Source organism: Salvelinus fontinalis, chromosome 31 (assembly GCF_029448725.1).
Source record: "Salvelinus fontinalis isolate EN_2023a chromosome 31, ASM2944872v1, whole genome shotgun sequence".
NCBI classification, from domain to species: domain Eukaryota; kingdom Metazoa; phylum Chordata; class Actinopteri; order Salmoniformes; family Salmonidae; genus Salvelinus; species Salvelinus fontinalis.
The window spans coordinates 340,545-484,723 of NC_074695.1; the positions used below are offsets into that span (position 1 = coordinate 340,545).

The window sequence follows — 144,179 nt, forward strand, 5'->3', positions numbered from 1 at the left end:
TATAACTAAATCATCATCCTTTGATGATTTGAATGAGCTGTGGTGTAGTGCTAGGGCAAAAACCAAAATGTGCCCCCCTTTGGGGTTCCCAGGACCGAGTGTCACGCCCTGACCGTAGATTACTTTGTACGTTTCTATTTTGTGTTTGGTCAGGGTGTGATGTGGGTGGGCATTCTATGTTTGTATGTCTAGGTTTTCTATTTCTATGTGTTTTGCCTGGTATGGTTCCCAATCAGAGGCAGCTGTCTATCGTTGTCTCTGATTGAGAACCATACTTAGGTAGCCTGTTTTCCCACTGTTAGTTGTGGGTGGTTATTTTCTGTTTAGTGTTTTGTTGCACCTTGCAGAACGACATTTGTCGTTTTGTTGTTTTTTGTTTGAGTGTTCATATTTATTATGAATACTTACCACGCTGCACCTTGGTCCTCCTCACCTTCTTCTTCTGAATGCCGTTACACCGAGTTACACCGAAAATTGGCCCCCCAAGCCTAGCTAACGTTAGCCACAACAAATTGGAATTGGTAACATATCATACGAAATGGATGATGGACAGCCACAAATTAATACATACCATACGAAACGTAACATATCATATGAAATGGAGGGTCTCGGATTTACGTTTAGAATAATTCAAAATGTAAGTAAGCATTTCACTGTGAAAAATAAAAGGGTCAAGATGGAGCAGAGAAACATCTTGATTCAAAGCACCAATGTCAGTGTCTTGGTCTCAGTGGGAAAGAAGAAGACTCCTGTTGTATTCAACGCGTGTGACTAATACTGTAACGGCTGGTCTCCTCTTCTTCATCCGAAGAGGAGCAGGGATTGAACCAAGGCGCAGCGAAGTTTGAACACATAATGAATTTAATGACAAGACGAAAAACGAACACGAACTACACTTGAAATGATACAAAAATAACAAACGACGTAGACTGACCTAAACATGAGAACTTACATAAACACGAAGAACGCACGAATAGGAAACAGACTACATAAACCGAACAAACCGTATACAGTTCCGTATGGTGCAGACATAACACAAACACGGAAGACAATCACCCACAACGAACACTGTGACAACGCCTACCTAAATATGACTCTTAATTAGAGGAACGCCAAACACCTGCCTCTAATTAAGAGCCATACCAGGCAACCCAAAACCAACACAGAAACAGAAAACATAGAATGCCCACCCAACCTCACGTCCTGACCAACTAACACACATAACAACTAACATAAACAGGTCAGGAACGTGACAAATACGATTTGATTTGATTCTAAAATGCTCTGAGACCAGGTTGCGCACATGGTTGGTCAAATGCAGAACTCTTCATTGTGAAGAATTTTTTAATTTTTAATTTAACCTTTATTTAACCAGGTAAGCTAGTTGAGAACAAGTTCTCATTTACAACTGCGGCCTGGGACAGGTTAAAGCATAGCAGTTCGACACATACAACAACACAGAGTTACACATGGAATAAACAAAACATACAGTCAATAGTACAGTAGAAAAAAAGAAAACAAAAAGTCTATATACAGTGAGTGCAAATGAGGTAGGATAAGAGAGGTAAGGCAATAAATAGGCCATGGTGGCGAAGTAATTACAATATAGCAATTAAACACTGGAATTGTATAATGTGCAGAAGATGAATGTGCAAGTAGAGATACTAGGGTGCAAAGGAGCAAGATAAATAAATAAATACAGTATGGGGATGAGGTAGTTGGATGGGCTGTTTACAGATGGGCTATGTACAGGTGCAGCGATCTGTGAGCTGCTCTGACAGCTGGTGGTTAAACTCTAGTGAGGGAGATATGAGTCTCCAGCTTCAGTGATTTTTGCAGTTCGTTCCAGTCATTGGCAGCAGAGAACTGAAAGGAAAGGCGACCAAAGGAGGAATTGGCTTTGGGGGTGACCAGTGAGATATACCTGCTGGAGCGCGTGCTACGAGTGGGTGCTGCTATGGTGACCAGTGAGCTGAGATAAGGCGGGGGTTTACCTAGCAGAGACTTGTAGATGACCTGTAGCCAGTGGGTTTGGCAGCATGAGTGAAGGATGCTTTGTTGCGATATAGGAAGCCGATTCTAGATTTAATTTTGGACTGGAGATGCCTAATGTGAGTCTGGAAGGTCAGTTTACAGTCTAACCAGACACCTAGGTATTTGTAGTTATCCACATATTCTAAGTCATAGCCGTCCAGAGTAGTGATGCTGGACGGGCGGGCAGTGATCGGTTGCAGAGCATGCATTTAGTTTTACTTGTGTTTAAGAGCAGTTGGAGGCCACGGAAGGAGAGTTGTATGGCGTTGAAGCTTGTCTGGAGGTTAGTTAATAGTTATCCAAAGACGGGCCAGTATAGAGAATGGTGTCGTCTGCGTAGAGGTGGATCAGAGAATCACCAGCAGTGTAATAGTATACATCAACAACTGACACCCACGAAGCATCGTTACCCATCGCGCCACAAAAGCCACGGCCCTTGCAGAGCAAGGGGAACAACTACTTCAAGGTCTCAGAGCAAGTGACGTCACCGATTGAAACACTGTTAGCGCGCACCACCGCTAACTAGCTAGCCATTTCACATCGTTTACAGCAGCAAGAGCGACATCATTGATGTATACAGAAAAGAGAGTTGAGAATTGAACCCTGTGGCACCCCCATAGAGACTGCCAGAGGTCCGGACAACAGGCCCTCCGATTTGACAAACTCTATCAGAGAAGTAGTTGGTGAACCAGGCGAGGCAGTCATATGAGAAACCAAGGCTGTTGAGTCTGCCAATAAGAATGTGGTGATTGACAGAGTCGAAAGCCTTGGCCAGGTCGATGAATACGGCTGCACAGTAATGTCTCTTATCAGAATACTGTAACATCAATCCACGGGTGGTTATCTTTTAAATTCAGCAGGCTATAGTGTGAAATAGTATTTTAGAAGTGGCGTCTTTATTTGATTACGTTAATGCCGTCTTTGTTGTGCTTATCAATGCACAACCATACATACAAAAGTGTTACATTGCAAGAAGTTTAAAATGCATTTTGTCATTACTAAATGTGTAATGTGATATATTTTAACATGATAATTTTTTACACAAAAAAACCAAAATATTTAAGTCAGTCCTCTTCCTCTAATGAAGGGGATGATGATGCAATCATTGCAAGAGGGAGGAAATCTGATTTCATTGGTCCTCAACTCACAGCTGTCATTTCATTGGTCTTCAACTCACAGCTGTCATTTCATTGGTCTTCAACTCACAGCTGTCATTTCATTGGTCCTCAACTCACAGCTGTCATTTCATTGGTCCTCAACTCACAGCTGTCATTTCATTGGTCCTCAACTCACGGATTCGTTGCCATAGAAATGTACCTGGCTAAAAGGCGAGCCACTTTTGTACGACAGGCTATCTTGATTTGAACTCAGAGTTGACCAAAGTTAACTCGCTAATTGCTCGACCCTACTTCTTAGCCCTCAGCTTTATACCTAAAACAATTTATGAATTAGTGATTTGTTTTGTGTCTTTGGGATCAATTCAAACAAGACTATAAGCTCCATTTGGTAGTATTTTGCATACTTGATGAGTGAACATTGGTACAATGTCTCCCCTGCCTACTGTCCGGTTGTATTGTTACAATGTTTCCACTACAATGCTCTCCACACTACTGTTACAGGGGTCTTGTCCCAATACCCATACTTGTGTCCTAATAGTAGGCCGTTGGAGTATGCAAAACAAAAAATAATTTAATAGTATGGGACATTTTGAAAATCGAGTAGGCCTATACTTAGCTCCTGAGTGGCGTAGCTGTCTAAGGCACTGCATCACAGTGCTAGAGGCGTGCGTCACTTCATCACAGTGCTAGAGGCGTCACTGCATCACAGTGCTAGAGGCGTCACTGCATCACAGTGCTAGAGGCGTCACTGCATCACAGTGCTAGAGGCGTCACTACAGACCCTGATTCAATCCCGGGCTGTATCGGGAGTCCCATAGGACAGTGCACAATTGGCCCAGCGCTGTCCTGGTCAGGGTTTAACTGGTGTAAATAAGAATTTGTTCTTAACTGACTTGCCTAGTTAAATTTAAAAAATTTAAAAAACTTTAAAATTCCCTGTTGTCATAGTAATTTTGGTTTTGACAACAGCTGATCAATTAGATATGGGGATGTGCTGCCGAAATTAACCAATGGAGTGAAACAAAGAAATCACACATGATTCGTTCTCACTATGCGAAAATAGAATGTTTAATTGTATAAAACATTTTCGAAAAATCGAGTATGACTTGAATACCAAGCTGTTGTACAAATTTCACCTCTTCATTTAGTAGAATTCGATGCACATTTTCCCACAATGCATTGGAAGAGGTGGGCTGCAAGTGATAAGCCCTAGTTCTCTTCAAGTAGCCTTCAAGTAGCCAAACAACAAAACTAGGTTACTTGCAGTAATTTGGAAGATGCCCGTAGCTTCTGCGGTGGTGTTCAAATGTAGGCTAAGTAGATAGCCGCTGAAAAATCTGATTTTATTTGATTAATAATTTAAAAAACAATTTTTTTACAAAAGTAGTGCACCGGGCCTCTACTGTATTAGTGGACCAATATAGCCATCTGCAAAACCAGCACTGGCAAAAAGATTATCGGACCGATATAGCCGTCTGCAAAGCCAGCACCGGCAAAAAAAGATTATCGGACCGATATAGCCGTCTGCAAAGCCAGCACCGGCAAAAAAGGATTATCGGACCGATATAGCCGTCTGCAAAGCCAGCACCGGCAAAAAAAGATTATCGGACCGATATAGCCGTCTGCAGAGCCAGCACCGGCAAAAAAAGATTATCAGACGATATAGCCGTCTGCAGAGCCAGCACCGGCAAAAAAAATATTATCGGACCGATATAGCCGTCTGCAAAGCCAGCACCGGCAAAAAAAGATTATCGGACCGATATAGCCATCTGCAAAGCCAGCACTGGCAAAAAGATTATCGGACTGATATAGTCGTCTGCAGAGCCAGCACCGGCAAAAAAAGATTATCGGACCGATATAGCCGTCTGCAGAGCCAGCACCGGCAAAAAAAGATTATCGGACCGATATAGCCGTCTGCAAAGCTAGCACCGGCAAAAAGAGAGATCAAGACTTGGATGAGCGGTTGGTCGGGGGGCGTTGTTGTGCCGACCCCCCCCCCCCCCACACTCGCGTGAACGCGCACGCACTCAATTCTTCGCTGCTGCGAATTGCTTACTCGTTGAGATTTCTGCTCTTCACTCCGTTGTCAGTTTAGCCTACATTTCACCGATCTTAGTAGTAGAAAGCATTTTTTATTTGTGTCCTTTAATCGCTGGGGGTGGGGGCACTAGTAATGTCTGCACGTTTCGGTTTGGCTATTTGTTTCAAGTGTATTAAGTCTATAAATAAATCTCTTTGCCAAAATTCGTCATCTCTCCCATGTCTTATTCGACCAGTAGTTGTTCTGAAATGTTTATTGCTTTCCTACATTTTACTCCCTCCTCTATATTTAATATAACACACATACATTAATTATTCATTTCGGTTGCCTATCCTGACGTGAAGTTTGTTCAGTAGAAAGTATTTGACTCTGATGTGTGCCACAGAAAGTATTTGACTCTAGTCACAGAATTAAGGACAGGGGGAGGGGGGGGGGGATTTCGGCAGGCAATAAAATGGCCTGTCGGCTAAACTGACCACGGAGCGAAGAGCAGAAATCTCAACTAGCAAGCAAGTGATTGCTAGTATGAAGAATTGAGTGCGTGCACGCTCACGCGAATGGAGGGGAATAATTCTGGCAGGGGGGGGGGGGATTTTGGGCACAACACCGGAACATAATTACAAATGATTTGTAGACAACAAATTGACCGCAAGAAGTCAAAACAGATATGTTTGATTAAAACATAATACATTAAAACCTTGCTTATATTTGTTTGTGATCACGTCTCTCCACTATGTGTGTAAATATTTGGGAACAGATTTACCAAATTAAATTCACTTGGAGCTGTTTTTCCTGGTGTTTTTAAATGTTTTATTTATGCCCTACAATGAAAATGCAACAAGTAAATAAATGCGAGCCGCCAGTACAACACTTTTAAACCGTGTTAAAAACCACCCTTTGATTGCTGAATGTGTCTGCACCAGGGACTCGGGATGTGGCTGCGTTATCGATGTTATGTTAATCAGGCCTATTGATTTGAACCTATGGATTGTTTTCGTTTTGTAGGGTAGACGACTAAAATTATTTCATTTGTCGATCAAGCCATAGCAGTCATTCTGACCTCGTACCCAATGATCGCTGCTTTAGTTTATTATGTTGCTGTCCCGCGGTTCTGACTTTGCGATGCACCCGACCGACTGTGCAATAGCCGTTTGAAAAGTTTTTGTGTGTATTTGATGTAATTCATATATGTTACAACACTTTGATTTTCACTAATAAATATGTTGAAATTTAACCAAATGATCTGTTTGTCTTAAATCATTTTTAAATAGGATAGATGGGCTATATGGTCTACTACGGTATAGGTTGAACGTTGATAGTCTGCCTATAACCAGCCTGAGTAGGCCTATACCTCCATTTCCTGTTCTGTTCAGTCTAGAGGAATGAATCACAATGGAAATGAGCTATTGTCAGGCTGGTTGTCAGGTTGGTTGTCAGGTTGGTTGTCAGGCTGGTTGTCAGGCTGGTTGTCAGGTTGGTTGTCAGGCTGGTTGTCAGGTTCGTTGTCAGGCTATCGTCAGGCTGGTTGTCAGGCTATCGTCAGGCTGGTTGTCAGGCTATCGTCAGGCTGGTTGTCAGGTTGGTTGTCAGGCTATTGTCAGGCTGGTTGTCAGGTTGGTTGTCAGGCTATTGTCAGGCTGGTTGTCAGGTTGGTTGTCAGGCTATTGTCAGGCTGGTTGTCAGGTTGGTTGTCAGGCTATTGTCAGGCTGGTTGTCAGGCTATCGTCAGGCTGGTTGTCAGGTTGGTTGTCAGGCTATTGTCAGGCTGGTTAATGTGACGCGTGTCTGTTGAATTCGGAAAAATCCTCCCGCACTCTGACCCGCCCCACCTACTCAGCCAATCAGGAGCCGCTACAGCGTTGAGGCGGTGGCATACTGCATATGTTTAAACCGTACGTGCTAAATAGTATGCGGCGATTAGTAAATAGTATGCAGTTTAAGTATGTAGAACGCTAGAATGGATATTCGGACATTTGCAATGTTACAAAGTTTCATTTGACAGAAAGACGTGTGACTACTCCCTCGTGTGGCGGTATTAATGGCTTTAGTTTACAAGCGTCCTATTTTTTTGTAACTTCGGATACCTCTCTCTCTCCGGGCTGTAGCCTACGCAGCTAAAACGATTTAACAAGGTCTCTAGTGTGTGACGGGCATTTCTTTGATTTCGTTTGTAATTGTCGTTTGATCGCTGACACTATACATTTTTTTTAAACGGGAAATAGTTGAATGTTGATGACCTGCCATTTATTTTTCTCGGTTGAACCGGTGAGCGGTGGCAGTAGCCTCCTCTTTTGAGATGTCAACCTGGCTTCCTGTTCTACAACATTATAAAACGAGGACATTATTGTTTCTGATTAAGTAATTGTTGTTCGTCATATTGATTTCTGCCTAAACTGAAACGTTTTTTTGATCGAATTCTGAGAGTATTGGCCTATTTTCCCACCAAGGACCGGTATGGATTTCCATCGCTCGGTTCCAGGCTAACACGGGCTATCAGTTGTCTTTCTCCTAAAAGCAAAGCTATTCTTTTATTTATTTATTGGTGAGTAGGACATTATTGTTTTTATATCATAACGGCTATAAAGACTGTGAGCTGGTGTTTGGTTTTTGTCGTTGCGTTTCATTCGTCTGGTAATTGTAGAAGCATGGCATGTTGGCGGGGCTTCACTGTTTACATTCTGTAGCTGTCTGGCGTGCTTGATCCCGGGTGAGCGATCCATCTACTTTCTATTACTAGCCTCGGCTACCGACGGACCACCTGCTGCATTAATATGTATTAGCCACGGTAGTTCTATTCCATTAGTAACCATGCAAATTGGTACATGTTACAATACTGTCTTCAGAATACACTATATTGTATTATCAAGTGAGGCATGTTGTAAAAGTAACATCTACTACTAGCCCATTTAACAGCTAAATGTGTCCTTCTCACGAAACTTCCTCTTGAGTAACCGAGAATAGTATCTGTACTTATCTATTTCATAGTTATTATTATGCTTTTCATCAGATATTATGTATTTTACCAACATTTACCAACATTCTCATTGCCATAACAGTTTTCAAAGTCCCCCCAAAAGTTATAAACAAATCAATATTTCTAATATTCTTTTAACATTGCTCCCCCGAATGAAAAGGCCTGAGTTAAACACAAGACAAAAAATAAAAATATTTCAAATGAAATTATGCAATTATTATCAAATTAAATCGGTCTTTTTCCCCAATTTGAGCTCTTTAGCCGTTTCTGTAAGGAGAAAGCCAAGTGGGTTAAAGGGGGTGTTGGAGAATAAACACCTAATTCTCAAGGCATATAAATTAATTAACTTAACTTGTGCTCATCTAAGTACTACTCCTCTAGACTCCTCCTGGGTGAATAAAACTTTATTTAAAAAACAGATTATTTCTATTTAAAAACTGAGTTTTTACAAGGAACTTGCAAACTGTGTTACATAATGAAACATGTATCCATTTGTATGTAATGAATATTATAGTTTAGTGTAAACTTCAACTAGTATACCATTTTTATGATTTATGGACCAATTATAGCAACATTTAATCCGGACACATTTCAGTAATGAGAATTTGAGGTGAAAATGTACAAAATTCAGGGGGAAATGTACAACGTCTTTCAAATGAGACACAATCCGGAAAAACTATACCTCTTAGTCCTCAGAAACATGGTTGATTTTTGCAGATGCATCATGGTTTTGTAACTTACTTTGCTTCAGACATTTTAAAACTGGTTTCATGAGATTCACTCAAATAGAGCTATCAGCTGGTCAGTGAACGGCCATTCTGTAACCTGTCTAGTCAAGATACTGTCCATTACCTTTTAACACATCTATTATACAGGGGTAATCTACTATAATCTATTATACAGGGGTAATCTACTACCATCTCTTATACAGGAGTAATCTGCTATAATCTATTATACAGGAGTAATCTACTATCATCTATTATACAGGGGTACTCTACTATAATCTATAATCTACTATCATCTATTATACAGGGGTAATCTACTATCATATATTATACAGGGGTAATCTACTATCATCTATTATACAGGGGTACTCTACTATCATCTATTATACAGGGGTACTCTACTATCATCTATTATACAGGGGTAATCTACTATCATCTATTATACAGGGGTAATCTACTATAATCTACTATAATCTATTATACAGGGGTAATCTACTATCATCTATTATACAGGGGTAATCTACTATAATCTATAATCTACTATCATCTATTATACAGGGGTACTCTATTATCATCTATTATACAAGGGTACTCTACTATCATCTATTATACAGGGGTAATCTACTATAATCTATAATCTACTATCATCTATTATACAGGGGTAATCTACTATCATCTATTATACAGGGGTAATCTACTACCATCTATTATACAGGGGTAATCTACTATCATCTATTATACAGGGGTAATCTACTATCATCTATTATACAGGGGTAATCTACTACCATCTATTATACAGGGGTAATCTACTATCATCTATTATACAGGGGTAATCTACTATCATCTATTATACAGGGGTAATCTACTATAATCTACTATCATCTATTATACAGGGGTACTCTATTATCATCTATTATACAGGGGTAATCTACTATAATCTATAATCTACTATCATCTATTATACAGGGGTAATCTACTATAATCTACTATCATCTATTATACAGGGGTACTCTACTATCATCTATTATACAGGGGTAATCTACTATAATCTACTATCATCTATTATACAGGGGTAATCTACTATCATCTATTATACAGGGGTACTCCAGTATCATCTATTATACAGGGGTAATCTACTATAATCTACTATCATCTATTATACAGGAGTAATCTACTATAATCTACTATCATCTATTATACAGGGGTAATCTACTAGCATCTATTATACAGGGGTAATCTACTATAATCTACTATCATCTATTATACAGGGGTAATCTACTATCATCTATTATACAGGGGTAATCTACTATAATCTACTATAATCTATTATACAGGGGTAATCTACTATAATCTACTATCATCTATTATACAGGGGTAATCTACTATCATCTATTATACAGGGGTAATCTACTATAATCTACTATCATCTATTATACAGGGGTAATCTACTATAATCTACTATCCTCTATTATACAGGGGTAATCTACTATAATCTACTATCATCTATTATACAGGGGTAATCTACTATCATCTGGTATACAGGGGTAATCTACTATCATCTATTATACAGGGGTAATCTACTATCACCTATTATACAGGGGTACTCTACTATCATCTATTATACAGGGGTAATCTACTATAATCTATTATACAGGGGTAATCTACTATAATCTACTATCATCTATTATACAGGGGTAATCTACTATCATCTATTATACAGGGGTAATCTACTATAATCTACTATCATCTATTATACAGGGGTAATCTACTATCATCTATTATACAGGGGTACTCTACTATCATCTATTATACAGGGGTAATCTACTATAATCTATAATCTACTATCATCTATTATACAGGGGTACTCTACTATCATCTATTATACAGGGGTAATCTACTATAATCTACTATCATCTATTATACAGGGGTAATCTACTATAATCTATAATCTACTATCATCTATTATACAGGGGTACTCTACTATCATCTATTATACAGGGGTAATCTACTATTATCTATTATACAGGGGTAATCTACTATAATCTACTATCATCTATTATACAGGGGTAATCTACTATAATCTATAATCTACTATCATCTATTATACAGGGGTAATCTACTATAATCTATAATCTACTATTATCTATTATACAGGGGTAATCTACTATCATCTATTATACAGGGGTAATCTACTACCATCTATTATACAGGGGTAATCTACTATCATCTATTATACAGGGGTAATCTACTACCATCTATTATACAGGGGTACTCTACTATCATCTATTATACAGGGGTAATCTACTATAATCTATAATCTACTATCATCTATTATACAGGGGTACTCTACTATCATCTACTATCATCTATTATACAGGGGTAATCTACTATCATCTACTATCATCTATTTTACAGGGGTAATCTACTATCATCTATTATACAGGGGTACTCTACTATCATCTATTATACAGGGGTACTCTACTATCATCTATTATACAGGGGTAATCTACTATCATCTATTATACAGGGGTAATCTACTATAATCTACTATAATCTATTATACAGGGGTAATCTACTATCATCTATTATACAGGGGTAATCTACTATAATCTATAATCTACTATCATCTATTATACAGGGGTACTCTATTATCATCTTTTATACAAGGGTACTCTACTATCATCTATTATACAGGGGTAATCTACTATAATCTATAATCTACTATCATCTATTATACAGGGGTACTCTATTATCATCTATTATACAGGGGTAATCTACTATAATCTATAATCTACTATCAACTATTATACAGGGGTACTCTACTATCATCTATTATACAGGGGTAATCTACTATAATCTACTATCATCTATTATACAGGGGTAATCTACTATCATCTATTATACAGGGGTACTCCAGTATCATCTATTATACAGGGGTAATCTACTATAATCTACTATCATCTATTATACAGGGGTAATCTACTATAATCTACTATCATCTATTATACAGGGGTAATCTACTAGCATCTATTATACAGGGGTAATCTACTACAATCTACTATCATCTATTATACAGGGGTAATCTACTATCATCTATTATACAGGGGTAATCTACTATAATCTACTATCATCTATTATACAGGGGTAATCTACTATAATCTACTATCATCTATTATACAGGGGTAATCTACTATCATCTATTATACAGGGGTAATCTACTATAATCTACTATCATCTATTATACAGGGGTAATCTACTATAATCTACTATCATCTATTATACAGGGGTAATCTACTATAATCTACTATCATCTATTATACAGGGGTAATCTACTATCATCTGGTATACAGGGGTAATCTACTATCATCTATTATACAGGGGTAATCTACTATCATCTATTATACAGGGGTACTCTACTATCATCTATTATACAGGGGCAATCTACTATAATCTATTATACAGGGGTAATCTACTATAATCTACTATCATCTATTATACAGGGGTACTCTACTATCATCTATTATACAGGGGTAATCTACTATCATCTATTATACAGGGGTAATCTACTATCATCTACTATCATCTATTATACAGGGGTAATCTACTATCATCTATTATACAGGGGTAATCTACTATAATCTACTATCATCTATTATACAGGGGTAATCTACTATCATCTATTATACAGGGGTACTCTACTATCATCTATTATACAGGGGTAATCTACTATAATCTATAATCTACTATCATCTATTATACAGGGGTACTCTACTATAATCTATTATACAGGGGTAATCTACTATAATCTACTATCATCTATTATACAGGGGTAATCTACTATAATCTATAATCTACTATCATCTATTATACAGGGGTACTCTACTATCATCTATTATACAGGGGTAATCTACTACCATCTATTATACAGGGGTAATCTACTATAATCTATAATCTACTATCATCTATTATACAGGGGTAATCTACTATAATCTATAATCTACTATCATCTATTATACAGGGGTAATCTACTATCATCTATTATACAGGGGTAATCTACTACCATCTATTATACAGGGGTAATCTACTATCATCTATTATACAGGGGTAATCTACTATCATCTATTATACAGGGGTACTCTACTATCATCTATTATACAGGGGTAATCTACTATAATCTATAATCTACTATCATCTATTATACAGGGGTACTCTACTATCATCTACTATCATCTATTATACAGGGGTAATCTACTATCATCTACTATCATCTATTATACAGGGGTAATCTACTATCATCTATTATACAGGGGTACTCTACTATCATCTATTATACAGGGGTAATCTACTATCATCTATTATACAGGGGTAATCTACTATAATCTACTATAATCTATTATACAGGGGTAATCTACTATCATCTATTATACAGGGGTAATCTACTATAATCTATAATCTACTATCATCTATTATACAGGGGTACTCTATTATCATCTATTATACAGGGGTAATCTACTATAATCTATAATCTACTATCATCTATTATACAGGGGTACTCTATTATCATCTATTATACAGGGGTAATCTACTATAATCTATAATCTACTATCAACTATTATACAGGGGTAATCTACTATCATCTATTATACAGGGGTAATCTACTATCATATATTATACAGGGGTACCCTACTAACATCTATTATAAAGGGGTACTCTACTATCATCTATTATACAGGGGTACCCTACTACCATCTATTATACAGGGGTAATCTACTATAATCTATAATCTACTATCATATATTATACATGGGTACTCTACTATCATATATTATACAGGGGTAATCTACTATCATCTATTATACAGGGGTAATCTACTATAATCTATTATACAGGGGTAATCTACTATAATCTATTATACAGGGGTAATCTACTATCATCTATTATACAGGGGTAATCTACTATAATCTATTATACAGGGGTAATCTACTATCATCTATTATACAGGGGTAATCTACTATCATCTATTATACAGGGGTAATCTACTATCATCTATTATACAGGGGTAATATACTACCATCTCTTATACAGGGGTACTCTACTATCATCTATTATACAGGGGTAATCTACTATTATCTATTATACAGGGGTAATCTACTATAATCTATAATCTACTATCATATATTATACATGGGTACTCTACTATCATATATTATACAGGGGTAATCTACTCTAGTCTATTATACAGGGGTAATCTACTATCATCTGTTATACAGGGGTAATCTACTATCCTCTATAATCTACTATCATCTATTATACAGGGGTAATCTACTATCATCTATTATACAGGGGTAATCTACCATCTATTATACAGGGGTAATCTACTATCATCTATTATACAGGGGTACCCTACTACCATCTATTATACAGGGGTAATCTACTATCATCTATTATACAGGGGTAATCTACTATAATCTATAATCTACTATCATCTATTATACAGGGGTACTCTATTATCATCTATTATACAAGGGTACTCTACTATCATCTATTATACAGGGGTAATCTACTATAATCTATAATCTACTATCATCTATTATACAGGGGTAATCTACTATCATCTATTATACAGGGGTAATCTACTACCATCTATTATACAGGGGTAATCTACTATCATCTATTATACAGGGGTAATCTACTACCATCTCTTATACAGGGGTAATCTACTATTATCTATTATACAGGGGTAATCTACTATCATCTATTATACAGGGGTAATCTACTATAATCTACTATCATCTATTATACAGGGGTACTCTATTATCATCTATTATACAGGGGTAATCTACTATCATCTATTATACAGGAGTAATCTACTATCATCTATTATACAGGGGTAATCTACTATAATCTACTATCATCTATTATACAGGGGTACTCTACTATCATCTATTATACAGGGGTAATCTACTATAATCTACTATCATCTATTATACAGGGGTAATCTACTATCATCTATTATACAGGGGTACTCCAGTATCATCTATTATACAGGGGTAATCTACTATAATCTACTATCATCTATTATACAGGAGTAATCTACTATAATCTACTATCATCTATTATACAGGGGTAATCTACTAGCATCTATTATACAGGGGTAATCTACTATAATCTACTATCATCTATTATACAGGGGTAATCTACTATCATCTATTATACAGGGGTAATCTACTATAATCTACTATAATCTATTATACAGGGGTAATCTACTATCATCTACTATCATCTATTATACAGGGGTAATCTACTATCATCTATTATACAGGGGTAATCTACTATAATCTACTATCATCTATTATACAGGGGTAATCTACTATGATCTACTATCCTCTATTATACAGGGGTAATCTACTATAATCTACTATCATCTATTATACAGGGGTAATCTACTATCATCTGGTATACAGGGGTAATCTACTATCATCTATTATACAGGGGTAATCTACTATCACCTATTATACAGGGGTACTCTACTATCATCTATTATACAGGGGTAATCTACTATAATCTATTATACAGGGGTAATCTACTATAATCTACTATCATCTATTATACAGGGGTAATCTACTATCATCTATTATACAGGGGTAATCTACTATTATCTACTATCATCTATTATACAGGGGTAATCTACTATCATCTATTATACAGGGGTACTCTACTATCATCTATTATACAGGGGTAATCTACTATAATCTATAATCTACTATCATATATTATACAGGGGTACTCTACTATCATCTATTATACAGGGGTAATCTACTATAATCTACTATCATCTATTATACAGGGGTAATCTACTATAATCTATAATCTACTATCATCTATTATACAGTGGTACTCTACTATCATCTATTATACAGGGGTAATCTACTATCATCTATTATACAGGGGTAATCTACTACCATCTATTATACAGGGGTAATCTACTATAATCTATAATCTACTATCATCTATTATACAGGGGTAATCTACTATAATCTATAATCTACTATTATCTATTATACAGGGGTAATCTACTATCATCTATTATACAGGGGTAATCTACTACCATCTATTATACAGGGGTAATCTACTATCATCTATTATACAGGGGTAATCTACTACCATCTATTATACAGGGGTACTCTACTATCATCTATTATACAGGGGTAATCTACTATAATCTATAATCTACTATCATCTATTATACAGGGGTACTCTACTATCATCTTCTATCATCTATTATACAGGGGTAATCTACTATCATCTACTATCATCTATTTTACAGGGGTAATCTACTATCATCTATTATACAGGGGTACTCTACTATCATCTATTATACAGGGGTACTCTACTATCATCTATTATACAGGGGTAATCTACTATCATCTATTATACAGGGGTAATCTACTATAATCTACTATAATCTATTATACAGGGGTAATCTACTATCATCTATTATACAGGGGTAATCTACTATAATCTATAATCTACTATCATCTATTATACAGGGGTACTCTATTATCATCTATTATACAAGGGTACTCTACTATCATCTATTATACAGGGGTAATCTACTATAATCTATAATCCACTATCATCTATTATACAGGGGTACTCTATTATCATCTATTATACAGGGATAATCTACTATAATCTATAAGCTACTATCAACTATTATACAGGGGTACTCTACTATCATCTATTATACAGGGGTAATCTACTATAATCTACTATCATCTATTATACAGGGGTAATCTACTATCATCTATTATACAGGGGTACTCCAGTATCATCTATTATACAGGGGTAATCTACTATAATCTACTATCATCTATTATACAGGGGTAATCTACTATAATCTACTATCATCTATTATACAGGGGTAATCTACTAGCATCTATTATACAGGGGTAATCTACTACAATCTACTATCATCTATTATACAGGGGTAATCTACTATCATCTATTATACAGGGGTAATCTACTATAATCTACTATCATCTATTATACAGGGGTAATCTACTATAATCTACTATCATCTATTATACAGGGGTAATCTACTATAATCTACTATCATCTATTATACAGGGGTAATCTACTATAATCTACTATCATCTATTATACAGGGGTAATCTACTATCATCTATTGTACAGGGGTAATCTACTATCATCTATAATCTACTATCATCTATTATACAGGGGTAATCTACTATCATATATTATACAGGGGTAATCTACTATCATCTATTATACAGGGGTAATCTACTATAATCTATAAGCTACTATCAACTATTATACAGGGGTACTCTACTATCATCTATTATACAGGGGTAATCTACTATAATCTACTATCATCTATTATACAGGGGTAATCTACTATCATCTATTATACAGGGGTACTCCAGTATCATCTATTATACAGGGGTAATCTACTATAATCTACTATCATCTATTATACAGGGGTAATCTACTATAATCTACTATCATCTATTATACAGGGGTAATCTACTAGCATCTATTATACAGGGGTAATCTACTACAATCTACTATCATCTATTATACAGGGGTAATCTACTATCATCTATTATACAGGGGTAATCTACTATAATCTACTATCATCTATTATACAGGGGTAATCTACTATAATCTACTATCATCTATTATACAGGGGTAATCTACTATAATCTACTATCATCTATTATACAGGGGTAATCTACTATAATCTACTATCATCTATTATACAGGGGTAATCTACTATCATCTATTGTACAGGGGTAATCTACTATCATCTATAATCTACTATCATCTATTATACAGGGGTAATCTACTATCATATATTATACAGGGGTAATCTACTATCATCTATTATACAGGGGTACTCTACTATCATCTATTATACAGGGGTACTCTACTATCATCTATTATACAGGGGTAATCTACTATCATCTATTATACAGGGGTAATCTACTATAATCTACTATAATCTATTATACAGGGGTAATCTACTATCATCTATTATACAGGGGTAATCTACTATAATCTATAATCTACTATCATCTATTATACAGGGGTACTCTATTATCATCTATTATACAAGGGTACTCTACTATCATCTATTATACAGGGGTAATCTACTATAATCTATAATCTACTATCATCTATTATACAGGGGTAATCTACTATCATCTATTATACAGGGGTAATCTACTACCATCTATTATACAGGGGTAATCTACTATCATCTATTATACAGGGGTAATCTACTATCATCTATTATACAGGGGTAATCTACTACCATCTATTATACAGGGGTAATCTACTATCATCTATTATACAGGGGTAATCTACTATCATCTATTATACAGGGGTAATCTACTATAATCTACTATCATCTATTATACAGGGGTACTCTATTATCATCTATTATACAGGGGTAATCTACTATAATCTATAATCTACTATCATCTATTATACAGGGGTAATCTACTATAATCTACTATCATCTATTATACAGGGGTACTCTACTATCATCTATTATACAGGGGTAATCTACTATAATCTACTATCATCTATTATACAGGGGTAATCTACTATCATCTATTATACAGGGGTACTCCAGTATCATCTATTATACAGGGGTAATCTACTATAATCTACTATCATCTATTATACAGGAGTAATCTACTATAATCTACTATCATCTATTATACAGGGGTAATCTACTAGCATCTATTATACAGGGGTAATCTACTATAATCTACTATCATCTATTATACAGGGGTAATCTACTATCATCTATTATACAGGGGTAATCTACTATAATCTACTATAATCTATTATACAGGGGTAATCTACTATAATCTACTATCATCTATTATACAGGGGTAATCTACTATCATCTATTATACAGGGGTAATCTACTATAATCTACTATCATCTATTATACAGGGGTAATCTACTATAATCTACTATCCTCTATTATACAGGGGTAATCTACTATAATCTACTATCATCTATTATACAGGGGTAATCTACTATCATCTGGTATACAGGGGTAATCTACTATCATCTATTATACAGGGGTAATCTACTATCACCTATTATACAGGGGTACTCTACTATCATCTATTATACAGGGGTAATCTACTATAATCTATTATACAGGGGTAATCTACTATAATCTACTATCATCTATTATACAGGGGTAATCTACTATCATCTATTATACAGGGGTAATCTACTATAATCTACTATCATCTATTATACAGGGGTAATCTACTATCATCTATTATACAGGGGTACTCTACTATCATCTATTATACAGGGGTAATCTACTATAATCTATAATCTACTATCATCTATTATACAGGGGTACTCTACTATCATCTATTATACAGGGGTAATCTACTATAATCTATTATCATCTATTATACAGGGGTAATCTACTATAATCTATAATCTACTATCATCTATTATACAGGGGTACTCTACTATCATCTATTATACAGGGGTAATCTACTATTATCTATTATACAGGGGTAATCTACTATAATCTACTATCATCTATTATACAGGGGTAATCTACTATAATCTATAATCTACTATCATCTATTATACAGGGGTAATCTACTATAATCTATAATCTACTATTATCTATTATACAGGGGTAATCTACTATCATCTATTATACAGGGGTAATCTACTACCATCTATTATACAGGGGTAATCTACTATCATCTATTATACAGGGGTAATCTACTACCATCTATTATACAGGGGTACTCTACTATCATCTATTATACAGGGGTAATCTACTATAATCTATAATCTACTATCATCTATTATACAGGGGTACTCTACTATCATCTACTATCATCTATTATACAGGGGTAATCTACTATCATCTACTATCATCTATTTTACAGGGGTAATCTACTATCATCTATTATACAGGGGTACTCTACTATCATCTATTATACAGGGGTACTCTACTATCATCTATTATACAGGGGTAATCTACTATCATCTATTATACAGGGGTAATCTACTATAATCTACTATAATCTATTATACAGGGGTAATCTACTATCATCTATTATACAGGGGTAATCTACTATAATCTATAATCTACTATCATCTATTATACAGGGGTACTCTATTATCATCTTTTATACAAGGGTACTCTACTATCATCTATTATACAGGGGTAATCTACTATAATCTATAATCTACTATCATCTATTATACAGGGGTACTCTATTATCATCTATTATACAGGGGTAATCTACTATAATCTATAATCTACTATCAACTATTATACAGGGGTACTCTACTATCATCTATTATACAGGGGTAATCTACTATAATCTACTATCATCTATTATACAGGGGTAATCTACTATCATCTATTATACAGGGGTACTCCAGTATCATCTATTATACAGGGGTAATCTACTATAATCTACTATCATCTATTATACAGGGGTAATCTACTATAATCTACTATCATCTATTATACAGGGGTAATCTACTAGCATCTATTATACAGGGGTAATCTACTACAATCTACTATCATCTATTATACAGGGGTAATCTACTATCATCTATTATACAGGGGTAATCTACTATAATCTACTATCATCTATTATACAGGGGTAATCTACTATAATCTACTATCATCTATTATACAGGGGTAATCTACTATCATCTATTATACAGGGGTAATCTACTATAATCTACTATCATCTATTATACAGGGGTAATCTACTATAATCTACTATCATCTATTATACAGGGGTAATCTACTATAATCTACTATCATCTATTATACAGGGGTAATCTACTATCATCTGGTATACAGGGGTAATCTACTATCATCTATTATACAGGGGTAATCTACTATCATCTATTATACAGGGGTACTCTACTATCATCTATTATACAGGGGCAATCTACTATAATCTATTATACAGGGGTAATCTACTATAATCTACTATCATCTATTATACAGGGGTACTCTACTATCATCTATTATACAGGGGTAATCTACTATCATCTATTATACAGGGGTAATCTACTATCATCTACTATCATCTATTATACAGGGGTAATCTACTATCATCTATTATACAGGGGTAATCTACTATAACCTACTATCATCTATTATACAGGGGTAATCTACTATCATCTATTATACAGGGGTACTCTACTATCATCTATTATACAGGGGTAATCTACTATAATCTATAATCTACTATCATCTATTATACAGGGGTACTCTACTATAATCTATTATACAGGGGTAATCTACTATAATCTACTATCATCTATTATACAGGGGTAATCTACTATAATCTATAATCTACTATCATCTATTATACAGGGGTACTCTACTATCATCTATTATACAGGGGTAATCTACTACCATCTATTATACAGGGGTAATCTACTATAATCTATAATCTACTATCATCTATTATACAGGGGTAATCTACTATAATCTATAATCTACTATCATCTATTATACAGGGGTAATCTACTATCATCTATTATACAGGGGTAATCTACTACCATCTATTATACAGGGGTAATCTACTATCATCTATTATACAGGGGTAATCTACTATCATCTATTATACAGGGGTACTCTACTATCATCTATTATACAGGGGTAATCTACTATAATCTATAATCTACTATCATCTATTATACAGGGGTACTCTACTATCATCTACTATCATCTATTATACAGGGGTAATCTACTATCATCTACTATCATCTATTATACAGGGGTAATCTACTATCATCTATTATACAGGGGTACTCTACTATCATCTATTATACAGGGGTAATCTACTATCATCTATTATACAGGGGTAATCTACTATAATCTACTATAATCTATTATACAGGGGTAATCTACTATCATCTATTATACAGGGGTAATCTACTATAATCTATAATCTACTATCATCTATTATACAGGGGTACTCTATTATCATCTATTATACAGGGGTAATCTACTATAATCTATAATCTACTATCATCTATTATACAGGGGTACTCTATTATCATCTATTATACAGGGGTAATCTACTATAATCTATAATCTACTATCAACTATTATACAGGGGTAATCTACTATCATCTATTATACAGGGGTAATCTACTATCATATATTATACAGGGGTACCCTACTAACATCTATTATACAGGGGTACTCTACTATCATCTATTATACAGGGGTACCCTACTACCATCTATTATACAGGGGTAATCTACTATAATCTATAATCTACTATCATATATTATACATGGGTACTCTACTATCATATATTATACAGGGGTAATCTACTATCATCTATTATACAGGGGTAATCTACTATAATCTATTATACAGGGGTAATCTACTATAATCTATTATACAGGGGTAATCTACTATCATCTATTATACAGGGGTAATCTACTATAATCTATTATACAGGGGTAATCTACTATCATCTATTATACAGGGGTAATCTACTATCATCTATTATACAGGGGTAATCTACTATCATCTATTATACAGGGGTAATATACTACCATCTCTTATACAGGGGTACTCTACTATCATCTATTATACAGGGGTAATCTACTATTATCTATTATACAGGGGTAATCTACTATAATCTATAATCTACTATCATATATTATACATGGGTACTCTACTATCATATATTATACAGGGGTAATCTACTCTAGTCTATTATACAGGGGTAATCTACTATCATCTGTTATACAGGGGTAATCTACTATCATCTATAATCTACTATCATCTATTATACAGGGGTAATCTACTATCATCTATTATACAGGGGTAATCTACCATCTATTATACAGGGGTAATCTACTATCATCTATTATACAGGGGTACCCTACTACCATCTATTATACAGGGGTAATCTACTATCATCTATTATACAGGGGTAATCTACTATAATCTATAATCTACTATCATCTATTATACAGGGGTACTCTATTATCATCTATTATACAAGGGTACTCTACTATCATCTATTATACAGGGGTAATCTACTATAATCTATAATCTACTATCATCTATTATACAGGGGTAATCTACTATCATCTATTATACAGGGGTAATCTACTACCATCTATTATACAGGGGTAATCTACTATCATCTATTATACAGGGGTAATCTACTACCATCTCTTATACAGGGGTAATCTACTATTATCTATTATACAGGGGTAATCTACTATCATCTATTATACAGGGGTAATCTACTATAATCTACTATCATCTATTATACAGGGGTACTCTATTATCATCTATTATACAGGGGTAATCTACTATAATCTATAATCTACTATCATCTATTATACAGGAGTAATCTACTATCATCTATTATACAGGGGTAATCTACTATAATCTACTATCATCTATTATACAGGGGTACTCTACTATCATCTATTATACAGGGGTAATCTACTATAATCTACTATCATCTATTATACAGGGGTAATCTACTATCATCTATTATACAGGGGTACTCCAGTATCATCTATTATACAGGGGTAATCTACTATAATCTACTATCATCTATTATACAGGAGTAATCTACTATAATCTACTATCATCTATTATACAGGGGTAATCTACTAGCATCTATTATACAGGGGTAATCTACTATAATCTACTATCATCTATTATACAGGGGTAATCTACTATCATCTATTATACAGGGGTAATCTACTATAATCTACTATAATCTATTATACAGGGGTAATCTACTATCATCTACTATCATCTATTATACAGGGGTAATCTACTATCATCTATTATACAGGGGTAATCTACTATAATCTACTATCATCTATTATACAGGGGTAATCTACTATAATCTACTATCCTCTATTATACAGGGGTAATCTACTATAATCTACTATCATCTATTATACAGGGGTAATCTACTATCATCTGGTATACAGGGGTAATCTACTATCATCTATTATACAGGGGTAATCTACTATCACCTATTATACAGGGGTACTCTACTATCATCTATTATACAGGGGTAATCTACTATAATCTATTATACAGGGGTAATCTACTATAATCTACTATCATCTATTATACAGGGGTAATCTACTATCATCTATTATACAGGGGTAATCTACTATTATCTACTATCATCTATTATACAGGGGTAATCTACTATCATCTATTATACAGGGGTACTCTACTATCATCTATTATACAGGGGTAATCTACTATAATCTATAATCTACTATCATATATTATACAGGGGTACTCTACTATCATCTATTATACAGGGGTAATCTACTATAATCTACTATCATCTATTATACAGGGGTAATCTACTATAATCTATAATCTACTATCATCTATTATACAGTGGTACTCTACTATCATCTATTATACAGGGGTAATCTACTATCATCTATTATACAGGGGTAATCTACTACCATCTATTATACAGGGGTAATCTACTATAATCTATAATCTACTATCATCTATTATACAGGGGTAATCTACTATAATCTATAATCTACTATTATCTATTATACAGGGGTAATCTACTATCATCTATTATACAGGGGTAATCTACTACCATCTATTATACAGGGGTAATCTACTATCATCTATTATACAGGGGTAATCTACTACCATCTATTATACAGGGGTACTCTACTATCATCTATTATACAGGGGTAATCTACTATAATCTATAATCTACTATCATCTATTATACAGGGGTACTCTACTATCATCTACTATCATCTATTATACAGGGGTAATCTACTATCATCTACTATCATCTATTTTACAGGGGTAATCTACTATCATCTATTATACAGGGGTACTCTACTATCATCTATTATACAGGGGTACTCTACTATCATCTATTATACAGGGGTAATCTACTATCATCTATTATACAGGGGTAATCTACTATAATCTACTATAATCTATTATACAGGGGTAATCTACTATCATCTATTATACAGGGGTAATCTACTATAATCTATAATCTACTATCATCTATTATACAGGGGTACTCTATTATCATCTATTATACAAGGGTACTCTACTATCATCTATTATACAGGGGTAATCTACTATAATCTATAATCCACTATCATCTATTATACAGGGGTACTCTATTATCATCTATTATACAGGGGTAATCTACTATAATCTATAAGCTACTATCAACTATTATACAGGGGTACTCTACTATCATCTATTATACAGGGGTAATCTACTATAATCTACTATCATCTATTATACAGGGGTAATCTACTATCATCTATTATACAGGGGTACTCCAGTATCATCTATTATACAGGGGTAATCTACTATAATCTACTATCATCTATTATACAGGGGTAATCTACTATAATCTACTATCATCTATTATACAGGGGTAATCTACTAGCATCTATTATACAGGGGTAATCTACTACAATCTACTATCATCTATTATACAGGGGTAATCTACTATCATCTATTATACAGGGGTAATCTACTATAATCTACTATCATCTATTATACAGGGGTAATCTACTATAATCTACTATCATCTATTATACAGGGGTAATCTACTATCATCTATTATACAGGGGTAATCTACTATAATCTACTATCATCTATTATACAGGGGTAATCTACTATAATCTACTATCATCTATTATACAGGGGTAATCTACTATAATCTACTATCATCTATTATACAGGGGTAATCTACTATCATCTGGTATACAGGGGTAATCTACTATCATCTATTATACAGGGGTAATCTACTATCATCTATTATACAGGGGTACTCTACTATCATCTATTATACAGGGGCAATCTACTATAATCTATAATCTACTATCATCTATTATACAGGGGTACTCTACTATCATCTACTATCATCTATTATACAGGGGTAATCTACTATCATCTACTATCATCTATTTTACAGGGGTAATCTACTATCATCTATTATACAGGGGTACTCTACTATCATCTATTATACAGGGGTACTCTACTATCATCTATTATACAGGGGTAATCTACTATCATCTATTATACAGGGGTAATCTACTATAATCTACTATAATCTATTATACAGGGGTAATCTACTATCATCTATTATACAGGGGTAATCTACTATAATCTATAATCTACTATCATCTATTATACAGGGGTACTCTATTATCATCTATTATACAAGGGTACTCTACTATCATCTATTATACAGGGGTAATCTACTATAATCTATAATCCACTATCATCTATTATACAGGGGTACTCTATTATCATCTATTATACAGGGGTAATCTACTATAATCTATAAGCTACTATCAACTATTATACAGGGGTACTCTACTATCATCTATTATACAGGGGTAATCTACTATAATCTACTATCATCTATTATACAGGGGTAATCTACTATCATCTATTATACAGGGGTACTCCAGTATCATCTATTATACAGGGGTAATCTACTATAATCTACTATCATCTATTATACAGGGGTAATCTACTATAATCTACTATCATCTATTATACAGGGGTAATCTACTAGCATCTATTATACAGGGGTAATCTACTACAATCTACTATCATCTATTATACAGGGGTAATCTACTATCATCTATTATACAGGGGTAATCTACTATAATCTACTATCATCTATTATACAGGGGTAATCTACTATAATCTACTATCATCTATTATACAGGGGTAATCTACTATCATCTATTATACAGGGGTAATCTACTATAATCTACTATCATCTATTATACAGGGGTAATCTACTATAATCTACTATCATCTATTATACAGGGGTAATCTACTATAATCTACTATCATCTATTATACAGGGGTAATCTACTATCATCTGGTATACAGGGGTAATCTACTATCATCTATTATACAGGGGTAATCTACTCTCATCTATTATACAGGGGTACTCTACTATCATCTATTATACAGGGGCAATCTACTATAATCTATTATACAGGGGTAATCTACTATAATCTACTATCATCTATTATACAGGGGTACTCTACTATCATCTATTATACAGGGGTAATCTACTATCATCTATTATACAGGGGTAATCTACTATCATCTGGTATACAGGGGTAATCTACTATCATCTACTATCATCTATTATACAGGGGTAATCTACTATCATCTATTATACAGGGGTAATCTACTATAATCTACTATCATCTATTATACAGGGGTAATCTACTATCATCTATTATACAGGGGTACTCTACTATCATCTATTATACAGGGGTAATCTACTATAATCTATAATATACTATCATCTATTATACAGGGGTACTCTACTATAATCTATTATACAGGGGTAATCTACTATAATCTACTATCATCTATTATACAGGGGTAATCTACTATAATCTATAATCTACTATCATCTATTATACAGGGGTACTCTACTATCATCTATTATACAGGGGTAATCTACTACCATCTATTATACAGGGGTAATCTACTATAATCTATAATCTACTATCATCTATTATACAGGGGTAATCTACTATAATCTATAATCTACTATCATCTATTATACAGGGGTAATCTACTATCATCTATTATACAGGGGTAATCTACTACCATCTATTATACAGGGGTAATCTACTATCATCTATTATACAGGGGTAATCTACTATCATCTATTATACAGGGGTACTCTACTATCATCTATTATACAGGGGTAATCTACTATAATCTATAATCTACTATCATCTATTATACAGGGGTACTCTACTATCATCTACTATCATCTATTATACAGGGGTAATCTACTATCATCTACTATCATCTATTATACAGGGGTAATCTACTATCATCTATTATACAGGGGTACTCTACTATCATCTATTATACAGGGGTAATCTACTATCATCTATTATACAGGGGTAATCTACTATAATCTACTATAATCTATTATACAGGGGTAATCTACTATCATCTATTATACAGGGGTAATCTACTATAATCTATAATCTACTATCATCTCTTATACAGGGGTACTCTATTATCATCTATTATACAGGGGTAATCTACTATAATCTATAATCTACTATCATCTATTATACAGGGGTACTCTATTATCATCTATTATACAGGGGTAATCTACTATAATCTATAATCTACTATCAACTATTATACAGGGGTAATCTACTATCATCTATTATACAGGGGTAATCTACTATCATATATTATACAGGGGTACCCTACTAACATCTATTATACAGGGGTACTCTACTATCATCTATTATACAGGGGTACCCTACTACCATCTATTATACAGGGGTAATCTACTATAATCTATAATCTACTATCATATATTATACATGGGTACTCTACTATCATATATTATACAGGGGTAATCTACTATCATCTATTATACAGGGGTAATCTACTATAATCTATTATACAGGGGTAATCTACTATAATCTATTATACAGGGGTAATCTACTATCATCTATTATACAGGGGTAATCTACTATAATCTATTATACAGGGGTAATCTACTATCATCTATTATACAGGGGTAATCTACTATCATCTATTATACAGGGGTAATAGACTACCATCTCTTATACAGGGGTACTCTACTATCATCTATTATACAGGGGTAATCTACTATTATCTATTATACAGGGGTAATCTACTATAATCTATAATCTACTATCATATATTATACATGGGTACTCTACTATCATATATTATACAGGGGTAATCTACTCTAGTCTATTATACAGGGGTAATCTACTATCATCTGTTATACAGGGGTAATCTACTATCATCTATAATCTACTATCATCTATTATACAGGGGTAATCTACTATCATCTATTATACAGGGGTAATCTACCATCTATTATACAGGGGTAATCTACTATCATCTATTATACAGGGGTACCCTACTACCATCTATTATACAGGGGTAATCTACTATCATCTATTATACAGGGGTAATCTACTATCATCTATTATACAGGGGTACCCTACTACCATCTATTATACAGGGGTAATCTACTATAATCTATAATCTACTATCATATATTATACATGGGTACTCTACTATCATATATTATACAGGGGTAATCTACTATCATCTATAATCTACTATCATATATTATACTTGGGTACTCTACTATCATATATTATACAGGGGTAATCTACTACCATCTCTTATACAGGGGTAATCTACTATAATCTATAATCTACTATCATCTATTAAACAGGGGTAATCTACTCTCATCTATTATACAGGGGTACTCTACTATCATCTATTATACAGGGGTAATCTACTCTCATCTATTATACAGGGGTAATCTACTCTCATCTATTATACAGGGGTACTCTACTACCATCTATTATACAGGGGTAATCTACTATCATCTATTGTACAGGGGTAATCTACTATCATCTATAATCTACTATCATCTATTATACAGGGGTACTCTACTATCATCTATTATACAGGGGTACTCTACTATCATCTATTATACAGGGGTAATCTACTATCATCTATTATACAGGGGTAATCTACTATCATCTATTATACAGGGGTAATCTACTATCATCTATTATACAGGGGTACCCTACTACCATCTCTTATACAGGGGTAATCTACTATAATCTATAATCTACTATCATCTATTATACAGGGGTACTCTACTATCATCTATTGTACAGGGGTAATCTACTATAATCTATAATCTACTATCATCTATTATACAGGGGTACTCTACTATCATCTATTGTACAGGGGTAATCTACTATAATCTATAATCTACTATCATCTATTATACAGGGGTACTCTATTATCATCTATTATACAGGGGTAATCTACTATAATCTATAATCTACTATCATTTTTATACAGGGGTACTCTACTATCATCTATTATACAGGGGTAATCTACTATCATCTATTATACAGGGGTAATCTACTATAATCTACTATAATCTACTATAATCTATTATACAGGGGTAATCTACTATCATCTATTATACAGGGGTAATCTACTATAATCTACTATCATCTATTATACAGGGGTACTCTATTATCATCTATTATACAGGGGTAATCTACTATAATCTATAATCTACTATCATCTATTATACAGGGGTACTCTATTATCATCTATTATACAGGGGTAATCTACTATAATCTATAATCTACTATCAACTATTATACAGGGGTAATCTACTATCATCTATTATACAGGGGTAATCTACTATCATATATTATACAGGGGTACCCTACTACCATCTATTATACAGGGGTACTCTACTATCATCTATTATACAGTTGTACCCTACTACCATCTATTATACAGGGGTAATCTACTATAATCTATAATCTACTATCATATATTATACATGGGTACTCTACTATCATATATTATACAGGGGTAATCTACTATCATCTATTATACAGGGGTAATCTACTATAATCTATTATACAGGGGTAATCTACTATAATCTATTATACAGGGGTAATCTACTATCATCTATTATACAGGGGTAATCTACTATAATCTATTATACAGGGGTAATCTACTATCATCTATTATACAGGGGTAATCTACTATCATCTATTATACAGGGGTAATCTACTATCATCTATTATACAGGGGTAATATACTACCATCTCTTATACAGGGGTACTCTACTATCATCTATTATACAGGGGTAATCTACTATTATCTATTATACAGGGGTAATCTACTATAATCTATAATCTACTATCATATATTATACATGGGTACTCTACTATCATATATTATACAGGGGTAATCTACTCTAGTCTATTATACAGGGGTAATCTACTATCATCTGTTATACAGGGGTAATCTACTATCATCTATAATCTACTGTCATCTATTATACAGGGGTAATCTACTATAATCTATTATACAGGGGTAATCTACCATCTATTATACAGGGGTAATCTACTATCATCTATTATACAGGGGTACCCTACTACCATCTATTATACAGGGGTAATCTACTATCATCTATTATACAGGGGTAATCTACTATCATCTATTATACAGGGGTACCCTACTACCATCTATTATACAGGGGTAATCTACTATCATCTATTATACAGGGGTAATCTACTATAATCTACTATCATCTATTATACAGGGGTAATCTACTATAATCTACTATCATCTATTATACAGGGGTAATCTACTATAATCTACTATCATCTATTATACAGGGGTAATCTACTATCATCTGGTATACAGGGGTAATCTACTATCATCTATTATACAGGGGTAATCTACTATCATCTATTATACAGGGGTACTCTACTATCATCTATTATACAGGGGCAATCTACTATAATCTATTATACAGGGGTAATCTACTATAATCTACTATCATCTATTATACAGGGGTACTCTACTATCATCTATTATACAGGGGTAATCTACTATCATCTATTATACAGGGGTAATCTACTATCATCTGGTATACAGGGGTAATCTACTATCATCTACTATCATCTATTATACAGGGGTAATCTACTATCATCTATTATACAGGGGTAATCTACTATAATCTACTATCATCTATTATACAGGGGTAATCTACTATCATCTATTATACAGGGGTAATCTACTATCATCTATTATACAGGGGTACTCTACTATCATCTATTATACAGGGGTAATCTACTATAATCTATAATCTACTATCATCTATTATACAGGGGTACTCTACTATCATCTACTATCATCTATTATACAGGGGTAATCTACTATCATCTACTATCATCTATTATACAGGGGTAATCTACTATCATCTATTATACAGGGGTACTCTACTATCATCTATTATACAGGGGTAATCTACTATCATCTATTATACAGGGGTAATCTACTATAATCTACTATAATCTATTATACAGGGGTAATCTACTATCATCTATTATACAGGGGTAATCTACTATAATCTATAATCTACTATCATCTCTTATACAGGGGTACTCTATTATCATCTATTATACAGGGGTAATCTACTATAATCTATAATCTACTATCATCTATTATACAGGGGTACTCTATTATCATCTATTATACAGGGGTAATCTACTATAATCTATAATCTACTATCAACTATTATACAGGGGTAATCTACTATCATCTATTATACAGGGGTAATCTACTATCATATATTATACAGGGGTACCCTACTAACATCTATTATACAGGGGTACTCTACTATCATCTATTATACAGGGGTACCCTACTACCATCTATTATACAGGGGTAATCTACTATAATCTATAATCTACTATCATATATTATACATGGGTACTCTACTATCATATATTATACAGGGGTAATCTACTATCATCTATTATACAGGGGTAATCTACTATAATCTATTATACAGGGGTAATCTACTATAATCTATTATACAGGGGTAATCTACTATCATCTATTATACAGGGGTAATCTACTATAATCTATTATACAGGGGTAATCTACTATCATCTATTATACAGGGGTAATCTACTATCATCTATTATACAGGGGTAATAGACTACCATCTCTTATACAGGGGTACTCTACTATCATCTATTATACAGGGGTAATCTACTATTATCTATTATACAGGGGTAATCTACTATAATCTATAATCTACTATCATATATTATACATGGGTACTCTACTATCATATATTATACAGGGGTAATCTACTCTAGTCTATTATACAGGGGTAATCTACTATCATCTGTTATACAGGGGTAATCTACTATCATCTATAATCTACTATCATCTATTATACAGGGGTAATCTACTATCATCTATTATACAGGGGTAATCTACCATCTATTATACAGGGGTAATCTACTATCATCTATTATACAGGGGTACCCTACTACCATCTATTATACAGGGGTAATCTACTATCATCTATTATACAGGGGTAATCTACTATCATCTATTATACAGGGGTACCCTACTACCATCTATTATACAGGGGTAATCTACTATAATCTATAATCTACTATCATATATTATACATGGGTACTCTACTATCATATATTATACAGGGGTAATCTACTATCATCTATAATCTACTATCATATATTATACATGGGTACTCTACTATCATATATTATACAGGGGTAATCTACTACCATCTCTTATACAGGGGTAATCTACTATAATCTATAATCTACTATCATCTATTAAACAGGGGTAATCTACTCTCATCTATTATACAGGGGTACTCTACTATCATCTATTATACAGGGGTAATCTACTCTCATCTATTATACAGGGGTAATCTACTCTCATCTATTATACAGGGGTACTCTACTACCATCTATTATACAGGGGTAATCTACTATCATCTATTGTACAGGGGTAATCTACTATCATCTATAATCTACTATCATCTATTATACAGGGGTACTCTACTATCATCTATTATACAGGGGTACTCTACTATCATCTATTATACAGGGGTAATCTACTATCATCTATTATACAGGGGTAATCTACTATCATCTATTATACAGGGGTAATCTACTATCATCTATTATACAGGGGTACCCTACTACCATCTCTTATACAGGGGTAATCTACTATAATCTATAATCTACTATCATCTATTATACAGGGGTACTCTACTATCATCTATTGTACAGGGGTAATCTACTATAATCTATAATCTACTATCATCTATTATACAGGGGTACTCTACTATCATCTATTGTACAGGGGTAATCTACTATAATCTATAATCTACTATCATCTATTATACAGGGGTACTCTATTATCATCTATTATACAGGGGTAATCTACTATAATCTATAATCTACTATCATTTTTATACAGGGGTACTCTACTATCATCTATTATACAGGGGTAATCTACTATCATCTATTATACAGGGGTAATCTACTATAATCTACTATAATCTACTATAATCTATTATACAGGGGTAATCTACTATCATCTATTATACAGGGGTAATCTACTATAATCTACTATCATCTATTATACAGGGGTACTCTATTATCATCTATTATACAGGGGTAATCTACTATAATCTATAATCTACTATCATCTATTATACAGGGGTACTCTATTATCATCTATTATACAGGGGTAATCTACTATAATCTATAATCTACTATCAACTATTATACAGGGGTAATCTACTATCATCTATTATACAGGGGTAATCTACTATCATATATTATACAGGGGTACCCTACTACCATCTATTATACAGGGGTACTCTACTATCATCTATTATACAGTTGTACCCTACTACCATCTATTATACAGGGGTAATCTACTATAATCTATAATCTACTATCATATATTATACATGGGTACTCTACTATCATATATTATACAGGGGTAATCTACTATCATCTATTATACAGGGGTAATCTACTATAATCTATTATACAGGGGTAATCTACTATAATCTATTATACAGGGGTAATCTACTATCATCTATTATACAGGGGTAATCTACTATAATCTATTATACAGGGGTAATCTACTATCATCTATTATACAGGGGTAATCTACTATCATCTATTATACAGGGGTAATCTACTATCATCTATTATACAGGGGTAATATACTACCATCTCTTATACAGGGGTACTCTACTATCATCTATTATACAGGGGTAATCTACTATTATCTATTATACAGGGGTAATCTACTATAATCTATAATCTACTATCATATATTATACATGGGTACTCTACTATCATATATTATACAGGGGTAATCTACTCTAGTCTATTATACAGGGGTAATCTACTATCATCTGTTATACAGGGGTAATCTACTATCATCTATAATCTACTGTCATCTATTATACAGGGGTAATCTACTATAATCTATTATACAGGGGTAATCTACCATCTATTATACAGGGGTAATCTACTATCATCTATTATACAGGGGTACCCTACTACCATCTATTATACAGGGGTAATCTACTATCATCTATTATACAGGGGTAATCTACTATCATCTATTATACAGGGGTACCCTACTACCATCTATTATACAGGGGTAATCTACTATAATCTATAATCTACTATCATATATTATACATGGGTACTCTACTATCATATATTATACAGGGGTAATCTACTATCATCTATAATCTACTATCATATATTATACATCGGTACTCTACTATCATATATTATACAGGGGTAATCTACTACCATCTCTTATACAGGGGTAATCTACTATAATCTATAATCTACTATCATCTATTATACAGGGGTAATCTACTCTCATCTATTATACAGGGGTACTCTACTATCATCTATTATACAGGGGTAATCTACTCTCATCTATTATACAGGGGTAATCTACTCTCATCTATTATACAGGGGTACTCTACTACCATCTATTATACAGGGGTAATCTACTATCATCTATTGTACAGGGGTAATCTACTATCATCTATAATCTACTATCATCTATTATACAGGGGTACTCTACTATCATCTATTATACAGGGGTACTCTACTATCATCTATTATACAGGGGTAATCTACTATCATCTATTATACAGGGGTAATCTACTATCATCTATTATACAGGGGTAATCTACTATCATCTATTATACAGGGGTACCCTATTACCACCTCTTATACAGGGGTAATCTACTATAATCTATAATCTACTATCATCTATTATACAGGGGTACTCTACTATCATCTATTGTACAGGGGTAATCTACTATAATCTATAATCTACTATCATCTATTATACAGGGGTACTCTACTATCATCTATTGTACATGGGTAATCTACTATAATCTATAATCTACTATCATCTATTATACAGGGGTACTCTATTATCATCTATTATACAGGGGTAATCTACTATAATCTATAATCTACTATCATCTATTATACAGGGGTACTCTATTATCATCTATTATACAGGGGTAATCTACTATAATCTATAATCTACTATCATCTATTATACAGGGGTACTCTACTATCATCTATTATACAGGGGTAATCTACTATAATCTATAATCTACTATCATCTATTATACAGGGGTACTCTATTATCATCTATTATACAGGGGTAATCTACTATAATCTATAATCTACTATCATCTATTATACAGGGGTACTCTATTATCATCTATTATACAGGGGTAATCTACTATAATCTATACTCTACTATCATCTATTATACAGGGGTAATCTACTATCATCTATTATACAGGGGTAATCTACTATCATCTATTATACAGGGGTAATCTACTACCATCTATTATACAGGGGTAATCTACTATCATCTATTATACAGGGGTAATCTACTATTATCTATTATACAGGGGTAATCTACTATCATCTATAATCTACTATCATCTATTATACAGGGGTACTCTACTATCATCTATTATACAGGGGTAATATACTATAATCTACTATCATCTATTATACAGGGGTACTCTATTATCATCTATTATACAGGGGTAATCTACTATAATCTATAATCTACTATCATCTATTATACAGGGGTACTCTATTATCATCTATTATACAGGGGTAATCTACTATAATCTATAATCTACTATCATCTATTATACAGGGGTATTATACTATCATCTATTATACAGGGGTAATCTACTATAATCTATAATCTACTATCATCTATTATACAGGGGTACTCTACTATCATCTATTATACAGGGGTATTCTACTATAATCTATTATACAGGGGTAATCTACTATCATCTATTATACAGGGGTAATCTACTATAATCTATAATCTACTTTCATCTATTATACAGGGGTGGATGGGTGGAGGCCCCTGGGGGGTGGAGGCCCCTGGGCATGTAATCTGACCATGGTAACTGAACTGTAGAAAGCTGGTGAACCTAATTTACCTATCTAGCTAATATGTCCAGTTGTTAATCAACTGGACATTCCTGACTGGTTATAAATAGCTCTCTAAGGTCTGTCAGTGAATGACATAAGAGGGAAAATGGCCGTTCGATACCAAATTAATTGCACCTTGTACAGCCATTCTACTATTACAACTCTTGACACAAATAAGTTGAAATCTGAGCTGAGTTTAGGGATGGGTGATTTACCATATTTTATGATATACCGGTATTGATGCAGGGACCGGTTTGGGGTTTTACTTTACCTTCTATAGCGCTTTCTCTCGGTGCCACTTTCCACACAGACCTAACCACTCCACCTGTCAATCAAGGAGCTCATTAGATGTTCCTCAACCAGGAGACACTTGCGTTCAGTCTGCATGGTCAATGCAGCACATGCAACAATGCTGTTTTCACTTTGCTTCTTAATATAAATCCACTAGCGTTCTATAATGACACTATTAGTTTGTGTTTCATACATTAGCAAACAGCTAGTTTGCCTTTTGTAACGTCCTGACCAGAGTTCATATGTGTTTTGCTTGTTTAGTGTTGGTCAGGACGTGAGCTGGGTGGGAATTCTATGTTGTGTGTCTAGTTTGTCTGTTTCTATGTTGGGTTAAATGTGTTGCCTGATATGGTTCTCAATTAGAGGCAGGTGTTTGACGTTTCCTCTGATTGAGAACCATATTAAGGTAGGCTGTTCTCACTGTTTGTTTGTGGGTGATTGTTCCTGTGTCAGTGCTACACGGGACTGTGACGGTTAGTGTGTTTTGTCAGTTTGTATAGTGTCTTGTTTTTGTTTGATTAAATTCATTATGTCTAATTACCACGCTGCACATTGGTCCTCTGATCCTTCTCGCCTCTCCTCGTCCGAGGAGGAGGAAGAGCTAGACTGCCGTTACACCTTTTCTTAGCAAGTTGCCCTAAATCTTGTGAGATGCTAATTGTTAGCCGCTAATGCTAATCGCTAGCTAATAAATGTACTAAGAGCAAACGTAGCTAGCTAATACAGCCTGATAATACCAGTGAAGGTGTAGACCTAAATCAGCATGTTGTTTGTGCAACAGAATCTTCTAAATCAAACAGTAATATGCAAAGGAAGAATATGTTAGCTACATGAAGTAGCTAAGAGAAAACATGCAATGTAGCCAAAGCTTATAGGGTCCCCTAGGAAACACTTATCAACACTTTAGTTCCTACCCTGTCACAATAACTCCTCCCTGGCATTTTAGTTCGTTGTCATCTCAAACAACACTGTATTCAAAGTGCCCACTATTATATTCTAACTATAGAATTTGAATAGTCATTCTATTTCCATGATTCCAAAAGTTTTGCTCTACTTGGCAAGTCAAATCGCAATTGCAACAATTTGCAATTTGCGCATATCGTGCAGCCCTATGTGGCAGTGTGGAAATTCTCTCAATTGAGCAGTGGTGTAAAGTACCTAAGTAAAAATACTTTCAAGTACTACTTAAGTAAAAAATACTTTCAAGTACTAAAGTTGTTTTTTTGGGGTGTCTGTACTTTACTTTCCTATTTTTATTTTTGACTACTTTTACTTCACTACATTCCTAAATAAAATCATGTACTTTTTACTCCATGAATTTTCCCTGACACCCAAAAATACTTTTTACATTTTGAATGCTTAGCAGGGCAGGAAAAGGGTCCAATTCACACACTTGTCAAGAGAACATCCCTGGTCATCACTACTGCCTCTGATCTGGAGGACTCACTAAACAGAGAACATCCCTGGTCATCCCTACTGCCTCTGATCTGGAGGACTCACTTAACAGAGAACATCCCTGGTCATCCCTACTGCCTCTGATCTAGAGGACTCACTAAACAGAGAACATCCCTGGTCATCCCTACTGCCTCTGATCTGGAGGACTCACTAAACAGAGAACATCCCTGGTCATCCCTACTGTCTCTGATCTGGAGGACTCACTAAACTGAGAACATCCCTGGTCATCCCTACTGCCTCTGATCTGGAGGACTCACTAAACAGAGAACATCCCTGGTCATCCCTACTGCCTCTGATCTGGAGGACTCACTAAACAGAGAACATCCCTGGTCATCCCTACTGCCTCTGATCTGGAGGACTCACTAAACAGAGAACACCCCTGGTCATCTACTGCCTCTGATCTGGAGGACTCATTAAACAGAGAACATCCCTGGTCATCCCTACTGCCTCTGATCTGGAGGACTCACTAAACAGAGAACACCCCTGGTCATCTACTGCCTCTGATCTGGAGGACTCACTAAACACAAATGCTTTGTTTGTAAATGATGTCTGAGTGTTGGGGTGTTCCCCTGGCTATCTGTAATGATGTCTGAGTGTTGGAGTGTTCCCCTGGCTATCTGTAATGATGTCTGAGTGTTGGAGTGTTCCCCTGGCTATCTGTAAATGATGTCTGAGTGTTGGAGTGTTCCCCTGGCTATCTGTTAATGATGTCTGAGTGTTGGAGTGTTCCCCTGGCTATCTGTAATGATGTCTGAGTGTTGGAGTGTTCCCCTGGCTATCTGTTAATGATGTCTGAGTGTTGGAGTGTTCCCCTGGCTATCTGTAATGATGTCTGAGTGTTGGAGTGTTCCCCTGGCTATCTGTAAATGATGTCTGAGTGTTGGAGTGTTCCCCTGGCTATCTGTAAATGATGTCTGAGTGTTGGAGTGTGTCCCTGGCTATCTGTAAATTAAACAAAACAAGAAAATGCTGGCATCTGGCTTGCTTAATATAAGGAATTTGAAATGATTTATACTTTTACTTTTGATACTTAAGTATATTTAAAACCAAATACTTTTAGACTTTTACTCAAGTCGTATTTTGCTGGGTGACTTTCACTTTTACTTGAGTAATTTTCTATTATCATATCTTTACTTTTACTCAAGTATGACAATTGGGTACTATTTCCACCACTGCAATTGAGTGCAGGAAATGCAGAAATTATAAAAGTGCTGAAATTTGTTTTGGTTGAAGTTGAATTGAACAGTATAAACCAATCAGAATGGAGAAAGACACATTGAAATCACTTAGAATGTATGTGTTACCACCCCTAGGATCACTCACTACTCATAAAGCAAATGTACAACTTTTAATATAAAAAAAAAAAAATACCGTCATACCGTCCAATTTTTTTTTTAAATACCGTGATATAATATTTAGGCCATATCGCCCAGCCCAAGCTGAGTTCCTAAAAAATATATACACTACCATTCAAAGGTTTGGGGTCACGTAGATATTTGTGTTCCAATGGCACGTTGTGTTAGCTAATGACCAACATCCCTCTGTGAGGCACATGGATCCCCCGCCAGCAGTTTAGAACAGGTTCAAGCCTGGGCCTGGTCCTTGTTGATGGGAACATCCTGGGCCTAGTCCTTGTTGATGGGAACATCCTGGGCCTAGTCCTTGTTGTCAGTTGATGGGAACATCCTGGGCCTAGTCATTGTTGATGGGAACATCCTGGGCCTAGTCATTGTTGATGGGAACATCCTGGGCCTAGTCCTTGTTGATGGGAACATCCTGGGCCTAGTCATTGTTGATGGGAACATCCTGGGCCTAGTCCTTGTTGATGGGAACATCCTGGGCCTAGTCCTTGTTGATGGGAACATACTGGGCCTAGTCCTTGTTGATGGGAACATCCTGGGCCTAGTCCTTGTTGATGGGAACATCCTGGGCCTAGTCCTTGTTGATGGGAACATCCTGGGCCTAGTCCTTGTTGATGGGAACATCCTGGGCCTAGTCCTTGTTGATGGGAACATCCTGGGCCTAGTCCTTGTTGATGGGAACATCCTAGGCCTAGTAGTTGTTGATGGGAACATCCTGGGCCTAGTCCTTGTTGATGGGAACATACTGGGCCTAGTCCTTGTTGATGGGAACATACTGGGCCTAGTCCTTGTTGATGGGAACATCCTGGGCCTAGTCCTTGTTGATGGGAACATCCTGGGCCTAGTCCTTGTTGATGGGAACATCCTGGGCTTAGTCCTTGTTGATGGGAACATCCTGGGCCTAGTCCTTGTTGATGGGAACATCCTGGGCCTAGTCCTTGTTGATGGGAACATCCTGGGCCTAGTCATTGTTGATGGGAACATCCTGGGCCTAGTCCTTGTTGATGGGAACATCCTGGGCCTAGTCCTTGTTGATGGGAACATACTGGGCCTAGTCCTTGTTGATGGGAACATCCTGGGCCTAGTCCTTGTTGATGGGAACATCCTGGGCCTAGTCCTTGTTGATGGGAACATCCTGGGCCTAGTCCTTGTTGATGGGAACATCTTGGGCCTAGTCCTTGTTGATGGGAACATCCTGGGCCTAGTCCTTGTTGATGGGAACATCCTGGGCCTAATCCTTGTTGATGGGAACATCCTGGGCCTAATCCTTGTTGATGGGAACATCCTGGGCCTAGTCCTTGTTGATGGGAACATCCTGGGCCTAGTCCTTGTTGATGGGAACATCTTGGGCCTAGTCCTTGTTGATGGGAACATCCTGGGCCTAGTAGTTGTTGATGGGAACATCCTGGGCCTAGTCCTTGTTGATGGGAACATCCTGGGCCTAGTCCTTGTTGATGGGAACATCCTGGGCCTAGTCCTTGTTGATGGGAACATCCTGGGCCTAGTCCTTGTTGATGAGAACATCCTGGGCCTAGTCCTTGTTGATGGGAACATCCTGGGCCTAGTCCTTGTTGATGGGAACATCCTGGGCCTAGTCCTTGTTGATGGGAACATCCTGGGCCTAGTCCTTGTTGTCAATTGATGGGAACATCCTGGGCCTAGACCTTGTTGATGGGAACATCCTGGACCTAGTCCTTGTTGATGGGAACATCCTGGGCCTAGTCCTTGTTGATGGGAACATCCTGGGCCTAATCCTTGTTGATGGGAACATCCTGGGCCTAGTCCTTGTTGTCAGTTGACGGGAACATCCTGGGCCTAGTCCTTGTTGATGGGAACATCCTGGACCTAGTCCTTGTTGATGGGAACATCCTGGGCCTAGTCCTTGTTGATGGGAACATCCTGGGCCTAGTCCTTGTTGATGGGAACATCCTGGGCCTAGTCCTTGTTGATGGGAACATCCTGGGCCTAGTCCTTGTCGATGGGAACATCCTGGGCCTAGTCCTTGTTTTCAGTTAATGGAAACATTCTAGAATGTAATGAGCAATGATGTGGAAGTAACATGACCAGACATTTAACTAGCTACCACCCACCTATCAGTTAGGGTGTGGTGTGTTTGGCTATTGTCGTTGTTGTTCTTTAGATTCTAATATTATACAACCAGGTAAGTTAACTGAGAACACATACTCTTTTAAGGCCATGACCTGAGGAAGAGTTGCAAGTGAGAGGTGATTTACCTAAAACATAGCATTTACATTTGCATTTACATTTAAGTCATTTAGCAGACGCTCTTATCCAGAGCGACTTACAAATTGGTGCATTCACCTTATGACATCCAGTGGAACAGCCACTTTACAATAGTGCATCTAAATCTTTTAAGGGTGGGGGGGGGGGTCAGAAGGATTACTTTATCCTATCCTAGGTATTCCTTAAAGAGGTGGGGTTTCAGGTGTCTCCGGAAGGTGGTGATTGACTCCGCTGTCCTGGCGTCGTGAGGGAGTTTGTTCCACCATTGGGGTGCCAGAGCAGCGAACAGTTTTGACTGGGCTGAGCGGGAACTGTACTTCCTCAGTGGTAGGGAGGCGAGCAGGCCAGAGGTGGATGAACGCAGTGCCCTTGTTTGGGTGTAGGGCCTGATCAGAGCCTGAAGGTACTGAGGTGCCGTTCCCCTCACAGCTCCGTAGGCAAGCACCATGGTCTTGTAGCGGATGCGAGCTTCAACTGGAAGCCAGTGGAGAGAGCGGAGGAGCGGGGTGACGTGGGAGAACTTGGGAAGGTTGAACACCAGACGGGCTGCGGCGTTCTGGATGAGTTGTAGGGGTTTAATGGCACAGGCAGGGAGCCCAGCCAACAGCGAGTTGCAGTAATCCAGACGGGAGATGACAAGTGCCTGGATTAGGACCTGCGCCGCTTCCTGTGTGAGGCAGGGTCGTACTCTGCGGATGTTGTAGAGCATGAACCTACAGGAACGGGCCACCGCCTTGATGTTAGTTGAGAACGACACGGTGTTGTCCAGGATCACGCCAAGGTTCTTAGCGCTCTGGGAGGAGGACACAATGGAGTTGTCAACCGTGATGGCGAGATCATGGAACGGGCAGTCCTTCCCCGGGAGGAAGAGCAGCTCCGTCTTGCCGAGGTTCAGCTTGAGGTGGTGATCCGTCATCCACACTGATATGTCTGCCAGACATGCAGAGATGCGATTCGCCACCTGGTCATCACTCGCAGTCTGTGTATTCCTATGTATCTGGATGATAATATAGTAATACTACCTAGCACCCATTTTTAGTATGTTATGTGATCCCTGCAAGAATTGAACCCTCAATCTTGGCGATGCTAGCGATGCTAGCGATACACTAGCGCCGACAGAATGGTTGTCTCGCTTCGAGTCCTTAGGAAACTATGCAGTATTTTTTATTTGATGTATTATTTCTTACAGAAGAGGCAGACGGAGCGGCCTCCTGGTCAGGCTCCTTAGACATCGCCCACCACTCCCAAGTATACTACTCGCCAATGTCCAGTCTCTTGACAACAAGGTAGATGAAATTAGAGCAAGGGTAGCCTTCCAGAGAGACATCAGAAATTGTAACATTCTCTGCTTCACGGAAACATGGCTCTCTCGGGATATGTTGTTGGAGTCGGTTCAGCCACCGGGCTTCTGCGTCGTGCCGACAGAGATAAACACCTCTCTGGGAAGAAGAAGAAGGGCGGGGGTGTATGCTCCATGATTAACGGCTCGTTGTTGTCATAACAACATACAGGAACTCAAGTCCTGCTGCTCACCCAACATAGAATTCCTTACAATCAAATGCCGGCCATATTACCTCCCAAGAGAATTCTCATCAGTTGTCGTCACAGCTGTGTGCATTCCCCCTCAAGCAGACACCAAGACGGCCCTCAAGGAACTTCACTGGACTCTATGTAAACTGGAAACCATATATCCTGAGGCTGCATTTATTGTAGCTGGGGATTTTAACAAGGCTAATTTGAAAACAAGGCTACCTAAATTCTATCAGCATATTGATTGCAGCACTCGCGCGGGCAATACACTTGATCACTGCTACTCTAACTTCAGGCGATGCATACAAGGCCCTCCCTCGCCCTCCCTTCGGCCAATCCGACCACTACTCCATCTTGCTCCTACCGTCTTATAGGCAGAAACTCAAACGGGATGTACCCGTGACTAGAACCATTCAACGCTGGTCCGACCAATCGGAATCCACGCTTCAAGATTGTTTTGATCACGAGGACCGACAAATGTTCCCGAGCAGCCTCAGAGAATTTCATCGATCTATACGCTGACTCTGTGAGGGAGTTTATCAGGAAGTGTATAGGAGATGTTGTACCCACTGTGACTATTCAAACCTACCCCTAACCAGAAACCGTCGATGGATGGCGGCATTTGTGCAAAACTGAACTAACTCAGAGAGGCTGCTGTGCCTACATAGAGACTCATATCACTGGCCACTTTAAACAATGGATCACTCGTCACTTTAAACAATGGCACTTTAATAATGTTAACATATCTTACATTACTCATCTAATATGTATATACTCAACCTTATACCATCTATTGCACCATGCCGGTCATCCATATATTTATATGTAGATATTGTTATTCCTCCCTTTAGATTTGTGTGTATTTGGTAGTTGTTGGGGAATTGTTAGATTACTTGTTAAATATTACTGCACTGTTTGGAACTAGAAGCACAAGCATTTTGATACACTCGCATTAACATCTGCTAACCATGTGTATGTGAACAATAAGATTTTATTTTATTTGACTCTTACCAACTGAGCCACACGGGACCTCTGTATGTCTCTGTGTTTTAATGTATATTCCTGACCTGTAGTTGTATGTTCCTGACCTGTAGTTGTATCTTCCTGACCTGTAGTTGTATGTTACTGACCTGTAGTTGTATATTACTGACCTGTAGGTGTTTGATACTGACCTGTAGTTGTATGTTACTGACCTGTAGTTGTATGTTACCGACCTGTAGTTGTATGTTACTGTCCTGTAGTTGTATGTTACTGACCTGTAGTTGTATGTTCCTGACCTGTAGTTGTATGTTCCTGACCTGTAGTTGTATATTACTGACCTGTAGTTGTATGTATGTTACTGACCTGTAGTTGTATGTGTTTCCAGTGTGGAGCCTCTCCTACCTGAGTCTGGGATAGAGGCAGACATAGAGGTCGAGAGCATCCTCTCTTCAGACTGATACCTTCTACCAGCTGTAAAGCCAGCCCATCACTCTGAGGTGAACACACACACACACACACACACACACACACACACACACACACACACACACACACACACACACACACACACACACACACTGTTCTAGGTGAGACCAGACACCACATTCATCTCTGTCCTTCCTCTCATTGCTTTCCCCTCTGTCCATTTTGTAGTACTGTTTAACATAGCGTGTCTGTGCATGCCTTGCTGGGCGAGTGGCTGAACCCCCCCTCTCTCTCTCTGTCTGTCTGTCTGTCTCTCACTGTCTCTCCCCTCTCTCTCTCTGTCTGTCATGCTGTCTGTCTCTCACTGTCTCTCCCTCTCTCTGGCTGTCTCTCTCACTCCCCCTCTTTCTATCTGTCTGTCTCTCGCTGTATGTCTCTCACTGTCTCCCCCCCCCTCTCTCTCTCTCTCTCTCTGTCTGTCTGTCTCTCGCTGTCTGTCACGCTGTCTGTCTCTCACTGTCTCTCCCTCTCTCTGTCTGTCTGTCTGTCTCTCGCTGTCTGTCTCTCACTCCCCCTCTCTCTATTTGTCTGTCTCTCGCTGTATGTCTCTCACTGTCTCCCCCCTCTCTCTCTCTCACTCTCTGTTTGTCTGTCTCTCGCTGGCTGTCTCTCACTCCCCCCCTCTCTCTATCTGTCTGTCTCTCACTCTCTCCCCTCTCCCCCCCTCTCTCTCTCTCTCTCTCTGTCTGTCTGTCTGTCTGTCTGTCTGTCTGTCTGTCTGTCTCTCGCTGTCTGTCTGTCTGTCTGTCTGTCTGTCTGTCTCTTGCTGTCTGTCTCTCTCTCTTTCTCTCTGTGTTTGTGTACATGTATGTGTGCGAAGCTGGGCATCAGGTTACTGCTGTGATTCCTGTCAGTCAGTACCCTGGGAGTTTCCAGACTGTACTCACCAGTGACTCAGCATGAATGTGTGTATAGTATTAGTATCACGAACAGTATATAACCAAAATATGAGATATCTTCACTTCCACTGTGGAGAGGTTGTGTTCGTTTGTTGAAGGTTACAGTAGTAACTTACTTTCACAACTTTAGATAGTAATATTGATCTTAGACTCACACAAAACCTTAGATAGTCATGTTAGTTCAAGCGTGATCATGTTGTGGGAAATTCTGACTGGGAAAGCCCTCCCCGGTGTGGAGGTAGGGTGTTGGGTAACGTGAATGTGTAATTCTGATCCCCTTTGTCTCCTCTATCCAGGGGCTTCCCAGTGAGTGACTGGGCAGTATTTGGTTCCGCCCTTAGGAACATGATGTTTACAGCGGGGGGGGGGGGGTTAGGATGTAGGGCAACATATCCCCTTGTTGTTGGGTTGAGATTAGAGCCGTCCCAGTGCTTACACACTCACACAACCTTACATAGTAAATGTTTCTGCAAGGCCAAATTCTTGTGGGAATTTCTGGCTGTTTAGTGAAGGAATGGGCAACCCCCTTTTGTAGTATTCAGACCCCTTGACTTTTTCCACATTTTGTTATGTTACAGCCTTATACTAAAATGGATTAAATTATTTTATTTCATCATCAATCTACACACAAAACCCCATAATGACATCACAATACCCCATAATGGCATCACAATTTTATTTATTTTACCGTTATTTTACCAGGTAAGTTGACTGAGAACATTAACTCATTTGCAGCAACGACCTGGGGAATAGTTACAGGGAAGAGGAGGGGGATGAATGAGCCAATTGTAAACTGGGGATTATTAGGTGACCATGATGGTTTGAGGGCCAGATTGGGGATTTAGCCAGGACACCGGGGTTAACACCCCTACTCTTACGATAAGTGCCATGGGATCTTTAATGACCTCAGAGAGTCAGGACACCCGTTTAATGTCCCATCCGAAAGACGGCACCCTACACAGGGCAGTGTCCCCAATCACTGCCCTGGGGCATTGGGATATTTTTTAGACCAGAGGAAAGAGTGCCTCCTACTGGCCCTCCAACACCACTTCCAGCAGCATCTGGTCTCCCATCCAGGGACTGACCAGGACCAACCCTGCTTAGCTTCAGAAGCAATGGCATCACAATACCCCATAATGACATCACAATACCCCATAATGACATCACAATACCCCATAATGACATCACAATACAACATAATGACAAAGCAAAAACAGGTTTTCAAGAAATTTTTGCAAATGTATTTAAATTAAATTCAGACCCTTTGCTATGAGACTCGAAATTGAGCTCAGGTGCATCCTGTTTCCATTGATCATCCTTGAGATGTTTCTACAACTTAATTGGAGTCCACCTGTGGTAAATTCAATTGATTGGACATGATTTGGAAAGGCACACACCTGTCTATATAAGGTCCCACAGTTGACAGTGCATTTCAGAACAAAAACCAAGCCATGAGGTTGAAGGAATTGTCAGTAGAGCTCCGAGATAGGATTGTGTCGAGGCAAAATTCTGCATCATTGAAGATCCCCATGAACACATTGGCCTCCATCATTCTTAAATGGAAGAAGTTTGGAACCATCAAGACTCTTCCTAGAGCTGGACGCCTGGCCAAACTGAGCCATCAGGGGAGAAGGGCCTTGGTCAGGGAGGTGACTAGTTTGATTAGCTTGCTAATCGATTATCATTCACACCACAGTTGCTATTTTCGGTAGCTAGTTAAACATGACAAACTGACAAAGATTAGTATCGTATCGTGCATGGTTTAGCACATTCACAATTAATATTAAACAGCAGAATGAAACTGGCTAGCTAGCTGGCTATAACATTAACTGTATGCTACTGGCTAGCTAGCTAGCTGTTTATAATGTTACCTGAATGCAACTGGCTAGCTAGCTGTTTATAACGTTACCTGTATGCAACTGGCTAGCTAGCTGTTTATAATGTTACCTGAATGCAACTGGCTAGCTAGCTGTTTATAACGTTACCTGTATGCAACTGGCTAGCTAGCTGTTTATAACGTTACCTGTATGCAACTGGCTAGCTAGCTGTTTATAACGTTACCTGTATGCAACTGGCTAGCTAGCTGTTTATAACGTTACCTGTATGCTACTGGCTAACTAGCTAGCTGTCTAGCGAACAATAGCTAACAATGAAAACAACTTTTTCGTTTGAGCCAATAATATAAGCTCATTCTTGGCATTTTAACTGTAGACTCTTACCGGTGTATGAATTATGATGATTCACAGCAAACTGAGACACTTAAATAATAATTTCCACTCGGCTTCAACCAGACTGCTTTTAGCCACAGAAGACAGAACTGTGTCGATACCAGCAGCTCTATTCAGGACAACACTGTTATTGCGGCAGATAGCCTAGTGGTTAGAGCGTTGGGCCAGTAACCAGCAGGTAGCCTAGTGGTTAGAGCGTTGGGTCAGTAACCAGCAGGTAGCCTAGTGGTTAGAGCGTTGGACTAGTAAGCAGCAGGTAGCCTAGTGGTTAGAGCGTTGGACTAGTAACCAGCAGGTAGCCTAGTGGTTAGAGCGTTGGACTAGTAACCAGCAGGTAGCCTAGTGGTTAGAGCGTTGGGCCAGTAACCAGCAGGTAGCCTAGTGGTTAGAGCATTGGACTAGTAACCAGCAGGTAGCCTAGTGGTTAGAGTGTTGGACTAGTAACCAGCAGGTAGCCTAGTGGTTAGAGCGTTGGGTCAGTAACCAGCAGGTAGCCTAGTGGTTAGAGCGTTGGACTAGTAAGCAGCAGGTAGCCTAGTGGTTAGAGCGTTGGACTAGTAACCAGCAGGTAGCCTAGTGGTTAGAGCGTTGGGTCAGTAACCAGCAGGTAGCCTAGTGGTTAGAGCGTTGGACTAGTAAGCAGCAGGTAGCCTAGTGGTTAGAGCGTTGGACTAGTAACCAGCAGGTAGCCTAGTGGTTTGAGCGTTGGACTAGTAACCAGCAGGTAGCCTAGTGGTTAGAGCGTTGGACTAGTAACCAGCAGGTAGCCTAGTGGTTAGAGCGTTGGCCTAGTAACCAGCAGGTAGCCTAGTGGTTAGAGCGTTGGGCCAGTAACCAGCAGGTAGCCTAGTGGTTAGAGCGTTGGGTCAGTAACCAGCAGGTAGCCTAGTGGTTAGAGCGTTGGACTAGTAAGCAGCAGGTAGCCTAGTGGTTAGAGCGTTGGACTAGTAACCAGCAGGTAGCCTAGTGGTTAGAGCGTTGGGTCAGTAACCAGCAGGTAGCCTAGTGGTTAGAGCGTTGGACTAGTCAGCAGCAGGTAGCCTAGTGGTTAGAGCGTTGGACTAGTAACCAGCAGGTAGCCTAGTGGTTAGAGCGTTGGACTAGTAACCAGCAGGTAGCCTAGTGGTTAGAGCGTTGGGCCAGTAACCAGCAGGTAGCCTAGTGGTTAGAGCGTTGGACTAGTAACCAGCAGGTAGCCTAGTGGTTAGAGCGTTGGGCCAGTAACCAGCAGATAGCCTAGTGGTTAGAGCGTTGGGCCAGTAACCAGCAGGTAGCCTAGTGGTTAGAGAGTTGCACTAGTAACCAGCAGGTAGCCTAGTGGTTAGAGTGTTGGGCCAGTAACCAGCAGGTAGCCTAGTGGTTAGAGTTGGACTAGTAACCAGCAGGTAGCCCAGTGGTTAGAGCGTTGGGCCAGTAACCAGCAGATAGCCTAGTGGTTAGAGCGTTGGGTCAGTAACCAGCAGATAGCCTAGTGGTTAGAGCGTTGGGCCAGTAACCGGCAGGTAGCCTAGTGGTTAGAGCGTTGGGCCAGTAACCGGCAGGTAGCCTAGTGGTTAGAGCGTTGGGCCAGTAACCAGCAGGTAGCCTAGTGGTTAGAGCGTTGGACTAGTAACTGAAATGGTTGCAAGATCGAATCCCCAAGCCGACAAGGTTAAAAATCTGTCGTTCTGCCCCTGAACAAGGCAGTTAACACACCGTTCCTAGGCCGTCATTGAAAATAACAATTTGTTCTTAACTGACTTGCCTAGTTACAAAAAGTTTTTTTTTTTAAATTCAAAGAAAATTGAAAGCTTTAGCTACACTTTGCATGTTGTCCATGATGAAAATATGAGTACATGATATATGGATCTTTCAAATGTCCGCGTTAGTAGAGAACAGGATGTGCTATTTGACAGAGAAGCCTTGAGTGACAGAATGGACTCAATTCAATTCAAGGGGCTTTATTGGCATGGGAAACATGTGTTAACATTGCCAAAGCAAGTGAGGTAGATCATATACAAACTCTGTTTCTCCTGAATGTCCCAGCCCCCCTTATTATCTCAACCAATCATGGCTAGGCGAGATTCTGTATTTTCTCTGTGTCTAAACAGCTTTGTGATTTTCACATTTGATGTATATTTACAGATTACATACAGGTTTGTTATTAAGGCACATGAAAGTCCACATGCTCAAAAAGGCATTTCTGCAAAGAAATACATTTAGATGATGAAAAGAAAGTTGGAAAATTAGTCTTAGGCCCAACCAGCTTCAAGAATCGGAGCACAAATGTGTAGAATTGACGCAAACGTGCTTTAAAACTCCAACACGTTATCTATGCCCCATGGCAAAATGTGTAGAATTGAAGGAAATTAACTCTAAAAATGTAAACAAAAATTCTCTCTGCTATCAAGAGGGTGGGACCGCTTAAAATGTTTTGCTGGCGAGGTGGCTAGTTCCGGTTCTGACTGCATTTGTGGGTATGGATGTGGTTACACAGAACCACGGGCTACTGATGAGATCAGAACCACAGATGAGTTCAGAACCACGGGCCACTGATGAGATCAGAACCACGGGCTACTGATGAGTTCAGGGCTACTGATGAGTTCAGAACCACGGGCTACTGATGGGTTCAGGGCTACTGATGAGTTCAGAACCACGGGCTACTGATGAGTTCAGAACCACTGATGAGATCAGAACCACGGGCTACTGATGAGTTCAGAACCACTGATGAGATCAGAACCACGGGCTACTGATGAGTTCAGAACCACTGATGAGATCAGAACCACGGGCTACTGATGAGTTCAGAACCACGGGCTACTGATGAGTTCAGAACCACAGGCTACTGATGAGTTCAGAACCACGGGCTACTGATGAGTTCAGAACCACTGATGAGATCAGAACCACGGGCTACTGATGAGTTCAGAACCACGGGCTACTGATGAGTTCAGAACCACAGGCTACTGATGAGTTCAGAACCACAGGCTACTGATGAGTTCAGATTTTTTGTGGCTCCCATCAAAGTTGCCCGTCACTGGTTTTTCTTTATATTCCCGCATCTCCTCGTCTCGGGTCCTGGGGCTTCCCAGTGACTGAATCAACCAGAATACACTTTGAGAAAGATGATGTTTACAGAAGAGGGTTAGGGTCCTCTGTGTAAGGGGACAAGGGTGTTTAATGTGTTGTTTGTTTTTTAGTTCAGATCCAGGTGCTTCCCAGTGAGTGAGTCATGAGCTGTTATTTCGCTGAATGGAAATGTATCCATCTACATGTGACCACAGAGTCTTGTGAAATAGTCTTCTGTACTTTCAGTTGTCTCTGTCTTGTGTAAACGGACTTCTTCTATAATGTAACTGTTCTAATGTAACAAGCCATCTGAACTCTGACCTCAACTTTGCTACGTATTGTTGTAACTACATAATATCGTCACTTCTATTTCTCGCTGAGGTCTGCCTCTTTATCAGGGAGACTGACTCGTCTTGTTTTTTTATTAACTTTTTATTTATTCAGGGGAACCCCCCCCTTTGAGACAAATGCCTAATTTACAATGGTGCCCTGAGAACAGAACAAATTACATCAATACAGTACAAACTACAAGACAGCTATAAATACAGTACAAACTACAAGACAGCTATAAATACAGTACAAACTACAAGACAGCTATAAATACATTACAAACTACACGACAGCTATAAATACATTACAAACTACAAGACAGCTATAAATACATTTCATCAGGTTATCCTCTCCCCCCTACAGCCTGTTTTAATGTGTTCAGTGCTGTCGGAAATGATTCAGACCCTTTGACTTCTTTCCACATTTTGTTACGTTCCAGCCTTATTCTAAAACGTTTTAAATTGTTTTTCCCCCTTGTTTATCTACACACAACACCCCACAATGACTTTCACTCATTCATTCAAAATAAAAAACTGAAAATCACAAGTATTCAGACCCTTTACTCAGTACTTTGTTGAAGCACGTTTGGCAGCGATTACAGCCTTGAGTCTTCTTGGGTATGACGCTAAAAGCTTGGCACACCTGTGCCTCGACACAATCCTGTCTCGGAGCTCTACTGACAATTCCTTCAACCTCATGGCTTGGTTTTTGCTCTGAAATGCACTGTCAACTGTGGGACCTTATATAGAGAGGTGTGTGCCTTTCCAAATCATGTCCAATCAATTGAATTTATCACAGGTGGACTCCAATCAAGTTGTAGAAACATCTCAAGGATGATCAATGGAAACAGGATGCACCTGAGCTCAATTTCGAGTCTCATAGCAAAGGGTGGGAATACTTAAATAAGCTATTTCTGTTTTTATTATTAATAAATTAGCAAACAGTTCTTAAAAACCTGTTTTTGCTTTGTCATTATGGGGTATTGTGTGTAGATTGATGAGGAAAATATTTAATTTAATCGATTTTAGAATACGGCTGTAACTTAACCAAATGTGGAGGAAGGGGTCTGAATACTTTCCGGATGCACTTTATGTGTTTTTTAAACTGACCTGACTCTGTCCCCCTTCCCTCCGCCTGCAGCCTGTCTTCACCCCCCTCTGATACGGCGTGTCTCTCCTCCAGCTCAGTGATGACGTCTCGGGTGTTGATGAGGCAGGAGCTGATGCGCCAGCAGGCCAGGGACCAGGAGAGGAGAGAGGCCCAGCAGCAGGTCTCCTCGGCCCAGCTACGCACCACCGACTCCTCCCCAGCCATCTCCATGGCCCCAGAGCATACCGGAGCCCGACCACCCCCTGCCCAGGTTCCTGTGGAGGTCCTCAAGGTAAGATCATATGACCACCCCCTGCCCAGGTCCCTGTTGAGGTCCTCAAGGTAAGGTCTTATGACCACCCCCTGCCCATGTTCCTGTGGAGGTCCTCAAGGTAAGGTCATATGACCACCCCCTGCCCAGGTTCCTGTGGAGGTCCTCAAGGTAGGTCATATGACCACCCCCTGCCGAGGTTCCTGTGGAGGTCCTCAAGGTAAGGTCATATGACCACCTCCTGCCCAGGTTCCTGTGGAGGTCCTCAAGGTAGGTCATATGACCACCCCCTGCCCAGGTCCCTGTGGAGGTCCTCAAGGTAAGGTCATATGACCACCCCCTGCCCAGGTTCCTGTGGAGGTCCTCAAGGTAAGGTCTTATGACCACCCCCTGTTCAGGTCCCTGTGGAGGTCCTCCAGGTAAGGTCATATGACCACCCCCTGCCCAGGTTCCTGTGGAGGTCCTCAAGGTAAGGTCTTATGACCACCCCCTGTTCAGGTCCCTGTGGAGGTCCTCCAGGTAAGGTCATATGACCACCCCCTGCCCAGGTCCCTGTGGAGGTCCTCAAGGCAAGGTCATGACTTTCCTGAAGCTCTCGGGGGGCTGTTGGGTTTGCAATTCACTATAAACGCCTGGTCTGTTTGTGTGTCAAAGAAATGACAATTGAAGGGTTCCAGAATTGCAGACATGATAATAAGATACTATAGTGCAGGAGTCCTGCAGTCCCCCAAACACATGGACCATCAGCAACATGGGTATGAATCACATCACTTTCAGCCTGTCCTACCTGTTTCCCTACATCTACTGTCAATACATCATGCCCTGGAGGGGGAGGGCTGGTCTTGAGGAGGGCTGGTCTTGAGGAGGGCTGGTCTTGAGGGCTGGTCGTGAGGAGGGCTGGTCTTGAGGAAGGCTGGTCTTGGGGAGGGCTGGTCTTGAGGAGGGCTGGTCTTGAGGAGGGCTGGTCTTGAGGAGGGCTGGTCTTGAGGAGGGCTGGTCTTGAGGAGGGCTGGTCTTGAGGAGGGCTGGTCTTGAGGAGGGCTGGTCTTGGGGAGGGCTGGTCTTGGGGAGGGCTGGTCTTGGGGAGGGCTGGTCTTGGGGAGGGCTGGTCTTGAGGAGGGCTGGTCTTGAGGAGGGCTGGTCTTGAGGAGGGCTGGTCTTGAGGAGGGCTGGTCTTGAGGAGGGCTGGTCTTGAGGAGGGCTGGTCTTGAGGAGGGCTGGTCTTGAGGAGGGCTGGTCTTGAGGAGGGCTGGTCTTGAGGAGGGCTGGTCTTGAGGAGGGCTGGTCTTGGGGAGGGCTGGTCTTGGGGAGGGCTGGTCTTGGGGAGGGCTGGTCTTGGGGAGGGCTGGTCTTGGGGAGGGCTGGGCTTGAGGAGGGCTGGGCTTGAGGAGGGCTGGTCTTGGGGAGGGCTGGTCTTGGGGAGGGCTGGTCTTGGGGAGGGCTGGTCTTGGGGAGGGCTGGTCTTGGGGAGGGCTGGTCTTGAGGAGGGCTGGTCTTGAGGAGGGCTGGTCTTGAGGAGGGCTGGTCTTGAGGAGGGCTGGTCTTGAGGAGGGCTGGTCTTGAGGAGGGCTGGTCTTGAGGAGGGCTGGGCTTGAGGAGGGCTGGTCTTGGGGAGGGCTGGTCTTGAGGAGGGCTGGTCTTGGGGAGGGCTGGTCTTGAGGAGGGCTGGTCTTGAGGAGGGCTGGTCTTGAGGAGGGCTGGTCTTGAGGAGGGCTGGTCTTGAGGAGGGCTGGTCTTGAGGAGGGCTGGTCTTGAGGAGGGCTGGTCTTGAGGAGGGCTGGTCTTGAGGAGGGCTGGTCTTGAGGAGGGCTGGTCTTGAGGAGGGCTGGTCTTGAGGAGGGCTGGTCTTGAGGAGGGCTGGTCTTGAGGAGGGCTGGTCTTGAGGAGGGCTGGTCTTGAGGAGGGCTGGTCTTGAGGAGGGCTGGTCTTGAGGAGGGCTGGTCTTGAGGAGGGCTGGTCTTGAGGAGGGCTGGTCTTGAGGAGGGCTGGTCTTGAGGAGGGCTGGTCTTGGGGAGGGCTGGTCTTGGGGAGGGCTGGTCTTGAGGAGGGCTGGTCTTGAGGAGGGCTGGTCTTGAGGAGGGCTGGTCTTGGGGAGGGCTGGTCTTGGGGAGGGCTGGTCTTGGGGAGGGCTGGTCTTGGGGAGGGCTGGTCTTGGGGAGGGCTGGTCTTGGGGAGGGCTGGTCTTGGGGAGGGCTGGTCTTGGGGAGGGCTGGTCTTGGGGAGGGCTGGTCTTGGGGAGGGCTGGTCTTGGGGAGGGCTGGTCTTGGGGAGGGCTGGTCTTGGGGAGGGCTGGTCTTGGGGAGGGCTGGTCTTGAGGAGGGCTTGTCGAGGGCTGTTCTTGGTAAGGGCTTTGGAAGGACTGGGTTTTGGGGGGGGGGTGGATTTTGGGGGGGCTTGGGGAGGATTGCGCTTGGGGATGGGAGGGTTTGGGGAGGACTGGGTTTAGGGAGGACTGGGTTTAGGGAGGACTGGGTTTGAGGAGGACTGGGTTTGAGGAAGACTTTGTTGGGTTTGGGGAGGACTGGGTTTAGGGAGGACTGGGTTTGGGGAGGACTGGGTTTGGGGAGGACTGGGTTTGAGGAGGACTGGGTTTAGGGAGGACTGTGTTAGTTTTGGGGAGGACTGGGTTTTTGGGAGGACTGGGTTTGGGGAGGACTGGGTTTGGGGAGGACTGGGTTTGGGGAGGACTGTGTTAGTTTTAGGGAGGCTGGGTTTGGGGAGGACTGGGTTTGGGGAGGACTGGGTTTGGGGAGGACTGGGTTTGGGGAGGACTGGGTTTGAGGAGGACTGGGTTTGAGGAGGACTGGGTTTGAGGAGGACTGGGTTTGAGGAGGACTGGGTTTGAGGAGGACTGGGTTTGAGGAGGACTGTGTTTGGGAAGGACTGTGTTGGGTTAGGGGAGGACTGGGTTTGGGGAGGACTGGGTTTAGGGAGGACTGGGTTTAGGGAGTACTGGGTTTGGGAAGGACTGTGTTGGGTTTGGGGAGGACTTGGTTTAGGGAGGACTGGGTTTGGGGAGGACTTGGTTTAGGGAGGACTGGGTTTGAGGAGGACTGGGTTTAGGGAGGACTGGGTTTGAGGAGGACTGTGTTGGGTTTGGGGAGGACTGGGTTTGGGGAGGACTGGGTTTGGGGAGGACTGGGTTTGGGGAGGACTGTGTTGGGTTTAGGGAGGACTGGGTTTGGGGAGGACTAAGTTTGAGGAGGACTGGGTTTGAGGAGGACTGGGTTTGAGGAGGACTGGGTTTGGGGAGGACTGGGTTTGAGGAGGACTAAGTTTGAGGAGGACTAAGTTTGGGAAGGACTGGGTTTGGGGAGGACTGGGTTTGGGGAGGACTGGGTTTGAGGAGGACTGGGTTTGGGGAGGACTGGGTTTGGGGAGGACTGGGTTTGGGGAGGACTGTGTTGGGTTTGGGAAGGACTGTGTTGGGTTATGGGAGGACTGGGTTATGGGAGGACTGGGTTATGGGAGGACTGGGTTATGGGAGGACTGGGTTATGGGAGGACTGGGTTTGGGGAGGACTGGGTTTGGGGAGGACTGGGTTTGGGGAAGACTGGGTTTGGGGAAGACTGGGTTTGGGGAAGACTGGGTTTGGGGAAGACTGGGTTTGGGGAAGACTGGGTTTGGGGAAGACTGGGTTTGGGGAAGACTGGGTTTGGGGAAGACTGGGTTTGGGGAAGACTGGGTTTGGGGAAGACTGGGTTTGGGGAAGACTGGGTTTGGGGAAGACTGGGTTTGGGGAAGACTGGGTTTGGGGAGGACTGGGTTTGGGAAGGACTGTGTTGGGTTTGGGAAGGACTGTGTTGGGTTTGGGAAGGACTGTGTTGGGTTTAGGGAGGACTGGGTTTGGGGAGGACTGGGTTTGGGGAGGACTGGGTTTGGGGAGGACTGGGTTTAGGGAGGACTGGGTTTGAGGAGGACTGTGTTAGTTTTGGGGAGGACTGGGTTTAGGGAGGACTGGGTTTAGGGAGGACTGGGTTTAGGGAGGACTGGGTTTAGGGAGGACTGGGTTTAGGGAGGACTGGGTTTAGGGAGGACTGGGTTTGGGAAGGACTGTGTTGGGTTTGGGGAGGACTGGGTTTGAGGAGGACTTGGTTTAGGGAGGACTGGTTTAGGGAGGACTGGTTTTGGGGAGGACTTGGTTTGGGGAGGACTGGGTTTAGGGAGGACTGGGTTTAGGGAGGACTGGGTTTGGGGAGGACTTGGTTTAGGGAGGACTGGGTTTAGGGAGGACTGGGTTTGAGGAGGACTGTGTTGGGTTTGGGGAGGACTGGGTTTGAGGAGGACTGTGTTAGTTTTGGGGAGGACTGTGTTAGTTTTGGGGAGGACTGGGTTTGAGGAGGACTGGGTTTGGGGAGGACTGGGTTTAGGGAGGACTGGGTTTAGGGAGGACTGGGTTTGGGGAGGACTGGGTTTAGGGAGGACTGGGTTTAGGGAGGACTGGGTTTGGGGAGGACTGGGTTTAGGGAGGACTGGGTTTGCTTTTGACCACACACGTTTTAAATCGAAGTGGGAGCTGTTGCAGATAGTATGTTACATTTCTAAGGAGGCCGTACATGTTGATGACAGGTCTTACAGTGCACTATAACAACATGATATCTGCCTTTCCTCAATGACTTCCCATCTCTCCCTCTTTCTCTCTCCACTCTCCCCTCTCTCTGTCTCTCACTCTCCCCCCCCTCTCTCTCTCCACTCTCCCCTCTCTCTGTCTCTCACTCTCCCCCCTCTCTGTCTCTCACTATCCCCCCCTCTCTGTCTCTCACTCTCCCCTCTCTCTGTCTCTCACTCTCCCCTCTCTCTGTCTCTCACTCTCCCCTCTCTCTGTCTCTCACTCTCCCCTCTCTCTGTCTCTCACTCTCCCCTCTCTCTGTCTCTCACTCTCCCCTCTCTCTGTCTCTCACTCTCCCCTCTCTCTGTCTCTCACTCTCCCCTCTCTCTGTCTCTCACTCTCCCCCCCCTCTGTCTCTCTCCCCTCTCTCTGTCTCTCACTCTCCCCCCTCTCTGTCTCTCACTCTCCCCCCTCTCTGTCTCTCACTCTCCCCCCTCTCTGTCTCTCACTATCCCCTCTCTCTGTCTCTCACTCTCCCCTCTCTCTGTCTCTCACTCTCCCCTCTCTCTGTCTCTCACTCTCCCCCCTCTCTGTCTCTCACTACCCCCCCTCTCTGTCTCTCACTCTCCCCTCTCTCTCTCTCTCCACTCTCCACTCTCTCTGTCTCTCACTCTCCCCTCTCTCTGTCTCACACTCTCCCCCCTCTCTGTCTCTCACTCCCCCCCTCTCTGTCTCTCACTCGCCCCCTCTCTGTCTCTCACTCGCCCCCCCTCTCTGTCTCTCACTCTCCCCTCTCTCTGTCTCTCACTATCCCCCCTCTCTGTCTCTCACTCTCCCCCCTCTCTGTCTCTCACTCTCCCCCCTATCTGTCTCTCACTCTCCCCCTCTCTCTCTCACTATCCCCCCTCTCTGTCTCACTCTCCCCCCTCTCTGTCTCTCACTCTCCCCCCTCTCTGTCTCTCACTCTCCCTCCTCTCTGTCTCTCACTATCCCCCCTCTCTGTCTCTCACTATCCCCCCTCTCTGTCTCTCACTCTCCCCTCTCTCTGTCTCACACTCTCCCCCTCTCTGTCTCTCACTCCCCCCCTCTCTGTCTCTCACTCGCCCCCTCTCTGTCTCTCACTCGCCCCCCCTCTCTGTCTCTCACTCTCCCCTCTCTCTGTCTCTCACTATCCCCCCTCTCTGTCTCTCACTCTCCCCCCTCTCTGTCTCTCACTCTCCCCCCTATCTGTCTCTCACTCTCCCCCTCTCTCTCTCACTATCCCCCCTCTCTGTCTCACTCTCCCCTCTCTCTCTCTCTCCACTCTCCACTCTCTCTGTCTCTCACTCTCCCCTCTCTCTGTCTCACACTCTCCCCCCTCTCTGTCTCTCACTCCCCCCCCTCTCTGTCTCTCACTCGCCCCCTCTCTGTCTCTCACTCGCCCCCCCTCTCTGTCTCTCACTCTCCCCTCTCTCTGTCTCTCACTATCCCCCCTCTCTGTCTCTCACTATCCCCCCTCTCTGTCTCTCACTCTCCCCCCTCTCTGTCTCTCACTCTCCCCCCTATCTGTCTCTCACTATCCCCCCTCTCTGTCTCTCACTATCCCCTCTCTCTGTCTCTCACTCTCCCCCCCCTCTCTTTCTCTCACTCTCCCCCCTCTCTGTCTCCCCCCCCCCCCCCCCTGTCTCTCACCCCCCCCCTCTCTCTCCATCCAGGCCTCTACTCTAACTAACCCCTGTGTCTCTCTCTCTCTCCTTCAGGTTCAGACCCACCTGGAGAACCCCACCAAGTACCACCTCCAGGCCTCCCAGAGACAGCAGGTTAAACACTACCTCTCCTCCACCGTGGGGAACAAACTGACCAGTCAGACGCTGGGCGCCTCCCCTTCACCTCAGTCCGGATCCGCCCGCGAGCTCCAGCCTGCAGCCAGCAGCACTCCCAGCAGCCCATTGGCTGTGCTCAGCCTGAGCTCCAACAAAGAGGAGGTACTAAATCAAATCAAATCAAATGTATTTATAAAGCCCTTCGTACATCAGCTGATATCTCAAAGTGCTGTACAGAAACCCAGCCTAAAACCCCAAACAGCAAGCAATGCAGGTGTAGAAGCACGGTGGTTACGGGCCAGATCTCTTATGAACAGAACCAGATTAAACTCATTTTGGTCAAGGAATTCGTGAAATAAATTGTATGGTATGTAATGCAATACAATGTATTATTAGGAATCTACCATGTATGTTCTTGACCCGAGGCAACGTGGGCCTGGAGGCTCACTGGTATCTACAATACTCCAACAATTGCCAATTTTTCAACTCACTACGTGTATTCCCCAATTTTTTAAATATATTTTTTGAATAACATAAATGTTCTGTAATTAAAACTGATAAATGTTCTCTCTGCCTCATGGGGAAAAAAATGTGTAGAATTGCAGGATATAAGCTGTAAAGCTGCAACAACAACAAACAAAAAATCTCTCTGCCCCGTGACAAAATGAGTAGAAAGGTGCTAGATTTTCTCTTCGATGCCAAGAGGCGGGCCCTTCAAAATGTTCCTTCCCAGGGGCCCCGAGACTTGGTTTGTCCGTCCACGCACGGCCGAAGTCATAGTAAAAGTTGTTGTATGTTATATTTTTTACATTTTATTTAAAACTCAAGTTGTGTTCCTATTATGACGAGGGGGAGACCCCCCCCCCCCCCCCCCCCCCTGGCCCCAAAACGGATTCCCCGGCCCCGAAACGGTTTCCCTGGCCCCGAAACGTTTCAGGACCCCTGTTCTACTCTACATGACAATCACCTCTGTTTTATGCAATACATTTCTATAACGTTGTATAATCGTCAACTCACACCACATCCTTTCAACACGCTATGACCTAAATAATCAAACTTTATTCTATCCAACAAAACATAATGCAATTACGTCTAGAATATCCTCCATCTGTAAAATATTCATTTTAACCACATCTTACATGTTCGTTCCATGTATATATATATATATAATACGCTGTCTTGGTCTTTCAGTTCCTTTAAAATTCAACAGTAGTTCGTTCCCCCTGTAATAACAATAGCATGTTGTTGGAGACAAGTCTCACGGTGTGGCTGGTCTGTCTCCTGTCTCCTGCACCTTTCTCTGTGGCTCAGTGTGTTTGGTTTCACATTAGCCTGTCTGTCTGTCTGTCTCTCTCTGTCTCTCTCTGTCTGGCTGGCTGGCTGCCTGTCTGTCTGTCTGTCTGGGGCTGGTTTGTCTCTTGTCTCCTGCACCTTTCTCTGTGTCTCAGTGTGTTTGGTTCCACATTAGCCTGCCTGTCTGTCTGTCTGTCTGTCTGTGTATGTCTGTCTCTGTCTGTCTCTCTCTGTCTGTCTGTCTGTCTCTCTCTCTCTCTCTGTCTGCCTGTCTCTGTCTGGCTGGCTGGCTGTCTGCCTGTCTGTCTGTCTGTCTGTCTGTCTGTCTGTCTGTCTGTCTGTCTGTCTGTCTGTTTGACTGGGGCTGGTCTGTCTGTCTGACTGGGGCTGGTCTGTCTGTCTGTCTGACTGGGGCTGGTCTGTCTGCCTGTCTGTCTGTCTGTCTGGCTGACTGGGGCTGGTCTGTCTGTCTGTCTGTCTGTCTGTCTGTCTGTCTGTCTGTCTGTCTGTCTGTGTGTCTGTCTGTCTGTCTGTCTGTCTGGGGCCTGTCTGTCTCCTGTCCCCTGTCCCCTGTCTCCTGTCCCCTGTCCCCTGTCTCCTGTCTCCTGTCTCCTGTCTCCTGTCTCCTGTCTCCTGTCTCCTGTCTCCTGTCTCCTGTCTCCTGTCTCCTGTCTCCTGTCTCCTGTCTCCTGTCTCCTGTCTCCTGTCTCCTGTCCCCTGTCCCCTGTCTCCTGCACCTTGCTATGTGTATTCAGTACAACAGTATTCTGTCAAATACAACAGTTCCAGGCTAATGACCTCTGCACACTTCACACCACAGAGACTGTAGTTAAAGGTGTACTCCGCTGTCTGTTGGTCTGTATTCATCCTGAATAAACACATTACATAGCAGATTCAAGATTTTTTTGTTTGGCACTTCTGGAGTAAAATCGAATTAATTTGCCACTGAGGGGGATGAAAAAAGTTGTATTAAAATGGAATTTAACTGGAATTTAAATTCAGTTGGTCAAAAAAAGGTCTTACTCAGACAATAAGGAGGGTTTGGATTTCAGGAAGGAAGGAGAGAGCCTGAACAAGCCATGTGGTAGAATATTTCATGGCTTGAGAATTTGTGGCTTATTCATAAAGTGCTGTGTGGAGTGTTTTAGTGAGGTTTTCTATGTATGACTCACCCTGACTAATCCGGTCTAACACGCTATCTCAGTCTGGCTGTATGTCTGACCCAAGGTACCAGAGAGACCAGGTACCAGAGAGACCAGGTACCAGAGAGACCAGGTACCAGAGAGACCAGGTACCAGAGAGACCAGGTACCAGAGAGACCAGGTACCAGAGAGACCAGGTACCAGGGAGACCAGGTACCAGGGAGACCAGGTACCAGGGAGACCAGGTGTCAGGGAGACCAGGTGTCAGGGAGACCAGGTGTCAGGGAGACCAGGTGTCAGGGAGACCAGGTACCAGGGAGACCAGGTACCAGGGAGACCAGGTACCAGGGAGACCATGTACCAGGGAGACCATGTACCAGGGAGACCAGGTACCAGGGAGACCAGGTACCAGGGAGACCAGGTACCAGGGAGACCAGGTACCAGGGAGACCAGGTATCAGGTAGACCAGGGAGAAGGCCAGCATCCTGGAGTCGCCCCTTCACTGTTGACATTGAGACTGGTGTTTTGTGGGTACTATTTAATGAGGGCCAGTTGAGGACTTGTGAGGCGTCTGTTTTTCAAACTAGACACTATAATGTACTCGTCCTCTTGCTCCGTTGTGCAACGGGGCCTCCCACTCCTCTTTCTATTCTGGTTAGAGACAGTTTGCGCTGTTCTGTGAAGGGAGTAGTACACAGCGTTGTACGATATCTTCAGTTTCTTGGCAATTTCTCGCATGGAATAGCCGTAATTTCTCAGAACAAGAATGGACTGACGAGTTTCAGCAGAAGTTTTTTGTTTCTGGACATTTTGAGCCTGTAATCGAACCCACAAATGCTGATGCTCCAGATACTCAACTAGTCTAAAGGAGGCCAGTTTTATTGTTTCTTTAATCAGGACAACAGTTTTCAGCTGTGCTAACATAATTGCAAAAGGGGTTTTCTAATGATCAATTAGCCTTTTAAAATGATAAACTTGGATTAGCTAACACAACGTGCCATTGGAACACAGGAGTGATGGTTGCTGATAATGGGCCTCTGTACTAGAGGTCGGCCGATTATGATTTTTCAACGCCGATACCGATTAATCGGACGATTTTTTTTTTTTGTTTGTAATAATGACAATTACAACAATACTGAATGAACACTTATTTTAACTTAATATAATACATCAATAAAATCAATTTAGTCTCAAATAAATAATGAAACATGTTCAATTTGGTTTAAATAATGCAAAAACAAAGTGTTGGAGAAGGAAGTAAAAGTGCAATATGTGCCATATAAAAAAAGCTAACTTTTAAGTTCCTTGCTCAGAACATGAGAACATATGAAAGCTGGTGGTTCCTTTTAACATGAGTCTTCAATATTCCCAGGTAAGGAGTTTTAGGTTGTAGTTATTATAGGAAATATAGGACTATTTCTCTCTATACAATTTGTATTTCATTAAGCTTTGACTATTGGATGTTCTTATAGGCACTTTAGTATTGCCAGTGTAACAGTATAGCTTCCATTACTCTCCTCCCCGCTACCTGGGCTCGAACCAGGAACACATCGACAACAGCCACCCTCGAAGCAGCGTTACCCATGCAGAGCAAGGGGAACAACTACTCCAAGTCTCAGAGCGAGTGACGTTTAACCCCGCTAACTAGCTAGCCATTTCACATCGGTTACACCAGCCTAAACTCGGGAGTTGATAGGCTTGAAGCACAGCGAAGAGCTTCTGGCAAAACGCAGGAAAGTGTTGAATGAATGCTTACGAGCCTGCTGCTGCCTACCACCGCTCAGTCAGACTGCTCTATCAAATCATAGACTTAGTTATAACATAATAACACAGAAATACGAGCCTTAGGTCATTAATATGGTCGAATCTGGAAACTATCTTCTCGAAAACAAGACGTTTATTCGTTCAGTGAAATACTGAACCGTTCCGTATTTTATCTAACTGCAATGTTACATTGCACAACCTTCAATGTTATGTCATAATTACGTAAAATTCTGGCAAATTTGGCAGCCCAAACTGTTGCATATACCCTGACTCTGCGTGCAATGAACGCAAGAGAAGTGACACAATTTCACCTGGTTAATATTGCCTGCTAACCTGGATTTCTTTTAGCTAAAGATGCAGGTTTAAAAATATATACTTCTGTGTATTGATTTTAAGAAAGGCATTGATGTTTATGGTTAGGTACACGTTGGAGCAACGATACGCACCGCATCGATTATATGCAGCGCAGGACACGCTAGATAAACTAGTAATATCATCAACCATGTGTAGTTAACTAGTGATTATGATTGATTGATTGTTTTTTATAAGATAAGTTTAATGCTAGCTAGCAACTTACCTTGGCTTCTTACTGCATTCGCGTAACAGGCAGAGGCTCCTCGTGGAGTGCAATGTAATCAGGTGGTTAGAGCTTTGGACTAGTGAACTGTAAGGTTGCAAGATTGAATCGCCCGAGCTGACACGGTAAAAATCTGTCGTTCTGCCCCTGAACGAGGCGGTTAACCAACCGTTCCTAGGCTGTCATTGAAAATAAGAATGTGTTCTTAACTGACTTGCCGAGTTAAATAAAGATTAAATAAAGGGGTCCAAAAATACAGATTTCCGATTGCTATGAAAACTTGAAATCGGCTCTAATTAATCGGCCATTCTGATTAATCGGTCGACCTCTACTCTGTACGCCTATGTAGATATTCCATAAAAAATCTGCCATTTCCAACTACAATAATCATTTACAACATTAACAATGTCGACACTGTATTTCTGATCAATTTGATGTGATTTTAATGGACAAAAAATGTGCTTTTCTTTCAAAAACAAGCTCATTTCAAGGTGACCCCAAACTTTTGAACAGTAGTGTATATGTGTGTATGTACATATATATATCTTCCTCTACTGACCCCAGAGCTGTTTGTCTTTCAGATGGAAGATGTGATTGATGGCATCATCAGTTTTGAATCCGGTCTCAACGATGAGTTCTTTCAGTTGATGGACCCTGGACTACAGCTAGCCAACACGGTACGTATCCTTCTGTAAGTTGATGGACTCTGGCCTACAGCTAGCCAACAGGGTACGTAGCCTTCTGTAAGTTGATGGACTCTGGTCTACAGCTAGCCAACATGGTACGTATCCTCCTGTAAGTTGATGGACTCTGGCCTACAGCTAGCCAACAGGGTACGTAGCCTTCTGTAAGTTGATGGACTCTGGCCTACAGTTAGCCAACAGGGTATGTAGCCTTCTGTAAGTTGATGGACTCTGGCCTACAGCTAGCCAACACGGTACGTAGCCTTCTGTAAGTTGATGGACTATGGCCTACAGCTAGCCAACAGGGTACGTATCCTTCTGTAAGTTGATGGACTCTGGCCTACAGCTAGCCAACACGGTACGTAGCCTTCTGTAAGTTGATGGACCTCTGCACTACAGCTAGCCAACAGGGTACGTATCCTTCTGTAAGTTGATGGACTCTGGCCAACAGGGTACTTAGCAAAATATCATACCAACAACATATGACTATGCATTCATTCCTGGAGATGAATTAATCATCTGTTTGCCCACTTCTTCAAGTGAAACACGCATAGTAAGCCTTTTTGTAGATTGCTATTGCAGCAAGCAGTTAATAATGGAATCCTCTTCTATCTCCACTGAAAGTTGACCCTCGCTCTTATTGGCTTATCAACACATTGATAGCTGTGTCTCTATTTGTCCATCATTGATCTTTTTTGGGGGCGAGCGGTAATTGTTTGTTTTCTTGGAGCAGGACTGTGGAATCCAGTCTGGCTGTGAGAGTAAACACACTTGCTAACAGTAGCCAGAACAAGGCTAGAGCAGGCTAGAGCAGGCCAGAGCAGGCCAGGGTTACAGCAGGGCAGGGTGGGGTCAGCATGGTGCTGGAGGATAGGGAGGGGGGCTGCCTGGGTGTAGAATGCTGATAGCTTAACTGTGAAGAATGTGGAGAGAGAGTTAGCCAACTAAGAAGACTAAAGGTTAGCTAACAGTGGACTGGAGAGAAAGAGGAGGAGAGGTGTTTTTTTTCTTCTTCTCCTGAACATGTTTCCCCATTTCTCAACCGCCTGTTCTGAGAGAAAGGGGAAGCGGCTGAGTGTGAGAGCAGTTTGGTTCGGCAGGAGAAAGATGAGGATACTGGTTGTTCTGCAGGAGCAGCAGCATGATCACAAAATAAATCAGATGATTGAGGTAAACTAAATATTGTTGTTCTGTGGAATTTGTTTTGTAGTTAGATGAGATAAGACAGTTTTTTTGTTGTTGTTGTTTGTTTGGATTTGCTCAGGTTTTACATTCTCACTGAATTGATTTTGACATTGTAGCTGTCTACAGGGTCTAGCTTAACTTGAAACTGAGATGTAGACATGCTAACAATGTGTTAATTACTGTATTCGGTTAATGACACTGAGATGTAGACATGCTAACAATGTGGTTATTACTGTATTCTATTAATGACACTGAGATGTAGACATGCTAACAACGTGTTAATTACTGTATTCTGTTGTTAATGACACTGAGATGTAGACATGCTAACAATGTGTTAATTACTGTATTCTGTTGTTAATGACACTGAGATGTAGACATGCTAACAACGTGTTAATTACTGTATTCTGTTAATGACACTGAGATGTAGACATGCTAACAATGTGGTTATTACTGTATTCTATTAATGACACTGAGATGTAGACATGCTAACAATGTGTTAATTACTGTATTCTATTAATGACACTGAGATGTAGACATGCTAACAACGTGTTAATTACTGTATTCTATTAATGACACTGAGATGTAGACATGCTAACAATGTGTTAATTACTGTATTCTATTAATGACACTGAGATGTAGACATGCTAACAACGTGTTAATTACTGTATTCTATTAATGACACTGAGATGTAGACATGCTAACAACGTGTTAATTACTGTATTCTGTTAATGACACTGAGATGTAGACATGCTAACAATGTGTTAATTACTGTATTCTGTTAATGACACTGAGATGTAGACATGCTAACAATGTGGTTATTACTGTATTCTGTTAATGACACTGAGATGTAGACATGCTAACAACGTGTTAATTACTGTATTCTATTAATGACACTGAGATGTAGACATGCTAACAACGTGTTAATTACTGTATTCTGTTGTTAATGACACTGAGATGTAGACATGCTAACAACGTGTTAATTACTGTATTCTATTAATGACACTGAGATGTAGACATGCTAACAATGTGTTTATTACTGTATTCGGTTAATGACACTGAGATGTAGACATGCTAACAATGTGGTTATTACTGTATTCTATTAATGACACTGAGATGTAGACATGCTAACAACGTGTTAATTACTGTATTCTATTAATGACACTGAGATGTAGACATGCTAACAACGTGTTAATTACTGTATTCTGTTAATGACACTGAGATGTAGACATGCTAACAATGTGGTTATTACTGTATTTTATTAATGACACTGAGATGTAGACATGCTAACAACGTGTTAATTACTGTATTCTGTTGTTAATGACACTGAGATGTAGACATGCTAACAATGTGGTTATTACTGTATTCTATTAATGACACTGAGATGTAGACATGCTAACAACGTGTTAATTACTGTATTCTATTAATGACACTGAGATGTAGACATGCTAACAACGTGTTAATTACTGTATTCTATTAATGACACTGAGATGTAGACATGCTAACAATGTGGTTATTACTGTATTCTATTAATGACACTGAGATGTAGACATGCTAACAACGTGTTAATTACTGTATTCTATTAATGACACTGAGATGTAGACATGCTAACAACGTGTTAATTACTGTATTCTGTTAATGACACTGAGATGTAGACATGCTAACAATGTGGTTATTACTGTATTTTATTAATGACACTGAGATGTAGACATGCTAACAACGTGTTAATTACTGTATTCTGTTGTTAATGACACTGAGATGTAGACATGCTAACAATGTGTTTATTACTGTATTCTGTTAATGACACTGAGATGTAGACATGCTAACAACGTGTTAATTACTGTATTCTATTAATGACACTGAGATGTAGACATGCTAACAACGTGTTAATTACTGTATTCTGTTGTTAATGACACTGAGATGTAGACATGCTAACAATGTGTTTATTACTGTATTCTGTTAATGACACTGAGATGTAGACATGCTAACAACGTGTTAATTACTGTATTCTATTAATGACACTGAGATGTAGACATGCTAACAACGTGTTAATTACTGTATTCTATTAATGACACTGAGATGTAGACATGCTAACAATGTGTTAATTACTGTATTCTATTAATGACACTGAGATGTAGACATGCTAACAACGTGTTAATTACTGTATTTTATTAATGACACTGAGATGTAGACATGCTAACAACGTGTTTATTACTGTATTCTATTAATGACACTGAGATGTAGACATGCTAACAACGTGTTAATTACTGTATTCTGTTGTTAATGACACTGAGATGTAGACATGCTAACAATGTGTTAATTACTGTATTCTATTAATGACACTGAGATGTAGACATGCTAACAACGTGTTAATTACTGTATTTTATTAATGACACTGAGATGTAGACATGCTAACAACGTGTTAATTACTGTATTCTGTTGTTAATGACACTGAGATGTAGACATGCTAACAACGTGTTTATTACTGTATTCTGTTGTTAATGACACTGAGATGTAGACATGCTAACAACGTGTTTATTACTGTATTCTGTTGTTAATGACACTGAGATGTAGACATGCTAACAACGTGTTTATTACTGTATTCTGTTGTTAATGACACTGAGATGTAGACATGCTAACAACGTGTTAATTACTGTATTCTGTTGTTAATGACACAGATGTAGACATGCTAACAACGTGTTAATTACTGTATTCTGTTAATGACACTGAGATGTAGACATGCTAACAACGTGTTAATTACTGTATTCTGTTAATGACACTGAGATGTAGACATGCTAACAACGTGTTAATTACTGTATTCTGTTAATGAAACTGAGATGTAGACATGCTAACAACGTGTTAATTACTGTATTCTATTAATGACACTGAGATGTAGACATGCTAACAACGTGTTAATTACTGTATTCTGTTGTTAATGACACTGAGATGTAGACATGCTAACAACGTGTTAATTACTGTATTCTGTTAATGACACTGAGATGTAGACATGCTAACAACGTGTTAATTACTGTATTCTGTTAATGAAACTGAGATGTAGACATGCTAACAACGTGTTAATTACTGTATTCTGTTAATGACACTGAGATGTAGACATGCTAACAACGTGTTAATTACTGTATTCTATTAATGACACTGAGATGTAGACATGCTAACAATGTGGTTATTACTGTATTCTGTTGTTAATGACACTGAGATGTAGACATGCTAACAATGTGGTTATTACTGTATTCTGTTAATGACACTGAGATGTAGACATGCTAACAACGTGTTAATTACTGTATTCTATTAATGACACTGAGATGTAGACATGCTAACAATGTGGTTATTACTGTATTCTGTTGTTAATGACACTGAGATGTAGACATGCTAACAATGTGGTTATTACTGTATTCTGTTAATGACACTGAGATGTAGACATGCTAACAACGTGTTAATTACTGTATTCTATTAATGACACTGAGATGTAGACATGCTAACAACGTGTTAATTACTGTATTCTGTTAATGACACTGAGATGTAGACATGCTAACAATGTGTTTATTACTGTATTCTATTAATGACACTGAGATGTTGACATGCTAACAACGTGTTAATTACTGTATTCTGTTAATGACACTGAGATGTAGACATGCTAACAATGTGGTTATTACTGTATTCTGTTAATGACACTGAGATGTAGACATGCTAACAACGTGTTAATTACTGTATTCTATTAATGACACTGAGATGTAGACATGCTAACAACGTGTTAATTACTGTATTCTGTTGTTAATGACACTGAGATGTAGACATGCTAACAATGTGTTTATTACTGTATTCTATTAATGACACTGAGATGTAGACATGCTAACAACGTGTTAATTACTGTATTCTGTTAATGACACTGAGATGTAGACATGCTAACAACGTGTTAATTACTGTATTCTGTTAATGACACTGAGATGTAGACATGCTAACAACGTGTTAATTACTGTATTCTGTTAATGAAACTGAGATGTAGACATGCTAACGTGTTAATTACTGTATTTTATTAATGACACTGAGATGTAGACATGCTAACAACGTGTTAATTACTGTATTTTATTAATGACACTGAGATGTAGACATGCTAACAACGTGTTAATTACTGTATTTTATTAATGACACTGAGATGTAGACATGCTAACAACGTGTTAATTACTGTATTCTATTAATGACACTGAGATGTAGACATGCTAACAACGTGTTAATTACTGTATTCTGTTAATGACACTGAGATGTAGACATGCTAACAACGTGTTAATTACTGTATTCTATTAATGACACTGAGATGTAGACATGCTAACAACGTGTTTATTACTGTATTCTGTTAATGACACTGAGATGTAGACATGCTAACAACGTGTTTATTACTGTATTCTGTTAATGACACTGAGATGTAGACATGCTAACAACGTGTTAATTACTGTATTCTGTTAATGACACTGAGATGTAGACATGCTAACAACGTGTTAATTACTGTATTCGGTTAATGACACTGAGATGTAGACATGCTAACAACGTGTTAATTACTGTATTCTGTTGTTAATGACACTGAGATGTAGACATGCTAACAATGTGTTTATTACTGTATTCTATTAATGACACTGAGATGTAGACATGCTAACAACGTGTTAATTACTGTATTCTATTAATGACACTGAGATGTAGACATGCTAACAACGTGTTAATTACTGTATTCTGTTGTTAATGACACTGAGATGTAGACATGCTAACAATGTGTTTATTACTGTATTCTATTAATGACACTGAGATGTAGACATGCTAACAACGTGCTAATTACTGTATTCTGTTAATGACACTGAGATGTAGACATGCTAACAACGTGTTAATTACTGTATTCTGTTAATGACACTGAGATGTAGACATGCTAACAACGTGTTAATTACTGTATTCTGTTAATGACACTGAGATGTAGACATGCTAACAACGTGTTAATTACTGTATTCTGTTAATGACACTGAGATGTAGACATGCTAACAACGTGTTAATTACTGTATTCTGTTAATGACACTGAGATGTAGACATGCTAACAACGTGTTAATTACTGTATTCTGTTAATGACACTGAGATGTAGACATGCTAACAACGTGTTAATTACTGTATTCTATTAATGACACTGAGATGTTGACATGCTAACAACGTGTTAATTACTGTATTCTATTAATGACACTGAGATGTAGACATGCTAACAATGTGGTTATTACTGTATTCTATTAATGACACTGAGATGTAGACATGCTAACAACGTGTTAATTACTGTATTCTGTTAATGACACTGAGATGTAGACATGCTAACAATGTGTTAATTACTGTATTCTATTAATGACACTGAGATGTAGACATGCTAACAATGTGGTTATTACTGTATTCTGTTAATGACACTGAGATGTAGACATGCTAACAACGTGTTAATTACTGTATTTTATTAATGACACTGAGATGTAGACATGCTAACAATGTGTTAATTACTGTATTCTGTTGATCCTGTTGTGAATAGTAGATAGTGTTGGTCATATTAACCGTTGAGATTTAACAGGCACTCTGCGTGGTGCCTGTTAAGCTGTTAGCACACTCTGCGTGGTGCCTGTTAAGCTGTTAGCACACTCTGTATGGTGCCTGTTAAGCTGTTAGCACACTCTGCATGGTGCCTGTTAACACACTCTGTATGGTGCCTGTTAAACTGTTAACACACTCTGCATGGTGCCTGTTAACACACTCTGCATGGTGCCTGTTAATCTGTTAACACACTCTGCATGGTGCCTGTTAAACTGTTAACACACTCTGCATGGTGCCTGTTAAACTGTTAACACACTCTGCATGGTGCCTGTTAAACTGTTAACACACTCTGCATGGTGCCTGTTAAACTGTTAACACACTCTGCATGGTGCCTGTTAAACTGTTAACACACTCTGCATGGTGCCTGTTAAACTGTTAACACACTCTGCATGGTGCCTGTTAAACTGTTAACACACTCTGCATGGTGCCTGTTAAACTGTTAACACACTCTGCATGGTGCCTGTTAACACACTCTGCATGGTGCCTGTTAACACACTCTGCATGGTGCCTGTTAACACACTCTGCATGGTGCCTGTTAAACTGTTAACACACTCTGCATGGTGCCTGTTAAACTGTTAACACACTCTGCATGGTGCCTGTTAAACTGTTAACACACTCTGCATGGTGCCTGTTAACACACTCTGCATGGTGCCTGTTAAACTGTTAACACACTCTGCATGGTGCCTGTTAACACACTCTGCATGGTGCCTGTTAACACACTCTGCATGGTGCCTGTTAACACACTCTGCATGGTGCCTGTTAACACACTCTGCATGGTGCCTGTTAACACACTCTGCATGGTGCCTGTTAACACACTCTGCATGGTGCCTGTTAACACACTCTGCATGGTGCCTGTTAACACACTCTGCATGGTGCCTGTTAACACACTCTGCATGGTGCCTGTTAACACACTCTGCATGGTGCCTGTTAACACACTCTGCATGGTGCCTGTTAACACACTCTGCATGGTGCCTGTTAACACACTCTGCATGGTGCCTGTTAACACACTCTGCATGGTGCCTGTTAACACACTCTGCATGGTGCCTGTTAACACACTCTGCATGGTGCCTGTTAACACACTCTGCATGGTGCCTGTTAACACACTCTGCATGGTGCCTGTTAACACACTCTGCATGGTGCCTGTTAACACACTCTGCATGGTGCCTGTTAACACACTCTGCATGGTGCCTGTTAACACACTCTGCATGGTGCCTGTTAACACACTCTGCATGGTGCCTGTTAACACACTCTGCATGGTGCCTGTTAACTGTTAACACACTCTGTGTGGTGCCTGTTAAACTGTTAACACACTCTGTGTGGTGCCTGTTAAACTGTTAACACACTCTGCGTGGTGCCTGTTAACACACTCTGCGTGGTGCCTGTTAACACACTCTGCGTGGTGCCTGTTAACACACTCTGCGTGGTGCCTGTTAACACACTCTGCGTGGTGCCTGTTAACACACTCTGCATGGTGCCTGTTAACACACTCTGCATGGTGCCTGTTAACACACTCTGCATGGTGCCTGTTAACACACTCTGCATGGTGCCTGTTAACACACTCTGCATGGTGCCTGTTAACACACTCTGCATGGTGCCTGTTAACACACTCTGCATGGTGCCTGTTAACACACTCTGCATGGTGCCTGTTAAACTGTTAACACACTCTGCATGGTGCCTGTTAACACACTCTGCATGGTGCCTGTTAACACACTCTGCATGGTGCCTGTTAACACACTCTGCATGGTGCCTGTTAACACACTCTGCATGGTGCCTGTTAACACACTCTGCATGGTGCCTGTTAACACACTCTGCATGGTGCCTGTTAACACACTCTGCATGGTGCCTGTTAACACACTCTGCATGGTGCCTGTTAACACACTCTGCATGGTGCCTGTTAACACACTCTGCATGGTGCCTGTTAACACACTCTGCATGGTGCCTGTTAACTGTTAACACACTCTGTGTGGTGCCTGTTAAACTGTTAACACACTCTGCGTGGTGCCTGTTAAACTGTTAACACACTCTGCGTGGTGCCTGTTAACACACTCTGCGTGGTGCCTGTTAACACACTCTGCGTGGTGCCTGTTAACACACTCTGCGTGGTGCCTGTTAACACACTCTGCGTGGTGCCTGTTAACACACTCTGCGTGGTGCCTGTTAACACACTCTGCATGGTGCCTGTTAACACACTCTGCATGGTGCCTGTTAACACACTCTGCATGGTGCCTGTTAACACACTCTGCATGGTGCCTGTTAACACACTCTGCATGGTGCCTGTTAACACACTCTGCATGGTGCCTGTTAACACACTCTGCATGGTGCCTGTTAACACACTCTGCATGGTGCCTGTTAACACACTCTGCATGGTGCCTGTTAACACACTCTGCATGGTGCCTGTTAACACACTCTGCATGGTGCCTGTTAACACACTCTGCATGGTGCCTGTTAACACACTCTGCATGGTGCCTGTTAAAGGGACACTTCACCGTTGTTCAACTTAATATTCATCATATCCAGCACCACCCTCTAACATCATAATATGTGGGGGGAAATGTTCTGTTATAATCTCCACCCGGCACAGCCAGAAGAGGACTGGCCACCCCTCATAGCCTGGTTCCTCTCTAGGTTTCTTCCTAGGTTATAATCTCCACCCGGCACAGCTAGAAGAGGACTGGCCATCCCTCATAGCCTGGTTCCTCTCTAGGTTTCTTCCTAGGTTTTGGCCTTTCTAGGGAGTTTTTCCTAGCCACTGTGCTTCTACACCTGCATTGCTTGCTGTTTGGGGTTTTAGGCTGGGTTTCTGTACAGCACTTCGAGATATTACCTGAAGTACGAAGGGTTATATGAAATAAACTTGATTTAATTTGATTCACCGTTGTTCAACTTAATATTCATCATCTCCAGCACCACCCTCTAACATCATAATATGTGGGGGGAAATGTACACACGCGTGACTGTAAGTCGCTTAGGATAAATGCGTCTGCTGAAAGGCAAAGTATATATTAAAATACCAGCTTTCTATGTTTTCTATATTGATTTATTTGAATGTTCTTCTATGGTATGTTAATACTCTGTAAGCACTGCCACGGTGGGGACAATGGGAAAAGAGGAAGGAGTCTGAAAGACACACAGTCTATTTTATAGATTTGTGTGTCATGTCCATCCATGGAGTTCCGTGTTTTATGACTCCCAAAGTATTGTTGGCATTGTGAGTTGAGTTTAGTCAGGTATTTCATCGTTTCGGGGGGATTTTTCCTTCTGTCTTTTTAGATGTACTCTTATTTTGCTTGTACATTTAGTGATGTGTACCAGTCAGGAGTTGCTTTTTGTTTGTACATTTAGTGATGTGTACCAGTCAGGAGTTGCTTTTTGTTTGTACATTTAGTGATGTGTACCAGTCAGGGGTTGCTTTTTGTTTGTACATTTAGTGATGTGTACCAGTCAGGGGTTGCTTTTTGTTTGTACATTTAGTGATGTGTACCAGTCAGGAGTTGCTTTTTGTTTGTACATTTAGTGATGTGTACCAGTCAGGGGTTGCTTTTTGTTTGTACATTTAGTGATGTGTACCAGTCGGGAGTTGCTTTTTGTTTGTACATTTAGTGATGTGTACCAGTCAGGAGTTGCTTTTTGTTTGTACATTTAGTGATGTGTACCAGTCAGGGGTTGCTTTTTGTTTGTACATTTAGTGATGTGTACCAGTCAGGAGTTGCTTTTTGTTTGTACATTTAGTGATGTGTACCAGTCAGGGGTTGCTTTTTGTTTGTACATTTAGTGATGTGTACCAGTCAGGAGTTGCTTTTTGTTTGTACATTTAGTGATGTGTACCAGTCAGGAGTTGCTTTTTGTTTGTACATTTAGTGATGTGTACCAGTCAGGAGTTGCTTTTTGTTTGTACATTTAGTGATGTGTACCAGTCAGGAGTTGCTTTTTGTTTGTACATTTAGTGATGTGTACCAGTCAGGAGTTGCTTTTTGTTTGTACATTTAGTGATGTGTACCAGTCAGGGGTTGCTTTTTGTTTGTACATTTAGTGATGTGTACCAGTCAGGGGTTGCTTTTTGTTTGTGCTGTTTTGGATGAATATAATGTACAGCATCTATTTGATTAGAGGTTGAAGTCTGTCCACTGGGCAGAGAGAGGTGAGAGATCAGTACCATGTTATACCTTGGCTAGGGTTGCAAAATAATCCAGTAACTTTCCCCCCACAACAAAATATATATATATATATTTTTTTTAAATAAATCCTGGTTTGATGGTTTCCAGATTTTCTCTTTATTTCCTCCTGATTCCAGGAATCTATTTTCCAACCAGGATTTCTGCAGAACCAGGACATTTTAGGAAAGTTAACAAAATTTTTGCAACCCGAACCTTGTCTGATATGTAGACATTAGACGGAGTCTGGAATTCACACGATCAACGTTCCAGGGAAGTTATCACTGGAGTTATGTCTTCATTTGTTGAGACTCCTAGACTTCTGACATCAAAGCACATTCTGTTGTTACTGCCTTCTGATTGGATGAGGGAGAAAGTAGGCCTAAGTACTACATTTGGGAAGCTGTTGTTGTTGTTTACACCTTACGAATGTTGTTGTTGTGTGTACAGCTGCCAGTGTCAAGGAACATGCTGGATGTGTACAGCAGTGGCGGGATGGTTGCTCCAACCATCCCCGTCTCTAACTCCTGTCCTGCTGACTTGCACGCCATCAAGACTGAGTTAACCGGTACCGGTAAATAGTTCCTCCTTTATCCTTCCGTACCCCCTCTCGCTCATATCTCTATCTTTCTCTCGTCTGCCTGGTCTCTAAATCACACTCAATCCCTAGCTGTTTCTTAACTGTCTCTGTATCTCTCTCTTTTTCTCCTTGTCTCTCAACTTCCTGGCTGTCTATCTCTTACTCTGTCTCTGTCTCTCTCTCTCTCTCTCTTACTGTCTTTTTCTCTTACTCTGTCTATCTCTCTCTTACCCGGTCTCTCGCTCAGTTTCTGTCTTTCTGTATCTCTCTCCCTCCCCCATTTTGCTCTCATTCTCTCTCTCTCTCTTTTTCTCTCACTCATTCTCTCTTTAAAGTTCTTACTCAGCATTGCTCACCCAGACTTCCCCTGTCCAGTCAGTCAGTCACAACCAGAGCCATCAGTCCTCGTCTATATGTTTCTCAACATAAAGCTCTGCCTCCGCCTTCCGCTCAGTCATTCCCTCTTTCTAGTTCATCTCTGGTAATATAGACTTGGAATGTACAAAACAATAGGAACATCAAATCAAGCTTTATTTACACAGCACATTTCAGACATGGAATGCTTTCAGACAATGTGCTTTACAGGAAAATAAATAAATAAAACAATTAAAATAAAATAAATGAAATATTTAAGAGGATAAAAAAGGAAAAACAAAGTTTAAAAGGTGTGTTTTAAGATCTATTTTAAATATGTCCACAGTTTCATCCCCCCCTCAGGTTCTCTGGCAGACTATTCCAGAAGCTGGGGGCATAGTAACGAAAGGCTATCTCTCCATGTCTCTTGGTCCTAGACTTTGGGATAGTTAAAAGGCTGTCTCTCCATGTCTCTTGGTCCTAGGCTTTGGGATAGTTAAAAGGCTGTCTCTCTATGCCTCTTGGTCATAGGCTGGGATATTTAAAAGGCCAGTGGACCTGAGGAACCTACTGGGTACATAACTTAAAAGCATGTCTGACATGTATTGGGGTGCACAATCGATTTAAAAACCAATAGAAGAATATTTCAAAATTAATTCTAAAACTCACAAGCTGCCAGTGCCGAGACCTTAAAACCCGGTGTGATGTGTCTCCGTCTGGTCTTGGTCAGTACCCTGGCTGCAGCATTCTGTATGTTTTGCAGTTGACCAATGACATTCTTGGGTAGACCAGACAGGAGAGCATTACAGTAGTCAAGCCTGCTTCTAATAGAAGGATGAGTCTCTCTGTATCAGCCTGAGAGAGAAACCTTGGAATTGTTCCTCAGGTGGTAAAAAGTTATTTTGGTCACATTCCTAATGTGTGATTTGAAACCGAGTTCAGAATCTAATAACACGTATGTTTTTAACCTGGTGTTTTATCTTTATTACCCGTGAATTAAAATATGTGGCCAGATTCTCTCTCTGTGCTTTTCCTCCAACAATAAGTAGCTCATTGTTGTCTTCATTTAGCTGGAGGAAGTTGTGAGCCATCCAAGTATTTTAAATCTAAATCTATTTTAAGTCTAATAATTTATCCATGGAGCTAAAATCCTCTGGTGACACAGAAATGTGTCATGCCTGCTCCCGCTCCCCGTCTCTGGCGCTCGCGGGAGCCAGGCGGCCCATCATTACGTACACCTGTCCCCATCCTTACGCGCATCAGCGCTTGATGGGACTCACCTGGACTCTATTACCTTATTGATTGCCTCCCCTATATCTGTCTGCTCCTCAGTTTCATCCCCGTGTCTGCATTATTGTCGTTATGTTTCCTCTTGTCCAGACGCTGTCCTTGTTTCGGTTTATGTCCGTTATTCATTTAATGTTTACTCCCTGTACTTGCTACCCATCTCCCAGCGTCTGTCCTCACAGAAATGTAAAGTTGTGTATCGCCTGCGTAGCAGTGAAAATCAATGCTGTGCTTTCTGATAACGTTGCCAAAGGCTGCTTTTGGAAAGTATTCAGACTGGTTGACTTTTTCCACATTATGTTCATTACAGCCTTATTCTAAAATTGATTCAATTAATGTTTTCCCTCATCAATCTACACACAATACCCCATAATTACAAAGTGAAAAACGTTTTTTAGAAATGTTTGCAAATGTATTAAAAATAAAAAACGAATACGTTATTTACATAAGTATTCAGACGCTTTGCTATGAGACTAGAAATTGAGCTCAGGTGCATCCTGTTTCCATTGATCCATTGATGTTTCTACAACTTGATTGGAGTCCACCTGTGATAAATTCAATTGATTGGACATGATTTGGAAAGGCACACACCTGTCTATATAAGATCCCACAGTTGACAGTGATTGTCAGAGCAAAAACCAAGCCTTGAGGTCGAAGGAATTGTCTGTAGAGCTCAGAGACAGGATTGTGTCGAGGCACAGATCTGGGGAAGGGAACCAAAACATTTCCACAGCATTGAAGGTCCCCAAGAATACAGTGTCCTCCATCATTCTTAAATGGAAGAAGTTTGGAACCACAAATGCCACAAACGCATGGCAGTGGCAGAATCATGCTGTGGGGATGTTTTTTAGCGGCAGGGACTGTTAGACTAGTCAGGATCGAGGGAAAGAGGAACGGAGCAAAGTACAGAGAGATCCTTGATGAAAACCTGCTCTAGAGTGCTCACGACCTCAAACTGGGGTGAAGGTTCACCTTCCAACAGGACAACGACCCTAAGCACACAGCCAAGACAATGCAGGAGTGGCTTTGGGATAAGTCTCTAAATGTCCTTGAGTGTCCCAGCCAAAGCCCGGAGTTGAACCCGATCGAACATCTCTGGAGAGACCTGAAAATAGCTGTGCAGCGACGCTCCCCATCCAACCTGACAGAACTTGTGAGGATCTGCAGAGACGAATGGGAGAAACTCTGCAAATACAGGTGTGTCAAGCTTGTAACGTCATACCCAAGAAGACTTGAGTCTGTAATCGCTGCCAAAGGTGCTTCAACAAAGTACTGAGTAAAGGGTCTGAATAATTATTTAAATGTTATATTTTTTTAATTCTAAATACCTGTTTTTGCTTTGTCATTATGGGCTATTGTGTGTAGATACATGAGGGGGGGAAACAATTTAATACATTTTAGAATAAGATTGTAACGCAACAAAAAGTCAAAGGGTCTGAATTCTTTCGGGATGCAGTGTATAGAAACTGAACAGTACCGGACCCAAAATCGATATATATTTTCTCTGAGTTATGTTCACAAAAAAAAACAATTGACCTGGTTAAATAGGTTCTAAACCAATTTAGAACTGGACCAGAGAGGCCAACCCACCTCTCCAGTCTGTCCAGAGAGGCCAACCCACCTCTCCAGTCTGTCCAGAAGGACACCCCACCTCTCCAGTCTGTCCAGAAGGACACCCCACCTCTCCAGTCTGTCCAGAAGGACACCCCACCTCTCCAGTCTGTCCAGAAGGACACCCCACCTCTCCAGTCTGTCCAGAAGGACACCCCACCTCTCCAGTCTGTCCAGAAGGACACCCCACCTCTCCAGTCTGTCCAGAAGGACACCCCACCTCTCCAGTCTGTCCAGAAGGACACCCCACCTCTCCAGTCTGTCCAGAAGGACACCCCACCTCTCCAGTCTGTCCAGAAGGACAACCCACCTCTCCAGTCTGTCCAGAAGGACACCCCACCTCTCCAGTCTGTCCAGAAGGACACCCCACCTCTCCAGTCTGTCCAGAAGGACACCCCACCTCTCCAGTCTGTCCAGAAGGACACCCCACCTCTCCAGTCTGTCCAGAAGGACACCCCACCTCTCCAGTCTGTCCAGAAGGACACCCCACCTCTCCAGTCTGTCCAGAAGGACACCCCACCTCTCCAGTCTGTCCAGAAGGACACCATGGTCACCAGTGTTGAATGAAGCACTTAAAGAGTACAAGGACAGAGAGTTGTTTGGCATCTGTGTCGGCTCTAAGACCATTTACCACTAACTAAGGCTGTCTCTGTGCTGTGGTGAGCACAGAAACCTAATTTGGATTTTTTTTCTCTCAAATACAGTAGACTCTTCAAAAAATCATTTATGTGTTTGAAAATCAATTTCTCCAGAATTTTGCTTAAAAGTGGAAGGTTGGAGATTGGCACAAAAAAAAAATCTGAAAATCCTAAGAGCTGAAGAATCTAAATTACTTTCCTTCAGAAGGGGTTTCACCGTATCAGTTTTTAGTGCCGTGGGGAAAGTGGCTGTGAACAAGAAGAGATTAACAATAGCTTGCACTTCTTCAGATATGCAACTAAAAACTGTTTTGAAGAAGGTGGTGGGGATAGGAATCGAGAAGGCAGGTAGAAGGCTTAAATTGTGACATCACTTTCCTGAGCATGTCTGTGTCAACCAGGGAAAATAAATCCATCGTGCCTTTGTGTGGTAGGCTCGGGCACAAATCATTAAACTTCTCATCACGTCTTGACTGATACCCAGCCTAATGTTGGTTATCTTATCTCTGAAATATGCCACAAACTCATCACATTTAGATGTGGAGGAAAGTTCACATAGGTTTGCGTGGGGTAGGATTTATCAGGGCATCAATGGTGGAGAAGAACGCTCTCTGATTAATAGTGATCAAGTTAGAAAAACGAGCCCGTCTGGCATTTCTAATGGCCTTGTTATATACGCCAAGTTGCTCTCTCAGCCTATCATAATGGACGTGCAACTTTGACTTTCTCCACTTCCTTTCTGCAATTTCTATTAAATATGTATGTTTTATTTAACCTTTATTTAACTAGGCAAGTCAGTTAAGAACCAATTCTTATTTACTTTGACGGCCTACCCCGGCCAAACCCTGACGACGCTGGGCCAATTATGCGACTCCCAATCACGGCCGGTTGTGACACAGCCTGGATTCAAACCAGGGTGTCTGTAGTGACGCCTTTAGCACTGAGATGCAGTGCCTTAGACCGCTGCTCAAATCGCGAGCCCAATTGATTAGATTCCTCACTCTCTCCATTTGGATGTGGCCTTTTTCAACTTTACTGGCATTTGACATAGACTGACCAGGTGAATCTGGGAAGGGGGGGGGGGGGGGCTGTTCCTAATGTTTTGTACACTCAGTATATCTAATATCACCAGTACAGCACCATATGTTATGTGTCTTATGACTTGTAGTTTGTTTTGTTATTTTAGACATTCTAAACATGCATAAAGTAATGAATGAATTCTTTATTTTTCTTGTTTATATATCTCTTTGTATTTTTGCTTCAAGCTGTCTTAATCCATGACTGCTAATATTAAATGTCTCTTCTAGTGGTGGAGGCTAAAGCTATGATGAAGGAGCGACAGAAAAAGGACAATCATAACCAGAGTGAGTATAGATTAACACATTTACTGCCAATGGGGATGCCTATATTTTATAAATGTATTTTATTACGTCTAACAAATTTTTTAACAGCACCTTGGTGGTAATGTTGGCATGTTATGGGTTCTTCCTAGTTGAGAGACGGAGGAGGTTCAACATCAACGATCGCATCAAGGAACTGGGGGCTCTCATCCCCAAATCTAGTGACCCGTGAGTTCCTATGGACAGAAATTAACCCTTAGTTACCCTAATCCAAATCTAGTGACATGTGAGTTCCTATGGACAGAAATGAACCCTTAGTTACCTTAACCCAAATCTAGTGACCCGTGAGTTCCTATGGACAGAAATTAACCCTCACTTACCCTAACCCAAATCTAGTGACCTGTGAGTTCCTATGGACAGAAATTAACCCTCACTTACCCTAACCCAAATCTAGTGACCCGTCACGTTAAGGGAGAAATAAAAGTGTAAGGCCCGTATCACTAGTGTCATGCCTAGCAGTGAAGAACAATGTTTGTACAGATGGGTAGGAGGAGACTCAGCCGAGGAGGAATGGTTAAATATCAGTGCTTGTGTGAAATAATTTTTTTGTCTAATGAAGCTGTATGTATCTTCTGGGAAGAATTAAACTTGGTTAAGCTTTCATAGTGTCCATTGAGTTAATTACTCTGAGAATTAGAACCTAACACTATGGACAGAAATGAACCCTGACCCTTAGTTACCCTAACCCAAATCTAGTGACCTGTGAGTATGGACAGAAATGAACCCTGACCCTTAGTTACCCTAACCCAAATCTAGTGACCTGTGAGTATGGACAGAAATTAACCCTCGCCCTTATTTTACCCTAACCCAAATCTAGTGACCTGTGAGTATGGACAGAAATGATATAGAGCAGATAACACATTTGCTGTTCTCAAGGTCATGATTTTTCAATCATGACAGACTGTAGATTGAATAACCTATATAGATTACCTATAGATGCTTAAATTGTTAACTGCAACATCACTGTTCCATTCCCCTAAACCCCCCCCTGCTACTATTCATATTTAATCACCTCGCTGTTCCTTTCTCCTCACTGACCCCCCCTGCTACTATTCATATTTAATCACCTCGCTGTTCCTTTCTCCTCACTGACCCCCCCCCTGCTACTATTCATATTTAATCACCTCGCTGTTCCTTTCTCCTCACTGACCCCCCCTGCTACTATTCATATTTAATCACCTCGCTGTTCCTTTCTCCTCACTGACCCCCCCTGCTACTATTCATATTTAATCACCTCGCTGTTCCTTTCTCCTCACTGACCCCCCCCCTGCTACTATTCATATTTAATCACCTCGCTGTTCCTTTCTCCTCACTGACCCCCCCTGCTACTATTCATATTTAATCACCTCGCTGTTCCTTTCTCCTCACTGACCCCCCCTGCTACTATTCATATTTAATCACCTCGCTGTTCCTTTCTCCTCACTGACCCCCCCGCTACTATTCATATTTAATCACCTCGCTGTTCCTTTCTCCTCACTGACCCCCCCCTGCTACAACATGGTATCTAATCATGCTGCTGTTCCTTTCTCCTCACTGACCCCCCCTGCTACTATTCATATTTAATCACCTCGCTGTTCCTTTCTCCTCACTGACCCCCCCGCTACTATTCATATTTAATCACCTCGCTGTTCCTTTCTCCTCACTGACCCCCCCTGCTACTATTCATATTTAATCACCTCGCTGTTCCTTTCTCCTCACTGACCCCCCCTGCTACTATTCATATTTAATCACCTCGCTGTTCCTTTCTCCTCACTGACCCCCCCGCTACTATTCATATTTAATCACCTCGCTGTTCCTTTCTCCTCACTGACCCCCCCCTGCTACAACATGGTATCTAATCATGCTGCTGTTCCTTTCTCCTCACTGACCCCCCCTGCTACTATTCATATTTAATCATCTCGCTGTTCCTTTCTCCTCACTGACCCCCCCGCTACTATTCATATTTAATCACCTCGCTGTTCCTTTCTCCTCACTGACCCCCCCTGCTACTATTCATATTTAATCACATCGCTGTTCCTTTCTCCTCACTGACCCCCCCTGCTACAACATGGTATCTAATCATGCTGCTGTTCCTTTCTCCTCACTGACCCCCCCTGCTACTATTCATATTTAATCACCTCGCTGTTCCTTTCTCCTCACTGACCCCCCCCCTGCTACTATTCATATTTAATCACCTCGCTGTTCCTTTCTCCTCACTGACCCCCCCTGCTACTATTCATATTTAATCACCTCGCTGTTCCTTTCTCCTCACTGACCCCCCCTGCTACTATTCATATTTAATCACCTCGCTGTTCCTTTCTCCTCACTGACCCCCCCGCTACTATTCATATTTAATCACCTCGCTGTTCCTTTCTCCTCACTGACCCCCCCCTGCTACAACATGGTATCTAATCATGCTGCTGTTCCTTTCTCCTCACTGACCCCCCCTGCTACTATTCATATTTAATCACCTCGCTGTTCCTTTCTCCTCACTGACCCCCCCGCTACTATTCATATTTAATCACCTCGCTGTTCCTTTCTCCTCACTGACCCCCCCTGCTACTATTCATATTTAATCACCTCGCTGTTCCTTTCTCCTCACTGACCCCCCCTGCTACTATTCATATTTAATCACCTCGCTGTTCCTTTCTCCTCACTGACCCCCCCGCTACTATTCATATTTAATCACCTCGCTGTTCCTTTCTCCTCACTGACCCCCCCCTGCTACAACATGGTATCTAATCATGCTGCTGTTCCTTTCTCCTCACTGACCCCCCCTGCTACTATTCATATTTAATCATCTCGCTGTTCCTTTCTCCTCACTGACCCCCCCGCTACTATTCATATTTAATCACCTCGCTGTTCCTTTCTCCTCACTGACCCCCCCTGCTACTATTCATATTTAATCACATCGCTGTTCCTTTCTCCTCACTGACCCCCCCTGCTACAACATGGTATCTAATCATGCTGCTGTTCCTTTCTCCTCACTGACCCCCCCTGCTACTATTCATATTTAATCACCTCGCTGTTCCTTTCTCCTCACTGACCCCCCCCACTACTATTCATATTTAATCACCTCGCTGTTCCTTTCTCCTCACTGACCCCCCCTGCTACTATTCATATTTAATCACCTCGCTGTTCCTTTCTCCTCACTGACCCCCCCTGCTACAACATGGTATCTAATCATGCTGCTGTTCCTTTCTCCTCACTGACCCCCCCCCTGCTACTATTCATATTTAATCACCTCGCTGTTCCTTTCTCCTCACTGACCCCCCCTGCTACTATTCATATTTAATCACCTCGCTGTTCCTTTCTCCTCACTGACCCCCCCTGCTACAACATGGTATCTAATCATGCTGCTGTTCCTTTCTCCTCACTGACCCCCTGACCCCCCCCCCTGCTACTATTCATATTTAATCACCTCGCTGTTCCTTTCTCCTCACTGACCCCCCCTGCTACAACATAATATCTAATCATGCTGCTGTTCCTTTCTCCTCACTGACCCCCCCTGCTACAACATAGTATCTAATCATGCTGCTGTTCCTTTCTCCTCACTGACCCCCCCGCTACTATTCATATTTAATCACCTCGCTGTTCCTTTCTCCTCACTGACCCCCCCTGCTACAACATGGTATCTAATCATGCTGCTGTTCCTTTCTCCTCACTGACCCCCCCTGCTACAACATAGTATCTAATCATGCTGCTGTTCCTTTCTCCTCACTGACCCCCCCTGCTACAACATAGTATCTAATCATGCTGCTGTTCCTTTCTCCTCACTGACCCCCCCTGCTACAACATAGTATCTAATCATGCTGCTGTTCCTTTCTCCTCACTGACCCCCCCTGCTACAACATGGTATCTAATCATGCTGCTGTTCCTTTCTCCTCACTGACCCCCCCCTGCTACAACATGGTATCTAATCATGCTGCTGTTCCTTTCTCCTCACTGACCCCCCTGCTACTATTCATATTTAATCACCTCGCTGTTCCTTTCTCTTCACTGACCCCCCCTGCTACAACATGGTATCTAATCATGCTCCTGTTCCTTTCTCTTCACTGACCCCCCCTGCTACAACATGGTATCTAATCATGCTGCTGTTCCTTTCTCCTCACTGACCCCCCCCCTGCTACAACATGGTATCTAATCATGCTGCTGTTCCTTTCTCCTCACTGACCCCCCTGCTACTATTCATATTTAATCACCTCGCTGTTCCTTTCTCTTCACTGGCCCCCCCTGCTACAACATGGTATCTAATCATGCTGCTGTTCCTTTCTCCTCACTGACCCCCCCCCCCCTGCTACAACATGGTATCTAATCATGCCGCTGTTCCTTTCTCCTCACTGACCCCCCCTGCTACAACATGGTATCTAATCATGCCGCTGTTCCTTTCTCCTCACTGACCCCCCCTGCTACAACATAGTATCTAATCATGCTGCTGTTCCTTTCTCCTCACTGACCCCCCCCCCCCCGCTACAACGTGGTATCTAATCATGCTGCTGTTCCTTTCTCCTCACTGACCCGCCCTGCTACAACATAGTATCTAATCATGCTGCTGTTCCTTTCTCCTCACTGACCCCCCCTGCTACAACATAGTATCTAATCATGCTGCTGTTCCTTTCTCCTCACTGACCCCCCCCCCTGCTACAACATGGTATCTAATCATGCTGCTGTTCCTTTCTCCTCACTGACCCCCCTGCTACTATTCATATTTAATCACCTCGCTGTTCCTTTCTCTTCACTGGCCCCCCCTGCTACAACATGGTATCTAATCATGCTGCTGTTCCTTTCTCCTCACTGACCCCCCCTGCTACAACATGGTATCTAATCATGCCGCTGTTCCTTTCTCCTCACTGACCCCCCCTGCTACAACATAGTATCTAATCATGCTGCTGTTCCTTTCTCCTCACTGACCCCCCCCCCCCCCCCGCTACAACGTGGTATCTAATCATGCTGCTGTTCCTTTCTCCTCACTGACCCGCCCTGCTACAACATAGTATCTAATCATGCTGCTGTTCCTTTCTCCTCACTGACCCCCCCTGCTACAACATAGTATCTAATCATGCTGCTGTTCCTTTCTCTTCACTGGCCCCCCCTGCTACAACATAGTATCTAATCATGCTGCTGTTCCTTTCTCCTCACTGACCCCCCCTGCTACAACATAGTATCTAATCATGCTGCTGTTCCTTTCTCCTCACTGACCCCCCCTGCTACAACATGGTATCTAATCATGCTGCTGTTCCTTTCTCCTCACTGACCCCCCCTGCTACAACATGGTATCTAATCATGCTGCTGTTCCTTTCTCTTCACTGACCCCCCCCTGCTACAACATGGTATCTAATCATGCTGCTGTTCCTTTCTCCTCACTGACCCCCCCTGCTACAACATGGTATCTAATCATGCCGCTGTTCCTTTCTCCTCACTGACCCCCCCTGCTACTATTCATATTTAATCACCTCGCTGTTCCTTTCTCCTCACTGACCCCCCCTGCTACAACATAATATCTAATCATGCTGCTGTTCCTTTCTCCTCACTGACCCCCCCCTGCTACAACATAGTATCTAATCATGCTGCTGTTCCTTTCTCCTTACTGACCCCCCCCTGCTACAACATAGTATCTAATCATGCTGCTGTTCCTTTCTCCTCACTGACCCCCCCCTGCTACAACATAGTATCTAATCATGCTGCTGTTCCTTTCTCCTCACTGACCCCCCCGCTACTATTCATATTTAATCACCTCGCTGTTCCTTTCTCCTCACTGACCCCCCCCTGCTACAACATAGTATCTAATCATGCTGCTGTTCCTTTCTCCTCACTGACCCCCCCTGCTACAACATAGTATCTAATCATGCTGCTGTTCCTTTCTCCTCACTGACCCCCCCTGCTACAACATGGTATCTAATCATGCTGCTGTTCCTTTCTCCTCACTGACCCCCCCTGCTACTATTCATATTTAATCCCCTCGCTGTTCCTTTCTCTTCATTGACCCCCCCTGCTACAACATGGTATCTAATCATGCTGCTGTTCCTTTCTCCTCACTGACCCCCCCTGCTACAACATGGTATCTAATCATGCTGCTGTTCCTTTCTCCTCACTGACCCCCCCTGCTACAACATAGTATCTAATCATGCTGCTGTTCCTTTCTCCTCACTGACCCCCCCTGCTACAACATGGTATCTAATCACCTCGCTGTTCCTTTCTCCTCACTGACCCCCCCCCCTGCTACAACATGGTATCTAATCACCTCGCTGTTCCTTTCTCCTCACTGACCCCCGTGCTACGGAGACAGGGAGACGCGTTGGAACAAGGGCACCATCCTGAAGGCGTCTGTGGACTACATCAGGAGGCTGCAGAAGGAGCAGCAGAGAGCCAAGGAGGTGGAGACCAGACAGAGGAAACTGGAGCACAGCAACCGCAGCCTACTGCTACGCATACAGGTTAGGAAAATAACGTCAAACAGGCAATCAGTATGCTGCAAGGAAGGCTGGTAGTCAATCAGTATGTCGCAAGGAAGGCTGGTAGTCAATCAGTATGCTGAATGGAAGGTTGGTAGTCAGTCAGTATGCTGAATGGAAGGCTGGTAGTCAGTCAGTATGCTGAATGGAAGGCTGGTAGTCAATCAGTATGCTGAATGGAAGGCTGGTAGTCAGTCAGTATGCTGAATAGAAGGCTGGTAGTCAATCAGTATGCTGCAAGGAAGGCTGGTAGTCAATCAGTATGCTGAATGGAAGGCTAGTAGTCAATCAGTATGCTGAATGGAAGGCTGGTAGTCAATCAGTATGCTGCAAGGAAGGCTGGTAGTCAATCAGTATGCTGAATAGAAGGCTGGTAGTCAATCAGTATGCTGAAAGGAAGGCTGGTAGTCAATCAGTATGCTGAATGGAAGGTTGGTAGTCAGTCAGTATGCTGAAAGGAAGGCTGGTAGTCAATCAGTATGCTGCAAGGAAGGCTGGTAGTCAATCAGTATGCTGAATGGAAGGCTGGTAGTCAATCAGTATGCTGAATAGAAGGCTGGTAGTCAATCAGTATGCTGCAAGGAAGGCTGGTAGTCAATCAGTATGCTGCAAGGAAGGCTGGTAGTCAATCAGTATGCTGAAAGGAAGGCTGGTAGTCAATCAGTGTGCTGAAAGGAAGGTTGGTAGTCAATCAGTCAGTATGCTGAAAGGAAGGCTGGTAGTCAATCAGTATGCTGAATGGAAGGCTGGTAGTCAATCAGTATGCTGAATGGAAGGCTGGTAGTCAGTCAGTATGCTGAATGGAAGGTTGGTAGTCAATCAGTATGCTGAAAGGAAGGCTGGTAGTCAATCAGTATGCTGAAAGGATGGCCGGTAGTCAATCAGTATGCTGAAAGGAAGGCCGGTAGTCAATCAGTATGCTGAAAGGAAGGTTGGTAGTCAGTCAGTATGCTGAAAGGAAGGCTGGTAGTCAATCAGTATGCTGAAAGGAAGGCTGGTAGTCAATCAGTATGCTGAAAGGAAGGCTAGTAGTCAATCAGTATGCTGAAAGGAAGGCTGGTAGTCAGTCAGTATGCTGAAAGGAAGGCTGGTAGTCAATCAGTATGCTGAAAGGAAGGCTGGTAGTCAATCAGTATGCTGAATGGAAGGCTGGTAGTCAATCAGTATGCTGAATGGAAGGCTGGTAGTCAGTCAGTATGCTGAATGGAAGGTTGGTAGTCAATCAGTATGCTGAAAGGAAGGCTGGTAGTCAATCAGTATGCTGAAAGGATGGCCGGTAGTCAATCAGTATGCTGAAAGGAAGGCCGGTAGTCAATCAGTATGCTGAAAGGAAGGTTGGTAGTCAGTCAGTATGCTGAAAGGAAGGCTGGTAGTCAATCAGTATGCTGAAAGGAAGGCTGGTAGTCAATCAGTATGCTGAAAGGAAGGCTAGTAGTCAATCAGTATGCTGAAAGGAAGGCTGGTAGTCAGTCAGTATGCTGAAAGGAAGGCTGGTAGTCAATCAGTATGCTGAAAGGAAGGCTGGTAGTCAATCAGTATGCTGAATGGAAGGCTGGTAGTCAATCAGTATGCTGAAAGGAAGGCTGGTAGTCAATCAGTATGCTGAAAGGAAGGCTGGTAGTCAATCAGTATGCTGAAAGGAAGGCTGGTAGTCAATCAGTATGCTGCAAGGAAGGCTGGTGGTCAATCAGTATGCTGCAAGGACGGCTGGTAGTCAATCAGTATGCTGAAAGGAAGGCTGGTAGTCAATCAGTATGCTGAAAGGAAGGCTGTTAGTTACTTACGTGTGATATTTGAATGATCTTGTTTCTTTGGTTAGTGCTAGAAGTAAATTGTCTCAGGCGAAATCAATAATCCGTGGCGTCCCCCAGGGCAGTGTGCTAGGGCCTCTACTATTTCTACTGTACATTAATTAAGGATTTAGGCATGAGAATCTATGCATTATCATGAATAATGCACAGCTAAGGGCTGTTCTTAGGCATGACGCAAATTGTTGTAAAAATGGTGTCATGAACTAAATTGAAGTGTCGACCGTTGTTGTTTCTCTCTACAGGAGCTAGAGATGCAGGCCTGCCTCCACGGCCTCTCCACCCCCGCCTCCTCCTCCCAGGGCTCTTCCTCCTCACACCTCAGCCTATCACAATCCCTGGACCCCAGCACGGGCGACAACCTCTCCAAGACCCTCCTGTCCCTGAGTGGTGGCCCAGGCCTTCAGGCCACCTCCCCCTCCTTTCTGTCTCCACCCCCCTCGGCCTCGCCGGTTGGCCTGATGAACATAGCTTCTCCTCTGGGCTTCTCTGAGCTGGACGACCCGTCTGCCGCAGCCTTCCACTCCTCCCTGCTACCGGACATGGGTCTTGGGGACATCTTGATGGACCATGGGGGGATAGGGATGTCCCCGGTGTGGGCCCGAGAGCCCTTGCTCTCCTCCATCTCCCCAGGAGCCTCCAAGACCTCCAGCCGCAGGAGCAGCTTCAGCATGGAGGAGGACTTGTGACTGAGTTAAAGGACCCTAGGCCTTACACTGCTAGGCAAGAGCAGCTTCATGCATGGAGGAAGACCTGTGCCTGGGCTGAGTCCAAAACCAACCCCTAGACCAGCGTTTCCCAAACTCGGTCCTCGAGATCCTAAAGGGGTACACGTTTTGGTTTGTGCCCTAACACTACACATCTGATTCAAATGATCAAAGCGTTATGGTTCATTGATTATTTGAATCCACTGTGTAGTGCCAGGGCAAAAACCAAAACGTGCATCCTTTAGGATCCTGAGGACCGAGTTTGGGAGACACTTCCCTAGACCCTAGCTCCTAGACCCTAGCTCCTAGACCCTGGCTCCTAGACCCTGGCTCCTAGACCCTGGCTCCTAGACCCTAGCTCCTAGACGCTAGACCCTAGCTCCTAGACCCTAGCTCCTAGACCCTAGCTCCTAGACCCTAGCTCCTAGACCCTAGCTCCTAGACCCTAGCTCCTAGACCCTGGCTCCTAGACCCTGGCTCCTAGACCCTGGCTCCTAGACCCTGGCTCCTAGACCCTGGCTCCTAGACCCTGGCTCCTAGACCCTGGCTCCTAGACCCTGGCTCCTAGACCCTGGCTCCTAGACCCTGGCTCCTAGACCCTGGCTCCTAGACCCTGGCTCCTAGACCCTGGCTCCTAGACCCTGGCTCCTAGACCCTGGCTCCTAGACCCTGGCTCCTAGACCCTGGCTCCTAGACCCTAGCTCCTAGACCCTAGCTCCTAGACCCTGGCTCCTAGACCCTAGCTCCTAGACCCTGGCTCCTAGACCCTGGCTCCTAGACCCTGGCTCCTAGACCCTGGCTCCTAGACCCTGGCTCCTAGACCCTAGCTCCTAGACCCTAGCTCCTAGACCCTAGCTCCTAGACCCTGGCTCCTAGACCCTGGCTCCTAGACCCTAGCTCCTAGACCCTAGCTCCTAGACCCTAGCTCCTAGACCCTAGCTCCTAGACCCTAGCTCCTAGACCCTAGCTCCTAGACCCTAGCTCCTAGACCCTAGCTCCTAGACCCTAGCTCCTAGACCCTAGCTCCTAGACCCTAGCTCCTAGACCCTAGCTCCTAGACCCTAGCTCCTAGACCCTAGCTCCTAGACCCTAGCTCCTAGACCCTGGCTCCTAGACCCTGGCTCCTACAACCTAGCTCCTAGACCCTGGCTCCTAGACCCTGGCTCCTAGACCCTGGCTCCTAGACCCTGGCTCCTAGACCCTGGCTCCTAGACCCTGGCTCCTAGACCCTAGCTCCTAGACCCTAGCTCCTAGACCCTAGCTCCTAGACCCTGGCTCCTAGACCCTAGCTCCTACACCCTAGCTCCTAGACCCTGGCTCCTAGACCCTGGCTCCTAGACCCTAGACCCTGGCTCCTAGACCCTAGACCCTGGCTCCTAGACCCTAGACCCTGGCTCCTAGACCCTAGACCCTGGCTCCTAGACCCTAGACCCTGGCTCCTAGACCCTGGCTCCTAGACCCTGGCTCCTAGACCCTGGCTCCTAGACTCTGGCACCTAGACCCTGGCACCTAGACCCTGGCTCCTACACCCTAGACCCTGGCTCCTAGACCCTAGCTCCTAGTAATTGTTTAAGACACAAGGTTATGTGTAGATCAGTCAGTCTGCAATGTAGTTCATCTGGAACACGACTTAAGGCCCTAAGCCTATCAGAGGACTGGGATGGAGCCTCCACATACCATGCATGGCCTCGTCCATCAATCACAGAGTCGGGGTCAAAGGTCTTAGTTTAGTCTAGGATTTGCAAAATTCCAGTCCCCAGGTTTTCTAGAAATCCTGGCAGGAAGGTTCCAGAAATCCTGGCAGGAAGGTTCCAGAAATCCTTAAAAGGATCCCAAATGAATTGCAGACTACTTGAGAGTAGGTGATACGCGTTACATTGACATTAACCTATTTTTATGTCTGTTTTTTTATTTATTTTTATTGGATATTCTGTGAATGACATGCACTCTAGACCAGGGATTGGCCAGCTAGAGGTGTGGGGACTCCAATCCTCAGGGGTCTGATTTGGGTCTCGATTTTTTTCTCTCCATCCTTAGCAAGCATTTTTTTTTTTACATTTACATTTTTTAGTCATTTAGCAGACGCTCTTATCCAGAGCGACTTACAGTAGAGTGCATACATTTTATTACATTTTACATACTGAGACAAGGATATCCTTACCGGCCAAACCCTCCCTAACCCGGACGACGCTATGCCAATTGTGCGTCGCCCCACGGACCTCCCGGTTGCAAACAAAGCTGATTTAAACTAATTGCATTCTAAACCGACGATAATGATTAGTTGATTATTGAAGTCGGGTGGTTTATCTGGGACTGTGTCTCCAATCAGTCCCCCCGAGGACTGGAGTTGCCCATCCCTGGTCTATATGATAGATAGATAAACAGGAGTTGGGTGTTTCAATGTAAAAACAGTTCAGAAAGATACAAATATAAGAAATTAAAAAAACAATTATTTGTATGTAACGATGAGACCTCAGCATTTGTGTAACTCTGCAAAACAAAAAGGGATGGCATTATTCTGTGTTGAAACAGACAGATTAACTGTCTGTGTATCCCAAATAGCACCCTATTCCCTACACTGGATACTACTGGAGTGCAGTATATAGGAAATAGGGGGGCGCTTTGGGATACGTCACAGTGCAGCACTTTTCATTGGTAGACGTGTTGAATAGATGAGTTATGTTTTTTAAAGAGTCCCACGGGAGAACCAGTCTGAGCAGCCAGCCATACAGTAGACTAAACAGTTACTGTGTTTGTAGACCCAATCTTCCATTGTCTTCAACAACAAGACAGCTAGGAGTAGATTAACCCTGAACTTTATCACTTCCTGTTCCTGCCTGGGGTCAATGCAGTTCAGGGGTTGAAAAACAACAACAAAAAAACAGAACGTAATGAGAATGTTTTTATTAAGGAATTCCATTTTTTTAATTATCTTCTTAGATTTTACAGATTGAAAATGGAATTGACATCTAACCCCACTGTCAGTCACTACACTGCAGTAATGTAGCTGTTAGAAGCGCCTATAGAATTGACCCCTAACCCTACTCTCAGTCACTACACTGCAGTAAAGTAGCTGTTAGAAGCACCTATGAGATGTTATGAGTGCTTATACGCCCCAGTACACTACCAGTCAACAGTTTTAGAACACCTACTCATTCCAGGGTTTTTCTTTATTTTTTACTATTTTCTACATTGTAGAATACTAGTGAAGACATCAAAACTATGAAATAACACATATGGAATCACGTAGTAACCCCAAAAAAAGTGTTAAAACAAATATTGAGATTTTTCAAAGTAAGCCACCCTTTGCCTTGATGACAGAGTTGCTGTGTCCAAACTTTTGACTGGTACTGTATTACACGGGACGTGACAATAAGGACATAAGAGCCAGGTCTGTTATGTTGTGATTTTAAGGCTGACATTCTATAGCCTGGTTCCAGGTCTGTTTTGTACTGTGTAAAGTAGCAAAACAGCACAAACCAATCTGGCACCAGGCTAGATGTATTAAATTTGATATAAGGTATTTGGTATTGGTATTTATTAGGATACCAGGTTAAGCCGTTGCCAAAGCAGCAGATAGTTTTCCTGGGGTCCACAGCTTTTATTTTCAGGGATGAGGTGATAGGATCATTAAACTGCTAAGATGATGCACCTCACAATAACAAAGGGCTTCTTTTAGCTACCGACGACTGGTTGCCATTCATATTATAACAGATACTTAACACTGGTTTCACCATGGGTTCAGGTTGGAATCCAGGCTTGTATAATATATAATAATGTTTTTATCCTCTGTGTATATATATATTTTACGTCTGGGTGGTCCCAGACATTGAACCCACTACCCGGGCATTGTAAGTGCCATGCTCAACCGACTGAGCTACAAAGGACAACATGTTTGAACATTGGCTGTTTGGCCGTGCTGACGACTTCTACTTAACACGATGAGTCTGCTTTGATTTTGTAGAGGAAACGAGTTGTTTTTACAAATTGTAGATTTACATTTTTATTCACCTGTAATCCGTCTCCTGTTGTAGCTGTACCTACCGATATTTAAACTGTCTCCACTTGTAGCTTCGATCACGTGGATTGGGATATGTTCCGCATTGCGTCCAACAACAACATTGACGAATACGCTGATTCGGTGAGCGAGTTCATTAGAAAGTGCATTGGCGATGTCGTACCCACAGCAACTATTAAAACATTCCCAAACCAGAAACCGTGGATTGATGGCAGCATTCGTGCGAAACTGAAAGTGCTAACCACTGCTTTTAATCAGGGCAAGTTGCTGCAGGGGGTGCTGAGATGTTGGCCGGGGTAGGGAGAGCCAGGTGGAGAGCATGGCCGTAGAGAAATGCTTATTGAAATGATCGATTATTGTAGATTTATCGGTGTTGACAGTGTTTCCTAGCGTCAGTGCAGTGGGCAGCTGGGAGGAGGTGCTCTTATTCTCCATGGACTTTACAGTGTCCCAGAAACCTTTTGGAGTTTGTGCTACAGGATGCACATTTCTGCTTGAAAAAGCTAGCCTTTGCTTTCCTAACTGACTCTGTATATTGGTTCCTGACTTCCCTGAAACGTTGCATATCACGGGGGCTATTCGATGCTAATGCAGGACGCCATAGGATGTTTTTGTGTTGGTCAAGGGCAGTCAGGTCTGGAGTGAACCAAGGGCTATATCTGTTCTTAGTTGTACATTTTTTGAAAGGGGCATGTTTATTTAAGATGGCGAGGAAAGCACTTTTGAAGAGCAACCAGGCATCCTCTACTGACGGGATAAGGTCAATATCCTTCCAGGATACCCGGGCCAGGTCGATTAGAAAGGCCTGCTCGCTGAAGTGTTTTAGGGAGCGTTTGACAGTGATGAGGGGTGGTTGTTTGACTACAGACCCATTACGGATGCAGGCAATGAGGCAGTGATCGCTGAGATCCTGGTTGGAGACAAAAGAGGTGTATTTAGAAGGCAAGTTGGTCAGATGTACAGTCCCTGGTTCAAATCCAGGCTGTATCACATCCGGCCGTGATTGGGAGTCCCATAGGGCGGCGCACAATTGACCCAGCGTCATCCGGGTTTGGCCGGGGTAGGCCGTCATTGTAAATAAGAATTTGTTCTTAACTGACTTGCCTAGTTAAATAAAGGTTACACACCACACTGACCCAAAAAGTTATTTTGTTGGCATTTACGTATGTCCCAATTACCAGTAAAACATAATCGAAACCTATTTAATTAATTTACTTGCTGTTTCGTTGTTCATTTGTTCTGTCGTTTCATTCTCAACCAGGATTTCTATGGAACGCCGGGTCTAGGAACCAGGACCTGAATATGACTGCACGTCACATTTATAATTTTAACTAATAATGCAAACTTATTGTAGCAGGCATTAGGCTATAAAACATTAACACAGGTCTCATTAATATGTTAACGCCGTTTGGGTCTTTGCTTGTCAAAAAATATACACATCAAATAAGCTTGTTGACCAATCAGGACCTTCATAGGACGTTTAATAACCACAGCTTGGGTTCTGTTTGATGCAAATGACATCTAGTTTGTTTTGTGTTTGTTTATGTATGCAAATAGAAATTGTACATAACTCGATATAGCGTAATGTTCTGCAACAACGTTTATTAACACATTTTAGAGCTATATATCTTTTATTATGTAAAAGCATTGCCTATATTTTGGTCTTAATTCGTCGTTGTTGTTTTTTTAATGAAATAAATAGTGTCTCATTTTACTATTTTTTTTTAAATGTATTTGACTCGGAGGGTATAACTGTGTGTGTGTGTGTGTGTGCGTGCGTGCGTGCAAATGTATGTGTGTAAGGGTCAGAGAGTTTGTGTTCACAACAGAACCATCAAGATGTGACAGTCTCACTTCCGAATTGGACGTTTCAGACAAGGGGGGGGATAAACGTCGATATTTGACGGGGGAAAACCATTTTTTTTTAAACAGAGTGCATCTCGCGAGCCTTGGAACCAGAACAGACGGCTTACACCACCACTCCCGTTGATGTGTGTGTGTGTGGAGAAATACAGTCTGTTTATCCTTATCATGCCAAAACAATGTTTAGGAATTACACAAAAATACAAGGAGAGGAAGGTTAGCACAAAACAGATTCTGCATTTCAGGCTTATGGGGAACAGGGGGCTGGTTGGGGAACAGGGGGCTGGTTGGGGAACAGGGGGCTGGTTGGGGAACAGGGGGCTGGTTGGGACTGGGGAACAGGGGGCTGGTTGGGACTGGGGAACAGGGGGCTGGTTGGGACTGGGGAACAGGGGGCTGGTTGGGACTGGGGAACAGGGGGCTGGTTGGGACTGGGGAACAGGGGGCTGGTTGGGACTGGGGAACAGGGGGCTGGTTGGGACTGGGGAACAGGGGGCTGGTTGGGACTGGGGAACAGGGGGCTGGTTGGGACTGGGGAACAGGGGGCTGGTTGGGACTGGGGAACAGGGGGCTGGTTGGGACTGGGGAACAGGGGGCTGGTTGGGACTGGGGAACAGGGGGCTGGTTGGGACTGGGGAACAGGGGGCTGGTTGGGACTGGGGAACAGGGGGCTGGTTGGGACTGGGGAACAGGGGGCTGGTTGGGACTGGGGAACAGGGGGCTGGTTGGGACTGGGGAACAGGGGGCTGGTTGGGACTGGGGAACAGGGGGCTGGTTGGGACTGGGGAACAGGGGGCTGGTTGGGACTGGGGAACAGGGGGCTGGTTGGGAACAGGGGGCTGGTTGGGAACAGGGGGCTGGTTGGGAACAGGGGGCTGGTTGGGAACAGGGGGCTGGTTGGGACTGGGGACCAGGGTGCTGGCTGGGAACAGGGGGCTGGTTGGGAACAGGGGGCTGGTTGGGAACAGGGGGCTGGTTGGGAACAGGGGGCTGGTTGGGAACAGGGGGCTGGTTGGGAACAGGGGGCTGGTTGGGAACAGGGTGCTGGTTGGGACTGGGGAACAGGGGGCTGGTTGGGAACAGGGGGCTGGTTGGGACTGGGGAACAGGGGGCTGGTTGGGAACAGGGGGCTGGTTGGGAACAGGGGGCTGGTTGGGAACAGGGGGCTGGTTGGGAACAGGGGGCTGGTTGGGACTGGGGAACAGGGGGCTGGTTGGGAACAGGGTGCTGGTTGGGAACAGGGGGCTGGTTGGGACTGGGGAACAGGGGGCTGGTTGGGACTGGGGAACAGGGGGCTGGTTGGGACTGGGGAACAGGGGGCTGGTTGGGAACAGGGGGCTGGTTGGGACTGGGGAACAGGGGGCTGGTTGGGAACAGGGGGCTGGTTGGGACTGGGGAACAGGGGGCTGGTTGGGAACAGGGGGCTGGTTGGGACTGGGGAACAGGGGGCTGGTTGGGACTGGGGAACAGGGGGCTGGTTGGGAACAGGGTGCTGGTTGGGACTGGGGAACAGGGGGCTGGTTGGGACTGGGGAACAGGGGGCTGGTTGGGACTGGGGAACAGGGGGCTGGTTGGGACTGGGGAACAGGGGGCTGGTTGGGACTGGGGAACAGGGGGCTGGTTGGGAACAGGGGGCTGGTTGGGAACAGGGGGCTGGTTGGGAACAGGGGGCTGGTTGGGAACAGGGGGCTGGTTGGGAACAGGGGGCTGGTTGGGAACAGGGTGCTGGTTGGGACTGGGGAACAGGGGGCTGGTTGGGAACAGGGTGCTGGTTGGGAACAGGGTGCTGGTTGGGACTGGGGAACTGGATCCTGGTTGGGACTGGGGAACAGGGTCCTGGTTTGGGAACATGGGGCTGGTTGGGACTGGGGAACAGGGGGCTGGTTGGGAACAGGGTGCTGGTTGGGACTGGGGAACTGGATCCTGGTTGGGACTGGGGAACAGGGTCCTGGTTTGGGAACAGGGTGCTGGTTGGGACTGGGGAACTGGATCCTGGTTGGGACTGGGGAACAGGGTCCTGGTTGGGAACAGGGGGCTGGTTGGGACTGGGGAACAGGGTCCTGGTTGGGAACAGGGTGCTGGTTGGGACTGGGGAACTGGATCCTGGTTGGGACTGGGGAACAGGGTCCTGGTTTGGGAACATGGGGCTGGTTGGGACTGGGGAACAGGGGGCTGGTTGGGACTGGGGAACAGGGTCCTGGTTGGGACTGGGGAACAGGGTCCTGGTTGGGACTGGGGAACAGGGTCCTGGTTGGGACTGGGGAACAGGGTGCTGGTTTAGAAGATAGACTTGGCTGAAGCTAAAAGTAAACCAAATTATGATTGGTAATTTTATTTTGACACGATTCAGTATATTTGTTTATGATATGTTTGGTTGTAGATGTACAGCAATAACGGGTTACCTGCCTGTCTGGTTACCTGGATGTAAAGTGTCACTTTATGTGTATCAAAAACCATAAACCCTCCACCCACTTCGCTGATGATTGGTCTTCATCAGGATACCCCCCCTCCCCCCCTCACACACACACACACACACACACACACACACACACCATCAGATCAAGCTATTCAACTCACTGTTTGTAGATATTGGATCATGAAAGAGATTTTTGTACCAGATGTTTCACTCCTCGTCAACAACATCATTGTCATATTGCATGTAGTCTAAGATGTTTACTTTTAACTCCACTTAGAAAGATAACAAACAGGCTTCTTGACTTGTTCATTGTTTCATTTTTATAGAATCTTTGATAAAGAATGATTAAACGACCAACAGAACAACATCGTTTGTGTTTTATTTTTCTGAATCCCTCAGTGTTAATCCCTCAGTGTTAATCCCTCAGTGTTAATCCCTCAGTGTTAATCCCTCAGTGTTAATCCCTCAGTGTTAATCCCTCAGTAAACAGGTTGTGTTAATCCCTCAGTGATAATCCCTCAGTAAACAGGTTGTGTTAATCCCTCAGTGTTAATCCCTCAGTAAACAGGTTGTGTTAATCCCTCAGTGTTGATCCCTCAGTGTTGATCCCTCGGTGTTGATCCCTCGGTGTTAATCCCTCGGTGTTAATCCCTCAGTGTTAATCCCTCGGTGTTAATCCCTCGGTGTTAATCCCTCAGTGTTAATCCCTCAGTGTTAATCCCTCAGTGTTAATCCCTCAGTGTTAATCCCTCAGTGTTAATCCCTCAGTGTTAATCCCTCAGTGTTAATCCCTCAGTGTTAATCCCTCAGTGTTAATCCCTCAGTGTTAATCCCTCAGTGTTAATCCCTCAGTGTTAATCCCTCAGTAAACAGGTTGTGTTAATCCCTCAGTGTTAATCCCTCAGTAAACAGGTTGTGTTAATCCCTCAGTAAACAGGTTGTGTTAATCCCTCAGTAAACAGGTTGTGTTAATCCCTCAGTAAACAGGTTGTGTTAATCCCTCAGTGTTAATCCCTCAGTAAACAGGTTGTGTTAATCCCTCAGTGTTAATCCCTCAGTAAACAGGTTGTGTTAATCCCTCAGTAAACAGGTTGTGTTAATCCCTCAGTAAACAGGTTGTGTTAATCCCTCAGTGTTAATCCCTCAGTAAACAGGTTGTGTTAATCCCTCAGTAAACAGGTTGTGATAATCCTCCAGTAAACAGGTTGTGTTAATCCCTCAGTAAACGGGTTGTGTTAATCCCTCAGTGTTAATCCCTCAGTAAACAGGTTGTGTTAATCCCTCAGTAAACAGGTTGTGTTAATCCCTCAGTAAACAGGTTGTGATAATCCCTCAGTAAACAGGTTGTGTTAATCCCCCAGTAAACAGGTTGTGTTAATCCCTCAGTAAACAGGTTGTGATAATCCCTCAGTAAACAGGTTGTGTTAATCCCTCAGTAAACAGGTTGTGATAATCCCCCAGTAAACAGGTTGTGTTAATCCCTCAGTGTTAATCCCTCAGTAAACATGTTGTGTTAATCCCTCAGTAAACAGGTTGTGTTAATCCCTCAGTGTTAATCCCTCAGTAAACAGGTTGTGTTAATCCCCCAGTAAACAGGTTGTGTTAATCCCTCAGTAAACAGGTTGTGTTAATCCCTCAGTAAACAGGTTGTGTTAATCCCTCAGTAAACAGGTTGTGTTAATCCCTCAGTGTTAATCCCCCAGTAAACAGGTTGTGATAATCCTCCAGTAAACAGGTTGTGTTAATCCCTCAGTAAACAGGTTGTGTTAATCCCTCAGTAAACAGGTTGTGTTAATCCCTCAGTAAACAGGTTGTGTTAATCCCCCAGTAAACATGTTGTGTTAATCCCTCAGTAAACAGGTTGTGATAATCCTCCAGTAAACATGTTGTGTTAATCCCTCAGTAAACAGGTTGTGATAATCCCTCAGTAAACAGGTTGTGTTAATCCCTCAGTGTTAATCCCTCAGTAAACAGGTTGTGTTACTCCCTCAGTGTTAATCCCCCAGTGTTGATCCCTCAGTGTTGATCCCCCAGTGTTAATCCCTCAGTGTTAATCCCTCAGTGTTAATCCCCCAGTGTTAATCCCTCAGTGTTAATCCCTCAGTGTTAATCCCTCAGTAAACATGGTGTGTTAATCCCTCAGTAAACAGGTTGTGTTAATCCCACAGTGTTAATCCCTCAGTAAACAGGTTGTGTTAATCCCTCAGTAAACAGGTTGTGTTAATCCCTCAGTAAACAGGTTGTGTTAATCCCTCAGTGTTAATCCCTCAGTAAACAGGTTGTGTTAATCCCTCAGTAAACAGGTTGTGTTAATCCCTCAGTGTTAATCCCTCAGTAAACAGGTTGTGATAATCCCTCAGTAAACAGGTTGTGATAATCCCTCAGTGTTAATCCCTCAGTAAACAGGTTGTGTTAATCCCTCAGTGTTAATCCCTCAGTAAACAGGTTGTGTTAATCCCTCAGTGTTAATCCCTCAGTAAACAGGTTGTGTTAATCCCTCAGTAAACGGGTTGTGTTAATCCCTCAGTAAACATGTTGTGTTAATCCCTCAGTAAACAGGTTGTGATAATCCCTCAGTAAACGGGTTGTGATAATCCCTCAGTGTTAATCCCTCAGTAAACAGGTTGTGTTAATCCCTCAGTGTTAATCCCTCAGTAAACAGGTTGTGTTAATCCCTCAGTAAACATGTTGTGTTAATCCCTCAGTAAACAGGTTGTGATAATCCCTCAGTAAACGGGTTGTGTTAATCCCTCAGTAAACAGGTTGTGTTAATCCCTCAGTGTTAATCCCCCAGTAAACAGGTTGTGATAATCCTCCAGTAAACAGGTTGTGTTAATCCCTCAGTAAACAGGTTGTGTTAATCCCTCAGTAAACAGTTTGTGTTAATCCCTCAGTAAACAGGTTGTGTTAATCCCTCAGTAAACAGGTTGTGTTAATCCCCCAGTAAACATGTTGTGTTAATCCCTCAGTAAACAGGTTGTGTTAATCCCTCAGTGTTAATCCCTCAGTAAACAGGTTGTGTTAATCCCTCAGTGTTAATCCCCCAGTGTTAATCCCCCAGTGTTGATCCCTCAGTGTTAATCCCTCGGGGTTAATCCCCCAGTGTTAATCCCCCAGTGTTAATCCCTCAGTGTTAATCCCTCAGTAAACAGGTTGTGATAATCCCTCAGTAAACAGGTTGTGATAATCCCTCAGTGTTAATCCCTCAGTAAACAGGTTGTGATAATCCCTCAGTAAACAGGTTGTGTTAATCCCTCAGTAAACAGGTTGTGTTAATCCCTCAGTAAACAGGTTGTGTTAATCCCTCAGTGTTAATCCCTCAGTAAACAGTTTGTGTTAATCCCTCAGTAAACAGGTTGTGTTAATCCCTCAGTAAACAGGTTGTGTTAATCCCTCAGTGTTAATCCCTCAGTAAACAGGTTGTGATAATCCCTCAGTAAACAGGTTGTGATAATCCCTCAGTGTTAATCCCTTAGTAAACAGGTTGTGTTAATCCCTCAGTGTTGATCCCTCAGTGTTGATCCCTCGGTGTTAATCCCTCAGTGTTAATCCCTCAGTGTTAATCCCTCAGTGTTACTCCCTCAGTGTTAATCCCTCAGTGTTAATCCCTCAGTGTTAATCCCTCAGTGTTAATCCCTCAGTGTTAATCCCTCAGTGTTAATCCCTCAGTGTTAATCCCTCAGTGTTAATCCCTCAGTGTTAATCCCTCAGTGTTAATCCCTCTGTGTTAATCCCTCAGTAAACAGGTTGTGTTAATCCCTCAGTGTTAATCCCTCAGTAAACAGGTTGTGTTAATCCCTCAGTAAACAGGTTGTGTTAATCCCTCAGTAAACAGGTTGTGTTAATCCCTCAGTAAACAGGTTGTGTTAATCCCTCAGTGTTAATCCCTCAGTAAACAGGTTGTGTTAATCCCTCAGTGTTAATCCCTCAGTAAACAGGTTGTGTTAATCCCTCAGTAAACAGGTTGTGTTAATCCCTCAGTAAACAGGTTGTGTTAATCCCTCAGTGTTAATCCCTCAGTAAACAGGCTGTGTTAATCCCTCAGTGTTAATCCCTCAGTAAACAGGTTGTGTTAATCCCTCAGTAAACAGGTTGTGATAATCCTCCAGTAAACAGGTTGTGTTAATCCCTCAGTAAACGGGTTGTGTTAATCCCTCAGTAAACGGGTTGTGTTAATCCCTCAGTGTTAATCCCTCAGTAAACAGGTTGTGTTAATCCCTCAGTAAACAGGTTGTGTTAATCCCTCAGTAAACAGGTTGTGATAATCCCTCAGTAAACAGGTTGTGTTAATCCCCCAGTAAACAGGTTGTGTTAATCCCTCAGTAAACAGGTTGTGATAATCCCTCAGTAAACAGGTTGTGTTAATCCCTCAGTAAACAGGTTGTGATAATCCCCCAGTAAACAGGTTGTGTTAATCCCTCAGTGTTAATCCCTCAGTAAACATGTTGTGTTAATCCCTCAGTAAACAGGTTGTGTTAATCCCTCAGTGTTAATCCCTCAGTAAACAGGTTGTGTTAATCCCCCAGTAAACAGGTTGTGTTAATCCCTCAGTAAACAGGTTGTGTTAATCCCTCAGTAAACAGGTTGTGTTAATCCCTCAGTAAACAGGTTGTGTTAATCCCTCAGTGTTAATCCCCCAGTAAACAGGTTGTGATAATCCTCCAGTAAACAGGTTGTGTTAATCCCTCAGTAAACAGGTTGTGTTAATCCCTCAGTAAACAGGTTGTGTTAATCCCTCAGTAAACAGGTTGTGTTAATCCCCCAGTAAACATGTTGTGTTAATCCCTCAGTAAACAGGTTGTGATAATCCCTCAGTGTTAATCCCTCAGTAAACAGGTTGTGTTAATCCCTCAGTGTTAATCCCTCAGTAAACAGGTTGTGTTAATCCCTCAGTAAACGGGTTGTGTTAATCCCTCAGTAAACATGTTGTGTTAATCCCTCAGTAAACAGGTTGTGATAATCCCTCAGTAAACGGGTTGTGATAATCCCTCAGTGTTAATCCCTCAGTAAACAGGTTGTGTTAATCCCTCAGTGTTAATCCCTCAGTAAACAGGTTGTGTTAATCCCTCAGTAAACATGTTGTGTTAATCCCTCAGTAAACAGGTTGTGATAATCCCTCAGTAAACGGGTTGTGTTAATCCCTCAGTAAACAGGTTGTGTTAATCCCTCAGTGTTAATCCCCCAGTAAACAGGTTGTGATAATCCTCCAGTAAACAGGTTGTGTTAATCCCTCAGTAAACAGGTTGTGTTAATCCCTCAGTAAACAGGTTGTGTTAATCCCTCAGTAAACAGGTTGTGTTAATCCCTCAGTAAACAGGTTGTGTTAATCCCCCAGTAAACATGTTGTGTTAATCCCTCAGTAAACAGGTTGTGTTAATCCCTCAGTGTTAATCCCTCAGTAAACAGGTTGTGTTAATCCCTCAGTGTTAATCCCCCAGTGTTAATCCCCCAGTGTTGATCCCTCAGTGTTAATCCCTCGGGGTTAATCCCTCAGTGTTAATCCCCCAGTGTTAATCCCTCAGTGTTAATCCCTCAGTAAACAGGTTGTGATAATCCCTCAGTAAACAGGTTGTGATAATCCCTCAGTGTTAATCCCTCAGTAAACAGGTTGTGATAATCCCTCAGTGTTAATCCCTCAGTAAACAGGTTGTGTTAATCCCTCAGTAAACAGGTTGTGTTAATCCCTCAGTAAACAGGTTGTGTTAATCCCTCAGTAAACAGGTTGTGTTAATCCCTCAGTGTTAATCCCTCAGTAAACAGTTTGTGTTAATCCCTCAGTAAACAGGTTGTGTTAATCCCTCAGTAAACAGGTTGTGTTAATCCCTCAGTGTTAATCCCTCAGTAAACAGGTTGTGATAATCCCTCAGTAAACAGGTTGTGTTAATCCCTCAGTGTTAATTCCTCAGTAAACAGGTTGTGTTAATCCCTCAGTAAACATGTTGTGTTAATCCCTCAGTAAACAGGTTGTGATAATCCCTCAGTAAACGGGTTGTGTTAATCCCTCAGTAAACAGGTTGTGTTAATCCCTCAGTGTTAATCCCTCAGTAAACAGGTTGTGTTAATCCCTCAGTAAACAGGTTGTGTTAATCCCTCAGTAAACAGGTTGTGTTAATCCCTCAGTGTTAATCCCCCAGTAAACAGGTTGTGTTAATACCTCAGTAAACAGGTTGTGTTAATCCCTCAGTAAACAGGTTGTGTTAATCCCTCAGTGTTAATCCCCCAGTAAACAGGTTGTGTTAATCCTTCAGTAAACAGGTTGTGTTAATCCCTCAGTAAACAGGTTGTGACAATCCCTCAGTAAACAGGTTGTGTTAATCCCTCAGTGTTAATCCCTCAGTAAACAGGTTGTGATAATCCCTCAGTGTTAATCCCTCAGTAAACAGGTTGTGTTAATCCCTCAGTGTTAATCCCTCAGTAAACAGGTTGTGTTAATCCCTCAGTAAACAGGTTGTGTTAATCCCTCAGTGTTAATCCCTCAGTAAACAGGTTGTGTTAATCCCTCAGTAAACAGGTTGTGTTAATCCCTCAGTAAACAGGTTGTGTTAATCCCTCAGTGTTAATCCCTCAGTAAACAGGTTGTGTTAATCCCTCAGTGTTAATCCCTCAGTAAACAGGTTGTGTTAATCCCTCAGTAAACAGGTTGTGATAATCCTCCAGTAAACATGTTGTGTTAATCCCTCAGTAAACATGTTGTGTTAATCCCTCAGTAAACAGGTTGTGTTAATCCCTCAGTAAACATGTTGTGTTAATCCCTCAGTAAACAGGTTGTGTTAATCCCTCAGTAAACGGGTTGTGTTAATCCCTCAGTGTTAATCCCTCAGTAAACAGGTTGTGTTAATCCCTCAGTAAACAGGTTGTGTTAATCCCTCAGTAAACAGGTTGTGATAATCCCTCAGTAAACAGGTTGTGTTAATCCCCCAGTAAACAGGTTGTGTTAATCCCTCAGTAAACAGGTTGTGTTAATCCCTCAGTAAACAGGTTGTGATAATCCCCCAGTAAACAGGTTGTGTTAATCCCTCAGTGTTAATCCCTCAGTAAACATGTTGTGTTAATCCCTCAGTAAACAGGTTGTGTTAATCCCTCAGTGTTAATCCCTCAGTAAACAGGTTGTGTTAATCCCCCAGTAAACAGGTTGTGTTAATCCCTCAGTAAACAGGTTGTGTTAATCCCTCAGTAAACAGGTTGTGTTAATCCCTCAGTGTTAATCCCCCAGTAAACAGGTTGTGATAATCCTCCAGTAAACAGGTTGTGTTAATCCCTCAGTAAACAGGTTGTGTTAATCCCTCAGTAAACAGGTTGTGTTAATCCCTCAGTAAACAGGTTGTGTTAATCCCCCAGTAAACATGTTGTGTTAATCCCTCAGTAAACAGGTTGTGTTAATCCCTCAGTGTTAATCCCTCAGTAAACAGGTTGTGTTAATCCCCCAGTGTTAATCCCCCAGTGTTAATCCCCCAGTGTTGATCCCTCAGTGTTAATCCCTCAGTGTTAATCCCTCAGTGTTAATCCCTCAGTGTTAATCCCTCAGTGTTAATCCCTCAGTAAACATGGTGTGTTAATCCCTCAGTAAACAGGTTGTGTTAATCCCTCAGTGTTAATCCCTCAGTAAACAGGTTGTGTTAATCCCTCAGTAAACAGGTTGTGTTAATCCCTCAGTAAACAGGTTGTGTTAATCCCTCAGTAAACAGGTTGTGTTAATCCCTCAGTAAACAGGTTGTGTTAATCCCTCAGTAAACAGGTTGTGTTAATCCCTCAGTAAACAGGTTGTGTTAATCCCTCAGTGTTAATCCCTCAGTAAACAGGTTGTGATAATCCCTCAGTAAACAGGTTGTGATAATCCCTCAGTGTTAATCCCTCAGTAAACAGGTTGTGATAATCCCTCAGTGTTAATCCCTCAGTAAACAGGTTGTGTTAATCCCTCAGTAAACAGGTTGTGTTAATCCCTCAGTAAACAGGTTGTGTTAATCCCTCAGTGTTAATCCCTCAGTAAACAGGTTGTGTTAATCCCTCAGTAAACAGGTTGTGTTAATCCCTCAGTAAACAGGTTGTGTTAATCCCTCAGTAAACAGGTTGTGTTAATCCCTCAGTGTTAATCCCTCAGTAAACAGGTTGTGATAATCCCTCAGTAAACAGGTTGTGATAATCCCTCAGTGTTAATCCCTCAGTAAACAGGTTGTGTTAATCCCTCAGTGTTAATTCCTCAGTAAACAGGTTGTGTTAATCCCTCAGTAAACATGTTGTGTTAATCCCTCAGTAAACAGGTTGTGATAATCCCTCAGTAAACGGGTTGTGTTAATCCCTCAGTAAACAGGTTGTGTTAATCCCTCAGTGTTAATCCCTCAGTAAACAGGTTGTGTTAATCCCTCAGTAAACAGGTTGTGTTAATCCCTCAGTAAACAGGTTGTGTTAATCCCTCAGTGTTAATCCCCCAGTGTTAATCCCTCAGTGTTAATCCCTCAGTAAACAGGTTGTGATAATCCCTCAGTGTTAATCCCTCAGTAAACAGGTTGTGTTAATCCCTCAGTAAACAGGTTGTGTTAATCCCTCAGTAAACAGGTTGTGTTAATCCCTCAGTAAACAGGTTGTGTTAATCCCTCAGTGTTAATCCCTCAGTAAACAGTTTGTGTTAATCCCTCAGTAAACAGGTTGTGTTAATCCCTCAGTAAACAGGTTGTGTTAATCCCTCAGTAAACAGGTTGTGTTAATCCCTCAGTGTTAATCCCTCAGTAAACAGGTTGTGATAATCCCTCAGTAAACAGGTTGTGATAATCCCTCAGTGTTAATCCCTCAGTAAACAGGTTGTGTTAATCCCTCAGTGTTAATTCCTCAGTAAACAGGTTGTGTTATTCCCTCAGTAAACATGTTGTGTTAATCCCTCAGTAAACAGGTTGTGATAATCCCTCAGTAAACGGGTTGTGTTAATCCCTCAGTAAACAGGTTGTGTTAATCCCTCAGTGTTAATCCCTCAGTAAACAGGTTGTGTTAATCCCTCAGTAAACAGGTTGTGTTAATCCCTCAGTAAACAGGTTGTGTTAATCCCTCAGTGTTAATCCCCCAGTAAACAGGTTGTGTTAATACCTCAGTAAACAGGTTGTGTTAATCCCTCAGTAAACAGGTTGTGTTAATCCCTCAGTGTTAATCCCCCAGTAAACAGGTTGTGTTAATCATTCAGTCAACAGGTTGTGTTAATCCCTCAGTAAACAGGTTGTGATAATCCCTCAGTAAACAGGTTGTGTTAATCCCTCAGTGTTAATCCCTCAGTAAACAGGTTGTGATAATCCCTCAGTGTTAATCCCTCAGTAAACAGGTTGTGTTAATCCCTCAGTGTTAATCCCTCAGTAAACAGGTTGTGTTAATCCCTCAGTAAACAGGTTGTGTTAATCCCTCAGTGTTAATCCCTCAGTAAACAGGTTGTGTTAATCCCTCAGTAAACAGGTTGTGTTAATCCCTCAGTAAACAGGTTGTGTTAATCCCTCAGTAAACAGGTTGTGTTAATCCCTCAGTAAACAGGTTGTGTTAATCCCTCAGTGTTAATCCCTCAGTAAACAGGTTGTGTTAATCCCTCAGTAAACAGGTTGTGTTAATCCCTCAGTGTTAATCCCTCAGTAAACAGGTTGTGTTAATCCCTCAGTGTTAATCCCTCAGTAAACAGGTTGTGTTAATCCCTCAGTAAACATGTTGTGTTAATCCCTCAGTAAACATGTTGTGTTAATCCCTCAGTAAACAGGTTGTGTTAATCCCTCAGTAAACGGGTTGTGTTAATCCCTCAGTGTTAATCCCTCAGTAAACAGGTTGTGTTAATCCCTCAGTAAACAGGTTGTGTTAATCCCTCAGTAAACAGGTTGTGATAATCCCTCAGTAAACAGGTTGTGTTAATCCCCCAGTAAACAGGTTGTGTTAATCCCTCAGTAAACAGGTTGTGATAATCCCTCAGTAAACAGGTTGTGTTAATCCCTCAGTAAACAGGTTGTGATAATCCCCCAGTAAACAGGTTTTGTTAATCCCTCAGTGTTAATCCCTCAGTAAACATGTTGTGTTAATCCCTCAGTAAACAGGTTGTGTTAATCCCTCAGTGTTAATCCCTCAGTAAACAGGTTGTGTTAATCCCCCAGTAAACAGGTTGTGTTAATCCCTCAGTAAACAGGTTGTGTTAATCCCTCAGTAAACAGGTTGTGTTAATCCCTCAGTGTTAATCCCCCAGTAAACAGGTTGTGATAATCCTCCAGTAAACAGGTTGTGATAATCCCTCAGTAAACAGGTTGTGTTAATCCCTCAGTGTTAATCCCTCAGTAAACAGGTTGTGATAATCCCTCAGTGTTAATCCCTCAGTAAACAGGTTGTGTTAATCCCTCAGTGTTAATCCCTCAGTAAACAGGTTGTGTTAATCCCTCAGTAAACAGGTTGTGTTAATCCCTCAGTGTTAATCCCTCAGTAAACAGGTTGTGTTAATCCCTCAGTAAACAGGTTGTGTTAATCCCTCAGTAAACAGGTTGTGTTAATCTCTCAGTAAACAGGTTGTGTTAATCCCTCAGTAAACAGGTTGTGTTAATCCCTCAGTGTTAATCCCTCAGTAAACAGGTTGTGTTAATCCCTCAGTAAACAGGTTGTGTTAATCCCTCAGTAAACAGGCTGTGTTAATCCCTCAGTGTTAATCCCTCAGTAAACAGGTTGTGTTAATCCCTCAGTGTTAATCCCTCAGTAAACAGGTTGTGTTAATCCCTCAGTAAACAGGTTGTGATAATCCTCCAGTAAACATGTTGTGTTAATCCCTCAGTAAACATGTTGTGTTAATCCCTCAGTAAACAGGTTGTGTTAATCCCTCAGTAAACGGGTTGTGTTAATCCCTCAGTGTTAATCCCTCAGTAAACAGGTTGTGTTAATCCCTCAGTAAACAGGTTGTGTTAATCCCTCAGTAAACAGGTTGTGATAATCCCTCAGTAAACAGGTTGTGTTAATCCCCCAGTAAACAGGTTGTGTTAATCCCTCAGTAAACAGGTTGTGATAATCCCTCAGTAAACAGGTTGTGTTAATCCCTCAGTAAACAGGTTGTGATAATCCCCCAGTAAACAGGTTTTGTTAATCCCTCAGTGTTAATCCCTCAGTAAACATGTTGTGTTAATCCCTCAGTAAACAGGTTGTGTTAATCCCTCAGTGTTAATCCCTCAGTAAACAGGTTGTGTTAATCCCCCAGTAAACAGGTTGTGTTAATCCCTCAGTAGACAGGTTGTGTTAATCCCTCAGTAAACAGGTTGTGTTAATCCCTCAGTGTTAATCCCCCAGTAAACAGGTTGTGATAATCCTCCAGTAAACAGGTTGTGATAATCCCTCAGTAAACAGGTTGTGTTAATCCCTCAGTGTTAATCCCTCAGTAAACAGGTTGTGATAATCCCTCAGTGTTAATCCCTCAGTAAACAGGTTGTGTTAATCCCTCAGTGTTAATCCCTCAGTAAACAGGTTGTGTTAATCCCTCAGTAAACAGGTTGTGTTAATCCCTCAGTGTTAATCCCTCAGTAAACAGGTTGTGTTAATCCCTCAGTAAACAGGTTGTGTTAATCCCTCAGTAAACAGGTTGTGTTAATCCCTCAGTAAACAGGTTGTGTTAATCCCTCAGTAAACAGGTTGTGTTAATCCCTCAGTGTTAATCCCTCAGTAAACAGGTTGTGTTAATCCCTCAGTAAACAGGTTGTGTTAATCCCTCAGTAAACAGGCTGTGTTAATCCCTCAGTGTTAATCCCTCAGTAAACAGGTTGTGTTAATCCCTCAGTGTTAATCCCTCAGTAAACAGGTTGTGTTAATCCCTCAGTAAACAGGTTGTGATAATCCTCCAGTAAACATGTTGTGTTAATCCCTCAGTAAACATGTTGTGTTAATCCCTCAGTAAACAGGTTGTGTTAATCCCTCAGTAAACGGGTTGTGTTAATCCCTCAGTGTTAATCCCTCAGTAAACAGGTTGTGTTAATCCCTCAGTAAACAGGTTGTGTTAATCCCTCAGTAAACAGGTTGTGATAATCCCTCAGTAAACAGGTTGTGTTAATCCCCCAGTAAACAGGTTGTGTTAATCCCTCAGTAAACAGGTTGTGATAATCCCTCAGTAAACAGGTTGTGTTAATCCCTCAGTAAACAGGTTGTGATAATCCCCCAGTAAACAGGTTTTGTTAATCCCTCAGTGTTAATCCCTCAGTAAACATGTTGTGTTAATCCCTCAGTAAACAGGTTGTGTTAATCCCTCAGTGTTAATCCCTCAGTAAACAGGTTGTGTTAATCCCCCAGTAAACAGGTTGTGTTAATCCCTCAGTAAACAGGTTGTGTTAATCCCTCAGTAAACAGGTTGTGTTAATCCCTCAGTGTTAATCCCCCAGTAAACAGGTTGTGATAATCCTCCAGTAAACAGGTTGTGTTAATCCCTCAGTAAACAGGTTGTGTTAATCCCTCAGTAAACAGGTTGTGTTAATCCCTCAGTAAACAGGTTGTGTTAATCCCCCAGTAAACTTGTTGTGTTAATCCCTCAGTAAACAGGTTGTGTTAATCCCTCAGTGTTAATCCCTCAGTAAACAGGTTGTGTTAATCCCTCAGTGTTAATCCCCCAGTGTTAATCCCCCAGTGTTAATCCCCCAGTGTTAATCCCCCAGTGTTGATCCCTCAGTGTTGATCCCTCAGTGTTAATCCCTCTGTGTTAATCCCTCAGTGTTAATCCCCCAGTGTTAATCCCTCAGTGTTAATCCCTCAGTGTTAATCCCTCAGTAAACATGGTGTGTTAATCCCTCAGTAAACAGGTTGTGTTAATCCCTCAGTGTTAATCCCTCAGTAAACAGGTTGTGTTAATCCCTCAGTAAACATGTTGTGTTAATCCCTCAGTAAACATGTTGTGTTAATCCCTCAGTAAACAGGTTGTGTTAATCCCTCAGTAAACAGGTTGTGTTAATCCCTCAGTGTTAATCCCTCAGTAAACAGGTTGTGTTAATCCCTCAGTAAACAGGTTGTGTTAATCCCTCAGTAAACAGGTTGTGTTAATCCCTCAGTGTTAATCCCTCAGTAAACAGGTTGTGATAATCCCTCAGTAAACAGGTTGTGATAATCCCTCAGTGTTAATCCCTCAGTAAACAGGTTGTGTTAATCCCTCAGTGTTAATTCCTCAGTAAACAGGTTGTGTTAATCCCTCAGTAAACATGTTGTGTTAATCCCTCAGTAAACAGGTTGTGATAATCCCTCAGTAAACGGGTTGTGTTAATCCCTCAGTAAACAGGTTGTGTTAATCCCTCAGTGTTAATCCCTCAGTAAACAGGTTGTGTTAATCCCTCAGTAAACAGGTTGTGTTAATCCCTCAGTAAACAGGTTGTGTTAATCCCTCAGTGTTAATCCCCCAGTAAACAGGTTGTGTTAATACCTCAGTAAACAGGTTGTGTTAATCCCTCAGTAAACAGGTTGTGTTAATCCCTCAGTGTTAATCCCCCAGTAAACAGGTTGTGTTAATCCTTCAGTAAACAGGTTGTATTAATCCCTCAGTAAACAGGTTGGGATAATCCCTCAGTAAACAGGTTGTGTTAATCCCTCAGTGTTAATCCCTCAGTAAACAGGTTGTGATAATCCCTCAGTGTTAATCCCTCAGTAAACAGGTTGTGTTAATCCCTCAGTGTTAATCCCTCAGTAAACAGGTTGTGTTAATCCCTCAGTAAACAGGTTGTGTTAATCCCTCAGTGTTAATCCCTCAGTAAACAGGTTGTGTTAATCCCTCAGTAAACAGGTTGTGTTAATCCCTCAGTAAACAGGTTGTGTTAATCCCTCAGTAAACAGGTTGTGTTAATCCCTCAGTAAACAGGTTGTGTTAATCCCTCAGTGTTAATCCCTCAGTAAACAGGTTGTGTTAATCCCTCAGTAAACAGGTTGTGTTAATCCCTCAGTAAACAGGTTGTGTTAATCCCTCAGTGTTAATCCCTCAGTAAACAGGTTGTGTTAATCCCTCAGTGTTAATCCCTCAGTAAACAGGTTGTGTTAATCCCTCAGTAAACAGGTTGTGATAATCCTCCAGTAAACATGTTGTGTTAATCCCTCAGTAAACAGGTTGTGTTAATCCCTCAGTAAACGGGTTGTGTTAATCCCTCAGTGTTAATCCCTCAGTAAACAGGTTGTGTTAATCCCTCAGTAAACAGGTTGTGTTAATCCCTCAGTAAACAGGTTGTGATAATCCCTCAGTAAACAGGTTGTGTTAATCCCCCAGTAAACAGGTTGTGTTAATCCCTCAGTAAACAGGTTGTGTTAATCCCTCAGTAAACATGTTGTGTTAATCCCTCAGTAAACAGGTTGTGATAATCCCCCAGTAAACAGGTTGTGTTAATCCCTCAGTGTTAATCCCTCAGTAAACATGTTGTGTTAATCCCTCAGTAAACAGGTTGTGTTAATCCCTCAGTGTTAATCCCTCAGTAAACAGGTTGTGTTAATCCCCCAGTAAACAGGTTGTGTTAATCCCTCAGTAAACAGGTTGTGTTAATCCCTCAGTAAACAGGTTGTGTTAATCCCTCAGTGTTAATCCCCCAGTAAACAGGTTGTGATAATCCTCCAGTAAACAGGTTGTGTTAATCCCTCAGTAAACAGGTTGTGTTAATCCCTCAGTAAACAGGTTGTGTTAATCCCTCAGTAAACAGGTTGTGTTAATCCCCCAGTAAACATGTTGTGTTAATCCCTCAGTAAACAGGTTGTGATAATCCTCCAGTAAACATGTTGTGTTAATCCCTCAGTAAACAGGTTGTGATAATCCCTCAGTAAACAGGTTGTGTTAATCCCTCAGTGTTAATCCCTCAGTAAACAGGTTGTGTTAATCCCTCAGTGTTAATCCCTCAGTAAACAGGTTGTGTTAATCCCTCAGTGTTAATCCCTCAGTGTTAATCCCCCAGTGTTGATCCCTCAGTGTTGATCCCTCGGTGGTAATCCCTCGGTGTTAATCCCTCAGTGTTAATCCCTCAGTGTTAATCCCTCAGTAAACATGGTGTGTTAATCCCTCAGTAAACAGGTTGTGTTAATCCCTCAGTGTTAATCCCTCAGTAAACAGGTTGTGTTAATCCCTCAGTGTTAACCCTCAGTAAACAGGTTGTGATAATCCCTCAGTGTTAATCCCTCAGTAAACAGGTTGTGTTAATCCCTCAGTGTTAATCCCTCAGTAAACAGGTTGTGTTAATCCCTCAGTAAACAGGTTGTGTTAATCCCTCAGTGTTAATCCCTCAGTAAACAGGTTGTGTTAATCCCTCAGTAAACAGGTTGTGTTAATCCCTCAGTAAACAGGTTGTGTTAATCCCTCAGTAAACAGGTTGTGTTAATCCCTCAGTAAACAGGTTGTGTTAATCCCTCAGTGTTAATCCCTCAGTAAACAGGTTGTGTTAATCCCTCAGTAAACAGGTTGTGTTAATCCCTCAGTAAACAGGTTGTGTTAATCCCTCAGTGTTAATCCCTCAGTAAACAGGTTGTGTTAATCCCTCAGTGTTAATCCCTCAGTAAACAGGTTGTGTTAATCCCTCAGTAAACAGGTTGTGATAATCCTCCAGTAAACATGTTGTGTTAATCCCTCAGTAAACAGGTTGTGTTAATCCCTCAGTAAACGGGTTGTGTTAATCCCTCAGTAAACGGGTTGTGTTAATCCCTCAGTGTTAATCCCTCAGTAAACAGGTTGTGTTAATCCCTCAGTAAACAGGTTGTGTTAATCCCTCAGTAAACAGGTTGTGATAATCCCTCAGTAAACAGGTTGTGTTAATCCCCCAGTAAACAGGTTGTGTTAATCCCTCAGTAAACAGGTTGTGATAATCCCTCAGTAAACAGGTTGTGTTAATCCCTCAGTAAACAGGTTGTGATAATCCCCCAGTAAACAGGTTGTGTTAATCCCTCAGTGTTAATCCCTCAGTAAACATGTTGTGTTAATCCCTCAGTAAACAGGTTGTGTTAATCCCTCAGTGTTAATCCCTCAGTAAACAGGTTGTGTTAATCCCCCAGTAAACAGGTTGTGTTTATCCCTCAGTAAACAGGTTGTGTTAATCCCTCAGTAAACAGGTTGTGTTAATCCCTCAGTAAACAGGTTGTGTTAATCCCTCAGTAAACAGGTTGTGTTAATCCCCCAGTAAACATGTTGTGTTAATCCCTCAGTAAACAGGTTGTGTTAATCCCTCAGTGTTAATCCCTCAGTAAACAGGTTGTGTTAATCCCTCAGAGTTAATCCCTCAGTGTTAATCCCCCAGTGTTGATCCCTCAGTGTTGATCCCTCAGTGTTAATCCCTCGGTGTTAATCCCTCAGTGTTAGTCCCCCAGTGTTAATCCCTCAGTGTTAATCCCTCAGTGTTAATCCCTCAGTAAACATGGTGTGTTAATCCCTCAGTAAACAGGTTGTGTTAATCCCTCAGTGTTAATCCCTCAGTAAACAGGTTGTGTTAATCCCTCAGTAAACAGGTTGTGTTAATCCCTCAGTAAACAGGTTGTGTTAATCCCTCAGTAAACAGGTTGTGTTAATCCCTCAGTAAACAGGTTGTGTTAATCCCTCAGTGTTAATCCCTCAGTAAACAGGTTGTGTTAATCCCTCAGTAAACAGGTTGTGTTAATCCCTCAGTAAACAGGTTGTGATAATCCCTCAGTGTTAATCCCTCAGTAAACAGGTTGTGTTAATCCCTCAGTGTTAATCCCTCAGTAAACAGGTTGTGTTAATCCCTCAGTGTTAATCCCTCAGTAAACAGGTTGTGTTAATCCCTCAGTAAACGGGTTGTGTTAATCCCTCAGTAAACATGTTGTGTTAATCCCTCAGTAAACAGGTTGTGATAATCCCTCAGTAAACGGGTTGTGATAATCCCTCAGTGTTAATCCCTCAGTAAACAGGTTGTGTTAATCCCTCAGTGTTAATCCCTCAGTAAACAGGTTGTGATAATCCCTCAGTAAACGGGTTGTGTTAATCCCTCAGTAAACAGGTTGTGTTAATCCCTCAGTGTTAATCCCCCAGTAAACAGGTTGTGATAATCCTCCAGTAAACAGGTTGTGTTAATCCCTCAGTAAACAGGTTGTGTTAATCCCTCAGTAAACAGGTTGTGTTAATCCCTCAGTAAACAGGTTGTGTTAATCCCCCAGTAAACATGTTGTGTTAATCCCTCAGTAAACAGGTTGTGTTAATCCCTCAGTGTTAATCCCTCAGTAAACAGGTTGTGTTAATCCCTCAGTGTTAATCCCCCAGTGTTAATCCCCCAGTGTTGATCCCTCAGTGTTGATCCCTCGGTGTTAATCCCTCAGTGTTAATCCCCCAGTGTTAATCCCTCAGTGTTAATCCCTCAGTAAACAGGTTGTGTTAATCCCTCAGTAAACAGGTTGTGTTAATCCCTCAGTGTTAATCCCTCAGTAAACAGGTTGTGTTAATCCCTCAGTAAACAGGTTGTGTTAATCCCTCAGTAAACAGGTTGTGTTAATCCCTCAGTGTTAATCCCTCAGTAAACAGGTTGTGTTAATCCCTCAGTAAACAGGTTGTTTTAATCCCTCAGTAAACAGGTTGTGTTAATCCCTCAGTAAACAGGTTGTGTTAATCCCTCAGTGTTAATCCCTCAGTAAACAGGTTGTGTTAATCCCTCAGTAAACAGGTTGTGTTAATCCCTCAGTAAACGGGTTGTGTTAATCCCTCAGTAAACATGTTGTGTTAATCCCTCAGTAAACAGGTTGTGATAATCCCTCAGTAAACGGGTTGTGATAATCCCTCAGTGTTAATCCCTCAGTAAACAGGTTGTGTTAATCCCTCAGTGTTAATCCCTCAGTAAACGGGTTGTGTTAATCCCTCAGTAAACATGTTGTGTTAATCCCTCAGTAAACAGGTTGTGATAATCCCTCAGTAAACGGGTTGTGTTAATCCCTCAGTAAACATGTTGTGTTAATCCCTCAGTGTTAATCCCTCAGTAAACAGGTTGTGTTAATCCCTCAGTAAACAGGTTGTGTTAATCCCCCAGTAAACAGGTTGTGTTAATCCCTCAGTAAACAGGTTGTGTTAATCCCTCAGTGTTAATCCCCCAGTAAACAGGTTGTGTTAATACCTCAGTAAACAGGTTGTGTTAATCCCTCAGTAAACAGGTTGTGTTAATCCCTCAGTGTTAATCCCCCAGTAAACAGGTTGTGTTAATCCTTCAGTAAACAGGTTGTATTAATCCCTCAGTAAACAGGTTGTGATAATCCCTCAGTAAACAGGTTGTGTTAATCCCTCAGTGTTAATCCCTCAGTAAACAGGTTGTGTTAATCCCTCAGTGTTAATCCCTCAGTAAACAGGTTGTGTTAATCCCTCAGTAAACAGGTTGTGTTAATCCCTCAGTGTTAATCCCTCAGTAAACAGGTTGTGTTAATCCCTCAGTAAACAGGTTGTGTTAATCCCTCAGTGTTAATCCCTCAGTAAACAGGTTGTGTTAATCCCTCAGTAAACAGGTTGTGTTAATCCCTCAGTGTTAATCCCTCAGTAAACAGGTTGTGATAATCCCTCAGTAAACAGGTTGTGATAATCCCTCAGTGTTAATCCCTCAGTAAACAGGTTGTGTTAATCCCTCAGTGTTAATCCCTCAGTAAACAGGTTGTGTTAATCCCTCAGTGTTAATCCCTCAGTAAACAGGTTGTGTTAATCCCTCAGTAAACAGGTTGTGATAATCCTCCAGTAAACATGTTGTGTTAATCCCTCAGTAAACAGGTTGTGTTAATCCCTCAGTAAACAGGTTGTGTTAATCCCTCAGTAAACGGGTTGTGTTAATCCCTCAGTGTTAATCCCTCAGTAAACAGGTTGTGTTAATCCCTCAGTAAACAGGTTGTGATAATCCCCCAGTAAACAGGTTGTGTTAATCCCCCAGTAAACAGGTTGTGTTAATCCCTCAGTGTTAATCCCTCAGTAAACAGGTTGTGTTAATCCCTCAGTAAACAGGTTGTGATAATCCTCCAGTAAACAGGTTGTGATAATCCTCAGTAAACATGTTGTGTTAATCCCTCAGTAAACAGGTTGTGATAATCCCTCAGTAAACAGGTTGTGTTAATCCCTCAGTAAACAGGTTGTGTTAATCCCTCAGTAAACAGGTTGTGTTAATCCCTCAGTAAACAGGTTGTGTTAATCCCTCAGTAAACGGGTTGTGTTAATCCCTCAGTGTTAATCCCTCAGTAAACAGGTTGTGTTAATCCCTCAGTAAACAGGTTGTGTTAATCCCTCAGTAAACGGGTTGTGTTAATCCCTCAGTAAACATGTTGTGTTAATCCCTCAGTAAACAGGTTGTGATAATCCCTCAGTAAACAGGTTGTGTTAATCCCTCAGTAAACAGGTTGTGTTAATCCCTCAGTAAACAGGTTGTGATAATCCCTCAGTAAACAGTTTGTGTTAATCCCTCAGTAAACAGGTTGTGATAATCCCCCAGTAAACAGGTTGTGTTAATCCCTCAGTGTTAATCCCTCAGTAAACATGTTGTGTTAATCCCTCAGTGTTAATCCCTCAGTAAACAGGTTGTGTTAATCCCTCAGTGTTAATCCCTCAGTAAACAGGTTGTGTTAATCCCCCAGTAAACAGGTTGTGTTAATCCCTCAGTAAACAGGTTGTGTTAATCCCTCAGTGTTAATCCCCCAGTAAACAGGTTGTGATAATCCTCCAGTAAACATGTTGTGTTAATCCCTCAGTAAACAGGTTGTGTTAATCCCTCAGTAAACAGGTTGTGTTAATCCCTCAGTAAACAGGTTGTGATAATCCCCCAGTAAACAGGTTGTGTTAATCCCTCAGTGTTAATCCCTCAGTAAACATGTTGTGTTAATCCCTCAGTAAACAGGTTGTGTTAATCCCTCAGTGTTAATCCCTCAGTAAACAGGTTGTGTTAATCCCCCAGTAAACAGGTTGTGTTAATCCCCCAGTAAACAGGTTGTGTTAATCCCCCAGTAAACAGGTTGTGTTAATCCCTCAGTAAACATGTTGTGTTAATCCCCCAGTAAACAGGTTGTGTTAATCCCTCAGTGTTAATCCCTCAGTAAACAGGTTGTGTTAATACCTCAGTGTTAATCCCTCAGTAAACAGGTTGTGTTAATCCCCCAGTAAACAGGTTGTGTTAATCCCTCAGTAAATATGTTGTGTTAATCCCTCAGTGTTAATCCCTCAGTAAACATGTTGTGTTAATCCCTCAGTAAACATGTTGTGTTAATCCCTCAGTAAACAGGTTGTGTTAATCCCTCAGTAAACAGGTTGTGTTAATCAGTCTATGACAATTTTTGGACCTTCCTTTGTCACCGCCTAGTATATAGGTCCTGGATGGCAGGAAGCTTGGCCCCAGTGATGTACTGGGCCGTATGTACTATCTTCTGTAGCGCCTTCCGGTCAGATGCTGAGTGGTTGCCATACCAGCTAATGCAACTAGTCAGGATGCTCTCGATGGTGCAGCTGTAGAACTTCTTGAGGATCTGGGGACCCATGCCAAATATTTTCAGTCTCCTGAAGAGGAAAAGGCGTTGTCGTGCCCTCTTCACAACTGTCTTGGTGTGTATGGACCATGATAGTTTGTTGGTGATCCGGACACTAAGGAACTTGAAACTCTCAACCCGCTCCACTTCAGTCCCGTCAATGTTATTGGGGGCCTGTTCGCCCCTCCTTTTCCTATAGTCCACGATCAGCTCCTTTTGTCTTGTTCACATTGAGAGAGATGTTGTTAATTTGAGAGAGGGCCTATAACTTCTGCATAATAATCACATTGGTGGTAACACTATTTGGATAGTCCATCTGTAGATGCTCTATCTATCAGTAACATGTCGACTGTGTGTCTGTTGACTTTCAACAAGAAAGTGTCTATAGTTCATGTTCAAAAAACTATTAGTAGCATTTAAACAGTCTATCTTTAGCCGTTCAGTAGCATTTCAACAGTCTACCTTTAGCTGTTCAGTAGCATTTAAACAGCATATCTAGTTGTTCAGTAGCATTTAAACAGCATATCTAGTCGTTCAGTAGCATTTCAACAGCCTACCTTTAGCTGTTCAGTAGCATTTCAACAGCCTACCTTTAGCCGTTCAGTAGTATTTAAACAGTCTACCTTTAGCCGTTCAGTAGCATTTCAACAGCCTACCTTTAGCCATTCAGTAGTATTTAAACAGTCTACCTTTAGCCGTTCAGTAGCATTTCAACAGCCTACATTTAGCCATTCAGTAGCGTTTCAACAGTCTACCTTTAGCCGTTCAGTAGCATTTCAACAGCCTACCTTTAGCCATTCAGTAGTATTTAAACAGTCTACCTTTAGCCGTTCAGTAGCATTTCAACAGCCTACCTTTAGCCGTTCAGTAGCGTTTCAACAGTCTACCTTTAGCCGTTCAGTAGCATTTCAACAGCCTACCTTTAGCCATTCAGTAGCATTTAAACAGTCTACCTTTAGCCGTTCAGTAGCATTTAAACAGTCTACCTTTAGCCGTTCAGTAGCATTTCAACAGCATATCTAGTTGTTCAGTAGCATTTCAACAGTCTACCTTTAGCCGTTCAGTAGCATTTCAACAGCATATCTAGTCGTTCAGTAGCATTTCAACAGCCTACCTTTAGCCGTTCAGTAGCATTTCAACAGCCTACCTTTAGCCGTTCAGTAGCATTTAAACAGCCTACCTTTAGCCGTTCAGTAGCGTTTCAACAGTCTACCTTTAGCCGTTCAGTAGCATTTCAACAGTCTACCTTTAGCCGTTCAGCAGCATTTCAACAGCCTACCTTTAGCCGTTCAGCAGCATTTCAACAGCATATCTAGTCGTTCAGTAGCATTTCAACAGCATATCTAGTCGTTCAGTAGCATTTCAACAGCCTACCTTTAGCCGTTCAGTAGCGTTTCAACAGTCTACCTTTAGCCGTTCAGTAGCGTTTCAACAGCATACCTTTAGCCGTTCAGTAGCGTTTCAACAGCATACCTTTAGCCGTTCAGTAGCATTTCAACAGCCTACCTTTAGCCGTTCAGTAGTATTTAAACAGCCTACCTTTAGCCGTTCAGTAGCATTTCAACAGCCTACCTTTAGCCGTTCAGTAGCATTTCAACAGCCTACCTTTAGCCGTTCAGTAGCATTTCAACAGCCTACCTTTAGCCGTTCAGTAGCATTTTAACAGCATATCTAGTTGTTCAGTAGCATTTCAACAGCATATCTAGTCGTTCAGTAGCATTTCAACAGCATATCTAGTCGTTCAGTAGCATTTCAACAGCCTACCTTTAGCCGTTCAGTAGCGTTTCAACAGTCTACCTTTAGCCGTTCAGCAGCGTTTCAACAGCATACCTTTAGCCGTTCAGTAGCATTTCAACAGTCTACCTTTAGCCGTTCAGTAGCATTTCAACAGCCTACCTTTAGCCGTTCAGTAGCATTTCAACAGCCTACCTTTAGCCGTTCAGTAGCATTTCAACAGTCTACCTTTAGCCGTTCAGTAGCATTTCAACAGCATATCTAGTCGTTCAGTAGCATTTCAACAGTATATCTAGTCTTTCAGTAGCATTTCAACAGTATATCTAGCCGTTCAGTAGCATTTCAACAGTCTACCTTTAGCCGTTCAGTAGCATTTCAACAGCATATCTAGTCGTTCAGTAGCATTTCAACAGTATATCTAGTCTTTCAGTAGCATTTCAACAGTATATCTAGCCGTTCAGTAGCATTTCAACAGTCTACCTTTAGCCGTTCAGTAGCATTTCAACAGTCTACCTTTAGCCGTTCAGTAGCATTTCAACAGTATATCTAGTCTTTCAGTAGCATTTCAACAGTATATCTAGTCGTTCAGTAGCATTTCAACAGCATATCTGTTGAAAGGGGTCCAGGGGCATTAAATAAAATTGAAATGTTTGTTTCTGGTGAATTATGAAGGAAAATACATACAAACATGTCCTGGTAATTTGGGTCAATATACCCCAATCACAACTGAAACACCAATATGTTTATATATTACTTTATACTGTGTTTCTTACCCGTAATAGTCACCAACACACTAGTTCTTTCACTACATTTAAATGTTAACGCCCCTTCACCACACTTGGCTAGTACATGGTCTTGAATAACACGTTTCTTATACCCAATTAACTTACAACGAGTTGGTTACACAATTTAAATACGGTATTAATTCATAAAATAATATAGGGACAGACAAAATCTAACTTTTCAATATGGCATCATGCTCAACCAATCAGTATAGTATGTCATGCTCAAGAATCAACTCACGGTCATTCACCAATCACCATCAAGTGAAAAACATACATTCAATAACAGTCCATAACAGCTTGCAACCTTATACAAATATGGGCATACAGTGGTACCGAGAGGGGTCAGATCTTCAGTCTCTTCCAATACCTGTTTACACCTGTCACTACCAGCAATAAAATTCTGACATGTTTGTTTTCCCTATCTATGTAATCCAGCTTCTCCTGGTGGATATGACATACAGCAACATGGTTCAATCTGCTTTGTGTTATTGTTGAGCACAGCCACGTCTCCTACCTCCTGAGGGCACCAAAGCTCCTTTCTGGTTCAGAGGAGGAAACGGCTATGACAAGGAGCAACCTGGCCAGAGATTCAACATTGGGATTAAAGCTACACACTTCTACTGCCAGTCCTCTTAGAAGGTCTACAGCCTCTACACTAGAACTGAATGAGTAGTTGAGTACAGCCTCTACACTAGAACTGAATGAGTAGTTGAGTACAGCCTCTACACTAGAACTGAATGAGTAGTTGAGTACAGTCTCTACACTAGAACTGAATGAGTAGTTGAGTACGGCCTCTACACTAGAACTGAATGAGTAGTTGAGTACAGCCTCTACACTAGAACTGAATGAGTAGTTGAGTACAGTCTCTACACTAGAACTGAATGAGTAGTTGAGTACGGCCTCTACACTAGAACTGAATGAGTAGTTGAGTGGAGCCTCTACACTAGAACTGAATGAGTAGTTGAGTACGGCCTCTACACTAGAACTGAATGAGTAGTTGAGTACAGCCTCTACACTAGAACTGAATGAGTAGTTGAGTACGGCCTCTACACTAGAACTGAATGAGTAGTTGAGTACGGCCTCTACACTAGAACTGAATGAGTAGTTGAGTACAGTCTCTACACTAGAACTGAATGAGTAGTTGAGTACAGCCTCTACACTAGAACTGAATGAGTAGTTGAGTACAGCCTCTACACTAGAACTGAATGAGTAGTTGAGTACAGCCTCTACACTAGAACTGAATGAGTAGTTGAGTACGGCCTCTACACTAGAACTGAATGAGTAGTTGAGTACAGCCTCTACACTAGAACTGAATGAGTAGTTGAGTACGGCCTCTACACTAGAACTGAATGAGTAGTTGAGTACAGCCTCTACACTAGAACTGAATGAGTAGTTGAGTACAGCCTCTACACTAGAACTGAATGAGTAGTTGAGTACAGCCTCTACACTAGAACTGAATGAGTAGTTGAGTACAGCCTCTACACTAGAACTGAATGAGTAGTTGAGTGTGGCCTCTACACTAGAACTGAATGAGTAGTTGAGTGTGGCCTCTACACTAGAACTGAATGAGTAGTTGAGTACAGCCTCTACACTAGAACTGAATGAGTAGTTGAGTACAGCCTCTACACTAGAACTGAATGAGTAGTTGAGTACAGCCTCTACACTAGAACTGAATGAGTAGTTGAGTGGAGTCTCTACACTAGAACTGAATGAGTAGTTGAGTACAGTCTCTACACTAGAACTGAATGAGTAGTTGAGTACAGCCTCTACACTAGAACTGAATGAGTAGTTGATTGGAGCCTCTACACTAGAACTGAATGAGTAGTTGAGTACAGCCTCTACACTAGAACTGAGTGAGTAGTTGAGGGTAGCCTCTACACTAGAACTGAATGAGTAGTTGAGTACAGCCTCTACACTGGAACTGAATGAGTAGTTGAGTACAGCCTCTACACTAGAACTGAATGAGTAGTTGAGTACAGCCTCTACACTAGAACTGAATGAGTAGTTGAGTACAGCCTCTACACTAGAACTGAATGAGTAGTTGAGTACAGCCTCTACACTAGAACTGAATGAGTAGTTGAGTACAGCCTCTACACTAGAACTGAATGAGTAGTTGAGTACAGCCTCTACACTAGAACTGAATGAGTAGTTGAGTGGAGCCTCTACACTAGAACTGAATGAGTAGTTGAGTACAGCCTCTACACTAGAACTGAATGAGTAGTTGAGTGTAGCCTCTACACTAGAACTGAATGAGTAGTTGAGTACAGCCTCTACACTAGAACTGAATGAGTAGTTGAGTACAGCCTCTACACTAGAACTGAATGAGTAGTTGAGTACAGCCTCTACACTAGAACTGAATGAGTAGTTGAGTACAGCCTCTACACTAGAACTGAATGAGTAGTTGAGTACAGCCTCTACACTAGAACTGAATGAGTAGTTGAGTACAGCCTCTACACTAGAACTGAATGAGTAGTTGAGTACAGCCTCTACACTGGTGTCCATAACTACTTTTTGGCTTTGTGCTGATGTCCATAACTTCTATTTGTTCTGTGGCTCTATCCCTGTCATCTATGCTCAACTGGTCCCTGACTTGTGGCTCAGTCCCTTACAACAAACATTGCTTAACTTTCTATTGGCAAAACTTAAACAATAATACATCTGTCGTGGCACTACACTTAAATATTCACGTGTCGTGTTCACCATCGTTTCCTCACCATTCCAAATTCTCACCTGATGACCTGTTCGTCCTCTCCCTCCCTCAACATGGCCAGTGTTCTCTCTCTCTCTCTCTCTCTCTCTCGCTCTCTCCACTGAGTGTCTCTAACCCAGGGTTTCCCAAACTCAGTCCTGGGGACCCTAAGGGGTAAATTGTTTGTTTTTTTCCCCTAGCACTGCACAGTGGATTCAAATAATCAACTGATTATCAAGCTTTGATCATTTGAATCAAAAGTTTTGTTATCACGCTCGGGCTACGGTCAGCGAAGAGGAAGAGTTGAACATGGGTGGTGCTCTCTCTCTTACTCTCTCTATTGTCTGTCTTTGATCACATGATCATATGTCCAAATACCATGATCACATGACCAAATACCATGATCACATGACCAAATACCATGATCACATGACCAAATACCATGATCACATGACCAAATACCATGATCACATGACCAAACACCATGATCACATGACCAAATACCATGATCACATGACCAAATACCATGATCACATGACCAAACAGCATGATCACATGACCAATACCATGATCACATGACCAAATACCATGATCACATGACCAAATACCATGATCACATGACCAAATACCATGATCACATGACCAAATACCATGATCACATGACCAAATACCATGATCACATGACCAAATACCATGATCACATGACCAAATACCATGATCACATGACCAAATACCATGATCACATGACAAAAATGGCTGACCTTAAAAATGATGGGGTCAGCTTATTAACATGAAATAGATTCTGGTTTATTTAGCTAAATTGTTTATTTACTGGCTGGCAATATCTATATTTAGCTAGCTGACTACATAGTACCAGTCTATTATGAATTGTACCGTGTAGTTAGCTAGCTATGTAGCCATTCATTAATTTACTTACAATTCTCTGCAAGAAAACGTATGTCCTGCACTTCTCTCCTCTATGATGTTAGCCCCTCCATTAAGCTACTGTTACTAGGGTGGTGTTAGCCCCTCCATTAAGCTACTGTTACTAGGGTGGTGTTAGCCCCTCCATTAAGCTACTGTTACTAGGGTGGTGTTAGCCCCTCCATTAAGGGCACTAGCTACTGTTATTAGGGTGGTGTTAGCCCCTCCATTAAGGGCACTAGCTACTGTTACTAGGGTGGTGTTAGCCCCTCCATTAAGCTACTGTTACTAGGGTGGTGTTAGCCCCTCCATTAAGCTACTGTTACTAGGGTGGTGTTAGCCCCTCCATTAAGCTACTGTTACTAGGGTGGTGTTAGCTCCTCCATTAAGGGCACTAGCTACTGTTACTAGGGTGGTGTTAGCCCCTCCATTAAGCGACTGTTACTAGGGTGGTGTTAGCCCCTCCATTAAGGGCACTAGCTACTGTTACTAGGGTGGTGTTAGCCCCTCCATTAAGGGCACTAGCTACTGTTACTAGGGTGGTGTTAGCCCCTCCATTAAGCTACTGTTACTAGGGTGGTGTTAGCCCCTCCATTAAGGACACTAGCTACTGTTACTAGGGTGGTGTTAGCCCCTCCATTAAGCTACTGTTACTAGGGTGGTGTTAGCCCCTCCATTAAGGGCACTAGCTACTGTTACTAGGGTGGTGTTAGCCCCTCCATTAAGCTACTGTTACTAGGGTGGTGTTAGCCCCTCCATTAAGGGCACTAGCTACTGTTACTAGGGTGGTGTTAGCCCCTCCATTAAGGGCACTAGCTACTGTTACTAGGGTGGTGTTAGCCCCTCCATTAAGGACACTAGCTACTGTTACTAGGGTGGTGTTAGACCCTCCATTAAGCTACTGTTACTAGGGTGGTGTTAGCCCCTCCATTAAGGGCACTAGCTACTGTTACTAGGGTGGTGTTAGCCCCTCCATTAAGGGCACTAGCTACTGTTACTAGGGTGGTGTTAGCCCCTCCATTAAGCTACTATTACTAGGGTGGTGTTAGCCCCTCCATTAAGGACACTAGCTACTGTTACTAGGGTGGTGTTAGCCCCTCCATTAAGGGCACTAGCTACTGTTACTAGGGTGGTGTTAGCCCCTCCATTAAGGACACTAGCTACTGTTACTAGGGTGGTGTTAGCCCCTCCATTAAGGGCACTAGCTACTGTTACTAGGGTGGTGTTAGCTCCTCCACTAAGGACACTAGCTACTGTTACTAGGGGTGGTGTTAGCCCCTCCATTAAGGGCACTAGCTACTGTTACTAGGGTGGTGTTAGCCCCTCCATTAAGCTACTGTTACTAGGGTGGTGTTAGCCCCTCCATTAAGCTACTGTTACTGGGGTGGTGTTAGCCCCTCCATTAAGCTACTGTTACTAGGGTGGTGTTAGCCCCTCCATTAAGGGCACTAGCTACTGTTACTAGGGTGGTGTTAGCCCCTCCATTAAGGACACTAGCTACTGTTACTAGGGTGGTGTTAGCCCCTCCATTGAGGACACTAGCTACTGTTACTAGGGTGGTGTTAGCCCCTCCATTAAGCTACTGTTACTAGGGTGGTGATAGCCCCTCCATTAAGCTACTGTTACTAGGGTGGTGTTAGCCCCTCCATTAAGGACACTAGCTACTGTTACTAGGGTGGTGTTAGCCCCTCCATTAAGGGCACTAGCTACTGTTATTAGGGTGGTGTTAGCCCCTCCATTAAGGGCACTAGCTACTGTTACTAGGGTGGTGTTAGCCCCTCCATTAAGCTACTATTACTAGGGTGGTGTTAGCCCCTCCATTAAGGACACTAGCTACTGTTACTAGGGTGGTGTTAGCCCCTCCATTAAGGACACTAGCTACTGTTACTAGGGTGGTGTTAGCCCCTCCATTAAGGGAACTAGCTACTGTTACTAGGGTGGTGTAAGCCCCTCCATTAAGGGAACTAGCTACTGTTACTAGGGGTGGTGTTAGCCCCTCCATTAAGGGCACTAGCTACTGTTACTAGGGTGGTGTTAGCCCCTCCATTAAGCTACTGTTACTAGGGTGGTGTTAGCCCCTCCATTAAGCTACTGTTACTAGGGTGGTGTTAGCCCCTCCATTAAGCTACTGTTACTAGGGTGGTGTTAGCCCCTCCATTAAGGACACTAGCTACTGTTACTAGGGTGGTGTTAGCCCCTCCATTAAGCTACTGTTACTAGGGTGGTGTTAGCCCCTCCATTAAGGGCACTAGCTACTGTTACTAGGGTGGTGTTAGCCCCTCCATTAAGGACACTAGCTACTGTTACTAGGGTGGTGTTAGCCCATCCATTAAGCTACTGTTACTAGGGTGGTGTTAGCCCCTCCATTAAGGACACTAGCTACTGTTACTAGGGTGGTGTTAGACCCTCCATTAAGCTACTGTTACTAGGGTGGTGTTAGCCCCTCCATTAAGGGCACTAGCTACTGTTACTAGGGTGGTGTTAGCCCCTCCATTAAGGGCACTAGCTACTGTTACTAGGGTGGTGTTAGCCCCTCCATTAAGCTACTGTTACTAGGGTGGTGTTAGCCCCTCCATTAAGGGCACTAGCTACTGTTACTAGGGTGGTGTTAGCCCCTCCATTAAGGGCACTAGCTACTGTTACTAGGGTGGTGTTAGCCCCTCCATTAAGGGCACTAGCTACTGTTACTAGGGTGGTGTTAGCCCCTCCATTAAGGACACTAGCTACTGTTACTAGGGTGGTGTTAGCCCCTCCATTAAGGGCACTAGCTACTGTTACTAGGGTGGTGTTAGCTCCTCCATTAAGGACACTAGCTACTGTTACTAGGGGTGGTGTTAGCCCCTCCATTAAGGGCACTAGCTACTGTTACTAGGGTGGTGTTAGCCCCTCCATTAAGCTACTGTTACTAGGGTGGTGTTAGCCCCTCCATTAAGCTACTGTTACTAGGGTGGTGTTAGCCCCTCCATTAAGCTACTGTTACTAGGGTGGTGTTAGCCCCTCCATTAAGGGCACTAGCTACTGTTACTAGGGTGGTGTTAGCCCCTCCATTAAGGGAACTAGCTACTGTTACTAGGGTGGTGTAAGCCCCTCCATTAAGGTCACTAGCTACTGTTACTAGGGGTGGTGTTAGCCCCTCCATTAAGGACACTAGCTACTGTTACTAGGGTGGTGTTAGCTCCTCCATTAAGGGCACTAGCTACTGTTACTAGGGTGGTGTTAGCTCCTCCATTAAGGGCACTAGCTACTGTTACTAGGGTGGTGTTAGCCCCTCCATTAAGCTACTATTACTAGGGTGGTGTTAGCCCCTCCATTAAGGACACTAGCTACTGTTACTAGGGTGGTATTAGCCCCTCCATTAAGGACACTAGCTACTGTTACTAGGGTGGTGTTAGCTCCTCCATTAAGGGCGCTAGCTACTGTTACTAGGGTGGTGTTAGCCCCTCCATTAAGCTACTATTACTAGGGTGGTGTTAGCCCCTCCATTAAGGACACTAGCTACTGTTACTAGGGTGGTGTTAGCCCCTCCATTAAGGACACTAGCTACTGTTACTAGGGTGGTGTTAGCCCCTCCATTAAGGGAACTAGCTACTGTTACTAGGGTGGTGTAAGCCCCTCCATTAAAGGAACTAGCTACTGTTACTAGGGGTGGTGTTAGCCCCTCCATTAAGGGCACTAGCTACTGTTACTAGGGTGGTGTTAGCCCCTCCATTAAGCTACTGTTACTAGGGTGGTGTTAGCCCCTCCATTAAGCTACTGTTACTAGGGTGGTGTTAGCCCCTCCATTAAGCTACTGTTACTAGGGTGGTGTTAGCCCCTCCATTAAGCTACTGTTACTAGGGGTGGTGTTAGCCCCTCCATTAAGCTACTGTTACTAGGGTGGTGTTAGCCCCTCCATTAAGGGCACTAGCTACTGTTACTAGGGTGGTGTTAGCCCCTCCATTAAGGGAACTAGCTACTGTTACTAGGGTGGTGTAAGCCCCTCCATTAAGGACACTAGCTACTGTTACTAGGGTGGTGTAAGCCCGTCCATTAAGGACACTAGCTACTGTTACTAGGGTGGTGTTAGCCCCTCCATTAAGGGAACTAGCTACTGTTACTAGGGATGTGTTAGCCCCTCCATTAAGCTACTGTTACTAGGGTGGTGTTAGCCCCTCCATTAAGCTACTGTTACTAGGGTGGTGTTAGCCCCTCCATTAAGGACACTAGCTACTGTTACTAGGGTGGTGTTAGCCCCTCCATTAAGCTACTGTTACTAGGGTGGTGTTAGCCCCTCCATTAAGGACACTAGCTACTGTTACTAGGGTGGTGTTAGCCCCTCCATTAAGCTACTGTTACTAGGGTGGTGTAAGCCCCTCCATTAAGGACACTAGCTACTGTTACTAGGGGTGGTGTTAGCCCCTCCATTAAGCTACTGTTACTAGGGTGGTGTTAGCCCCTCCATTAAGGGCACTAGCTACTGTTACTAGGGTGGTGTTAGCCCCTCCATTAAGGGAACTAGCTACTGTTACTAGGGTGGTGTAAGCCCCTCCATTAAGGACACTAGCTACTGTTACTAGGGGTGGTGTTAGCCCCTCCATTAAGGACACTAGCTACTGTTACTAGGGTGGTGTTAGCTCCTCCATTAAGGGCACTAGCTACTGTTACTAGGGTGGTGTTAGCTCCTCCATTAAGGGCACTAGCTACTGTTACTAGGGTGGTGTTAGCCCCTCCATTAAGCTACTATTACTAGGGTGGTGTTAGACCCTCCATTAAGGACACTAGCTACTGTTACTAGGGTGGTGTTAGCCCCTCCATTAAGGACACTAGCTACTGTTACTAGGGTGGTGTTAGCTCCTCCATTAAGGGCACTAGCTACTGTTACTAGGGTGGTGTTAGCCCCTCCATTAAGCTACTATTACTAGGGTGGTGTTAGCCCCTCCATTAAGGGAACTAGCTACTGTTACTAGGGATGTGTTAGCCCCTCCATTAAGCTACTGTTACTAGGGTGGTGTTAGCCCCTCCATTAAGCTACTGTTACTAGGGTGGTGTTAGCCCCTCCATTAAGGACACTAGCTACTGTTACTAGGGTGGTGTTAGCCCCTCCATTAAGGACACTAGCTACTGTTACTAGGGTGGTGTTAGCCCCTCCATTAAGGACACTAGCTACTGTTACTAGGGTGGTGTTAGCCCCTCCATTAAGCTACTGTTACTAGGGTGGTGTTAGCCCCTCCATTAAGCTACTGTTACTAGGGTGGTGTTAGCCCCTCCATTAAGGACACTAGCTACTGTTACTAGGGTGGTGTTAGCCCCTCCATTAAGGACACTAGCTACTGTTACTAGGGTGGTGTTAGCCCCTCCATTAAGCTACTGTTACTAGGGTGGTGTTAGCCCCTCCATTAAGCTACTGTTACTAGGGTGGTGTTAGCCCCTCCATTAAGGACACTAGCTACTGTTACTAGGGTGGTGTTAGCCCCTCCATTAAGGGAACTAGCTACTGTTACTAGGGTGGTGTAAGCCCCTCCATTAAGGGAACTAGCTACTGTTACTAGGGGTGGTGTTAGCCCCTCCATTAAGGGCACTAGCTACTGTTACTAGGGTGGTGTTAGCCCCTCCATTAAGCTACTGTTACTAGGGTGGTGTTAGCCCCTCCATTAAGCTACTGTTACTAGGGTGGTGTTAGCCCCTCCATTAAGCTACTGTTACTAGGGGTGGTGTTAGCCCCTCCATTAAGCTACTGTTACTAGGGTGGTGTTAGCCCCTCCATTAAGGGCACTAGCTACTGTTACTAGGGTGGTGTTAGCCCCTCCATTAAGGGAACTAGCTACTGTTACTAGGGTGGTGTAAGCCCCTCCATTAAGGACACTAGCTACTGTTACTAGGGTGGTGTAAGCCCGTCCATTAAGGACACTAGCTACTGTTACTAGGGTGATGTTAGCCCCTCCATTAAGGGAACTAGCTACTGTTACTAGGGTGGTGTTAGCCCCTCCATTAAGCTACTGTTACTAGGGTGATGTTAGCCCCTCCATTCCTGCTCATCTGAAACTACAGTTGAAAAGTGAAAGGGGAAGATCCAGATATGTAACTAGCTTGCTAACATTAGCCTAGCTAAAATAGCCAAACTAGCATTGCATCACTTGGTATAAAAGTTTTTTTTACACAATATTATCTCATCACCTGTATTTTGCTAGTTACTCAACAACATAGTAATACATTTCTGAAATGTTCATGAAATTATAGTTGTGGCCAAACATTTACACCTCTCCTCAGTAAACACCACAAAGAGATCCTCCCCCCCCCCAAAAAATAAAATAAATAAATAAAATAAAATAAAAATAAACACCACAAAGACAAAGAGAGCATAGTGCAAAAAAGGGAAGAAATTGCTCCATTGCTCCATTCTCCTTACAAGCTGTGGGCCGGCTGTCTCTGGGGAGTGGGGAACAGGCGCAACCAAAAGCGTATTTGGCAGCGGGGGGGGGGGGGGGGGTATCCAAATATAAAATGAGGAACTGAGTAGCACAGCCACTCCAATACCGTAGGTTTTTGCTGAAATGACGCCAATGGCTCTACCACCAACATTTGGAATCAAAACCAGCTAGATTGTTTATTTCCTTGGGTGTAGAATGCTTCTTCTGTGCTGTCTGAACACATTTGTCAAAGTGGAAAATTAGTTCTCGCATGTAGCTGTGGACGCCCCAAAAGTAAATACATGAGTCAGTACATGAGTCAGTACAGTGGGGATCGGTTTTGCGGAGAGAGGTCCAGAGAATCATTGCAGGATATCAAGTAGGGTCCATTTGTCTTCATTGGAGCCGGAGCGGGCGATTTCAGTCTGCAAAACACTAAACTCAGTTTCCACCAGATCTGTTTTGCTTAGATCCAACAGTGGTTTCCCCTTTTTCACTTCGAGAAAGTCATGGCTCTCTGGTTCAAAGGGCACACACGGCCTCCACCGGTTGGCTGTTACATTCGCTGAATCGTTCTGACATTTAACCAATGACAGCATCCAAGAACAGTCTTTTACACTCAGTCTCTTCTCCTCTTGTCCTGCTGGCCTACTGTGCTGTCCACCACATATTGCTGGACATTTATGGAGGTCATTTCGCAGGGCGCTGGCAGTGCACCTCCTTGCACAAAGGCGGAGGTAGCGGTCCTGCTGCTGGGTTGTTGCCCTCCTACGGCCTCCTCCACGTCTCCTGATGTACTGGCCTGTCTCCTGGTAGCGCCTGCATGCTCTGGACACTACGCTGACAGACACAGCAAACCTTTTTGCCACAGTTCGCATTGATGTGCCATCCTGGATGAACTGCACTACCTGAGCCACTTGTGTGGGTTGTAGACTCCGTCTCATGCTACCACTAGAGTGAGAGCACCGCCAGCATTCAAAAGTGACCAAAACATCAGCCAGGAAGCATAGGAACTGAGAAGTGGTCTGTGGTCACCACCTGCAGAATCACTCCTGTTTTGGGGGGTGTCTTGCTAATTGCCTATAATTTCCACCTTTTGTCTATTCCATTTGTACAACAGCATGTGACATTTATTGTCAATCAGTGTTGCTTCCTAAGTGGACAGTTTGATTTCACAGAAGTGTGATTGACTTGGAGTTACATTGTGTTGTTTAAGTGTTCCCTTTATATTTTTGAGCAGTGTATATATATATATATATATATATATATATTATATACTCATGTATTTGTGATACTGTCGCAAAGTTATCTAAAAAGCATCATTCCCCAAGAGAGGATGTCTTTCACTACAGCACTGATGAATTCATGAACTACTTTGACGAAAAGATCATGATCGTTTGAAAGAAAATTACAGACTCGTCTTTGACTTGACCTTTATGTCTTTACTGAACTACTAATTCATGAACTATTCATGAACTACTTTGACGAAAAGATCATGATCATCGTCTTTGACTCGACCTTTATGTCTTTTACTGAAGACTCATCTCTTCAGTAGGTCCTATGATTGAGTGCAGTCTGGTCCAGGGGTGCGAAGTTGAACGGCAAGGCACTGGAGCGACGAACCGCCCTTGCTGTCCCTTGCTGGCTCCCCTCTCTCCACTGGGATTCCCTACCTCTGACCCTATTACGGGGGGGGGGGGGGGGGGGGGGGGGGGGCTGAGTCACTGGCTTCCTGGTGCTCTTCTATGCCGTCCCTAGGAAGGGTGAGTCACTCGAGTGGGTTGAGTCACTGACGTGATCTTCCTGTCTTGTGTGGCGGAGGAAATCTTTGTGGGCTATAATCAGCCTTGTCTCAGGATAGTATGTTTGTGGTCTGTTGATATCCCTCTAGTGGTGTGGGGGCTGTGCTTTGTCAAAGTGAGTGGGGTTATATATCCTGCCTGGTTGGCCCTGTCCGGGGGTATTGTCGGACAGAGCCACGGTGTCCCCCGAACCACCACCCCCCCCCCCCCCCCCCCCCCCCCCCCACCCACCCCTGCGTTCCCCGTCTCAGCCTCTAGTATCTATGCTGGAATAGTGCATGTGTCGGGGGGCTAGGGTCAGTCAGTTATATCTGGTGTAATTCTCCTGTCTCATCCGGTGTCCCGTGTTAATTTAAGTATGCTCCCTCTAATTCTCTCTCTCACTCTCCCTCCCCTCTCAGAGGACCTGTGCCCTAAGACCATGTCTCAGGACTACCTGGCCTGATGACTCCTCGCTGTCCCCAGACCACCTGGTCGTGCTGCTGCTCCAGTTTCAACTGTTCTGCCTGCGGCTATGGAACCCTGACCTGTTCACCGGACGTGCTACTTGTCCCGGACCTGCTGTTTTTGACTCTATCTCTCTCTCTCTCTCTACCGCACCTGCTGTCTCGACCTCTGAATGCTAAGCTATGAAAAGCCAACTGGCATTTACTCTTGAGGTACTGCCCTGTTGCACCCTCTATAACCTTAATGGCCATGTACTCTTATAATCTCCACCCGGCACAGCAAGAAGAGGACTGGCCACCCCTCAGAGCCTGGTTCCTCTCTAAGTTTCTTCCTAGGTTCCTGCCTTTCAAGGGAGTTTTTCCTAGGCACCGTGCTTCTACACCTGCATTGCTTGCCGTTTTGGGGTTTTAGGCTGGGTTTCTGTATAAGCACTTTGTGAAATCTGCTGATGTAAAAAGGACTATAAATAAATGTGATTTATTGATTCTCATACTTGTTTACGTGTTATTCATGTCAGATAGTTCCATTTTGGGGATCTATGCTAGCAGTAGTTGCTCACATTGCTACTGTAGCTACAATGCGGCCAAAGACAGTACAGTATGAAGATAGGCAGAAACTGCTTCTCCAATAGAAATCTCTGATTACGCTTGTAGGCGATGTCATGGCGACATTGGCTAACTAAGATCATGCACAGAAACATGTCATCAGGTCTAACGGTCGTCTCGTGCCGAACTGCGCATGTGCAGGCCGTCACATCGAAAGGCACTCCGATATAAAGTCGGTTTCTTTTTCTTCACAAAAATGAAAACGTATCAGTTTGTCACTTTCACAAGGTTGTAGTATAAACATGTTCAACTACTGAAGACATTGGCTCCAATCTAGGTAGTGCCTTTAGATTAGGAGAAAATGAACAACTAAGGAAGAATTCTTCACTTCTCTCATTGACTTGTCAAACCCCAAACCACGGCCTGGTCCGCTTGGACTGTTTCACAAGCGTTCCAGGAAGTCTCTGATGTTGCACATCTGGATTTAGAAACTCTGTGATTTGGCTACAAATGTCTTGCACTCAGTGGAATGTGAATGTTATCACGTGATGCTGCCTTCGAATCCCGTCCCAAATGGCAGTAACCTAGTGGATAAGTGGCAGTAACCTATTGGATAAGCGGCAGTAACCTAGTGGATAAGTGGCAGTAACCTAGTGGATAAGTGTCAGTAACCTAGTGGATAAGTGTCAGTAACCTAGTGGATAAGTGTCAGTAACCTAGTGGATAAGTGTCAGTAACCTAGTGGATAAGTGTCAGTAACCTAGTGGATAAGTGTCAGTAACCTAGTGGATAAGTGTCAGTAACCTAGTGGATAAGTGGCAGTAACCTATTGGATAAGTGTCAGTAACCTAGTGGATAAGTGTCAGTAACCTAGTGGATAAGTGCCAGTAACCTAGTGGATAAGTGTCAGTAACCTAGTGGATAAGTGTCAGTAACCTAGTGGATAAGTGTCAGTAACCTAGTGGATAAGTGTCAGTAACCTAGTGGATAAGTGTCAGTAACCTAGTGGATAAGTGTCAGTAACCTAGTGGATAAGTGGCAGTAACCTAGTGGATAAGTGTCAGTAACCTAGTGGATAAGTGTCAGTAACCTAGTGGATAAGTGTCAGTAACCTAGTGGATAAGTGTCAGTAACCTAGTGGATAAGTGTCAGTAACCTAGTGGATAAGTGTCAGTAACCTAGTGGATAAGTGTCAGTAACCTAGTGGATAAGTGTCAGTAACCTAGTGGATAAGTGGCAGTAACCTATTGGATAAGTGTCAGTAACCTAGTGGATAAGTGTCAGTAACCTAGTGGATAAGTGCCAGTAACCTAGTGGATAAGTGTCAGTAACCTAGTGGATAAGTGTCAGTAACCTAGTGGATAAGTGTCAGTAACCTAGTGGATAAGTGTCAGTAACCTAGTGGATAAGTGTCAGTAACCTAGTGGATAAGTGGCAGTAACCTAGTGGATAAGTGGCAGTAACCTAGTGGATAAGCGGCAGTAACCTAGTGGATAAGCGGCAGTAACCTAGTGGATAAGCGGCAGTAACCTAGTGGATAAGCGGCAGTAACCTAGTGGATAAGCGGCAGTAACCTAGTGGATAAGCGGCAGTAACCTAGTGGATAAGCGTCAGTAACCTAGTGGATAAGCGTCAGTAACCTAGTGGATAAGCGTCAGTAACCTAGTGGATAAGCGGCAGTAACCTAGTGGATAAGCGGCAGTAACCTAGTGGATAAGCGGCAGTAACCTAGTGGATAAGCGGCAGTAACCTAGTGGATAAGCGGCAGTAACCTAGTGGATAAGCGGCAGTAACCTAGTGGATAAGCGGCAGTAACCTAGTGGATAAGTGGCAGTAACCTAGTGGATAAGTGGCAGTAACCTAGTGGATAAGTGGCAGTAACCTAGTGGATAAGTGGCAGTAACCTAGTGGATAAGTGGCAGTAACCTAGTGGATAAGTGGCAGTAACCTAGTGGATAAGTGGCAGTAACCTAGTGGATAAGTGGCAGTAACCTAGTGGATAAGTGGCAGTAACCTAGTGGATAAGTGGCAGTAACCTAGTGGATAAGTGGCAGTAACCTAGTGGATAAGTGGCATTAACCTAGTGGATAAGTGGCAGTAACCTAGTGGATAAGTGGCAGTAACCTAGTGGATAAGTGGCAGTAACCTAGTGGATAAGCGGCAGTAACCTAGTGGATAAGCGGCAGTAACCTAGTGGATAAGCGTCAGTAACCTAGTGGATAAGCGTCAGTAACCTAGTGGATAAGCGTCAGTAACCTAGTGGATAAGCGGCAGTAACCTAGTGGATAAGCGGCAGTAACCTAGTGGATAAGCGGCAGTAACCTAGTGGATAAGCGGCAGTAACCTAGTGGATAAGCGGCAGTAACCTAGTGGATAAGCGGCAGTAACCTAGTGGATAAGCGGCAGTAACCTAGTGGATAAGCGTCAGTAACCTAGTGGATAAGCGCCAGTAACCTAGTGGATAAGCGGCAGTAACCTAGTGGATAAGCGGCATTAACCTAGTGGATAAGCGGCAGTAACCTAGTGGATAAGCGGCAGTAACCTAGTGGATAAGCGGCAGTAACCTAGTGGATAAGCGGCAGTAACCTAGTGGATAAGCGGCAGTAACCTAGTGGATAAGTGGCAGTAACCTAGTGGATAAGTGGCAGTAACCTAGTGGATAAGTGGCAGTAACCTAGTGGATAAGTGGCAGTAACCTAGTGGATAAGTGCCAGTAACCTAGTGGATAAGTGGCAGTAACCTAGTGGATAAGTGGCAGTAACCTAGTGGATAAGTGGCAGTAACCTAGTGGATAAGTGGCAGTAACCTAGTGGATAAGTGGCAGTAACCTAGTGGATAAGTGGCAGTAACCTAGTGGATAAGTGCCAGTAACCTAGTGGATAAGTGCCAGTAACCTAGTGGATAAGTGGCAGTAACCTAGTGGATAAGTGGCAGTAACCTAGTGGATAAGTGGCAGTAACCTAGTGGATAAGTGGCAGTAACCTAGTGTATAAGTGGCAGTAACCTAGTGGATAAGTGGCAGTAACCTAGTGGATAAGTGGCAGTAACCTAGTGGATAAGTGGCAGTAACCTAGTGGATAAGTGGCAGTAACCTAGTGGATAAGTGGCATTAACCTAGTGGATAAGTGGCATTAACCTAGTGGATAAGTGGCAGTAACCTAGTGGATAAGTGGCAGTAACCTAGTGGATAAGTGGCATTAACCTAGTAGATAAGTGGCAGTAACCTAGTGGATAAGTGGCAGTAACCTAGTGGATAAGTGGCAGTAACCTAGATAAGTGCGACCTAGATAAGTGGCAGTAACCTAGTGGATAAGTGGCAGTAACCTAGTGGATAAGTGGCAGTAACCTAGTGGATAAGTGGCAGTAACCTAGTGGATAAGTGGCTGTAACCTAGTGGATAAGTGGCTGTAACCTAGTGGATAAGTGGCAGTAACCTAGTGGATAAGTGGCAGTAGTAGGATGAAATGACTTTCTATCTTCCTGTCCCATGTGGCCACAGGAGGTAGAATGTGTAGAAAAGGCCCATGGAGTTGGTGGAATAATCCTTTAATTCATGGCCACTTACTCAGCTGGGCCAGGGGCGCTATAATTAGGTCAGGTGGCAATGAGCGACAGATCTCATCCACATAAAAGGAGGAAAACGGCATCGCCTGATCTCGCTGCTTTCTCTTCCTTAACTCCGTCTGCTCCAGAAGTTCTGTGCGTCCATGAATCCACGTAAGTCCACCGACTCTGTTACCTTTCATCTGAACTATCTGTTGCGAGCGGGAGAGTGGGCCATCAGTTATCGTTTATAGTTATTACCGCGGAGCGCGGCTTGGAGCGCACGCTTCAAACATATGGTGTAATGTGACTGGTCAATGATCGCGGCCATACGGATCCTCGTAGGCCAATTATGCAATCAGTATGGTTAATATGTAATGAAATTAATTACATGTACACATGATGACAATTGAAAGGGTGAAATGAGAAACGTCATTGTTTGCTAACTGATCGACTTTGATATCAAACTAAAGGGGATTATAGATTGAATGACCATTCGCTGTTTGTATTCTTTTATGATAAATAGTTAAGAGCCTAAATGACTCGCGGGTAATTACTATTGACTTCTTAATGAACTGGATTGTTGAAGTCCCTAAATTATGTTAATAATGAATGATTGTTATGATTTGATCTTTGTGATTATGAATTTGATTGGATACGTGTTATTTTGTTTCCTTTGTTATGCAGCACAGACTACTCAGTAAATATACCACTTTATGGTTAAAGGAATTCCTGCCTCAGCCTCATCTCTGTCACCTGACACGTGACCACCCGTTCACCTTCACTGTCAGTCATCCTACCTGTCCAGCTACTAACACAGATTCCACTAATCTTTCAGATGAAATTACCTTTTATTTTCCAGTCTGATGTGGCCACAGAAAGTAGGATGAAATGACCTTTTATCTTCCAGTCTGATTCGGCCACAGAAAGTAGGATGAAATGACCTTTTATTTTCCAGTCTGATGTGGCCACAGAAAGTTGGGGGTGGTAATGGCTAGAGGGTAATGAGTGGAATGGGACTATTAAATACATGAATCGGATGGTTTGATGTTGCTCCGTTTCAACCATTATCATGAGCCGTCCTCCCCTCACCAGCCTCCACTGAATGAGGCTATTTACATTACATTTAAGTCATTTAGCAGACGCTCTTATCCAGAGCGACTTACAAATTGGAAAGTTCATACATATTCATCCTGGTCCCCCCGTGGGAATTGAACCCACAACCCTGGCGTTGCACGCGCCATGCTCTACCAACTGAGCCACACAGGACCACAATTTTGTAGCCCTTTATTAGAAACACGCTATTTGGAAATAGTAACTGTACCAAGTTTAGTTTGAATTTAGCCCGAAAGAATTTGACAAATGTAAAAAATGTTGTTTTTTTAAAGTTAAAAACAAATGTTATTGGTTGATGGTATGACATAGGCCTACTTCTCGTCTTGCGTTGAGCGGAATATCAGATCTCAAAACCGATTGGATAAGTGTTGAACATCACCGACACCACATCCTGATCCTAATCTTGTCATGAGGGCAACGTGACTCTGCAAAAGAGACAGGTTGGAATGTCAATTCTCATCAAATGAATAGGAAGTCTGACTGAAATACGGGACAAATAAACCTTTTTTTCCTAAATTGGTGGTGTTTGAATTTGTTCACATGATTGTCAGAACCTAAAATATAATCTTGTATTTCTCTATTGTTTGTAAACAACACTGTATAGCCTCAAACTGTATAGCCTCACAACATGGTTAAAACTATAATTGTGATCTCAGGGATGGTCAGTCATTGCATCCTTAGTTCTATCCAGGAATTTGAGAGTGGTTACATTTCTCCAGCTCCATCCCTCAGCTGTTTACCAAAACTGAGGCGGGGTTCACACTTTGTAACTGTTTTGAATTGCAAAAAAGGCCTCTTTCAATGGTAGGTTGATTCCTTGGTCACTAATGATACTTCGACACTTTTTAATTCCACTACGTCAGAGGACGTATACCTGGCAATACCTGAAGGAGAAAGACTGTTTGGATGTGGGAGATCCGGGGCGACTACAGATGTCCCATTCTTCAGCTAGGAAACAAGCTGACCCTGGTTCCTATCGTCAATAAGCATGAACAAGGAGACCCTGGTTCCTATCGTCAATAAGCATGAACAAGCTGACCCTGGTTCCTATCGTCAATAAGCATGAACAAGGAGACCCTGGTTCCTATCGTCAATAAGCATGAACAAGGAGACCCTGGTTCCTATCGTCAATAAGCATGAACAAGGAGACCCTGGTTCCTATCGTCAATAAGCATGAACAAGGAGACCCTGGTTCCTATCGTCAATAAGCATGAACAAGGAGACCCTGGTTCCTATCGTCAATAAGCATGAACAAGGAGACCCTGGTTCCTATCGTCAATAAGCATGAACAAGGAGACCCTGGTTCCTATCGTCAATAAGCATGAACAAGGAGACCCTGGTTCCTATCGTCAATAAGCATGAACAAGCTGACCCTGGTTCCTATCGTCAATAAGCATGAACAAGGAGACCCTGGTTCCTATCGTCAATAAGCATGAACAAGCTGACCCTGGTTCCTATCGTCAATAAGCATGAACAAGCTGACCCTGGTTCCTATCGTCAATAAGCATGAACAAGGAGACCCTGGTTCCTATCGTCAATAAGCATGAACAAGGAGACCCTGGTTCCTATCGTCAATAAGCATGAACAAGGAGACCCTGGTTCCTATCGTCAATAAGCATGAACAAGGAGACCCTGGTTCCTATCGTCAATAAGCATGAACAAGCTGACCCTGGTTCCTATCGTCAATAAGCATGAACAAGCTGACCCTGGTTCCTATCGTCAATAAGCATGAACAAGCTGACCCTGGTTCCTATCGTCAATAAGCATGAACAAGGAGACCCTGGTTCCTATCGTCAATAAGCATGAACAAGGAGACCCTGGTTCCTATCGTCAATAAGCATGAACAAGGAGACCCTGGTTCCTATCGTCAATAAGCATGAACAAGGAGACCCTGGTTCCTATCGTCAATAAGCATGAACAAGGAGACCCTGGTTCCTATCGTCAATAAGCATGAACAAGGAGACCCTGGTTCCTATCGTCAATAAGCATGAACAAGGAGACCCTGGTTCCTATCGTCAATAAGCATGAACAAGGAGACCCTGGTTCCTATCGTCAATAAGCATGAACAAGGAGACCCTGGTTCCTATCGTCAATAAGCATGAACAAGGAGACCCTGGTTCCTATCGTCAATAAGCATGAACAAGGAGACCCTGGTTCCTATCGTCAATAAGCATGAACAAGGAGACCCTGGTTCCTATCGTCAATAAGCATGAACAAGGAGACCCTGGTTCCTATCGTCAATAAGCATGAACAAGGAGACCCTGGTTCCTATCGTCAATAAGCATGAACAAGGAGACCCTGGTTCCTATCGTCAATAAGCATGAACAAGGAGACCCTGGTTCCTATCGTCAATAAGCATGAACAAGCTGACCCTGGTTCCTATCGTCAATAAGCATGAACAAGGAGACCCTGGTTCCTATCGTCAATAAGCATGAACAAGGAGACCCTGGTTCCTATCGTCAATAAGCATGAACAAGGAGACCCTGGTTCCTATCGTCAATAAGCATGAACAAGGAGACCCTGGTTCCTATCGTCAATAAGCATGAACAAGGAGACCCTGGTTCCTATCGTCAATAAGCATGAACAAGGAGACCCTGGTTCCTATCGTCAATAAGCATGAACAAGGAGACCCTGGTTCCTATCGTCAATAAGCATGAACAAGGAGACCCTGGTTCCTATCGTCAATAAGCATGAACAAGGAGACCCTGGTTCCTATCGTCAATAAGCATGAACAAGGAGACCCTGGTTCCTATCGTCAATAAGCATGAACAAGGAGACCCTGGTTCCTATCGTCAATAAGCATGAACAAGGAGACCCTGGTTCCTATCGTCAATAAGCATGAACAAGGAGACCCTGGTTCCTATCGTCAATAAGCATGAACAAGGAGACCCTGGTTCCTATCGTCAATAAGCATGAACAAGCTGACCCTGGTTCCTATCGTCAATAAGCATGAACAAGGAGACCCTGGTTCCTATCGTCAATAAGCATGAACAAGGAGACCCTGGTTCCTATCGTCAATAAGCATGAACAAGGAGACCCTGGTTCCTATCGTCAATAAGCATGAACAAGGAGACCCTGGTTCCTATCGTCAATAAGCATGAACAAGGAGACCCTGGTTCCTATCGTCAATAAGCATGAACAAGCTGACCCTGGTTCCTATCGTCAATAAGCATGAACAAGGAGACCCTGGTTCCTATCGTCAATAAGCATGTGAAGAGTCAGAGTATTGGTGGTAAGTGATGAGTGGAGAGCGTATGCAAGTCTCCCACAGGAGAGCTTCAGGCATGTGAAGGTCAACCACAGTCAGATTGATGTAGACTTGCATACAGGTCTACACACTCAGAGTTCTCGAGAGGGCGAGGCAGACTTACAAGAAGGAAGATCACACCGTCCTTCAGCCGGTCGTTCAGTAAGAGTACTGTTTCCTTTTGGAATTAAAGCTTGCACACCATTCTGTCAAACTGAACGCACCCCTGGAAACATTATGCACAGAATAGATGGTGGGTGTTACGTCTATCGTCATATTCTTCCTCCTCCTCGGACGAGGAGAGGCGAGACGGATCGGACCAATACGCAGAGTGGTTAGGGTTCATAATGATTTATTAAAACGAAACTGAAAACTGAATTACAAAACAAATAAACGAAGTGCATAAACCGATACAGTACCGTGTGGTGCAACAAACACAGACACGGAAACAAACACCCACAAAACACATGTGAAAACCCGGCTGCCTAAGTATGATTCTCAATCAGGGACAACGATTGACAGCTGCCTCTGATTGAGAATCATACCCGGCCGAACATAAACATCCCAACATAGAAAATCAAACCTAGACCAACCCACCCAACTCACGCCCTGACCAACTAAATAAATACAAGACAAAGGAAAACAGGTCAGGAACGTGACAGTGGGTGATATTCAAGTAAAGGTCACAGCGATGAAGAGAAAGGAGGAGCTACTAACCTTCCAACTAAGGTTAGCGAACAAACATGTTTTCCTTGTTGCAGGACAACAGTACCGTGTTACTGTTGGGGGGGGGAACTCATTCCAAGAATCAGGCAGAACTAATTTTACTGTTAATGAGAAGTTTAGTCAAGCACTTTCGTCTCCTCCGGATTCAACCGGAGGGCAAAACTTCAAGATTTTACAATCGCACAGTCTTTATTTACTCCACCTACACAAAGAGCTGTTGACCCCTGCTCGGTTGGAGGCAAGCTAACCAAAGAGATACGGGGTAATTAGCTCTACTCCCTTGAAGCATTGTACAAACGAGCACAGATTCAAACCAGTTCTTCACAGCCTATTTGTCTGAGATAGGAGCGTGATCTTTAGAGCCTAAACAGACGGGACAAGAATTCAACCTGGCTGGCTTTTAGTGCACAGAGATAAGGACCAATCACAAATCACTCCTTTGTGGGGTTACTGGACATCTGTGGAAAATTACCAGTAACTAGTACATTCAATTCAAGCATTTCCATATCATTATCCTGTAACAAAACCATTTTGCACCCACATTACATTCGATAATATATTATATTGAACATTTTGTCAAATGATGGTATGGTAATACTGAAGCAGCACCACATGCCCCCGTGGTGGAGGCTGACACACGTTCAGGAGCAGCACCACATGCCCCCGTGGTGGAGGCTGTTCAGTAGCAGCACCACATGCCCCCGTGGTGGAGGCTGACGCACGTTCAGGAGCAGCACCACATGCCCCCGTGGTGGAGGCTGACGCACGTTCAGGAGCAGCACCACATGCCCCCGTGGTGGAGGCTGACACACGTTCAGGAGCAGCACCACATGCCCCC

The 144,179-nt window shown here is 42.2% G+C and overlaps 1 protein-coding gene across 7 annotated transcripts; it reads left to right on the plus strand.

Annotated features, from left to right (window-relative positions):
- Positions 1 to 7,052: 7,052 nt before the first annotated feature.
- Positions 7,053 to 93,160, plus strand: tfe3a (transcription factor binding to IGHM enhancer 3a). Of its 7 annotated transcripts, none has more exons than XM_055891061.1 (10): positions 7,053 to 7,735; positions 45,160 to 45,271; positions 52,900 to 53,140; positions 59,408 to 59,632; positions 64,828 to 64,923; positions 76,332 to 76,455; positions 81,659 to 81,715; positions 81,844 to 81,919; positions 87,996 to 88,164; positions 90,236 to 93,160. In XM_055891061.1, the coding sequence occupies exons 3-10, from the start codon at positions 52,949 to 52,951 to the stop codon at positions 90,677 to 90,679; spliced, it is 1,383 nt and encodes a 460-aa protein (XP_055747036.1). In that variant the 5' UTR covers positions 7,053 to 7,735; positions 45,160 to 45,271; positions 52,900 to 52,948; the 3' UTR covers positions 90,680 to 93,160. The 7 variants fall into 7 exon arrangements, with proteins under 7 accessions (XP_055747036.1, XP_055747041.1, XP_055747040.1 ...); XM_055891066.1 differs by having other exon boundaries at positions 88,017 to 88,164; XM_055891065.1 differs by having other exon boundaries at positions 76,332 to 76,449.
- The last annotated feature ends 51,019 nt before the right edge of the window (positions 93,161 to 144,179 follow it).

What these genes read in the sequence shown, in the direction of transcription:
- tfe3a (XM_055891061.1), top strand. Translation starts at nt 52,949, where the DNA reads ATGACGTCTCGGGTGTTGATGAGGCAGGAGCTGATGCGCCAGCAGGCC. An exon ending in AAAGGACAATCATAACCAGA is followed by an intron (nt 81,716 to 81,843) that starts GTGAGTATAGAT and finishes GGTTCTTCCTAG; the next exon opens with TTGAGAGACGGAGGAGGTTC. An exon ending in GCCTACTGCTACGCATACAG is followed by an intron (nt 88,165 to 90,235) that starts GTTAGGAAAATA and finishes TTCTCTCTACAG; the next exon opens with GAGCTAGAGATGCAGGCCTG.